The sequence below is a fragment of the Canis lupus genome, chromosome 1 (assembly GCF_003254725.2).
Source record: "Canis lupus dingo isolate Sandy chromosome 1, ASM325472v2, whole genome shotgun sequence".
Classification (NCBI taxonomy): domain Eukaryota; kingdom Metazoa; phylum Chordata; class Mammalia; order Carnivora; family Canidae; genus Canis; species Canis lupus.
This window is the reverse complement of record NC_064243.1, coordinates 119,570,546-119,714,724: the sequence shown is the minus strand read 5'-3', so window position 1 is coordinate 119,714,724 and position 144,179 is coordinate 119,570,546. Positions and strand designations below refer to the sequence as shown.

At 42.7% G+C, this 144,179-nt stretch overlaps 2 protein-coding genes across 16 annotated transcripts; both read left to right on the top strand.

Moving 5' to 3' along the window:
- Positions 1–10,103: 10,103 nt before the first annotated feature.
- Positions 10,104–49,546, top strand: ZNF507 (zinc finger protein 507). Of its 7 annotated transcripts, none has more exons than XM_025425255.3 (8): positions 10,142–10,278; positions 11,981–12,074; positions 13,456–13,579; positions 17,953–20,087; positions 21,554–21,671; positions 25,272–25,386; positions 45,333–45,467; positions 45,572–49,546. In XM_025425255.3, exons 4-8 carry the CDS (start codon positions 17,955–17,957, stop codon positions 45,936–45,938), a joined length of 2,868 nt encoding a protein of 955 aa, XP_025281040.1. In that variant the 5' UTR covers positions 10,142–10,278; positions 11,981–12,074; positions 13,456–13,579; positions 17,953–17,954; the 3' UTR covers positions 45,939–49,546. The 7 variants fall into 7 exon arrangements, 6 of the variants coding, with proteins under 6 accessions (XP_035560606.1, XP_048952017.1, XP_035560622.1 ...); XM_049096057.1 differs by having other exon boundaries at positions 10,218–10,312; XM_025425256.3 differs by lacking the exon at positions 10,142–10,278 and adding an exon at positions 10,950–11,215.
- A 17,495-nt stretch (positions 49,547–67,041) lies between these two features.
- Positions 67,042–136,699, top strand: DPY19L3 (dpy-19 like C-mannosyltransferase 3). Of its 9 annotated transcripts, XM_025425250.3 has the most exons (19): positions 67,053–67,218; positions 68,566–68,707; positions 71,716–71,849; positions 91,948–92,038; positions 94,970–95,091; positions 95,819–95,964; positions 97,962–98,085; positions 98,629–98,763; positions 109,350–109,481; positions 110,879–110,980; positions 112,933–113,006; positions 113,179–113,337; positions 116,425–116,547; positions 116,932–117,043; positions 117,846–117,902; positions 121,798–121,880; positions 129,944–130,076; positions 131,136–131,294; positions 132,897–136,699. In XM_025425250.3, the coding sequence occupies exons 2-19, from the start codon at positions 68,605–68,607 to the stop codon at positions 133,056–133,058; spliced, it is 2,151 nt and encodes a 716-aa protein (XP_025281035.1). In that variant the 5' UTR covers positions 67,053–67,218; positions 68,566–68,604; the 3' UTR covers positions 133,059–136,699. The 9 variants fall into 9 exon arrangements, with proteins under 9 accessions (XP_035568042.1, XP_035568055.1, XP_048952008.1 ...); XM_035712149.2 differs by lacking the exons at positions 131,136–131,294; positions 132,897–136,699 and adding an exon at positions 130,187–131,107 and having other exon boundaries at positions 67,042–67,218; XM_025425253.3 differs by lacking the exon at positions 121,798–121,880 and having other exon boundaries at positions 67,051–67,218.
- Positions 136,700–144,179: the final 7,480 nt, after the last annotated feature.

Below are 144,179 nucleotides of genomic sequence, written 5' to 3'. Positions count from 1 at the left end.
CCTGAGCCGGGTATAGCTCACCCCGGGCTCTTCCCACTTGCAGTCTCCCAATTCCTGGATTTCACCCTCCTGGTGTTCCTCCAGGTAGCCTCCCCTGAACATCCCATTTCTCTAAAACAGTGACTGACTCCCACCCCCCGTACCTTCTACCCTCCCACTGCTCTCGTTCCTTCCTAGTGCTGTGGCCATGCCTGATTACCCATCTGGTTCCATCTCCCTCATTCAACTCTAAGGTCCCCAAGAGTAGAGATTTGGTCCGCCCTCCCCACCGCCACGTTCCTAGCACCTAGCACAGACCCTGGCACACAGTAGATGCTCAAGAGGTATTTGTTGAATGAATAAATGGAGTCGGTACCTTCTGCTTCGAGGTTGTGCTTAGAGGGCCCTCCTCTCTTCAACTAGATAACGTCCTGGAAAGCAGCGATGCTCCCCATAGCATCTTATTCAGCACCATGCGCACCTTAGGTGCTTTAGAACCTACACAAGTGGATGAGGGAGGTCGCAAATCACAAATCCAATCCATGCATTGGAATTGGCGAAGGCACATCTCCTACTGCTTTTCAAGGAAGAATGATAGTTAACACCGAAAAAGTGCTTTCTGCAGGGGCACTGTTCAAAGCACCCTCCAAGGTATTCACTCATAAAACCCACGCCATAGGACTGTGAGTTTGGAATATTGCCCTTTGCATGTTAAAGGTCAGGAATTAGGGCACAGAGAGGTAAAGTGACACGCCCGAGGTCACACGGCTAAGTGACGGAGCCAGGAAAGAGATGCGGGCAGTCCAGCCCAGATTCTGTGCTCCGTGTAATGCTATTTCTCTTGACTTTAAAATCTAGGATAAATACCACAGTAATAATAATAATAATAATAATTAGAAAAAATACCCCAAGAGAAACCTCCGGGCACTAATACTCCGTCTCCTTGAGTTGAGTCCTATTTTTCATTCAAACTAGACTACAAATTACAAACCTCTGCTTCAAATCAAGATGTCACTTGATAATCTTTCCCTTATAGATTAAACATCAAGACTATACTTAACCTGAGGATAGTGAGGCAAATGATTCAGAAAATTCTTTCCGTGAGGGAGCGGAACGCAGTTCTTCCCTAGAGCTGAGAAGGGAAGCCCACGCTGGGGCCCCGCCTGGGTTTGGGTCACAAGAGTGCTCAGCTAACACAGATGAACTTCTCCATCAGTGCAAAATTGGCCATACCAGGGGCCCTTTTATTCTACATCATTTCAGCGTTAATGTGCAGCAGGACCTTTGATTAATGAGACCACTCAAAGAACTGGAACTTTCTATACTCAACACTGAGGCCCTGTAATGTAATGTGAAGTACTCACTTAAATCAGAATTTAAGTCCTAGAACCCACAGAAACGTAACCCGTGTTGTCTACCACCTACTTCTCCCTTTCACACAATCAAACAGAATGCTACAGGCTGAACACCGTGTTACCCCCAAATTCATATATTGAAACCTATCCTCAAGATGGTGGTATCGGGAGGTGGGACCTGGGGGAGGTGATTAGGTCAAGAGGACCGAGCCTTCGTGAGTGGAATTAGCACTTTCTATAAAAGGGACCCCGGAGAGCACCCTTGCCCCTTCTACTGTGTGAGGACAACTGTCCATGAGCCAGGAAGCAGGACCTCAGCAGACCCTGAATCTGCCAGCACCTTATCTAGAACTTCCCAGCCTCCGGATGCATGAGAAACAAGTACAGTCTAGGGTTTTCGGTTACAGCAGCCTGAACCACTAAGTCATCACGGAGCCATCTGATACCAGGGCTGAGGAATCTGAAACAGCACCAGAGTCTCGGTCACCCAAGACAAACCCCAGCATCCGCATCATTCATTCACTTATCTACTCATTCATTCATTGTCTGTTGTGTCATTGGCATCAACCAGCACCTGGCACAGACTTTGCCATTTATGGACGGGGGTGGACGTTAATGCAATAACCACGCAGATAACCCATAAATGAGCCGAGGTCAGAGCGGCAGGGTAGCCAAAAGGCACAAGGCTCCAAAGGGAGGGCAAATGCATTCACAAGGTCATGGAGGTCAGCGAAGGCTTGCCTGAGAAACCGGCTCTTTGCAGAGGCCAGGAGAGGGCTGGGAAGAGGCAGGAGGACACCAGGCTTGGTGTAGCTGGGAAACGAAAAAGCACAGCTGAGAATGAGCGGGTGTGAGGGACTGAGGATGGGGCAGCGACCAGGGACATCTGCTAAGGCTGGAGAAAGGTCTAGATCTCTGTTAGAAGCCGTTGGAGATCTGGGACACCACTGGAAAGGGAAAGGTCAGGGGCTGTTCAGAAGGTGACGCTGACAGCCCAGCGACGCATCACTTCTGTTGGCTCCACTTGCTAAGGCAGGACACGAGGCAGACGGGCTAAGAGAGCAAAGGAAAGGCCAACAGCAGGGTTGAAACAAAAAGGATTTTCCAGCCCATCAGAAAGTGAAATGGTGAGGCGTGCACCCCCAGAGGGGTACAGTTGGGTCTCACTACCTTCACGCCACTCTATACGGTTCTGAAGACCAGACACGACCCTCCCAGCTTGGCAACGCTGAGAGTCGACTCATACTCACCCATGGAGATGGGTTCTACTTGGCATTACTTTCACTAGAACATTAAAAAAAAAAAAAAAAAAAACATCGAACTGTAATTCTTGTGCTGACACCAACATTATTATGCATCAGTATAACAGGGTACTAATTTTAATCTGCACAAAAATCACAGAAATTTCATGCTGAAAGGAACTTTAAATATCATCTGAATATTTGTGAATTTTTCCAGTATGTTCATAGATGTTTTCATGTATAATTTATCTCCTATTAACATGTATGTTTGGTGTCCTCTAAATAGTTTTTCACGGGTTTCACCTACGTGTCTCGCCTTGTAGGTCCCTCTCATTCCCACCTGAACCCCAGCAGGACGCACACACACGGACAAGAGTGTGCCCAGAAGGTGTCCAGTCAACACTGTTAGTTGATTGAGAACAGACCAAAAGCTGCCTCTGAACCTGACAGTCAAAGCCAGAAAGTCGAGAGCAGGATCCAGCCGTCATTTAAAAGAATCTGGTGGATGGGGCACCTGGGTGTCACGGTCGGTGAAACATCCTGGTTTTAGCTCAGGTCATGACCTCAGTGTCATGAGATTGAGCCCCTCATCCAGCGCTGTGCTGAGCACAGGGTCTGCTTGAGATTCTCTCTCCCTCCCCCTCTGCCCTTCCCAGTTGCACTCACTCTCTCTCCAATAAATAAATCTTTTTTAAAAATATATTAAAAGAATCTGGTAAAAAACATAGGGTAGAGATGAGGAGAACTGTCAAAGACTCCTTTGGCTCATCAAAGAATGGAAACAGAAAAAACTGGAAGGAGCTAAAAGCTGGGGCCCCAGCCCCTCTCCATGCAGTGAAGGCAACTCTGTCATCCACAGGGAAAAGTGGAACATGGCATATTTCTGGCTAAAAGGTCAGGGGGGTGGGAAACGAATCTATAAATGAGTATATTAAGCAAAATGAGAGGTTTTGTGATTCTAGAAGGAAAGTAGGTTTCTCAGATGACAGCAGCAACCACTTCCAGATTTTTCTTTTCTCTGATCCATCAACATTGCCCTAGCCATCAACCAAGTTCACACAGTCCAGACATTTTGGATTGAATCAACATCATTTTGGATTGAATCAACATGTTAGCACCCTTATTTTTCAAAATGCAGAGGCTATATATCTAAGATTAAACCTGTAGAAACCAACCCCTAGATGTCATTGTTGCTGCTGAAATATCAAATCTTTGAGTCTTTGAAATTTTAAATCTGAAGAGATAGCAGTGTTAATCTGAATAAGCCACTTAAATAATGCAAATTCAATTCACTTTCAATTTTTCAAAGCCAAGTCCAAAGTCTTCTGGACTTCTTAACCAAAATGTAACTAAATCTTAGGGTGTTAGCGCGCATGCCGTTGCCAAGAAAATCCGCGTTTAGGAAAAATAGGCTTAAAACCCACGTAGTCATATGTGACATGACTAACTGGGCTCACATCAACTTCTACAACTGATGAGCTGATTTTAGAGTAGCTGGATGATTCTGGCCTCTTCTTTTCCGTGTGTCCCCCGACTTCTGTGCTTGCCTCTGTCATGGGCGCTGGAGCCAAGAGCTGTCTGTGCTTCCCAGTGAGGGCACAATGAGCGAACAGAGATGCTCACCGGCCCTCCACTGCACACCCTGTTCCCAATTATCCCCAAACGCTGTGTGCTCTTCGTTCAGTGTCCCTTGTCTCCATCTCTCCCTTCTATTTTGTATCATTCCAATCTGAACTTTTGCGATAATAATAGCTGTTGTTTATTAATCATTTACCATGGGTCAGGTGCATCAGGGCTCCCTGCGCATGATGCCTTTCAAGCTTTTCAACAGCCCTGTGAAATAGGTGTCACCGTCCCCATTTTTACAGATGGAGTAACAGAGGCACAGAGAGGCTAAGTAACTTGCCCTAGCACACACAGCTAGTGGACACTAATTGGTTTTGAAGCTCAGGGTGAAACCCAGGATATAGCCTGGGTTCTCAGGGCTTCTTTGAGGCCAGCTCTCGGGTCCCTAATGCCATCTTCTTTCTTTCTCCCAAGCCCTTGGTTCCCAATCTGATGCTGAATCCAAAAGGCTGCTTTCAAGGAGTTTCTCAAGTACGGTCCACGCCTCGGAGCGTGTCTGCTGAATGAAATCACTTGTTCATTCAATCAATGAATGTTTACTGAGTGTACCTATATTCCAAGCTCTATTCTAGGCCAGGGGGGAATATCCATGAACAAGACTAACAAGCTCCCTGGGCTCCTGGAACTCATTCTCCACCAGGGTAGACAGATGGCAAGGCAGGGACTACATATGTAATTAATGACCACGGAGCTAAGTCCACAAAGACGTGTGAAATAAGACAAACAGAGCCCCGAACAGAGGGCCCTGCCCCAGGAAGGCCGTCGACAGATGCTTGATGCCTGTCTCTGCCTGGACCAGCCCCAGCCCTGGTGCGCCCTTCTAGCCAAAGCTCTCCCTGCCCCCCCCACTGCAAAACCCCCACCCCACGCAGACCCACACAGACGCCCCGTGTCCACTCCCACTTCACACCTCCGTTCATGTTGCTCCATTTCCTTCCATGCACCAAACAGACTTAGCTCAAGGGTCATAAGGATCCCCCTCCATGAGGCCCAGATGTGTGAGCCACTGCAAGAGAGAGGTAGACGACATGGGAGTCTTGCCACCTGCTCGGGAACCTCACAGGGGCCCTGAAGCCCCACCCATGCCTGATTCTGGATGTGCCACTTCCAACTCACAACAGACGGCCGCTGGGCCCTCCCGACCTTGTGACTTGCCAGAGCTTCGCAGCCAGAAAGGGCATGGACACGGCAGCATGGACTATCTCTGGGTGCCCCGTGCCTCTTCCCTTTCCTCTCTCGCTCATGTCTCTTTGTCAATGAAAGAAGCCTCCCAGAAGGTCAAAAACTAAAGAATGTTCTTTATGCTTGGTTTTCCACGATATGTGAGGAGCTCGGAGCTGAAGACCCTAGAAGGTAGACCACTACTTGGCTGTCCACGGGTGTCCCTTTGCTGGTGTCTTCGAGAAGCAAGAAGCGGGACTCCCAGCCAGCTAATGATGGTGCCAGTGGCCTCTCCTAGTCTATCACCTCAAGAGGAGCTGTCAAAATAACAAACGACACGTTGTTAGGTCACAGGATTACCCCTTAGCCAGGCCCTCTTGGTTTGATTAGCAGTTACTTTCTCCTCTTAGTGGCCTTCTCCATCTTCTTCTCCTGCTTTTCATTTTCTTCCTCTGCCCGTCTCATCAATAAAGGTCACTGCGTTAAGGAAACCGCTTCTCCGAGAAGAATTTAACGGTATCCCATTATAATCACATTGTCCGGTTCAGGAGCAGGTGGTATTACCTGTCAACGGGGTTTGGGACATTGCAAATAGCTGCCACCCAACCCAGCTGACGCTCCTGGGCAGATAAAGTGACCAAAGGAGACAGCCCTCCGGAGGCCTCAGAATCTCATTTTCATTCCCCTTGTGGAAAAGAGACTGCCTTTATTGACAAAGACGACTCAAAATTACTTGAGCGTTCCAATACCCAGTCTGCGTCGAAGCAGAGACAGTCTGGCGGAGGCGAGCTCCCTGCTCCGTGGCAGCTCCACCGAGCCACGCTGTGCCACCGCACCAGCCTGTGCATATGCAGACCAGACTGGAAGGAGCCTCCCGACATCCTCAAAAGCAGCCCCTCTCCACCTCCACTCCCAGCCTGCTGGTGCCTTTCCTGGAGCCCAACCATAAATCAACATGAATGCAGGGAATCTCTGCCAGAAACCAACTTCATAGGCTGATTGAGGGGCCCAGGGGTCGGACCTGGGTTAGCATGACAAGGCCCCAATGTCCCACTTCCCACTGGAGTGCTCGGTGGCTTGACTGCATCTTCCAGGTGAGCCACTAGATGTCACCACCATTGAGTCCTGTCCTTGTTCCCAGGTCCTGCGGAGGAGCCAGTCCCAGGGGCTAAGGGAAGGCTGGCTATACAGAGTTCCATCACCACCTGGACCACAGGGCCGCTTTAGATGCTAGAACAGTCTGGGCTCCTCCGCAGGAGCTAGTGGCTCAGACCCCAAACAGCTGAGCTGAAAGTAAGTATGAGCCACGTTAGCGAGAGCGACACCCTAACTCTCACAACAGGTGCCCTCTGCTCTTCCTCCATCCGCCCCAGCCACCGCCCATCACGGTGTATCCTTCTGGCTTTATTCGGGCCCTCGGGAAGAAATAAATTAGTATGTGTGCCTCGTCGCACCAGAGATTTTAGATGTCAATGCGTTGTGGAAATAATGTAGGTCTGTGGCTTTTAGCAGAGAATGAATGACAGATAGATAATTTATGATGATTCTCAAGAACTGAACTGTAATTATGAAGTATTTCTAGGTGTATATTCAGGATGCAAAGTGTAGGGAACCTAGAGCTAATGTTAATTTATTACTGACAGCTGTATATATAATAATATATCATGTCTTTTAATCTTACATTCCTTCTGACTTACATCAAGCAATCCTTTCATTCATTAATAAAATCAAGCCTTGCCATTATTCTTAATGATGAAGTCCCATTTTGAATCCGGAGGACTCCTATAATTAAACTCTGTACTTCCATATACCAGACATCTGAAGCTCAAAAAAAAAAAAAAAAAAAGATAAATTGAACTTCTTCTTTTACAGGCAGGATGAAAACATCAGAAAAATGGAGCCCACCTGCTCACAATCCCACTGGACCTAAACAGAAAGTCGGGGTAATGTTTGTGTTTATCTTCTCAGTTCACACCACAACTCTGTTGTTTTCTCCTTTCAGGCCCCCGCCCCCCCCCCCCCGCCTCCCGTCACCCCTGCACAATCTTTCCCTTTTTTGAGGCAGTATATGCAAGGGATATTTTTTTAAAGGTCAAGATAAAAATTACAACTAAAAGAAATACAGGCTAACACGTCTCCTCCAATTTTCTGTGCTGTGCCAAAGACTTACACGATTAATCCTGTCAAAAGAAATCTAATCTAATCTTATTACACCAAAGACAAGGTGTCCTTTATAAGTATCGTGGCTGGGAACAAGTTGGTCTCCTCAAGTTTCGACTGGTTTGGTGTCTCATTCAGTTTACAGCCAGTCATCACCTTGGCAACTTATTCACCTGCAGGTGCCCTTAGCATTCGCAAAATTTAAACCGTGCTCTGGTTTAGGTTGTCAAGCACACGCTACATATTATCAGACTCCTTGGTCACTTTAGAAGATACAGGCCCATGATACTTGTAGAAGCAAAACCTTTCACCTCATCCACTAATTAATGATCACAAACTGGAATAATGAGATATGTGGAGATAGGGATCCAGTTATCCGGGTCATCTCTCATCTGGAGACAGAATCAGATTCCAGAGAGTAGGTGTGAGAGAACTGAGTAAGCAAGTTTCCTATCTGTAACACTAAATCTTACTATGATCAGTTAATTAAATCATGATAAATAACACTCTGTGGCAAGGGGAAGGCGCTCAGAAGAGTTGGGTGGGATGACCCCAAGTTCAATGGTTCAAAGACATTCACTACATCTGAATGTCTTTGCATTCCTCGGACTCAAAAATGTTGACTGTAATTTTCTGGAGAGCTCTCGCACAGGAAAGAAAACTACTGGGGTTACTCCACCAGCTTTTTGAAGTTGCCAGGGTTTTCCTACTGGGTTCTGTGTCTTACAGAATAAAGGTCCTGATTCGTTGACATCACTACCTGCCTGGTTTCTTTCTACTGGCTCTGCCTCCTCCAGTTACTGCAGGGTAGGGAGGAAGAATGTCAGTCCGCAGTGGCTATGCCACGCTGTAGTAACAAACAGCTCCAAGCATCACTGACTTCCTCACGCTACTTATCCACTGTGGGCAGCTCGGTCGCTGCTACGCCAAGATGTAGGCTGCCAGCGTGGCCACCGTTTTGAACATTGCGGGTCATCAAGTCAGTGGGAAAACGGTTCTCTAGAGGCAACCGCGCTGGCAATTAAATGCTCCGGGATACAGGTGACACCCCCACCACACACGATTCATGAGCCAACACCAGTCACAGGCCACACTTCTGAACCAGAAAGAGGGCCAGGAAGTTCTTGCCCTGCAAGAAGGGCAATGGAAAATAACTGGTGTCTTCCAGAAAAGACTATCACAGAAACTTCAGACAGATAAACTTCTCTTCTATCTCTTGTTGGGAAGCCCCTTATTTTACCCTCGATCACAACTTCTCTGCTTTATTTTTGCCCTCTTCCCTGACCAAATAATTCTCTGACTTCCGTCCACTTTTGGGTTCCCGGACGTTATGGTTATCACCAAAGAAAATTTTCTCTTCAGAGATTTATAAACTAAGACTGTTTGTATAGCTCAGGAAAGGAAGAAAATTTGCACATTAATTGTTTGCTTTTGTTTTCTCCTTTTCATGTTTTGCTGGTTTTCCTTATTTTTTTTTTCGTTCTACCTTTTGGTGGTAGTCTTCCACTCAATCCCTTTCATTGAAAAAAAAAAATTGCTCACTCAATGCTTTATTTTTCCTTCTTCTTAGCTGTTTGGCCCAAATGGCAAAGGAGTCTAATTCTGTAGATTAACAGAAATCTAACTTCCCTGATTTCCCAACCCCCCCAATTCAGGTGAATTTGTATCCCGAGGTACAGTAAGGAGAGTTCCTGACCTGCCCCAACAGTGCCTAAGTGATGCTAGGTACTTGAAAATTGAGAGTCCAGCCTACTGCAAAGACCTGTAAACCTGTCCAAGGGCCAGTCCAACCATGACCATGGCGGGAATCTCAGGTTTGCTCCCTTCCTACTGCTCCTGGCCCACCTACCGAGTCCAGACCCAAACACCCTGCTGTGCAGCTCCCAATGCACCCCAACAGTCCAGCATCCTCTGCAAGGTTGGAGGAAACGCCTCACTCCCTTTGCGTTTTGCTCTGCTCACAACCCTGGTGCATGCATCATGGATGAAAACAGAGCCAAGTGATGACCACCATGGTGCCCTGGGAAGGCCGGAGGTGGTGTCACTGTGTCCAGAGGCCGAGCCAGGCCCTAACCCCCAGGAGCAGTCCTTTCTCTGAAAATCTCTCTTGCAAGCCAACAGATGACCCAGGGCAAGCCCTGCCCTGCACCAGTCACCCCCCAAGTCCGGCCACAAGCCTAGCTGGGGCCTCTACATTTGCACCAAGACCACAAAAAAAAAAACAAAAAAACAAAAAAAACAAAAAACACACAACCAGAGCCCAACAAGCGCGGGAACAAATCCACAGGCATTGAGCTTGCGTTGAGCTTGAAGACAGCGCCGGTGCTCAGGGTGGAAAGCCGACCTGGGAGGGGATGGGGGGATGGGGGATGGGGCCGCGCGGGGAGACACAGACCTGCAGGCCCAGGTGACCCCCCGCCGCACAGGGCCGACGCCTTGCGAGCCCCCAGCCCGCCGGGCCCCCCCGCCCCTGGCCCCGCCCCGCCCCGCCCGCGCGCCCCAGGATGCCCGTGGGCGGAGCCTAGCGTCGCCCCGCCCCCTCGCCCGCCACTCGGGTCACCTGACCTGCCCGCGGCTCACGTGATCCGTCCCCAGCGCCGCCATCTTGGAGCTCCGGATGAGGAGGGGGAAAAGCGGGGGGGAAAAGAGGGAAAAGAGCCGGGAGCGAGGCGGGCGAGGACGAGGGCGAGGGCACGGCCGGGCTGCCGGCCGGCCAGAGGAGGCTCGCGGAAGCAGCAGGCGCCGCCCGACCTCAGGTACCGCGCCCCGGGGCCGCCCCTCCGCCCGCAGGTAGCGCCGCCGCCGGCCATGTGCGCCCTCCCCCCCCCCCCCCCCGCGGGCCTCTCCGGCGGCGCCCGCTTCCCCTGCGGCCGGCCGACCCCGCCCGGTGCCCTCGGCACCTGCCGCTAGTTCCGCGTGCTCTTCCAGGGCTCCGCGCCGCCCCCGGCGAGGCCTGCGGGGACCCGGGGGGAGGGGCGGGGAGGGGGCGCCCTCCGGGAGTGTCCCCGGGCGGGCCTGCCAGCTGTCGGCCGCTTCCCTCCCCCCGCTGCAGGTGCTCTGCAGGTGTGATCCGCCGTAGGCCCGCCGGGGTGGAGGAAAAACAAAAAAAAGAAAAAAAAAAAAGCTCACGACGGTGTGCCCACTCCTTTCTCTGATGACTTTCCTCGAGCCCCCGTCGCCCCAGCCCAGTTCTTGGTGTAAAAAAAAAGCTGGTACCGAAAATCCACCCCCACCCCTCCCCCGGCTTCCGCCCCGGTTACCTACGGTCCTGGTCGGTGAACTCGGCGTCCGCCGCGGGCGCCTCCGGAGGGGACGCGGGGGCCGGGGGCGGGGGGGGGGGGGCCTGGGCCACTGACTCGGCGGCGGCCGCAGCCCGGAGGCCAGCCCGGTGGGGGCCGCGGGGGCCTGGCACTTCCTATCAGTCTGCATCTCTCTATCAGGCAGTTAGGGGATTTATCGCCTCCTTCCCTGAGCTTGCACTTTTCTTCAGTTGCTCTGATCTGCTTTGATCGACTCCGGGTACGGGGCTGCGTTATCGATTAAAAAAAGAGAAAGCCTGGGCCCCCTTCCTCCTTCCTCCACCCCACTTAACTTCGTTTAAAAATTGACTTCAGGGGAGGACCAAAGACGTGCTTTCTGCCCCGGCGATGAACCGTTTACTTAACCATAATCGATAAGGCAGCTGCATTCCAGGTGAAACGAATATAGGCATTCTTCGAATTTTTTTTTTTTTTTTTTTTTTTTTGAGACTCAGCCTGGCCAGTGTAAGACACACACAGGAGCAATGAAATGTAAGACCAGGGCAGGAACCCGCGTCAGAGGATATATACAGGCCCATCTACTGTGTCCTATCTTTTTTTTTTTTTTTTTTTTTAATTTCATGAGAGACACAGAGACGCAGAGGGTTCCATGCAGGGAGCCCGATGCAGGACTCCATCCCGGGACTCCAGGATCACACCCTGACCCTAAGGCAAGCTGAACCGCTGAGCCACCCAGGGATCCCCTGTCCTATCTTTTCATTGCCCATTGTGCTTTGCAGAACTGTCTGAAGTTTGCAGAATCATCCTCTAGATCGTGTTTTTGGTGGAGATTAAAATAACACACAGTGTATTCCTCTCCATTACAAAGTAGTACCAGTCACACCAAGTAGCATTTAGAATCGATTAGATAAAAATCCTGAACTAAAACAAAATGCACAATTATCGGGAGAAGTTTCCAGAGCAGGTTTGGGGTTTTTTGTTTTGTTTTGTTTTTCTGACTCGTGCAAAATCATAAAGTCTACTTGTGAGAGAAATTATGTAAATTTGCATCACATGGTTGGATTGGGTGATACACATTCCTCCGAGTTTCACTTTGCATAGAATATTGGGGAAATTTTCGCTGCCAAAAGAAATCATTATTTTGTTTCACCAAGAAAGAGAAATATTTGATATTATATACTTTCATTCTTGGCCACAGCTGAATTCTGAAGATTGATCCAAAGGACTGTGTTAATTTCAGGAATTGATTTGAAAGACATTGGCTCTGCCACTTAACAGCCATGTAACCTTAGGTAAGTTCCTTAAACCACACTGAGTGTTTTCCTTATTTGTAAAATTGTGTAACACCCACCTGGCCTGTGCTAACAGTTATGAAGATCAAACACGCTAACATGCTTGATACGGCCTAGCTGTAAGGGACTGTTGTTCTTTTTAGTACAGATTCTTTATACGCATTTGTTCCCCCTCAGATGTTAGAGGGAAATTGATGTATTAAGAAGGGGGAATTAGAATCAGGCGTGGATTCCAATTCTTAAACCAGTTATTACTTTACATCTGTGAGCCTCAGATTCCCTACCTGCAAAAAAGAGGCTATTACCAGAAATAACATGAATAAGACACAAAGCCTACATAGACACTGCTCCCTGGGTGGTGAGCGCTTCAAGGGCAAGGATTTCTTCTTTCTTATTTCTATAGTCTCCAGCACTGTGCTTGGCACATTGTAGGTGCTCAATAAATGTTAAATCTTAATATTGGTTCATGTTAGTTAGGCCTTATGTCTTCACGGTAGCTGCCAAATTAGAATCTTCTCTCGGGCTTCATGCCAGCTAAGAAATTTTAGGTTATGAAATTCATGTACTCATGATATTTATACTGGTTTTTTTCTTCATGGCAATTAATCCCATTAAGCTAAGGAGATCTTAATTCAAATAAATTATAGTTGACACTAGTAAGATAAATCTATAAATAATATGTAAGCAGTCTCAAGGTAATTTTTTTTATAGACAGTTTATAATTCAGGTACATGAAAGTTCATTTAGTACCAGTCTCTTGTTTTACATCTGAGGAATCTGAATAAAACCTACAGAAACAGTGACCTGCCTAAGGGCACACCGCTAACTGAGGGTACTCTAAAAGAGGAACTTCTGCCTTTTAGCTGGAGCAAAACAAATGTTCTGTATTTTAGAATTACGATAATCTAGGAGAATGGGAAATTGGCCATTATTTCACACAATCTTTGGTCTAGTTGGGAGAGAACAGATTCTTAGTCCGAAAGAAAGTATTGTTTATAACATACCAAACTGCCTTTACACATACACAGAAAATTACAGCCTATTTCCAGACCACCACAGGAATTGTTCAACTTGATTTTACTTACGATAACCATACTCAGCATCTGAAAGGAATTAATTAGATGTACAAAGAAACCAAGTAGTAAATTATAAGGAAAGAAAGACAACTGAAATACTTTGGTTTTCTTGGAAAAGACATTAATTATAAGCTTTTGCCTGTGGAATACAGGTCTCCCCCACTTTTCCAGTTTGCTTTCTGCCACTTTGCTTTTATGAGACCTACAAAAGTACCTATTTTCTCTAACTGAAAGAAATCCGAAGATTTCACTTTTACAAAAAAAAAGATGAAAAGCGAAAATAGTTTTCAATGTTTGTTTTGCAGTGAGCCATTAATAGAGCCAGCACATACCCCAAGCAACAAGAGTGGCCCCGCCAAGCTCCTTTCCTTCCCCTGGAACTACGCTCAGCATCTCAGCATCAAGGCGCCAGAGTTTTGAACTGTGTCTGTGAGCATCTGTGCTTTATCTTGATTTATTTTGTGCATTTGTTAGCAAGATGTGTCCTAAGGTATCAGAAAAGCCTCTTAGGTTATTTTTTGGTTTGAGGAACACTCAAAACTTTTTCCATATAAATTAACGGCAATTCCTCCTTCACTTTAGATTGCTTTGGCTTCTGAAAGATTTCATAGGAAGGTTCTACTTTTGGATAGCGGGAGAAACCTGTCCTGTTGTCTGGGAAGGATTTGAGACTCAGTGAGAAAGATTTATGGAACTTCTATGGTTTGGGATACAACTTATATTTGTTTATTTATAGCGATGTGATTTATTTTTGTCTAATGCTTTGTCTAAAGGTTCCAAACAAGAAGCTTCCTACTTTGGTGATGCCTCTAGTCTTTCCTGTTGCTGTAAACTTTCCTGTTCAGCCATATTGCTCTATCACCACTAGATAGCAGGTTTATTCTTGTTTATGAAAATACAATAATGTGGCTGTTTTCCTTGTCAGTGTTACCTTTGCTGTTAACAGAATTCCAGAAGAGCAACTGAGGCACTCAAGGAGGTTGTATTTACCGTTACTCATAATAAAGGTGTAGGACTTGTATAGGCAAACCACAGGGATAATGCAGTCATCTGCAGCTAGCAGCATCAGGACAAGGAAGAGGTACCAGAACCAGGAGTCTTGTAAAGCCCTCTGCCTGAAGAGAATGGCCTTCCACTGAGGAACATTACCATTCCAGTGACCTAGAGGGAGGGAACCAGGGAAATGAGTATCCTGATCTCACTCTGTTACCTCCCTCTGGTCTCCTTTCGTGGCTCCCAGTTGAAATAACGCCACCAGAAACCAGAGGGCAAGGGAGTCTAATGACGTAATACCTCCTGGGGCAGAGTGCAGAGTAGAGAAAAGGAGACAATGAGCCCAGAGGGGCAAATGTTGACATCTGGCACAGCTGCTTTTGGAATACAGTGTACATCTTACCTCTTTGGAAAGCCTTGTCTTACCTTCCTAGACACAAACTGGGTCTTCATTTTCTATTAGGATTTGGTCATTGAGCGTTGCCTTCTGACTATTTTACCTTGTGTACCGTTGCATTACTTAAAAGCTGTTAATTCTTTTTAACTTATAAATATGTTTGACCTATCCAGCCAACTCCGTTTTAAACCATGAGTACTGTGATTTTAATTTTTTTCCATACTATGTTTTGCTTAGTGCCTTGCACATAACAATTTTTACAATATTTTTTATTATGAAACATTTTAAACATGTACACAGTAGAAACAAGGTACTCCTAGATACTCATCGTTCAACTTCATTAACAGAATTTGCCATTCCTACTCTATCCCCACCCCCTCCAACCACCCCCAACCCTAGTTTTTTGTTTTTTGTTTTTTTGAGATTTTATTTATTGATTCATGAGAGACACAGAGAGAGGCAGAGACCCAGGCAGAGGGAGAAGCAGGCTCCACACAGGGAGCCTGATACGGGACTCAATCCCAGGACTCCAGGATCACGCCCTGGGCAGAAGGCAGGCGCTCAACCTCTCAGCCACCCAGGCGTCCCTGACCCTAATTATTTTTTAAAGTTGCATTTACGTTGATCTTTTGAAGGCCATGGATAGTATGCAGATGTTCATAATCCATGTTGTCATCATTATTGAGCCATTGAAATTGTGGTCATACTCATTTTCATCTCTTCCCCCCCCCCCAAATAAATTTTACTTCACTTAACGTATGCACATACTTTTGTGTAAAATATTTTGAAATTTTTGTGAAAATTTTCAAGGGCTGGCCTTAAGCTTAACTCCCTCGTTGTGTATACTTTATTATGAACTGTTTATCTAACCTTTTCTTAACTGAGACTTTTGTTTTAATGGGACTTAACTTGTACCTCGATTGTGCCATGTGGGCCCAAACTGGTTTTTCAGGTGTTTCTTGAGGTATTTTATGTTGTCATATCTGTTTTATAGCTGCCATTTCTGTACTTATCCCCAAATGTATGCAGCCTCTAAAATGAGATACTTACATAAATGTTCAGGGAAAATTGGAGCATCTGCTGCAAATTTCCATTAGCTCTTAATGCCTGAGCAGACACAGCTTTTAAAATCTGAATGTTTTGTCAGTTTCTTTTGTATTAGTCTTTTTCCTGAGATAAGATGAACTCCTCCTCCTCTTCACTTTTTTTCAGGATGCACAGTGAAATATCCACAGGGAGCAATTTGCACCGCTCTCTTTCCTATTCTATCGTTAAGTAGAACAGGGATAATGTGAATCACCTTTGTTACCCTGTGGGTGTGCAAAGTCTGTTGAGCAGATACTCACATTAACCTGCAGACTATCAATCAGCCTACATTGATGTCACATTTCATGGAGAAGGAGACCGTAGATCTACATAGACCACCAGAGCTTGTGTGAGAAATTAAATGTTCAAGCAGTCCTCTTATTAACAATTACTTAACTAATTTGCATTTATCAATCGAACTGAAAGAAATAAAACCTTAAGTAAGTGACCCTAAAGGCAAATCAGTCATCAAGGCAAGACCCATAGTGCCCTTTGACCTAAAAATGTGAAACTCTCCGGCAATGACATGACTTAGGAAGTCACACAGGATTTTCCTGAGGAAACACATTGTTTCCACGCCAGTCTCTTCTTTAATGATTAAGATTGAGTGTAGAGATTGAAAAATACTGTTCTTCCTGTTTGAGAAAGAAAAGAACTACATAATCTTTTGAGAGAGACTTCCCTCAGGTTGTGTAAGGGAGAGGGTGGCTAAAGGGCCAGTGGTTGGTGGGAACTGGGGCGGGGGGGGGGGGGGTAGCAGTCACTGTTGTAATGGCTGTGGAAGTGTATTCCCTGCTAGGAGTGCAGTTTGGACATGGAAAAGAAAAGAAAGCTGATCACATTGGACAGAGTATTGGGAAGGAGGGAAGAAAGAGTACTAAAGAAGCCGAGAGTAAAATGTTTGCATTTTTGCCTGATGTGGACCTAGATATAGAAAGTTTATGTGCCAGAAAGAGCAGAAAAATCAGAGAGGAAAAGCCATACTGTTGCCAAGAGTAGATATGGAGGACTGGCCCTGCAGCTGGTCAGAGCGCTGGTAGGGTCTAGCAGGAGTTAGGTTTGGTCTTGGTGGGGATTGAAGGGCCCTTCCATGTTGATTCAGCCACCTGCGGGGAGAGAAGCCATTATTCACCTCCTAAAATAAGAATTCAGAGCCCATGACTAAAGTTTAAGAATTGTGTGGTCTTTGGTCTATAGCTGGTGCCACTAAAAATTTTGCTGGCATTTATTGAATGTTGTGAGTAAGACTCCAGAATGCACCTAAAATGTGGAAAAACAAAACTTGTTGCTGGAAAAAAGCCTAAACTGAAAAATGTGATCCAAGTCAACAAATTAATCTCACTTTGAGCCAAAGGAAATGTTTGAAATGAAAGTACTGCCAGGAAATAGAGGATTCAGGATTTAGGCGGAAAGATATTGTGAGTATTTTTTGTGTTGTAACTTCCTTGGCTGTAACTCATTGCTAGAACTTACAGAGGACCCCTTTTGAGGACTTCAGATATTTAGACCTGAAGCACAACTAGGATATCAGTTGTTTTCTTTCTCTGGTGCCGCTTTCCCTTTCAGGAAAAACGGAAAAGAGAAAAACATACGCATATGAGTAGTAGTTGACCACTAATAGGGCCTCTAGGAAAAAACCACAGCATAGTTTGTGGTTTTTCTTCAGGAAGATAAATTGAAGGAAGTATAAAAGAAGGAACTACATCATTGCTCTTATGTAGTTTCGTTTGCATAGTACTTCTCAAAATTCACTCTACCGTTTATAAGAGGTTCACGGCTATATTTTCAGAATTCCAAAGATTTGGGGCGAAAAATTTATAATTTTAATAATAAAACTACTATTATATTTGGGATGAGAAGTTGTCTGCCAAGAATTGTGTCGAACACATACTGGCTTTGCAGAGTGGTATTTTGTAGTAACTTGAGGTGGTTCCACATGCCCTGGGAATGCCTGTGTTTCTTCAGTCAAGGAATAGGAGTCCTGTTTTTTGGCATTGCTCAAAAGAGAGAGAGTACTGATTGAGCCCAGCTAGATGTCTAGGGGAAAAAAAGCGAAGAAAAAGGAGATGCAAATTGTTAAAGTCATTTCAAAGGAAAGAAATGGATGGAAAGATCATCATCAGTCTTGATAGGGAATGGCATTCCAAAGAGAAGCGCTGAACAATTTAAGTATTGGGGATAGCCAGATATACTGATATGGAGCTTCCAGGTTAGAAAATAAATAGATTAGCTTAAACTCTGAAGATTTGTTTCAATTTCCTGTAATTACATACTTGGAAAACCCATAACCAGGTGATTATTTTCCGTTGTATATTATCCTTTCTAGATATGGAAGAAAGCAGCAGTGTTGCCATGTTGGTGCCAGATATTGGAGAGCAGGAAGCTATATTGACTGCTGAAACTGTCATCAGTTCATCATTGGAAATTGATGAACAAAGAAAAGTTAAGACAGATCCATTGATCCACGTTATCCAGAAGTTAAGCAAGATAGTAGAACATGAAAAGTCACAAAAATGTCTCTTAATTGGGAAAAAACGTTCACGTTCAAGTGCCACAACACACTCTCTTGAAGCCCAAGAACTTTGCGAGATTCCAGCTAAAGTAACCCAGTCACCTGCTGCCGAGATTAGGAGGGCTGAGATGTCACAGATACATTTTACCCCTGGCTCTCTTACCCAGAACGATGGGAAGGCTATGTCTTACCAATGTAGCCTTTGCAAGTTTCTGTCATCATCATTCTCTGTGTTAAAAGATCATATCAAACAGCACGGTCAGCAGAATGAAGTGATACTAATGTGCTCAGAGTGCCATCTTACATCTAAAAGCCAAGAGGAACTTGAAGCTCATGTGGTAAATGACCACGAAAACGATGCCAACAGTCATGCTCAATCCAAAGCCCAGCAGTGTGTAAGCCCCTCCAACGCTTTATGTCAGAGACCGACAGAAAGAAAGAATGAAACCACTTCTGACATCGCAGTGACTGCAGACAGTCCGAAAACTCAGACTGCCCAAAATGCATCCGTGGCAGAAATGGGTAAGAGGAAGTGGTATGCATACGAACAGTATGGCATGTATCGATGCTTGTTTTGTAGTTATACCTGTGGCCAGCAGAGAATGTTGAAAACACATGCTTGGAAGCATGCCGGGGAGGTTGATTGCTCCTATCCAATCTTCGAAAATGAAAATGAGCCCCTAGGCTTGCTGGACTCTTCAGTGGTTGCTGAGCCCGGTGGGCTGGATGCAGTAGTCATTGCTATTGGAGACAATGAACTGAGCATCCACAACGGGCCTTCAGTACAGGTGCAGATTTGCAGCTCAGAAACCTTATCCTCTTCATCTCCTTTAGAACAGAGTGCGGAAGGCAGAGTTCATCTAGGTCAGTCAGTTACTCTTGACCCTAACGAGGAAGAAATGTTGGAGGTGATCTCTGATGTAGAGGAGAATCTGATTGCTGATAGTCTACTCTCATCTGCACAGAAGATCATTAGTAGTAGCCCAAATAAAAAAGGTCACGTTAATGTGATAGTGGAGCGTCTGCCAAGTGCTGAAGAAACTCTTTCACAGAAACATTTCCTCATGAATACTGAAATCGAAGAGGGAAAAGACCTGAGCCCAACAGAATCCCAGATTGGGTGTGAAGGACGAGATGAAGTTTATCATGCTGATAAGTGTACCGTTGATATCGGGGGGCTGATCATAGGCTGGAGCAGTCCGGAGAAGAAAGACAGTGAGTTAATAAACAAAGGACTGGCTGCAGACGAGAATGCCCCTCCAGGCCGAAGAAGAACAAATTCGGAGTCTCTCAGACTACACTCGTTAGCTGCAGAAGCCCTTGTCACGATGCCTATAAGAGCTGCAGAGCTGACGAGGGCCAACCTCGGGCACTATGGGAATATAAACCTTCTAGATCCGGATACGGGACAAAGGCAAGTGGATAGTACATTGGCAGCATATTCTAAAATGATGTCACCACTTAAAAACTCTGCAGATGGATTAACCACTTTTAACCAAAGCAACTCTCCATTGGTAGCGCTCCCCGAGGGTAGGCAGGAGTTGTCAGACGGGCAGGTGAAGACAGGCATCAGCATGTCTTTACTGACTGTAATCGAGAAGTTGAGGGAGAGGACAGACCAAAATGCTTCAGATGATGACATTTTGAAAGAGTTGCAGGACAATGCCCAGTGCCAACCTAACAGCGATGCCACTTTGTCGGGAAGCAATGTAGTAGAATACATCCCAAATGCTGATCGGCCCTACCGCTGCCGCCTCTGTCACTACGCCAGTGGTAACAAAGGTTACATCAAGCAGCACCTGCGAGTCCATCGACAGCGACAGCCGTATCAGTGTCCCATCTGTGAGCACATAGCTGACAACAGCAAAGATCTGGAGAACCACATGATCAACCACTGTAAAACAAGAATATACCAATGCAAGCGATGTGAAGAATCTTTTCATTATAAGGTAAGCGCTGGTTCATGAAATCATTCAGAGAGCTGTAGAACTTTTAGAGCAAGGAGGGCACTTGGTAGAGAGAACCCCACCACTGCATTTTATAGATAAGGAAACTGAGACCCAGGAAAGTTTGATAATTTGCCCAGGGACATCGCAACTAATTAGTATTAAAATTGGGACTGAAATCTAGGTCATCAGAATTTCTGCCATAGGATTGTTTTCCCTGCCAACTGCCCCCTCAACAGTTTCTGTGTTTATTGCTTTAGTGTGGATATATTTTTTTAAGTGTGTTGATTTTAAATTGCAGGGCAATTACAAGGGAACGTAGGTACAGTGGAGGGATATACACATATTTGATTTACACAAATGTTATCCTACATCATCGGTGCAAAAAAAAAAAAACACACACACAACTATTTTTTTATTAAAAAAAAAAAACACACAACTATTTATTGTCCCCAAAATGTAGATCATTTACTTTCAGGTAAACAACCAGCCAATAGTGATCTATATTGTTGCAGGAGGAAAAATAAGTACTTAATGTTTACTTAATGAAAGTAAAGTAGAAATAGAGCCACATGTGTTGTTTCATGGGCAGTTTAAGGGACTCTCAAGGATTATTTTGACTGGTTTTCGTCTTTTATGCTACCTTAAATCAAACAACCAACATGAGATACTGTTTTTGTAAAAGAAACTAGATTCGTTGAATCATTAGTTTAGAACTTTTCTTCTCCAGTATTTGGTGGAAGGGGGAAAAGTGTCCTAAAAGAGTAACTGGGATATAGACTTTCTCTCAGATTTCTCAGAGTTGGGGTCTAGCTGGTAGTAAAAAGGTAATTGGGAATAAAAAAGCTTTTGAGTCTTGAGATTCACTGCCTACTTGGATTGCCCTCATGAAATTCTGTAGTGGCCCCAGGCTACTAGACAAGCAACGCATCCAAATGGGCAGCAAAAGCAAGTTCCAGAACTTTCTTTGGCTCCTGCATTCTTGATTGGTGGGGATGGGGGTGGAGGAAGAAGATACTGTGGAGGAACAGTTTCAATTAGGTCCTCTACACATTTAGTTGGTATTGAAAGGCAAAAAATAACAGAAGTCCAGCAGTTGGTGTTTGGATCTCTTTTTGTGAAAGCAATTGGGTTATTCTGAACACTCTGCTCTTCCCTCCTCTGGGCCTGTCAGCGGTTCAGTAAGCATGCACATGCCCTGTGTAAACACCTCTGGAAGGTAGCAGGAGATTCCTTTTGGGGAATGCGAAAAGAACTGCCTTTTTGATGAGATTGTGATTTCTCTAGTGTATTTCTTCCCATAAACTGTCAAATAAGTCAGATAATCTTTTAGCACACCTGATTTTAAAATATTGGTAATGTGTTCTAGGTACTGGGCTGTGAAAGCAATTAACTGCATCTACCATCTCTCTTTAACAACGCAAGTATGTTTATTGAAAGTTACATGTGAATATTTGTCAATTTTTTAGAGTCAACTAAGGAACCATGAGAGAGAGCAACACAGTCTTCCAGATACCTTGTCAGTAACAACTTCTAATGAGTCGAGAATTGCCGTTGATACAGCTGATGGGAAATGTGTTCAAGAAGGTATCTGTGCTTTTTTTCTTGTACAGGTTGCATGACTATCATATGGAGCCTTCTTAAAAAGCCCTTAGTTGTCATGTGGGTTAATTTCAGGACTCAAGCTGCATATATTCTCTTTTCATACTGTGGAGTGAATCTTACCTGTGTTCCTGAGGATGTCCTGTGATACTAAATGAAATAATGTATTAGTAAGGACTGAGCTTCAAGGGCAGAGATAGATAATAGGCTGAAATTCATGCTATCCTGTAAGAGCCAAGTCCAACATAAACCCTTGGGTTACAAACCAGCAAGCCGGGGAAGCTGCAGCACAGAAAGCAAGCCCTCCCTCTCAGCACCAGTTGACCCACTGAGAACATAGCAGCTTTTGCAGATGGCAGGCCCCCACCTCAAACTTCAAGTGAGGCTTCCTGCTGTGATCTTATTCTTATCCAAGTATGACTGCCAGATTTCATCTGCATTATTTTAAAAAAACGCAAAATCTTTTTATGTGCTAGTTAGGTACCAGTCGGCTGAGTTTCTGCTAATAGGAATATTAGAATCAAAAGAGTTAATTAGAGTTCCATGAAAAGGCGGATGCCACATCCGGAGAATTAGGGATAAAGCGTAATAAACTGTGCTTCCTTGCATCAGCTCTCTTAAATTGATATACTTTAAATGTCTCAAGTGCGGTATGTAGTGTTTATGGGAAATAAAACATATTGGGGTGACTTTCCTTTTTAGATTTCCTAAGAATTAAAGTTAGAAACAACTGCAGAGTAAAATGTTTTACCGTAATGTTTCATTAAATTATACCCCAGAAAGCATAACTGATTCAAGAATGTTTCTGAAAGAACTGATTTTGACACCACTGTAGCACCAAAATTCCCTTGTCAAACAGATGTCATCCCTGTAAAACTATCCAAAACAAAAGGAGTTTATGACATAGCATCTGTTTCTGCAATAGATGGCTGAGCTAAAGCAGTTTTGTTTCCTTTTTACAAAATAGCCCTAAATGCCTCCTTTTATTTTAATTCATTATGTTTCCATATCCCCTTTAAAGGAGACATTAAAGCATTTGATGTCATCGGACCATAAATCCCTAATGAAGGAATAAAGTAAATACTACTCAGTGGCACCACCTGCGGTTAATACCAGTGGTGGAATATGTCTTTTCTAGCACCGTCTTCAAAAGTAGTAATTTATAAAACTGTCCAAATGGGTTAACAAATTAGAACTCACAATTTTAATAAAAAAAAGATTAAAATGTCAGCTCAAAATTAACCAGTTTGAGCTTTACAGCGACAGCATCTGTCCACCATATTCCATTTTACAGCATCTTTTCTTTGTGCATTCTCCTCTGTTTCTTGGGGTTAAATGTATGGATTTTAAATTGCTTGCCATGTCTGTTTTTCCCTCACTTTGTTCCATTTGCTTTTTGCATCATAGTAGTTTAACAGTTCAGGTGACTGTTAACCTCCTGCATACTTACACTTACGCTGATACTTTATTAATTAGTATTAGATCTTTTGAAATCTGGTTGTCGGGCCAAAAAACAAGTGCTTAGCTCACAAAAAAGTCAGGGTAATTCATGTTTCACTAAAACTTCTTTAGCCATTTAGTAAAGTTAATGAACAAGTTAGAGGATGTATGTCTTAGTGGTCCCCAGCCTCTGCCCATTATGATGGCACAGGTAACTTGGGACATGTTTTGACTCAGACCCAGTGTAATGGTATTTCAAACATTTGTTCTACCAAAAGGCATGGGGTGCCCATCCTGATCTAGCTGGCTAGGAGTATAGTGAAGGCATCACTGCCTGTAAGGAGCCCAGTCAGAGAGGAAGACAGAACCGAACTGAAGGGGTTGTCAGCCAACATCACAGGTGCTCAACTAGAGCCATTAGTGAAGCACTTTCATAGGGTGTTCCTTCCTGAAATTTAATTAAGTTGTTCTTTATTGCAAACATACAATTCGCAAAGCCCTAGAGATTCAGTGTAAACAAAACACACAGATCCCTGCCCTCCGGGAGTCTACAGCTCAGGATGGGTCAGACACCTGACACAACATGCAGATGACATGCAGACCGCGGTGAAGGAAGAACAGAGAGTTCTCCTGGGCTTCCTAAATAAACCATACTGGGAGGTTCTAGAATTTCCATTTTGTAGACGAGAAAACTGAGTCCTCATGAGGCAAAATAAAATGCTTTGCCTGTGATCACCCTGCTACTAAGGAGAAGAGCAAGGACGAAGCCCAGAGTTTTAAACTTTAAATCTAATATTCTTTCTGTTGGAAACAGTTGCTTGAAGTAGCACGGGCTCTCATTCTGTGCTATATTAAGTTTTTCCATCTGTCATTTTTATTAGTTGTCATTGATCTGTAATATTTCTCACACAAAACCATTATCCAATATTTCACACTTCATTTTTTTAGGTTTTTTTCTAAAAACTGTATTTGGAACACTGCCACTTATAATCAAGTCCAAGTTTTTAACCTACCAATTAAGAGTAATACTTACATTATAATTATGATTAGTGTATACATTAATGTTGCAGACTTACACCAGGAAATTAGGACATTTTGTTCTGCCTGGCAAAAGTAGTTCTGGGCAAAAGAAAATTTCAGTTTTAGAAAGCTTAAATTTAACTTAAGGATTTTCTTTGTTACAATTTCAGCGTGGGTTTCTTTTGTGCCACCAATTTTATGATTATGTGCTGTGTGCTAGCAGTCTACCTAAGCTTCCTTCCTGCTCTGCCTTATTCTCCAGCTTTCCATGCTTGCTTTGTTTCTGAGTATAAAGCAGTCAGGCTGTGAATGGCCTGCGGACTTTGTGCTTACAGAAGAGTAAAGAAAGTGTTGAATATCTTCAGGAACAGTTTTACATGATCAAGTCATCCAGTTTGTATTGTCTCGGGCTTACCCTGATTTAAATTGCCCAGCCCTGGCGCTGCAGAGTGAGTGTGGTAACGTGGCCTCTTTTCCATTGGATCCCTGTATTCTGGACTTCAGAGAGCTGCACATTCGCATTAGTGATAACACTTGTCCTTGTCCCTGGCAGTTGGCTAGGTATGATCATACGACATCATTCAGCACGGAATAATTTCTTGGTGTTTTTTCTTCTGTTGTTGCATTGACAGCTGACTTTTCAGTTGTAAACAAAGGCAACCCACAGGGTAAAACAGTTTTAGGCTTTTTATATTGAATTTATTCTGTATGCTTTGTAGCCAGACTGTATAATATTATATTACAGTATTAAATCACAGCTTGTTGACAAATCAGAGTTTCCTTAAGACAGTGAATCTAATATCAATTAGACTAACACCTTTGAGATTGACAGTATATCTCTGGTTTATTCAGCTGCTACACAGTAGGGCAGCTGGCATCAAGTTTATTATATTTTAGCATTTTGTACAAGGTTATGCAGAAACCAACTCAATGTATCTATGTTTACAGTTCAGATGATGTTCAGTTCATATGGAAAGCCATGTTCAAAATTGTTAACTTTATTAAATGAGAAAGCCTTGATTGAAATACTAATACTGTGTGCTATAAATATTCATTTACAGTGGAAATTATGTCATTTGTATTTAATCAAAGGATGTCACTAAAGGTCTCCAATCACTTGTCTAGGGAATAAGTCTTCAGTCCAGAAACAGTATAGATGTGATGTGTGCGATTATACAAGTACAACATACGTTGGTGTCAGAAACCACAGACGAATCCATAATTCTGACAAGCCATACAGGTAAGTGTGATGATCATAGAGTTTTAATGCTTGTAGTAGAATATTTTATAGTAAAGAAAAATGAGATAATTGAAGATTCATAGCATTTGTTTAAACACAAGTTCAGCGCAAAGAAACTCACTACTGGTTTCAAAAGTGTAGTTTGTTAAGGAATATGAACTTTAAGCTTGAGTCTTAGGACAATAGGCATTTTGTGTAGATGAAATACAAAGATATCTACATCTTTGTCAGTTTGATGTTTTCTGTTTCATGTGGGTATAAATTATAGCAATCTTCAGTGTTTCTGGTACATTTCAGTAATTTGGTTTAAGTACTCCATATTCCACCAAAAGATGCCTAAAACCTAAAAGCCATATAATTCCCAATGAAAGACACTCTTTGAAAATTAAGCTGTCATTTAATTTAAATTTGTTACTCGATTTTTCACAAAAACCCATTGTAATACATATTTTCAGGAAATAAAGGCATTCTCAGGTGATCAAGATAGAAAAATAGAAATCATTGTTTCTTAATTACACTTTGGCTCTTGAGAATAAGCTGCTTGTTGTTCATGTAGTAAAGATACAAACATTTTTGCAGAAGTTTGTCAGGCTGTCACAGAGCAGTCTGTTCTCGCAACCATGATTGATGGAGTATCAGGTTCCTACTCAAAGCGGAGACCGTCACCATGACTAATTGTGCCAGGCCACAGACATGAACTTTTTTAATGGCTTATCAAAACCTGTTTCACGTCTTAATTTCTCTCCCCAGCCTTTGTATACGTATGACACAAGTGAGTGTGGGAAAGTCACTATATTAGTAGTTAAATGAAAACCTGACAGACTGTGCCTGAAAATGCCATTACTTGATGCTGTAGTTGTGTCTGTATGTGTATGGCTTTAAATATATAACATTTGCTTAGTTTGCTAACCAACAGACTTATTTATAATCACCCTCCACTTTCAAAGTCCTGTAGCTCTGTGAAAGGTGATGGCCTTTCCTGAGTGTGTCTGTTTTTATTTCAAACATTTTTAACACTAGGATCCCTGAGAAAGATTTTTTTTCCCAGAGTACAATGAAGGCCATTAACAATAACTCCATGCCAGAAATTACAGATAAGGAGTGATTGGTGTTATTTAGCTTGTATCGTTTCTGATTTACTCTAGGAAGTATTTAGAAGAACATGATGGAAACAGGGGACACTGGTTCATCTGATAAGAGGAGAAAGCTATATCTTTATTTTTAAATCTAATGACCTGTGCCAAATCATGTGAGAGTAAAATAACATTCTCTGGGTTTAGAATTAGACTCCTCATTCCAATTCATTGAAAAATATTTACTGAGCAAATACTATGTTCCAGGTGCTATGTAGGCTCTTAGACTGGAGACTTCATGATAAAAAAGGATATTATGCCTCTATCGTGAAGTTTGTAGATAAACCGTAAATAAGTAAACTCTCAAATACACAATTACGATAAATTTATGAAAGATTCTGGGTCTGTAGAGAATCTACACATCACATCTACCTGAGTGGTCTTGTCCTAGGGTCTTGTACCAGTGGGCAACACACTATGATAACCCTCTTCCTCTTACAACACAGGTCAGTTACTTTCCAGGTTAATTCACACTATACTTTGTCACTGGGTTTGGCCTAAGTGCTCATGTCTTAGAAGAGATGTTGTATGTCCCCCTCCCTGTAATTATAAGCAACATTTTCTCCTAAGTCTTATTTTCAAATTGTCAGGTCTTGTTGACTCTATTTTTTAACCTCCTTTAAATACTTTAAATCCACATGGAATTGTGAATTAATGGGCTCTATTCCAGTATGTTTCAAGACTTTCTCTTCCTTGTCATATACTGCTTGCCTTAAGCTAAGCTAGTAAGCATTGCCTTCTCGAGATCTAATTTGATCTAAGTTATCACCGTAGTCTTTCTGGCTTATTGCATATGTGCTTCATTCGGTTTTGCCGCCTGATCCACTTAATAATCAGTTTGGCCTTATTTTCCCAGAATCTATGCCCTACACATTTCTGGTTACCTACTTTTTGTTAAGAACCACGCTCCCCAGGAGCAATGGTGAATTCCTTACAGAGTTAGAGTGCCTTGTTGCACAACTTCTAGTCTTGGCACAAGGGCAGAACAGACGCATTGGTGTTTCAATGTGCCTGTTATGTAATGGATTCTCTGCAGTATGTATAACTATTCTTTGTTCATGCCTTTACTTTTTATGTCACCATTCTCATCCTTCAGGGAACCCATTTGTGTGATCTGGGCAGTATAAAGCTTCACTTACTGGTTAAGAGCCCTGGTTCCAGGGGCAGATAGCCCTGGGATTGAATCTGAGCTCTCTTACTTAACGGCATTTATTACTGTGGGGCAACTATTTCACCTTGCTTTGCTTGGTCTCGTCTTTTCTAAAATGAGGATAATTAAGGCACCTGCTTTACAGGACAGACGTGAGGACTAAATTAAATACCATATGTAACTGGCACAAACTAAGCACCCAGTAAGTGGTGGCCAGCTAATCTCACTGGGCCCAGTTTCTAGCCTCATCCCCTCTGACTGATGCATTGTCTAACACCACCTCCCCCACCCCCAAAAATGCTGTTGACCTCTCATTTTGAGAAACAAAGAGTAATCCTGTTTCTGGATAGATGAGCATAGTTTATTTCTTTTATAAAAGAGATACTACACCCAGGTAGAAATACTGCCACAGCTGAGGTCCCCATGCTGTGTTGCCTGCCTTACAAGCAACCCAGTGTCTTATGTAACATTCACGCTTTAGAGTCTCAGGCCTGAGCCACAACCTATTCCCAGCTAGGTGACCTTCTGGCTTTTGTTCCAGGCTAATCCTCCTTTCCCATATGAAACTGGGAAGAATAATGCCTAGCTCATAAAGCTCTGTGAGGGTTGAATGAAGTCGTGTGTATTAAGCACCCAGCATATTTCCTGGTGCATTGAAGGAGCTGGTTTTCTTCTGCATTTGTAAGGTCATCTCAGAAACTGTCCTTTTCACAGAAGGAAGAGAGCCATTTGCCATTCCTTCGTGGGGACAAGGAAAGATGAAAAAGGCATCATCCCACCCCAGTCCTACCAAACGCAGCAAACTTTGTTTTTCAGTGCTTCATTAAGGAACATTCTGTATAAACCACATACCAATTGTGGTTATACCATACTTGGTGTTTATAACATTGACCCCACAGTTAAAGGGCTCCATTTAGAATTTTCAAATACTAAATCATCCTCCATTTCATTTAATATTGAAGTTGTAGAATTCCCTCTGGCTTCCAGTCCCCGGTATCACTTTTGTGACTGACTAGCTAGTAATGCAAAATGGGATGACAAACCATTTTCCTCAGGTTACGAAGTTTCCTTCTAACTATCTGAAGTTCAACTGCTCTCCCTTAGAAACACACTTGAGGGGTGCCTGAGTGGCTCAGTCAGTTAAGCATCTGACTCTTGATTTTGGCTCAGGATATGATCTCAGGGTCATGAGAATAAGCCCCACGTCAGGCTCTGCACTGGGTATGGAGTCTGCTTAAAATTCTCCCTCTCCCTCTGCCCTTCCCCCTTCTAAAAAAATTAAAAATTAAAATCAAAATAAACACACTTGTATTGGTCCTTATGTTCTGAAACTGCACCGTGGCATGGCGAGAGGCAGGAGGGGCAACACGACAAAGGAATGGACTTTGGCCTAAAGTGCTCGGTACACTACCTGGCATGTATTTGGTCTCAGTAAGTGTTGACTGATGCTTATCTCTATACCTGTTTTTCTTCTCTATGAAATGGCTCTGGTTCTGTAAGTTTTTATTGTATTTTGAAAATAAATGTACAGTGGTCTTACTGTGCTTTCTCTTCCTTAAGTAGAAGAGCTGCCCAGATGGGTATATTGAGTTTTTTTAGTCCAATTTTTAATATCTAGGCAAAATATACCCAATATTTCCCTAAATGTTTCAAAAATACACTTTTAGAATTAATTAGTTCACATCAGAATCTAAACAAAAACTCCAAACATTGCATTATTGGTAAGTCTCTTAAGTCTTTCTCTCTTTAAAATTGTTAATAATTTAAGGTCAGATATATCCTGAAAATTGCATAAACTGTAAATGTACAGCTTGATGGATGGATCACAAGTGAAACTCATCCTTTTTACCACTCAGACCAAGAAATTAGTCATTGCCAGCTCCTCTGCAGCTCCCTCTTTTTGGGGCCTTCTAGGCACTAACTACCTTTCTCCTCCCCTACTACTCTCTGCCTTCTACCCCTAACGGTCTTGACTAGGGTGGAGCCCAACACAGAGCTTGAACTCAGAACCCTGAGATCAAGACCTGAGCTGATATCAAGAGTCAGACACTTAACCAACAGAGCCACCCAGGTGACTTTTAACATCATAAATTAGTTTTGCCCTTTTTTGAACTTAATAGGAATGAAATCATACAGTACATGGTTTTGTTTTTTGGGTTTTTTTGGGTTTTTTTGGTTTTTTTTTTTTTTTTTTTTTTTTTTTAAGTTTATTTAAGTAAGCTATATACCCAGCATGGGACCAGAACTCATGACCCCAAGATAGAGTCACATGTTTTTCCAACTGAGCCAGTCCAGCACCCCACTGCACATTACTTTATGTCTGGCTTTTTTCTTTTTTTTACCCATCATCACTGTGTACAATTTAATGTAGTACTAACGCATTCCTTTTCGTTGCTATATGGTATTCCATTGTAAGACTAGCAATTCATTCTACTAGTGATAGATATTTGGATTATTGCCAGATTTTCTCCCTATTGCAAATAATGCCTTTTGAATTTTTTTTTTTTTTAAGATTTTAGTGCTATATTTGAGAGAGCATGAACGGGGAGGGAAGGGCAGAGGATAAGGAAGAAGCAGACTCCCCCTTGAGCAGGGATTCCATCCCAGGACCCTGGGATCATGACCTGAGCCAAAGGCAGACGCTTTACTGACTGAGCCACCCAGATACCCCATAGGAAACAAATGTGGTAAGACAAACCCTACTGCAAAATTTTTATCGAAATCTTTTTATGCATATTCAGATCCTAGTCAGGTCACTTCAGATTTTATAGAACATCCAGGTTCTGGTTTCTTCTAACTAATCCCTCAAGGCAGTTGTTCCTAATTGAATCAGATCTGGAATAAGGTAAGTAAGGTCTCAGGCTAGGGAATTAGGGTGTTTTAACCACATTTTTATTTTCCTAGGGTTATGGGACTGAAGTAACTGACCCATGAGCAATAGAAGAAAGCCTATGGGAAAATTCAGTCTTTGGTTTTTTAGCTAGATCCTGAGAAGCATTGGGTTTTCTGATGTGTGTTTTTTTTTTTTTTTTACACCATCAAGCAGTTAATTCAGTTTTCAGCAGACACTGGGCGGGGGGGGGGGGGGGGGGGGGGTGTCCTACAAATTTAATCCAGGTGTGACACTACCTGGATATAGCATCAGATCCCACTGGTTAAGGGCTCAGTTCCACAAGACTGTTCCTACTTCCATGTTGTCACCTGTGCTTCTGAATGACTGACTAGAAATCACATGTTTGCTAGACCAGCTCACAAAACTCAGGAAACCAGTTTACTTATATTTACCAGTTTATTATAAAGGATATTATAAAGGATACAGATGAGCAGCCAGATGAGGAGGTTTATAGGGCAAGGCCCAGGAGGGGCGGAACTTTCATGCTCTTCTCTGGGCATCACTCTCCCAGCATTTTCACGTGGTCACCAGCCCAGAAGCTCTCAGAACATCCTTTTGGGTTTTTATGGAGGCTTCATTAGAGTCATGATTGGTTAAATCTCCAGTCTAGTGTACAGGGTAATTGGAAATAAGGATGTTAATCATCTGCTGGTAAAATGATTAGAAATGATCTGTTAGGGATCCCTGGGTGGCACAGCGGTTTGGCGCCTGCCTTTGGCCCAGGGCGCGATCCTGGAGACCCGGGATCGAATCCCACATCGGGCTCCCAGTACATGGAGCCTGCTTCTCCCCTCTGCCTATGTCTGCCTCTCAATCTCTCTCTCTCTCTCTCTCTCTCTCTCTCTCTCTCTCTCTCTCTGTGACTATCATAAATAAATAAAGATTTTTTTAAAAGTTAAAAAATTAAAAAAATTTAAAAAAAGAAATGATCTGTTAAACATAGCCCTCTGTTTTGAAATATATTTTTTTGTGCTTTTTCTAGGTGTACTACCATGTATTTTAGTCAGGCTGGTATAGGGTCACCTGTTCATTTTCTATTTCATGACTTTTATACTATGAAGATTAATAAAGGGAGCCTCACTAGAAGGAGTCGCAGGTTCAGCAGAGGGAGCTCTCATGCCTGCCCTACCACTCATTGTCAGTTGCAGACCCCAGTAGGAAGAGAAGGACTTTACAGGTGGATACTACTTTACTATCCCAGCAAGAGATAGAAAAGCTTACCTCCCCACCACAGCCCCCCAGCAGCCCAGTCAGTGAGAGGTGATCACGGCTCAGCCAATGAAAAACCACTATGCTTCCAGCTCCCAGTTTATCCCAGTGAGTTTTGGGGGGGTTTTGTTTTGTTTTGTTTTATAAATAAAGGTCTTTTGTTTTTAACAGCCTTCCTAACTTCCTACTTTCCTCTGTTAAAGGACATCCCTGCCCTTTGTTCAGAAGACTTGGTTTTGCCAAACTCACTTGCCCTGGATTGCAATTCTCTGTTATTCCCAAATAAAGCACCATTTTGGGGTGCTAAAATAACTGGCAGCTTTATTTTTTTACGTTAATACCTTCATGAAAGAAGATTGACAAGTAAACAACATAATTTCAGAAAATAAATGTATAGTAAGTAAAGTGAATAAAACAAGATGATGGTGTAATAATAGATCACTCTCATTTTTGTAAACTAAGAGAATTTGGTTTGCTCCATGGACTTGTATAGGCAGAGTGCAGAGGGAATGGAAAGTGGGAGAATAGTGCTTTAGGTAAAGGAAACCTATTCATTAAAAAGCAGATAGAAATAGGTATAATAAGCTGCCTGTACATTACTTTGAGGTTGAGGTTCTCCTATAGTATCCGTCTTCTCTAATCAGTTGAAAATCATTTTAATAAGTGCTTAACCTTACCAATTTTTCCCACTTTTTCACACGTAGATCTTTCAATGAGTATTTACCATTGTGAGTGTGTCCCTTCGGTATAGCCTTTATACTGACCTAAGGTCAATGCTCCTAGAATTAGGACTTAGTCATTCCGTATGCAGCTTTGGCTTTCTCTCTCTCTCTTCCTCTCTTAGGGAAAATTTTAAGGACTTCTTCATATCAAAAGATATTGAGGGAGCATCTAGATGGCTCAATGAGTTAAACTTTGAACTCTGAATTTTGGCTTAGACTGTGAGATTGAGCCCTGCATCAGACTCTGCACTGGGTGTGGAGCCTGCTTGGGATTATCTCTCTTCCTCTCCCTCTGGCCCTCCCCCCACCCCACTCACATGTACATTCTCTGTCTCAAAAAAAATCAGATTTCCATAGTAAAAAGTTTTGTTTAAATAGATATTGAGGGATCCCTGGGTGGTGCAATGGTTTAGCGCCTGCCTTTGGCCCAGGGCGCGATCCTGGAGACCCGGGATCGAATCCCACGTCAGGCTTCCGGTGCATGGAGCCTGCTTCTCCCTCTGCCTATGTCTCTGCCTCTCTCTCTCTCTCTGTGTGACTATCATAAATAAATAAATAAAAATTTAAAAATAAATAAATAAGTGGATATTGAGTTTCTTTAGATTAAGTTTCAGTAACAACAGTGAAAATACGGCTTCTCCTTTGATTCTTTCAAATGAAGAATGATAATAAATTTCCTAATATTGAATTCTCTGTATTCCTAGAATAAGCCTCCCTTCGTCATGGTATATTATTCTTTTAATAAACTGTGGGAATCTCTTTGCCAGCGTTTTATTCAGGATAATCTGCATTGATATCCGTAACTGAGATTTGGTATGTAGTTTTTTTTTCAATTGCCCTTGCCAAGTTTCAGTATCAGTGTGATTCTAACTTAGTATAAAGACTTGAAACAACTTTTTAAAAATCTGTCTGCAACTTGAAGGCCTAAGCTAATTTGAATATAAAGAAACTGGCTATATTTTTAATTGACTTTTGACATTGGACCTGGTCATGCTTTTGTCTTTTTGTTTTTGTTTTTGTTGTTTTTTTTTTTTTCATGCTTTGAAAAGAGCATTGATATTTCATTTCTTCCTAATTTCTACTCTAAGTATCTTTTAAAAGAATGAACATATACTGGTACAAAAATTAGAGCTTATAGGCAGTGTGTTCTCATTGATTTTCTGTATCAAAAGCCTTAAATGCCTAAAATTCTTAATATATAACTGTCCACCTTTTTTTATTTTTTTTTATTTTTTTTTAAAGATTTTATTTTTTTTAATTTTTATTTATTTATGATAGTCACACAGAGAGAGAGAGAGAGAGGGGCAGAGACACAGGCAGAGGGAGAAGCAGGCTCCATGCACCGGGAGTCCGACGTGGGATTCGATCCCGGGTCTCCAGGATCGCGCCCTGGGCCAAAGGCAGGCGCTAAACCGCTGCGCCACCCAGGGATCCCTCCACCTTTTTTTAATAGTCTTTATTTTTTAGAGCAGTTTAGGTTCACTGCAGTATTGAACAGAAGTACAAAGACTTCCCATATACTCCATGTCCCACACATTTATAGCCTCTTTCATTATCAACATTCTCAACCAGAGTGGTATATTCATTACAACTGATGAACCTGCACTGGTAAATTAGCATCATCCAAAGTCCATAGTTCACTCTTGGTGTGTTTAGACAAATTTATAATGACATGTATCCACCATTATATAGTAATCTATTACGCTGAGTAGTTTCACAGCTCTAAAAATCCCCTGCGCTCCGCCTTTTCATTCCCCCGCCACACCTACTCCAAACTCCTAGTGACCACTGATCTCTTAACTGATTCCATAGTTATGTACCACTTCTTCAGCTTTGTTTACCTGCAATATTTTTTGGCTATTCTAGATCTTTTGCCTATCCATATAAACTTGAGAGGCAATAACCACAAAATACCTTGCTGGGATTTTTATTGGAATCACATTGAATGTGTAGATCAAGTTGGGAAGAAATGACATCTTGATGATACTGAGTCTTCCAATCCATGACTATAGAATATCTCTGCATTTATTTAGATCTTTGATTTCTTTTATCAGTCTAGTAGTTATCCTCATAGAGATTTTATACATATTTTGTTAAAATTAAGTATTTCATTTGGGGAGTGCTAATGTAAATGGTATTGTGTTTTTAATTTCAAATACCACCTGTTCATCACAGGAATATAGAAAAGTGATTACTTTTATATATATTAACCTATATCCTACAGTCTTGCTATAATTGCTTATTAGTTCCAGGAGTTTTTTGGTCCATTCTTCTGGATTTTCTGTGTAGACCATAATGTCATCTGCAAAGACTTTTATTTTTTCTTTCCCAAACTGTATGCTTTATTTCCTTTTCTTGCTCAATTATATTAGCTAGGACTTCAAATACAATGTTGAAAAAAGTGGTGAGAGGGGGATATTCATCTCTTTCTCCTAAACTTTAGCAGGATAGCTTCAAGTTTCTCATCAAGTATGATGTTAGTTATAGTTTACTGTAGATAGTCTTTATCCATTTGAAGAAGTTCCTAGTTTGCTGAAAGTTTTTATCAAGAATGGGCACTGGATTTTGTCAGGTGCTTTTTCAGCATCTATTAATATGATCACATGGGGCACCTGGGTGACTTACCGGTTGATATCTGCCTTCGGCTCAGGGCGTGATCCCGGGGTCCTGGGATTGAGTCCCAAGTCCAGCTCCACTCAGGGAGCTTGCTTCTCCCTCTGTGTGTCTCTCATGAATGGATGGATGGATAGATGGATTAATGAATAAATAAATAATTTTTTTAATGTGATCACATGATTTTTCTTTACCTATTAATGAGATCACATTGGTTCTCAAATACTGAACCAGGCTTGCATACCTGGGATAACTTGGTGGTGGTATGGGATTTTTTTATACATTGTTGTATTCAGTTTGCTGACATTTTATTGAGGATTTTTGCATTTGTATTCATGAAAGGTATTGGGCTCTATTTTGTTTTTTCTTGTAATGTCTTTGTCTGGTTTGAGTGTTAGAGTAATGCCAGACTCCAGACTCAGAATGAGTTCAGAAGTGTTGCCTCCCTTAGCTTCTGAAAGAAATTGTAGAGAACTGGCATAATTTCTTTCCAAATACTTAATTAAAAAAAAAAAAAAAAAGTGAACCCATCTGGACGCAGTGCTTTCTGTTTTAGAAGGGTTATTAATTATTGATTTAATTTCTTCTTTTTTTTGTTGTTTTTTTGTCTTTTGCTTTTTATTTCATTTATTTTTTTTAAGTAGGCTCCATGCCCAGTGTGGGGCTTGAACTCATGACCCTAAGATTAAGAATCACATGTTCTGCCAACTGAACCAGCCAGGCACTCCAAATTATTTAATTCTTCAATAGATACAGGGCCTCTTCAGATTGTTCTTTTTGTGTGTGAGTTTTAGCAGATGGTGTCTTTAAAGGAAAGGTCTGTTTTACCTAGATGATCAGATTTAGGAAGATAGAGTTGTTCATATTATTCCTTGATTACCTTTTAATGTCTATGAGATCTGTGGTGGTATCCCCCCTTTCATTTCTGATATTAATCACTTGTGTCCTTTTGATCTTACTGATCTTTTCAAAGAACCAGCTTTTGGTTTTGTTGCATTCTCTATTGATTTCCTGATTTCAGTTTCATTGATTTCTGCTCTAATTTTATTTTTTCCCCTACTTATTTGGATTTAATATGCTCTTTTTTTTCCTAGTTTCCTAAGGTGAAAACTTAGATGACTGATTTAGATTTTTATTTTTTTCTCTATATGCATTCAGTGCTATCAGTTTCCCTCCAAGCAAGCAGTGCTTTTGCTGCATTCCACACATTTTGATAAGTTGCTTTTTCATTAGTTCAAAATACTGTAAAATTTTTCTTCACATTTCTCCTTTGACCCGTGTGTTATTTATAAGTGTACTGTTCAATCTCCCAAGTATTTTGAGATTTTCCACTACCTTTGTTATTCTACCTTAATTCCATTATGGTTTGAGAGCAGACATTGTATGATTTCTGTTAAATTTGTTCAGGTGTGTTATGGCCCAAAATGTGGTCTGTCTTGGTGAATATTCCATGTGAGTTTGAGAAGAATTTGTAGTCTACAGTTCTGAGTGAAGTCATCTATAGATGTCGGTTATATCCAGCTAATTGATGGTGGTATTCAGTTCCATTATGTCTGCTGTATCTCTATGATAGACAGATGCGTCAGTCTTCAACTACAATAGTGGATTCATCTGTTCGTCCTTGCAGTTCTGTCAGTTTTTGCTTCATACGGTTTTATCCTTTGTTGTTTGGCACATCCATGCTAACCACCATCTGTCTTGGAGAACTGACCCCTTTGTCATTACGTAATGCCCCGTTTTTCCTTGATTACTTTTCTTTAACTGAAGTCTGCCTTGTCTAAAATGAATATAGCTGCTCTTTCTTTTAATTAGTATTAGTATGATATATGTGTCTCCTTCCATCTACTTTTCCTCTCTGTGTATTTATATTTAAAATGGGTTTATTATAGACAGCACATGGTTGATTCTTGTTTTTAATCTACTCCCACCAACCTCTGTATTTTAATTGGTGTTGTTAGACCACTGACATTCAGAATTATTGTTGATATAATTGAATTTGTATCTACCATATTTATTACTATTTTCTGTTTGTTGCCCTTGTTCTTTGTTCCTATTTTTTTCCTCTCTTTTTCTGCTGTTTGTGTTTTTGATTGAGGATATGGTATGATTTCATTTTCTTTCCTTTCTTAGCATGTGAGTTACGTTTCTTTTTTCTACTTTTTTTTAGTGGTTTCCCTAGACTTCGAAATACACATTTTCAACTAATCCAGATCCATGTTCAAATAACATACCAGCTTCATGAATAGTACAAATACCTTATAATAAAATAATCCTAATTCTTCTCTCCCATCCCTTGTATTATTTCTGTCATTAAAATTTCAGTTATACCTAAGAATGTGTGTGTGTGTGTACACACACATACATAAGCGTATATAAACAGGTACATTGTTGCTATTACTGTGGACAAACTTCCTTTTTTTTTTTAGATTTTATTTGTTCGAAAAAAAGAAAAAGATTTTATTTATTCGTGAGAGACACACAGAGAGAGGCAGAGACATAGGCAGACGGAGAAGCAGGCTCCTTGCGGGGAGCCCAATGCAGGACTCGATCCTGGGATCCTGAGATCACAACCTGAGCCAAAGGCAGATGCTCAATCACTGAACCACCCAGGTGTCCCAACAAACTTATTTCTTAGCTCAATTAAGAATAAGGAAAATGTGGATCCCTGGGTGGCGCAGCAGTTTGGCGCCTGCCTTTGGCCCAGGGCGCGATCCTGGAGACCTGGGATCGAATCCCACGTCGGGCTCCCGGTGCATGGAGCCTGCTTCTCCCCCTGCCTATGTCTCTGCCTCTCTCTCTCTCTCTCTCTCTCTCTCTCTGTGACTATCATAAATAAATAAAAATTAAAAAAAAAAAAAAAGAATAAGGAAAATGAGGGATACCTGGGTGGCTCAGCAGTTTGGCGCCTGCCTTTGGCCTAGGGCGCGATCCTGGAGTCCCGATCGAGTTCCACGTCGGGCTCCCGGCATGGAGCCTGCTTCTCCCTCTGCCTGTGTCTCTACCTCTCTCTCTCTCTCTATGTCTATCATAAATTAATTAATTAATTAATTAAATAGAATAAGAAAAATGAGAGTTCTTTTTACTCTTCCGCCTTCTCTGACACTCTTTCTCCTCATGTATTTTCAGGTTTCTGGCCTGTATCATTTTCCTTCTTCCTGAAGAATTTTTTTTTTTAGGGTTTTATTTATTTATTCATGAGAGACAGACACAGAGGGAGAAGCAGGCTCCCTATGAGGAGCCTGATGAGGAACTCAATTCCAGGATCACAACCAAGCCACAGGTGGACCCTCAACCACTGAGCCACCCAGGTGCCCCCTGAAGAACTTTTTAAAACATTGCTTGCAAGATAATTTCTTACTGGTCTACAGGCAACAAGATGCTTTAGTTTTTTTGTTTGTCTAAGAAAGTCTTTATTTCTGCTTTACTTTTGAAGAATAATTTTGCTAACTGTAGAATTCTAGGTTGGTTGTTGTTACCCTCAATACTTGAAATATTTCACTCCATCCTTTTGCTTGCCTGGTTTCTGAGAAATCAGATGTAATTTTTGCCTTTGTTCTTCTATAGGTGTTTTTTTCCTCTGGCTTCTTTTCAGGATTTTTTTTCTCTTATTTTTTGTAGTTCAAAAATGATATACCTAGATGTACTTTTTCTGCCATTTATTCTGCTTGGTGTTCTCTGAGATTCCTGGACTTGTGGTTTGGTGTCTGGCATTAATTTGGGGAAATTCTCAGTTATTATTATTTCATATATTTCTTCTTTCTCTTTTTCTTTTCTATCCCTGTTACATACATGTTCCACCTTTCTTTGGTTGTATATTTTGTTTTTCTCAGTTTCCTTTCTGTTTGTTTTCCAATTTTGGAGATTTCTACTGAGATATCATTAAGCTCAGAAGTTCTTTCCTCAATCATGTCCAGTCTACTAATAAGTCCATGTCCAGTCTACTAATAAGCCCATTAAAGGCACTCTTCGTTTTTGTTACATATTTTTTATCTCTAGCATTTTTTTGGTTCTTAGACTTTCCATCTCACTGTTTTCATTACCCATCTGTTATTGTATATTGTATTTATTAGCACTCTCAGCATATTAATCATTGTTTTTTTTTAAGATTGTATTTATTTGACAGAGAATGAGAGAGAGAAAGAGAGAGCACAATCAGGCAGTGGCAGGCAGAGGAAGAGGGAGAAACGAGAATCCCTGCTGAGCAGGGAGCCCAACATGGGGCTTGATCCCTGGACCCTGGGGTCATGACCTGAGCCGAAGGCAAACACTTAACCGACTGATCCACCCAGGTGCCTCAGTCATAGTTGTTTTAAATCACCAGTCTAATAATTCCAATATTCTACCATATATGAGTCTTGTTCTGATGCTTGCTCTGTCTCTTTAAACTTTGGGGTTTTTTTTTTTTTTTTACCTCTTAGTATGTCATAATTTTTTCTTGATAGCCAGGCATGATGTGCTAGGTAAAAGGCAGTGCTATAAATAGGCTTTTAGTAATGTGTAATACGGGCGGAGAAGGGAAGCATTCAGTAGTCTGTGATTAGGTGTCAGTTTTTTAATGAGTCTGTGCCTCTGGATTGAACTTTACATGCACTTCTCAGTCCCCCACCTTTGGTGGGACAAGATAGCTGGAGTGGGCTGGAGTTGGGTATTTCCCTTCTCTCTGGCCACTGATGCTTCAGGAAACTCCAGCAGGCGAGGCTCTGATTAAATAGTTCATCCTACAGGTAGACCTGTTAAGGACAGAATGCTATGGCATGTTTTGAAGTTCTTTTACCCCTCCATCTGCCAAAACAGAAGGATTTTTCTCCAGCATTCACCAAGAACTTGATAGAACTCCAGGAGATAAACTCAGAAAAGTGTGGAGGGTCCCCAGTGATTGCATCCCTTCACAGTTTTAACTCTTACCATTGTATACCTTTAGCCACCAGCAAGTCATCAATTACTTCAATCTTATGTGCTGGACCAGAAACCAGAAGTTTGTGATTATATTTTTTTTCATAAAGTGATAGGGAATTGTGGATGGAATTTCACCAGTCCCATCAAGAATAGAATTGTGCAGCCATAAATATTTTATTGTAGAAAATTTAAGTTATATTAAGGAATATTGATAAAATAGTTACCTGTATGATCCCAATTTTATAAATATATGTATTTTAAGACTATGAAACACCCATCAAAATGATAATATTGGTTACATCTAGTGGTTAAGCTATAAATGATTTCTTTCTTTGTATATTTTTTTATATTTCTAATTTCCTACTAGGATTTTTGAAATCAGGAAAGTGAGTTATTTTTAGAAATAAAGCAGTTCAGTGATACCTGAGTGGCTCAGTCATTTAAGTGTCTGACTCTTGATTTTGGCTCTGGTCATCATCTCAGGGCTGTGAGATCAAATCCTACATCAGGCTCCACACTCAGTGGGGAGTCTGCCTGGATTCTCCCTCTCCCTCTGTCCCCCCCCCGCCCCATCCTACAAGCTCCCCCCACAAAAAGAAACAATAAATAAGTCTTTAAAAGGGGGCACTTCATTGAGCACGCACATCTTTGCCTCAAATACCAATAAAACTGAACAAGAGAAATGGCTTAGAGAAATGATTGATCTATATAGGTAGATAAGTAAGCCTAGACCATCTTGAGTGCCAGAATGTAAGGGAAGTGCTCAGTAGACAAAACCATGGAGTGTGTCAGCAGTACTTGGGAGCCAACTGGAGGAGCCCTTAGTGATTTCAGCAATAAAATAAATAATATAGTATTATATCCCGAAGTAAAAAATATCCGGGAGTCCAGACTGACATTGATTGAATAATAAATGGATGAGAATAGAGAAAGCTCCTATGCAGAATTCCTAATAATTTATATAGATAGTCTACTATTGGGAGATGGACTATAATTCCCATTCCTTAAGTGAAATATGGGTTGCACTTTGTGACTTTCTTCCAAAGTATGCAGTGTGGAAAGGGGATAAGAAACAGTAACTTTCCTGTGGAGAAACTTGACGTCAAGGTGAGCATCAACAATGTTAAGTCATGTTATGACAGTATTATGTGATGAAAATGGCACTGTACCCCTTGGTCTTCCTCCCAAGAGCCCATTACCATAGTCTAAGCATAAGAAAGATATTAGACATGCCAAATTGAGGGATAGTCCACAGAATACCTGACCAGTATTCTTTAAGTCTGTCAAGGTCATTAGAAACAAGGAAAGTCTGAGGAACTGTTAAAATGTAGAAGATCCAAAGGATATGATCACCAAATGTGGTATCCTGGAGAAGATTCTGGAATAGAAAAAGGACAAAACTAAGGAAATAAGTATGAACTTCAGTTAATAATAACATATCAACTTTGGCTCCATATTTATGACAGATATGTCTTAGCAATAAAAGATGTTAACAGTAGGAGAAACATTTTTTTTAAAACTCAAACTATTCTAAAGTTAATTTGCTTTAAAAAAAATAATTGAATAATTCACCACTCTTATTTTTTAAAAGTTTTGAGTAACATTGGATATGTTCCGTGGGATAAGTTTGCAATTTCTGACATTTATTTTTTGACCCATTTTTCTCAAAGTATGAAACTCCTTGTATAATAAAGACTGACTTTTCATTCAGAGGACCCTTTGATGTGCAGCATTCTGTGGTTCATTCTGCGTACAGAATTTTCCGGCGAGATTTCAGGGTAGGAGTCTTAATATATATAAGGAGACAAGTAATCTGAAGAGTCATGAATTTATGTATATTTCCTTTTCTCATATAAACATAAATATGTGTATACTATAAATTGCCGTGTAAGTATTTGACATGCATAAAGGCATTGTGTTGGTGAAAGTAGTAGGTGGGAACAAGTGGTCATCTCTTGGCCTTGGCTGTTTGACTCCCACTTGCTCATTGTAGACCTGGACACCAGGCCGAAGTGGTGCAGGGCAGTCTCTCCTTCCAAGGAATCAGTCCAGAAACACTTGAGCCAAGGACCGTACCCACAGCACACTCCCCTCACAGTGTAACGAGTATAGTCAGATATGGACACTGAGTTTAATGGCCTGGAGATGGGAGTGATCACCAACTGCCAGCCCTTTTTAGATGTTAGTGAAACGGATTTATTGAGATATGTCAAAAGAAATGCTGCATCTCGTGGTGGCTCAGTCATGCGTCCAACTCGGGTCTTGATCTTAGGGTCATGAGTCCACTGGGTGTGGAGTTTGCTTAGAAAAAAAAAACACTACATCTCAGATGTAAATGGGCAAAACAAGATGATTTAAGGTTAGTTTTCTTGTGTGGCCAGTAATAAAATTATTATGCAAGCTATAAAGTCTTAAAGAGAATGGGATAATAGTTTTAAAATATTTTAAGTGATAAAACCTTTCAAATGTCTTACCACACTTGGAAGAAATAAAACAGGAACAGCTAAAACTTCTCCTTTTCTTTCCCATTGTCCTGATACTAATATGTATCATTTCCTAGCATTTTTTCAAGCCTTTACTATGTGTGTGTGTATGTGTGTGTGTGTGTGTGTGTGTGTATACATATATATATATAAAAACAACACATACCTGTTTTGGTATTTTCACAATTTATTTAAATGATATACCAAACAAATCTTTCTGTTGCTTTTTCTTTTCACTGATCATTATCGACATTGGTTCATGGTGATAAGTATACATCTCGTTCTTTCATTTTAGGCACAGTATAATGTTCCCTTATATGAAAATAAACCATTTAATTTCCATATTCCTTTGGGAAAGGAATGGTTGTGAGTTGCGTCTTTTTTTTAACTGTTCATGGCTGCAGTGATGATTCTTTTATGTGTGCCCTTGTGAACACGAATGAGAGTATCTTTAGGGTAGCCCCCTAGAACTAGAATACAAGGTCACAGATGTGTGGTTCTTCAGTCTTAACAGAATTACTCTTCAGAGTGTTTGTACTTAAATATATTCAATTTGTTCATTTCCATTTCTGCACATCTATACAAAAATGGCATTAGCGGACTTATCTTTGTCAGGCTTGTGAGTGTGATGCATTTTTCTGCTTATTAATGAAAATTGTACATCTTCTGGATAATTTATGTTTGAATTTATGGGAATTCTTTCAAGAATTGCACATTTATCGCCTTTAAATGGCCTGGTGTTTTTGTTTGTTTGTTTTAATTTTATTTATTTATTTATTCATAGAGACACAGAGAGAGAGAGAGGCAGAGACACAGGCAGAGGGAGAAGCAGGCTCCATGCAGAGAGCCTGACGTGGGACTCGATCCAGGGTCTCCAGGATCACGCCCTGAGCTGTAGGCGGTGTTAAACCGCTGCGCCACCGGGGCTGCCCTGGCCTGGTGTTTCTTGAGGTAAAAGGCCCTTCACTGGCCTTGGATCTGATGCCTCAGGACATGTAATAAAAGCTAATACTGTTGCACCCATCATAAAGTTGAAGATGAGTTAGTGAGTTAGACCTTGCCTATTTGTCATATTTACTTATGCCTTTTTACTTTCTTTTGTGCTTCATTATTCCATGTCTCCTATTGTTGTGAAGAGTTCAGATAAGTTCCCTGATTCGTTAGGCTTCTACTTAAATATTTAACAAAAATTTCTTTCACAAAGTACATTTACAGGGCACCTGGCTGGCTCATTTGGTAGAGCATGCGACTCTTGGTCTCTGGGTTGTGAGTTCAAGCCCATGTGGAGTATAGAGATTAATCAAAAATCTTAAAAATAAAAATTAAGTTAAAAGATAAACATAATTTTACCATACATCCAGCAGTTGTGCTCCTAGGTATTTACCCAAAAGATGAAAACTCCTATGTATACAAAAAGCTGTACACATGTGTTTATAGCAACTTTATTTATAATAGTCAAAAAATATGGAAACAGCCAAGATATCCTTCAGTTGGTAAATGGATAAACAAATTGTGGTACATCTAGACAATGGAATATTATTTGGTGATAAGAAAAGAGTTACCAAACCATGAAAAGACGTGAAGGAACTTTTAAATGCATATGGCTAAATGAAAGAAACCAGCCATAAAAGGCTATGTACTATGATTTCAACTATGTGACATTCTGGAAAAGGCAAAACTGTGGAGACAGTAAAAGAATCACTGGTTGCCGGGGATTAATGCGGGGGGTGAATACATAGAGCACGGAGGGTATTTCAGGCGAGGAAATTATCCTTTATGATTTGTCATGGTGGATGCATGACATTATGCATTGTCAGAACACACAGAATGTGTAACAAGAACAGTGATCCCTAGTGTAAACTGTCAACTTCTTCATAATGCTGTATCCATTTTGGTTCACATTTGTGTAACAGATCTTCCACACTGACACAAGATGTGGGAACTGGGAGGGGGAGATGATGACTAAGATGTGACACTAAGGGGGAACTGGGTGCAGGGGCAAGGGGATAAACCTAAAAGTGCGCTCTAAGTGTCTCTTCAAAAAAAGTCTATTCGTTTTTTAAAAATATTTCATTCAGTTCAGATTTTACCGAGTGTAACCAATTATGTGAAACAAATGTTTGAAACTTTTTAAAGATTATTAATTAACCATTTTATTTATGAAATCTAAATTGTGGGTGCTTTTCCAGACTACTTCCCTTTTCTGTGGATGTGTAAATAACAGGAATAAGTTCATGTTAAAATTATTTAGTTTCTTTTTTGCTTTCTTTTAAGATTTTATTTGCGAGAGAGAGAGAGAGTGCGCGCACAAGTGGAGGGAGGGGTTGAGGGATTAGAAGAAGCAGACTCCCTGCTGAGCAAGGAGCACTATGTGGGGCTCCATCCCAGTACCCTGGGATCATGACCTGAGCCAAAGGCAGATGCTTAACCAGCTGAACCACCCAGGCACTCTCCTTTTTGCCTTAAGAAATAGAATAGTATAGCGTATTGATTTTGTGCATTTTTTTTTCTGTGTATGGTTAAATTTAGAGCAAAGATTTTGTATATTACTATATTAAAAGTCTTTCCAAATACTGTAATAGCCAAAGTAATCTGGGATGTTTGTCATGATTCTAATAAATTTTCTATAATAGAAAATACTTAATTTTATTGATCCTAGGATATCTCTTCTAGGACACTTTAGCCTCTGAAATCAATACGTCTCTCACAATCACTAACATCTTAGATACAGTGAAACAGGATGTCTCATATGGCTTCCAGGGAAGGAATTTCATAATTGTTGCAGAAACCCTATAATTCTTTAAATGATGTTACAGGACCATTCTGACTCTCACACGTGTCTTTCAGGTGCTCTCTGTGTGGGTATGTATGCAGCCATCCTCCTTCTTTGAAGTCTCACATGTGGAAGCATGCGAGTGACCAAAATTACAACTATGAACAAGTGAACAAGGCAATCAATGATGCCATTTCACAGAGTGGCAGGTACCTGACGCTACCCCTTCCCTTATATGTAAACGAAAGGTAGGGTTAAACCTGCTAGTCTTATAACCAATTCAGGATTTGGTGTGTTTTGTTTTATTTTTAAGAGTTCTGGGGAGGTCCCCTGCAAAGACGCTCTTAAACAGCAGTGAGGAAAGAGCCGATCCTGTCACTGGAAGTTCGGAAAATTTGATATCCTCCTCAGAGCTGATTTCCCAGGCTCCTGGTGAAGTTGTAGGTTCCAACGACAATGAGAAATTGAACCCTACAAGTAATACCTCGTACAGTTTAGAAAAAAACTCCAGTCTGGCCCCTCCCAGTATGGAGTATTGTGTTTTACTCTTCTGTTGTTGTATTTGTGGCTTCGAATCTACCAGCAAAGAAAATCTCCTGGATCATATGAAAGAGCATGAGGGTGAGATCGTAAACATCATCCTAAACAAAGACCACAACACTGCTTTAAACACAAATTAGATTGAATACTTGAAGAGGAACATGGTAGAAGAGAAATCCTTTAAAGCACGGTTTCACCTTTGCGCTATCAAATAACTTGCTAGGCACAGAAAAAATAGTTGGTGTGGTGTTTGGGTTTTGGGTTTGGGGTTTTTTTGTTTTGTTTTTTGTTTTTTGTTTTTTTTTATTTGTTTTTTTGTTTATGAGGAAGAGACGCATGTGACTTTGGAACCAAATTTGCAGTGTAATAAAAATTCCTAATGTTTACTCGGTAATGATATTTAAATATTCTGAGTGAAGGAAGTGGGTTGAGGAGGAAGCAAAGATGTAACCCTGTGTTAGCCCTGTTACCTCTTCTTAGTGTTGAGTGTATTTATTATTCAAAGCTTATCATAGTGTAGAAGTGCAAGCAAAAGAATTAAGAAAGAGCTTTTCCAGAACTATTCTAAACCTTCTTGTTACAAAAGTGTCACAGTCTTAAGCAAAGCTTAGTTTTCTCCATCACTCTGAGCTTGGACATGCCAACTCTAGAGAGACGGGCCCCTTGTGTGGGCTGAGAGGCCACTCCCTGAGGGGTTTTCATGATCACCAACAGAGTCAGTCTACGGCCATACCACCCTGAACGCGCCCGATCTCGTCTGATCTCGGAAGCTAAGCAGGGTCGGGCCTGGTTAGTACTTGGATGGGAGACCAACAGAGTCAACAAGGAAAAGATCACCGGAGGGCTTTGAAATGATCTACCTAATAAACCTTTCTCCAGATCAGTAGGAATTAATCATATATTCAATCTAAGATACATTACTTCTTAAAAAAAGAGACCTCTGAATCCAAATCCAGATTGTAAATAGGCATTTAGGAAGTAAATTAGTGTGTTAAGTTTACAGTGAATTTCTTGTGGGCAAAGGAGAAAATAGTTGAATTCCCACCAGCCTCAAACCAAATCGGAAGGTTCGTGAGGATGGGGACTCCTTTGGCACAGCACATTTCCCAGAGGCTCTTTGCAAGTGTTTGACAGAACACTGCAATTTTCTCCGCAGCTACACAGGCTTCATAATCCTGTCTCCTACACTAGACCAAGCGTGTTACCGCCAAGGTCTATTCAACCAACACAGTATGAAAATTTGCACTTGATCATCAGACCTTGGAAATACTTGGCTCTCTTAAATAAAAATCATTTGAGGGAAGAGGGGAGAAATTCAAAAGCCCCTTAAAATGAGTACCGCTGTTGAGATTTTACTTCCTGGAGTTTATCAATCTAGTTGTACTTAGCATAAGAGGTATAATCAGATGTGGCTAAATTATAGTAAAAATTCAGGTTGTTTATAAAGCTTTTGATAACCAACAACATTTGGCAAGGCTGCAGGGTTTCTCCCATGTAGAGTATTCCATCCTGTTAGTGCGCGGTGGGACGTACAGAGAGTTAACTACCAGTGCTTCCACATTAAAACTCGCCATCAAATAGATGTCATCTTCTCATTAATTCCACATTCTGCATTATAAATGTATTTCAAAGTGAAGAGAGCAGGGATGTTTTTATTTTTGTTTTGGCTTTTGTAGTACTGATCATTTATTTTTGCATCATTCTGTCAAAGTAAATCCTGCGTACAAGTCTAAAGGCCCGTGCGCCACACAGTGCACCATCTTCACGGTGCTCTTTCCGAACCTGATGTCTAACACCTTCCAGTGCTGAGGCTGTAGACTCTGATAAACTCAGAAGACATTGAAAACAGAATTTTTTGAATGGAATACTCTACAGACACATTTTAGGAAGGAATTCCCTTCCCGAAGTCCAGGTGTGGATTGAATAAATTAATAATACTTTTAAGATAGCATCAGGAACTCCTTAGGTGGGGCCAGGCCATCTTGAAACTTGAAATTGTTTAATTTTTTTTTTAAATCTCATTTTGATGATGATATTTAAGCAGACAGAATTGACCGTAACTTCGCAGCTGTTTGATTTAGGTAGCTTTAATTTATTTATGAGAGTTACTCTGTTTCTGATAAGTGGTCTTTAAAAAGATAAAACGAATTTATATATACTAAATTATATAATCCAGATTCACTGCATGTGGATTTATATGTTTTCTTGTTTTCAGAATTAAAACACAATTATATTTCATTTCAAATTTAAATAAATATTCTAAATAGTTCCATTTTTATCACTCACTCTGAAAATTAACAACCTTTAGTAGCAGGATTTTGTTTTATAAAGTTTCCTTGGTTTTAATTGCATGTAATCATTTAGAAAATACTAATAACCAAAAAAATCCCAAAAACATCAATAGTAAATTTTTAAATTACCTTCAGTTCCCTAAACGACTTCTTTTGATTCTAAAATTTTCCATTTAGAATCATGGACTTAAAATTTACCTAACTCATGAGGAAAATATTAACCCAGAAGTTCAAAACCTTTCAGTGTTCGTCTGATTCTACCCTAAAATATCCCTAAACTCCTCTACGGCTATAGGAGGAACCATATACCATGGACCTTCTGTACCTTCTGGTTGCCATTTTGCGGCAAGCCTTAAGTGAACAGTGTCTCTACCAAGAACAATTGAACATTTCTAAAAGTAATAATGAAGGCTAAGTATGCAAGTTTAGTTGTAGAAGAGATAGGTATTACAATAATCAGCAGGAATTCTCTTGATAGGCATAACGTTTTACTTACTGGTAGTAGATCTTTTGCCCTGTAAAGCTCATAGTATTTGCTTTCTACTCAAACACTTTATGGTTCTAAGATAGTAAAAATAGTTTTTAAAAGAAACATACTGGATGTGAGGCCAAGGTGGGGAGGGGGCAAGACGACGCATTCTGATCGTCACAAGTAATACTTTCCAGGGGGCCAACATTTTCTCTCCTCCTCTGATAGCCTAGAACATGGTTGGTGGCCCCAGCGTTCTCAATGGTGGCTGCGTGCGGACTTCAGTTCTGTGTCCAGCCAGTGCAGTGTGGGGACACTGACAGAAGCCTTGTTCTAGATCTCTCATACTATTCAAGGTAGCTGTTGGTGGCTTTGTTATTTTCTCCATCTTTTCTCACAAAGCAGATGGTGGGCACCCATGTTTACATTGTATCTTCCCACAATGTACTTGGCTTGACAAAGACAACAGGCTTCTCTATTGAGACTTATTATATTTTTAGTTTTCATAGACACTTATTTAATCTTTTTTTATTGTACAGCAAGGTGCTCTAAGTAATATTCTATAAAATATATTTAATAGAAATTTGAGTTTGATATTCATGGACATGAATACATGTATTTTTTTAAGAAATGAGTATTGTGTAACACTATGGCATTGCTTCTATAGCCAAAGTCTAAAAATTTCTGGAACACTGACATGTAAAGACTACAGTTAATTCTGACACTGTATCTTATTAAAATAGGATGATTTGCATTTTGTAAAATTATCCTGCACATCAAGCTGCATGCCTTAAAGCCTAAAACTCTAGGATTGTGTTCATGGTAGAACAGTTTATCTGTTCAACAAACAGTGAAGCAAGGTCTATAGTGCTTCTTTAACTACCTTTGGAAATACTGTACAATGTTAGAATAATTTATTTTGCTTTACAGGAGTTTGTCATGTATTGACTTTAATATTGTATTTTGGTAATAAATTTTTTGTTAAAAACATTGGCCTCTATGTTTTATTACCAAAGGTTCTGTCTGTGTTTTTTTCTTAGGAATGCTGATTTTGATCACCTGGAAAGTTAGGTTTAAATGCCGATGAACTTCCCAAGGCCTGAATTTACAATTATGCCTTAAGATTACCCTTCGGTAACTTGTTTAAATTATTGCCAACTAGCATTAAACCCTATTACACAAAAATAATTGGAAAAGCGCTTAGATCATTTTAATCATTTTAAAAATCCAATCTAATTTTGAAGTGTTTTTTCCTTTCCCCTTGCTACACGGTTCTTCATTTTATGTTCCAGATCACCTTTTTTATACACTTCCAGTTCTGATACAGTGACCGTTCCTGAAGCCCAGAGCTGTGTTCATGACAATTACTAGCATTCTGTATTGAAGGCCAGAAATTACAATGATGTGTTCACACCTGGGTCATTTTGTGGTCTATAGCAGATATTTTTTGAATTAGACTTGTTTGTTGGATTGACAAGTGAACCTGAATATCATTCACCTGTACCCACTTGTGCCCCAGCAGTCCTGGGCCACCTCAACCTAACATGTCTGAGGCGAGATACTTCTTCCCAATAGCTGTAATCCCTTGTCCTAGCTCCCTAGTGGCAACATAATTTCATCCCCTTTTAAGAAGCAAATGCCAATACTTTGTCACTAAACCAGATTCATTGTGGACATCCCAGCATGGAGGTTCTAGAAGAGATGCTGCACCTTGGTAGCCACTAGCCCCATGTGACTGTTGAGCAACCTGAAATCTGACTAGTATGCTAGGAATGTACAACACACAACAGTTATGAAAACATAATACAAAAAAAGTAAAGTGTGTTATTAATAGTTCTTATATGTTGAAATGATATTTGGGGTTAAATAAGATACACTATTAAAATAATTTTACCTGTTTTTATTTTTCTAGTGTAGCTACTAGTAAATTTTAGATTACACGTGTGGCTAATGTAATTTTTGGATTGGACAGTGCTGGTCTAGACCAAACTACAGCCCTTGCTTCAATACTGTCCTGCCACTTGGTTTTGTAAATAAAGCCGTATCCATTGGTTTCCATATGGCACGTGGCTGTTTTCAAGGTACAGCAGCGTCGAGTCGTTGTGACAGAGACCGTATGGCCCACAAAACCCAAAGTGCTTACTCTTTGTTTGTAGTAAATAGTTCCAGAGAAAAAGTTGGCTGACTTCTGAGCTGGAACAATGGTCTGATCCATGCTTTAGAAAGCTACCAGAAAAAAAAGAAAAAAAAAAAAAAAAAAAAGCTTTTTATAGAGAAAGCTTTTTATAGCACTGTTTTCTAGCTAAATCGTATTATTTCTCCCTCTAATTTTTATAAAGTCTTCCTTTTCTTCCACAGCCCTTATCCATAATTAATGACTTTAACCTATTTCATCATCTCTGCTATTTAAAGCCACGCACAATTTGTTTAAAATAACAGTGCACGATTAAATAATGCTGCTATAAAAAGTATTATCTTGTTTTCATCCTGACAGCCTTACAGTGTTGCCAGTACCCTTCCTACTCCACCCCTTCGATGCTGTGGGCACTTCGGCTGCTGGTGGGGCAGGACCTCCTGCATGCCTGACTGGTGCACCGGGTAACCTGGTAACCGTGGGATCTAATCCACTCATCCTGGGGACAAGTGATTGAACAATCCAGGATATAGAGAAAATAGACTTTGACGCACCTCTTTGTGGTAGACAATCGTTGGTCTGAGTCTAAAGCCAAATTCAAGGAGGTTGTAGTTGGCCTTAGTGTAGATCTGTTCACTAAACTGGCAGAGAGAAGAAAAAGTCTCACAGTACTTTCCTTACTAGATTTCTTCTAAATCAGTCAGCAAAGATGTAAAATGAACATTTTCAGCCTTGTAAGTTCTTAGAAAAGTTTTTAATTGGCGGCGCATGACAGGCTTACTGAGGTAGTGTGGGTTGGCTTAGATCTTCAAATCCAAATGACTATAAGTAACGTGGTTGACCCATTTCCAGAGTCCAACTGTGCAGCAAAACCCAGTTTGTATATTGTGTTGGAGACTAGACCTCATTTTCTGGTGGGACATTTTCCAGTTTGAACCATAAGTGTTTGTAAGATTATAACATACTTGGTTTTCTTGTCTACTTTTTTTGCCAATAATGGGTAATCCCTCCCTGTGTCTGGTTTGCTTACAATAGTAGATGATCATAGATCTTCCTTCAAATTAAAGAGTTTAATTTTAGGCGTCTAATATGAATTCTTACCATTACCTACCGAAATTTTCAAATGTTGCTCTCTTTTTGCTTCCTAACTCAACCACATTTACACCGATTACCACTTAATCCAGACAGTAAAGGCACCATTGCATAACAGTTTGCAAAACTGTAAGTTGGGGACTTCCACCATATTACTGAGGTACCTGGGTCCTTTGCTTGGAAAGGACAGTGCGTGTTAGGTAGATGGAGTTGGACTTAACACAGATCAGAGGAAAATGAATCCTTGCCCATGAGCTCAGACTCCCCTACTTAGTTCATCTTTCTGATTTCTCAGCTTTATCCCTTGTCAAAAAGAAAAACGAATACTTATCCGTGTCATTCCCACAGATATCAGTGATAATGAAATAGGCTTTTTAATTATTAATCTTAAAAATTGTGACCTGAAGAGACCCTCAACACATAAGCTATTCATTTTTCAGGTCTTTTATTAGTATCTAATAGCGTTATTTAAAGACCTATTATCACTGCAGCACACATCACCAGATTTTCCTATTTTCTACTTGTCATTTTATCAATTTTTGTATCTGTATTTCAGAAATAGTATGGCTGCATTTTACCAGAATAGGCACATCAATCCACATCTTGCTCTTTTTGTTTATATCTGCAGTCCTATTTAAATTCAGTATTTCCAACCACAAAAGGTGTTAGAAAATTCTATTTCAGGCTTGAGAAAAAGTACAGCAGGACGTGGTTCAAATCTTAAGCTGTATTTATTTCTGATCTTCTTCTACAGCTACCATTGTACAAAAAAAAAAAAAAAACAGTCATGCCGGAATAATTAAATAAACCAGTGGTTTCAAGGTTATCTTCGTTGTTTTCAGCCCTTCTCTGGTGTGAAGCATGAGAACACAGTTGGTGAGGTAGTGTCTTTCTAGAATGCTGATCTTGGAGTCCATGCAGAGCATCACCGTATAGGTCAAAAAATCTAAATTAAGGCTCTTCAGAAATCTGTGCCCAGCTGGAGCCACCTTGTGCTCAGTACGCAAATGCTGATAAAGCAGCTCCAGCGCACTGCCTGACAGTCTTCGAAACGAAACTTTGTAATAGCAGGGGAAAAAAATAAGTGTGACTCTGCGTCGCGGGCAGGCAAGCAGTCACCACGTCCCATCCGAAAGCCGGGGAGGAATGTCTGGGCGCCAGCCCGCCAGAGCCGCACGTGCACTGGGTACTGCTGCCTCCGCCGCTTTGGAACACAGCCTGGCTTTACCCTCTTTAATGTCTTACAAGTTCAGTTATTTCTGTTTTCTGAGACGTAAAGCTGCCGGTCTAATAGCTGCCTCGGGGAGTTAAGTGGCTCAGATGAGATCGTCTGTAACATAGTCAAGTCGTGACGCAGTTGTGGACAGAACTTGGCTCCAAGCCACGTGACCTTGAGTAAGACCTTGTGCCTTTCTTGAGCCCGTGTCTCTTCATCAGTAGGACAGATGGTGATACTGCAACCTCGGGTGGTTGTGAAGGTGAGTAGCCACGTGCGTGCATAGAGGGCCTGGCCGTCTAGGAGCTGGACAGCGGTGCCTTCAGTTGGCGTTGACTGCGAGGGGGTTGGAGATTAGAGGGCCCCTATAAATTGTGGTAGCGAAGGTCCTTAGGGCAGCCCTGGAAGGGGACCTAGGAACCAGGCTGGCTTGTGATTTGAGGAAGGCTACTCAAGACCTCCTGTCCCTTAGAATATACCCCACAAAAGGCAAACCTGTTTCTCGGTACCTAGAATATTGCGGACAATTCACATCTCGTCTAAAACGGTAATAGTCATCCCAGGATTCAAGATGGCAAAGTGAGGACGTGGTTGGGTCCCCTGGCGCAGAATTCCAGTTTCCCGGCTCTGCTGGAAGGAGCCGTGATCGGCTGTGCGGACAGCACGGGAGCCCCACATCTCCCTGTGGGCCTTGCCACAGGGGCCGAGGGACCACTGAACAGACTCCCGCTGCGGGTCGGGGTGACCTGATGGCCACAGTGAAGAGGGCACGCCAGCTCGGAAGGAGGGCACATCCGGCGCGGGTAACTAGGGATAGTGAAGGTCACTCCGGAGAAAGGATGGCGTGTCGCCCTCTTTAGAGGATAACGTGAGGGTCTCGGTGATGAGGGTGAAACGAAGGATGCTGCAGTCGGGACCAGCCACAAAGGAGCGCAGACGGCGGCCCAGGATGGCATCCGGCGCTGGCCGCACCGTGGGAGTCTTTGGGGTGTACTTGTCTTAAAAAATAAAAAGTATTTGCTCCCCGCCAAAATAATAAAAAGGCAACAATCCGAGAGAGAGCGTTAGAACATGACTGTCACCAGGACGTTGGGTTCATAGACCCTGCTGACCTAAGCTGCCACCAAGGCCCCGAGAGCGACCCTTGCCCTGCACCAGCGGATGCCACCCCCCGGGCCCCAGGAGAGCGGGCTGCGCTTGGGGGGGGGGGGGCGCCACCCTGGAGCAGGTGCCCTGCGCCGGCCGTTTGCGGGGACAGAAGTCCTCGGAGATGATGGGAAATGGCAGCTCGGCTACGGGAGCCGGACAGCGCGGGCCTGTCCTCGTCGCACCGGGCGGAGCGGGATCCCGTGGGACAATAGCTCGAGGGCAGAGGCGGCCAGGCCGCGCGGGGCTAACCTGTAGCCGCTGCTCTAACTGGCGCTTAGGAGTAAACAGAGCAAGAGCCTAAGTAGCCGCGTCTCCAGGTACGAGTTCTGCGTCTCATTTGCCTGGGAGTGAGCTACAAAGGGCATGATTTCCAGTTAAAACCAAACCTTAAAACAATAACACTGAGCCTTTGGCTCAGGGCGTGACCCGGGGTCCCGGGATCGAGTCCCGCATGGGACTCCCCGCAGGGAGCCTGCTTCACCCTCTGCCTGTGTCTGTGTCTCTCATGAATAAATAAATGTTTAAAAAAAAAAAAACACTTTGTATAAGTAGAAATGCAGAATCAAATCCTAGCTGTACCCACACCTTCAGCATTTGTTTTTGAAATTCCAAGACACCAGATCTTACCCTTAGAGTAGCCGGTGGCACTTCTCAACTGATTTATTCAGATACTTAACAAACATCTAATTTTTTAAAGTGATTTTTTTAAGTTTTTTTTTTAAGATTTTATTTATTCATGAGAGAGAGAGAGACAGAGACACAGACAGGGAGAAGCAGGCTCCATGCAGGGAGCCCGAAGCGGGACTTGATCCTGGGACCCCCGGGGTCACGGCCTGGGCTGAAAGTGGCGCTAAACCGCTGAGCCACCCGGGCTGCCCTAAGTAATTTAAGAACTACTGACTATTTCTAAATGCCCCCAAGTGAGCTCTTCTGGTAAAACCTATTCCAATAAAGTTAAATCTCCAATTTAAAAAAAAAAGAAGAAAGAAGTCTATGGGTTTCCATAAAGCCAGGGAGCGGGGATGACAGCTAGGGAATCTGCACTTAGTAGCCAGTTGGATAATCGGGTACCTTTTGGATTGAGTTGGGACCCTTCACACCTGTGAATTGGTCTGGCCCCGCCTCCTGGTGGCCTGTCAGGAGCTGTTCCCCGACCGCCCCCCGCCCCCCCCACGTGCATTTTAGAGAGGGGTTCTGGGGCAGCCCTGGTGGCTCAGCAGTTTCTGGAGACCTGGGATCGAGTCCCACGTCGGGCTCCCTGCATGGAGCCTGCTTCTCCCTCTGCCTGTCTCTCTCTCTCTCTTTCATGACTAAATAAGTAAAATCTTAAAAAAAAAAAAAAAATTATTTTTAAGGAGAGGGGTTCTCTGCTGCCCGTGCTCCCAGGGCTTGTGGTCCTCAGAGAGGAGACGAATGGTGTGCAGGACGCGGCACACGTCCCACCTCGCCCCTGGGGAGAAAGTGCCTCCCGCGTGTTCTCCCCGCAGCGGGAGGGTGTCTAGATGGGTGCGCGCGGCTAGCCGCCTTCCCGATGTCCCTTCCGGCGAGGTGAGGCCTGTGACCGGAGCAGAAGTGACAGGAAACTGCTGGGCTGAGCTCCATCCCCTTCCCTTCGGGTCCCTGCTGTCTGTTTGGTGACCCTGGTGAAGAGCCCCGGCTGACTACAGATGTGACCCCTGGGGACAGCAGAGCCGGACCGCCCCAGGGTCCCTGCCACTGCGGAGCTGGGCCGCTCACATGATGGAGACAGATGTCTTGTTGAAGCCATGGTTTTTTGAGGTGTGGTGTCAGCAATCCAACCCGTATCCTAATTAATCCAGGGTCCTCAGCCCTCATTCCTGGCCCCCCATTCCCCGCCCCCCATCTAGGTGTAGAGAAAATCCATTAAAGGGAAAAGCCTACCTCCAGGGTGTGGACAGAGCTCCCACTACCAAAACTTAACCCATTCCAGTGTCTCAAACTTTTTTTTCTCATTATCACCCCCCCATAAAGAACCCTTCTTAGGCATTTTTTTCTGTAATCAGTGCCCCAATCCTTGAAATTTGAATACCTCACATATGCTGTGTATCTTGTGCTTGATACATAAAAAGAGTTAAGATTTTTTTCAACCCCCACGGCCAGTCTCCTCCCCGTCGGGGGGATATTACCATGGACAAGGCATGCTTTTATATAAATGACCTGGTTGATGATGGTCGACAGAGACTATGATACCACTACAAACCGTTTTCTGGTACCCAGAATGAAAATTCCAAAGGTCACCTAGAGATTTTGATTAAAAACCTCTCCGAGGTGGCTGCATCTGCTGGTCCAGCATGTAGGGATCATGGAAGTACTGAATTCACCCAGTACAGTGTACACAGCTGGCAGGGGGGGTGGGGGTGCAAGTCCCGGCTGGCGAGGCCTGGACAGCCGCCACCACACCTGTGAGTTCTTACACGTAGGGAGCCCTTCAGGCTGGCTTACTGACATTCATGGGTGGGCTCAGGAGGGTTGCAGAGGGAACACTTAGTGACAATCCAGCCCAGTGCTACATTAGCCATAATTTAAGACAGGATAAAATAACTTCGTTTGAGAGTGTTAGAAACATATACATTTCTGGCTCAAAGTCCTACTTCTTCCTACAGAAAAACCCAAAACTCCCAAGCCAGACAATACGCTTTGGCACCCGTTGGTAGGAAATGTGTACTTCTAGGAGTTTAGACACCTGTTGTGTTATGCTGTTGCAGGGAATGACATTAGAGCGGTCCAAAGAAACAAACCGAGAAGACCAGCCAAGGCCACCGGTTTGCGGACTAGAACAGCCAACATCTAGGAATCATCACATTTGGCAAAAAGCTTATGTGATAAAGCATCGCCATCTGTTTTAATTGAATAACTTGACTATTCATGTCCTCATTCGAAATACATAAGTGCAACAGTTATTCTAACCATGGAAATGAAAAGAAAGAAAGTGGAGGTGGGAACAACAGACAAGTAGAGGTAGGAGTAGCAGGTATTAAGAAGGAGAACGAAACAAAATTGGTTAATGCTCAAGTACTGTTCACTTTAAGAGGCAGATAATTGTGCACCTGTGCTAATCTGTCTATGAATTTCACTATTTTATTTTTTATTTTAAGTAGGCACTACACCCAAGGTGGGGTTTGAACTCACAACCCAGAGACCAAGAGTCCCATGCTCTACCAACTGAGCCAGCCGGGCACCCCTGAATTTCACTGTTTGAACCACTACAAATCTAGTTAAAGTTGATCAAAGGAAGAGAAAAAATCAATACTAACAATATTTCATAATGCCTTTCTAAAGAATCTCATAGGGAAGGAGCCATATAGTAACGAATATCTTTTTTTTCCTTTTTTTTTTTTTTTTTTTTTTTTTTTTTAGAGAAAGAGAGTGCACTATGCACGCACAAACAGGGTTAGGAGGAGGAGGCAAAGGAAGAGGAAAGAGAATCTTATGCAGGCTCCACACCCAGAGCGGAGCCTGTCCTGGGGCTTGATCCCATTAAGAGTTGGAGGCTTAACTTTAACTGAGCCACCCAGGTGCCCCTATATGGACAAATATCTTAAAGGAGGTAAGGACTCCAGTGTAATATCAACCACTCCTGTGCAACTCCATAACGACCCATGAGCACTGAGGATGCAGACCCTGGGACTCGGCACAGGCTCCCTAAGACGCAGCCAGGCTAGACGAGTACTGCGGGCACTGCCTGCCTCTGTGGTGTCTGGTGTGGGTCTTACACAAGGACTGTTGTTGTATAAAATAATCCAGGGGAATGCAGGCACAGCACACTAGGATTCCCTTGTGTATTTACTTCAGCTAAATACATATTAAGTATACACATTCATGGAGAGGTCAACAATTTTTATTCAATAAAGGTAGGAGAGCAAAAAGTCTGCTTTTTTACCAAGACACTTGAAAATTCAACCCTGGTGGACAAGATGGAAAAATACGAATCGGATGAAAGCACTGTTTAAAAAAACATACGTGGTTGGCCAAACTGTCTTTAACTAAATACATGTTCCTATAAAAGAATACGCAGTGTTAGAAAGATCTCGCTTCAGCCAAACGTTTCTATACATTTTGTACAATTCTAGTAAAAACTTCCGTGGATTCTTTGTTGAAAACTGGTAAATAATCAATAATGAAGCAGCAGAAAAAAGAAATTAAGGGATCGATCCCGTTTGTAATTGCACCAAAAATAATAAGATACCTGGGAATAAACCCAACCAAAGAGGTGAAAGATCTTTACTCAGAAAATTATAGCACCCTTGTGAAGGAAATTGAAGAGGACACAAAGAAATGGAAAAACACTCCACGTTCGTGGATCGGAAAAACAAACATTGTGAAAATGTCTATACTACCCAAAGCAGTCTACGCGTTTAATGCAATCCTTATCAAAAGACCACATTTTTCACAGAGCTAGAACAAATGAGCCTAAAATTTGTATGGAACCACAAAATACCCCAAATAGCCAAAGTAATCCTGAATTAGAAAAGTAAAGCCAGTGGCAGCACAATTCTGGACTTCAAGCTGTACTTCAAAGCTGTGATCATCAAGACAGCATCGTACCGGCACAAAAACAGACACATAGATCGATGGAACAGAATAATGGACCCACAACAATACAGTCACCCAATCTTTGACAAAGAAAGAGAGACTATCCATTGGGGGGAAAATAAAAACAGTCTCTTCAACAAATGGTGTTGGGAAAACTGGACGGTAACATGCAGAAGAGTGAAAACTGGACCACTTTCTTACACAGCAGACACAAATAAATTCAAAATGGATGAAAGATGTAAATGTGACACAGTAAACCATCAAAATCCTAGAGGAGAACACAGGCAGCAACCTCTTTGACCTCAGCCATAATTAACTTCTCACTTAGATATGTTGCAGGAGGCAAGTGAAGCAAAAGCAAAAATGAACTATTGGGACTTCATCAAGATAAAAAGCTTCTGGGGATGCCTGGGTGAGCACCTGCTTCGGCCCAGGGCGTGATCCTGGAGTCCCGGGATCGAGTCCCGCATCGGGCTCCCTGCATGGAGCCTGCTTCTCCCTCTGCCTGTGTCTCTGCCTCTCTCTCTCTCTCTGTCTCTGTGTCTCTCATGAATAAATAAATAAAATCCTAAAAAAAAAAAAGATAAACTCCTATACAACAAGGGAAACAACTAAAAGGCAGCCTATAGAATGGGAGAAACATTTGCTAATGACATGTCTGATAAAGGTACTTCTGGTATCTGATTTGGATACTTCCAAAATCTATGAAGAACTTCTCAAACTCAACACTCAAAAACCAAATAATCCATTTAAGAAACGGTCAGAAGACATCATGAACAGACATTTTTCTAAAGAAGACATCCAGATGGCTCACAGACACGTGAAAAGATGCCCAACATCACTCATCAACAGGGAAATACAAATCAAAACCAAGATGAGAGACCACCTGTCACCTGTCAGAATGGTTAAAATTGACAACACAGGAAACAACAGATATGGGTGAGGATGCAGAGAATAGGGGACCCTCTTACATGTTGATGGGAATGCAAGCTGGTGCAACCACTCTGGAAAACAGTGTGGAGGTTCCTCAAAAAGTTAAGAATAGAGCCACCCTGTGATCCAGCAATTGCACCTCTAAGTATTTACCCAAAGAATACAAAAATACAGATTCACAGAGGTACATGTACCTTGATGTTTACAGCAGCATTATCAATGACAGCCAAACTATGGAAAGCGCCCGAGTGTCCCTCGACAGATGAATGGATAAAAAAGATGTGGAATATACACAATGGAATATTATTCAGCCATCAAAAAAAAAAAGAAATCTTGCCACTTGTAACAACGTGAATGAAGCTAGACGGTATTACACTAAATGAAATAGGTCAGAGAAAGACAAATACCATTATTTCACTCACGCGTGGAATTTAAAAAGTAAAACAGATGAACATAGAGGATAGAAGGAAAGAGAGACAAACCAGAAAACTTTTAACTGTGGAGAACAAACTGAGGGTTGTTGGAGGGGAGGAGGGTGGGGGACGGACTAAGGAGGTGAGGGGCATTAAGGAGGGCACTTGTGATGAGCACTGGGTATTGTATATAAGTGACGAATCACTCAATTCTCCTGAAACCAATATCACACTATAGGTTTACTAGAATTTAAATAAAAATTTGGAAGAAAAAAAAAAAGAAAAAGAAAAAAGAAAGAAAAAAACTAGTAAATGATAATAAGGTTAATCTGAGCATGTAAACATGCAAAACTTAACAGGGTGTGGGACACCTGGGTGGCTCAGCGGTTGGGCACCTCCCTTCAGGCCAGAGCGTGATCCTGGGGTCCCGGGATCGAGTCCCGCATTGGACTCCTTCCATGGATCCTGCTTCTCCCTCTGCCTGTGTCTCTGCCTCTCTGTGTGTCTGTCTCTCATGAATAAGTAAATAAAAAAATCTTTAAAAAACAAGCAAACAAACAAGATGTGCTTAAAAGACGTATAACAAGGGGGCACTTGCTCTTGCCAGTATCAAAGCTTTCTATAAAGAAACGGTATTTATAAATATGTAAAATTGTTATATAGAGTTCCTTTTTTAAGTCATTTATACATAGTAGTGAGTTAACAAATAGGATATACATAGAGGGTTTAGGATGTGATACAAGTATATCAAAGCAGTAGGTTAAGAACAATGGTGAAGCCGCCGAGCAACCAGCTGGAAAGAAATTATGTCCCATCCCCATCTCGCCCCATATTAAAAACTAGAAGAAAGCATTTTTGAAGTTTTACAATTTGCAATGGGAAAGGCTTTCCTAAGCATGATGGGAAAACCCAGAAGCTATAAAGGAGAGGTGATAGATTTGACAATATAAAAATGGAAAACTGCTGACGAATCACCTGACGAGGCATACGAGAGTGAGGAAAAGCCTGCAGGGTGGGTGTACGACTACAGGCCAAAATCCATAATCTGAAAAATCCCTTCATATCAAGATTAAATCGATGACTGGTCACAGAACACAAAAGGACAAATCCTAGCAAAAGGAACACAGACATCCCACAAACGGTCTTCACCTCACAAATAGCATTTAATCGGATCTCTCACTTGTCACCTAAGATTGGCAAAGATCAACAACAGCCACGGCTGGCAAGGGCGGGAAGAGAGAAGCACCGTAATATACGTCGGAGGAAGTGCAGAGTAAGAGAAACGTTAACCTTTCTGGAATGTACTTGCCGGTGTCTATCACCGTCTAAAATATGAGTCCTAGCAACTGTTTCCTGAAATATGTCCTAAAGAACTACGTAAAGGGACACCCGGGTGGCTCAGCGGTTGAGCACCTGCCTTCGGCCCAGGGCGTGATCCCGGGGTCATGGGATCGAGTCCCACATCGGGCTCCCTTCTCCCTCTGCCTGGGTCTCTGCCTCTCTCTCTCTGTGTCTCTCATGAATAAACGTTTTTTAAAAAAAAGATTTGACATGTAAAGGCGGAATAGCAGATAAGTCCGATGAAGAGTGCGAGGACCCGCTTGCAAAAACCTTGAGAGAAATCTACGAACCGGAAGTAGAGGTGAGGCTGGAGAGGTAAATGGAGGCAGACTGCTGGCAAGAATCCCAAGCTGTGTTAAGGAGCTTGACTTTCATATAAAGCCGCCAAGCCACCAGCAGTGCTGCGTTAGTAGGATCACTCTGGTTATCACTTGGAGGAGGGACAGGGACAGGCGGCAGGGATGGAGGTTAGGCCATCGGTTAGGAGGCCACTAAATGGTCCTAATAAGGGGCACTTGGGGGGCTCAGGGTGATGGATGCGAGGAGCGGGCGCCGCCCTCCGAGCTCCGGTCGCCGAGGGACTGCAGCGGTGTACAGGAACACTTCTTTGCATTATGTTCTGAAACCCAAACGGATCTTTCTGTTGCGGCCAGCGGCAGCTGGGCTGTGGGCCTCTAGAATGGTGCAGTTCACACTATGGTCTTGGGGACCTGTGGCATCTCCGTCACCACCACCGCCAGGGAGGTTGTTAGAAATGCTAATTATCGGATCCTGCCCCAGACCTACCGAATCCTGGTCTGTAGGGGTGGGGCCCAATCATCTGTTTGAGGACATCGTCCGTGTGAGTCTGTGCTCAGTAAACGTTGAGAGCCACAGCAGACCTTGCCGTTCCACGTGTCCCTGGGCTCCGAGGATCAGCGTCACCTGGGACTTCCTTCGGAGACACGGGATCCCAGGCCCTCCCCAAATCCTACGGAGCCACAATCTGCCTTTGCACATAGTCCCCGGGTTGTTGGTAGGTAATGGCACTTTGAGAAGCACCTCACCCGGTCACGGGTGCTGACCACATCCTTCCCACCGAGAGCGTCTGTCGTGGGACTGAGGCAGGGAGCTGTCCGTCTGGGCGGTCTGCTTCCTAGCTGACGTATGACGTTCGTTCAGGCCTCAACCGCGGGGCTCTTGATCGTCCCCACCCTCTGCGACAGTGGGCTCTCCGGGGCTCCATCCTCTCCCACCTACATTTCCAGCCCTCTCGGGTCTCTTGTAAACTCTTCCTTTCCAAAGCAACGATTACCTGGCTCCTCGGCTCCCGCTTTCCACGGACCATACCCTGGTGGCTCCGACGTTTTAATGCCCAGGCCTGTCTCCTGCCCCGCAGGTCCCATGTGGCCACTGCCTAGTTGACACTTCCACGTGTGCAAGCATCTCCAACTCATCAAAAAATAAGCTTTTCCTTTTTTTTAATAAACTTTTTATTCCCAAACTTGCTTTTCACCCCCCACCCCCACCCCGTACCCAATCAGCTAATTGCTCAAGGTGAAAACCCTAGGAGCCAGACGTGGCTCCCCGCCCCCCACCCCCCCATCATGTGTAATCCGTGTATCCAAACACTGAGTCCTGGTGGGCCTGGCCCTAAATATCTCAGAACTTGACCGACTCTTCTCCCCTTCTATTGCCTAATCCAAGTTACCAACCCTTGTCAGGATCCTTTGATTTGATTTTTTAAAGATTTTATTTATTTATTCAAGAGAGACCCGGAGAGGGAGGCAGAGGGAGAAGCAGCTCCCTGCGGGGAGCCCGACTTGGGACTCGATCCCAGGACCCGGGGGTCACGCCCCGAGTGCAAGGTAGATGTTCCACCACGAGCCACCCAGGCGCCCTGAGGACTGATGCACTCATTCTGGAGCCTTACTCTCCGCAGTTGCCTACTTTGTCTAAGCCTCAAAGCTTTATCTCGCTGGTAAAGCCATTTCCTATTAAAACAAGCAGCTGCTAATGAGGAGTACTTCCTTTCCTCGGGGGATGCGCATTGCACCACAGACACACGTTCTTCCCCGGAGTGACACAATCTTAGACAAAACCCTATATGCACAAAGGGAAAAGTTCTATTTAAGGAGGCATCAATTCGCATATGTATTTATTAAGCGCCCAAATGTGTTTTACGTAGAGCATCTCGACATGAAAGAGGCGGATTACACGTAATCCCCGCTCTCAAACCCGGAGCATCAAAGGCACCAACACTGAAGTTAAAACATGACAAATGCCATCTGAAAAGACAGCTGACACTTATTTTTATTAAAGCCACCCAGCAGCTTCCACAACCCGTTGGCACAGAATGTGCGCTCCTTATTAATAGCAACAGACACAGGAAGGAGGGGAAAATCCCCCACCGGGGTGACCGGGAAGGGCTCCCAGGACCAAGTCATTCCGGGTTGGGACGAGCCAGGTGGGCGGTGTGCGCAGGGAGGACCCACCCCGGCGGCCAGATCGTTCCTTGACCAAAGTCCCCTAGACAGGGCTGGCCCACCCGCCGGCCGGGGGCTTCCTGGGGTGCCCGCGCCCAGGTGAAGCTCAGGCCCTGCCCTCCGAGGCTTCCGCTCTAGGTCCCAGGGCAAGGCCACGGCCCCGAGGCCGCGAGGGAGCGAGCCCCGCCCTGCCCCGCCACCAGGGGGCGCCCCGGGACGCAATCTCGGCGGAGCTCACACCGTGGTCAGCAAACACCGTCCAGCACGTGGTCAGCAAACACCGTCCAGCACGTGCCTGCGGGCACCGGCCCCGGGGGGAGGAGGGGGGGCGGCCGTCGGGGAGGGGGGTGTGAAGCTGGGGGCGGCTGAGCCTGGGGGGGTAAGGTGGGGGGCCGAGACCAGGTGCGGGGATGGAGGTGGAGGGGGCCGGGACGGGGGCGGGAGAGAAGTGGGGGGGCCGGGACCAGGTGGGGGGACGGAGGTGGAGGGGGCCGGGATGGGGGGCGGGAGAGAAGTGGGGGGCCGGGACCAGGTGGGGGGCCGGAGGTGGAGGGGGGCGGAGATGGGGGGGCGGGAGAGAAGTGGGGGGGCCGGGACCAGGTGGGGGGACGGAGGTGGAGGGGGCCGGGATGGGGGGCGGGAGAGAAGTGGGGGGCCGGGACCAGGTGGGGGGCCGGAGGTGGAGGGGGCCGGGATGGGGGGCGAGAGAGAAGTGGGGGGGGCCGGGACCAGGTGGGGGGACGGAGGTGGAGGGGGCCGGGATGGGGGCGGGAGAGAAGTGGAGGGGCCGGGACCAGGTGGGGGGCCGGAGGTGGAGGGGGGCGGAGATGGGGGGCGGGAGAGAAGTGGGGGGGCCGGGACCAGGTGGGGGGACGGAGGTGGAGGGGGCCGGGATGGGGGCGGGAGAGAAGTGGAGGGGCCGGGACCAGGTGGGGGGCCGGAGGTGGAGGGGGGGCGGAGATGGGGGGCGGGAGAGAAGTGGGGGGGCCGGGACCAGGTGGGGGGACGGAGGTGGAGGGGGCCGGGATGGGGGCGGGAGAGAAGTGGGGGGCCGGGACCAGGTGGGGGGCCGGAGGTGGAGGGGGGCGGAGATGGGGGGCGGGAGAGAAGTGGGGGGGCCGGGACCAGGTGGGGGGCCGGAGGTGGAGGGGGCCGGGATGGGGGGCGGGAGAGAAGTGGGGGGGCCGGGACCAGGTGGGGGGACGGAGGTGGAGGGGGCCGGGATGGGGGGCGGGAGAGAAGTGGGGGGCCGGGACCAGGTGGGGGGCCGGAGGTGGAGGGGGCCGGGATGGGGGGCGAGAGAGAAGTGGGGGGGCCGGGACCAGGTGGGGGGACGGAGGTGGAGGGGGCCGGGATGGGGGCGGGAGAGAAGTGGAGGGGCCGGGACCAGGTGGGGGGCCGGAGGTGGAGGGGGGCGGAGATGGGGGGCGGGAGAGAAGTGGGGGGGCCGGGACCAGGTGGGGGGACGGAGGTGGAGGGGGCCGGGATGGGGGCGGGAGAGAAGTGGGGGGCCGGGACCAGGTGGGGGGCCGGAGGTGGAGGGGGGCGGAGATGGGGGGCGGGAGAGAAGTGGGGGGGCCGGGACCAGGTGGGGGGCCGGAGGTGGAGGGGGCCGGGATGGGGGGCGGGAGAGAAGTGGGGGGGCCGGGACCAGGTGGGGGGACGGAGGTGGAGGGGGCCGGGATGGGGGGCGGGAGAGAAGTGGGGGGCCGGGACCAGGTGGGGGGCCGGAGGTGGAGGGGGCCGGGATGGGGGGCGAGAGAGAAGTGGGGGGGCCGGGACCAGGTGGGGGGACGGAGGTGGAGGGGGCCGGGATGGGGGCGGGAGAGAAGTGGAGGGGCCGGGACCAGGTGGGGGGCCGGAGGTGGAGGGGGGCGGAGATGGGGGGCGGGAGAGAAGTGGGGGGGCCGGGACCAGGTGGGGGGACGGAGGTGGAGGGGGCCGGGATGGGGGCGGGAGAGAAGTGGAGGGGCCGGGACCAGGTGGGGGGCCGGAGGTGGAGGGGGGCGGAGATGGGGGGCGGGAGAGAAGTGGGGGGGCCGGGACCAGGTGGGGGGACGGAGGTGGAGGGGGCCGGGATGGGGGCGGGAGAGAAGTGGGGGGCCGGGACCAGGTGGGGGGCCGGAGGTGGAGGGGGGCGGAGATGGGGGGCGGGAGAGAAGTGGGGGGGCCGGGACCAGGTGGGGGGACGGAGGTGGAGGGGGCCGGGATGGGGGGCGGGAGAGAAGTGGGGGGCCGGGACCAGGTGGGGGGACGGAGGTGGAGGGGGCCGGGATGGGGGCGGGAGAGAAGTGGGGGGCCGGGACCAGGTGGGGGGCCGGAGGTGGAGGGGGGCGGAGATGGGGGGCGGGAGAGAAGTGGGGGGGCCGGGACCAGGTGGGGGGACGGAGGTGGAGGGGGCCGGGATGGGGGGCGGGAGAGAAGTGGGGGGCCGGGACCAGGTGGGGGGCCGGAGGTGGAGGGGGGCGGAGATGGGGGCGGGAGAGAAGTGGGGGGGCCGGGACCAGGTGGGGGGCCGGAGGTGGAGGGGGCCGGGATGGGGGCGGGAGAGAAGTGGGGGGGCCGGGACCCGGGGGTGAAGGTTGGGGGACAGAGATGGGGAGGGGGCGGAGGAAGGTGGAGAGGGGCCGAGACCGGAGGTGGGAGGGGGGCCGAGACAAGGGGGGGAGGGGGCATGACCCGGGGTGGGGGAGGGGCCCCGGCGGCGCGGGGGGTCGTGACCCCGGGGGGGAGGGGGACGCGGGGGGGCGTGACCCCGGGGGAGGGGGAGGGGGAGGCGGAGGGGGCGGGGGCGGGGCGAAGCCCGAGCGTCCCCGCGGCGTCCGTCCGCCCGCCGGGCCCTCAGCGCGCCCGCCTCCAGCAGCTCGGGCGGGGGTGGGTCCCGAGCCGCCCCCGTCGGAGCCGCCCCCTGGGCCTGGGCCTGGGGCGGGCGCGTGCGCGGCGGGCGGCGGCCTGGAGGCTCCGAGTCGGCACCGCGCGGGCCGGGGGCCGAGCGCCCAGGGGCCGCCGGGGCGGGCCGCGGGGGCGGGGGCGGGGGCGGGGCCGGCGCGGCGAGCGGAAGTGCGCCGCTTCCTTCCGGCCGGCGCCGCACGAGACGGGGCGGGGCTCCGCGGGAGGGGGCGGGGTCTCGCGCTGACGGACGGCTCCCCGGGCCTATGGGCGCGGCCCTGGCGGCCCGGCCTCCCCGGCGCGCCCCTTCCTCGGGGCCGCGGACGCCCCCCGGCCGCCCAGTTGTCGGGTGCGGCGCCAAGCTCCGCCGCTGCCCGGTGGCCGCCGCCTGCTCCCCCGCGGCCCTCGGCGCCCCGCGTCGGGCCGGCCTCCCTCCCCGCCCGGAGCCGCGCGCCAGGACGGCCGAGGCCGCAGGTCTGTGCTGCGGGGGCATCGGCCGCGAGGACCGGGCCGGGGCGGGAGGGGGGGGTGGACCCGGGCACCGCGCGGGCGGGGGGGCGGGGGCAAGTCCGCGAGGTCGCGCGGCGGCTCCGGGGCGGCGGGGGCGGCGGGAAGCCGAGCAGGTGCGCGCCCGGGGCGGGGGGGGGGGGCAGCGGCGCCCTCCGGCCCCCGGACGTTGGGGCGACGCCCCCCATCTGAGGGCGAAACTTGGGTTTGCAGTCGCGGCGGTGGCCGCCGAGCGGGTTTGTGCCGCCCTCGGGCCCTAACTTGCCGAGAGTTTGCAGCCCCTCCGCGAGCTCCCGCCCGGGGTCGAGGTCGTGCGGGGCCGAGCGCGCCCTGCCTTGCACCCCTCGCTGCTCCAGGGTCTCGCATTTTCATGGCTCGCACTCAGCTGTGTTTTTGCATCTCACTTTTTTTTTCTTTTCCTTTTTTCCACCCTTTGCATGAATGAATGAACGAATACATCGTATCGTGTCGGTTGGTTGGTTGGTTCTTTTCCTAAAGCAAGTTGTTTCCGTTTGGGAATTCATAAGCTGCCCCCCCCCCCTCCCCAAACCACGGTGCCCGGAGACTGGTCGTATTTAATAGTAATTAGGGAAACGCTGTTCGTTATGCAGAGGAGCGAAGCAAGATGTTCCGGGGGACTGCAGCCAGCTTACTCACCGCCACCGCTCCCTCGCCTCCCACTCGCCGCTTCCAAACCAGGCGCCTGCACCCTGCCTTCACTCCCACTTTTGCTCCCTGGGATAGCAGCTGCCCTGATTGGCACACCCCCGCTGCCATCACACACTGGGGCGTGTGCATTGTTTTTAAAGAACATCGGTATTAAAATGCAAGCACCTGAGGCAAAACAAGTCTTTTCCACTCCTTCAAAGTCAGGCCGTCCACGGATTTACTACTGAGCTCCTCTCTCCCCGTGCTAGGAAACTGTGCACCGTGACCTAAAGCTGCATGATCCATCGATTATGGGGTCAGATGCATGGTAACTAACTGCAGGGGCTCAGGAAGGAGAAACATCAGTAGCTGGCACGGCCAAAGACAGGAGGGCTTCTCGGAAGAAGGTCACCACCACCACCACCGGCTTGTCTGGGATGCCCATCCCTATTCTTAACTCTTGATAGTGTGTATTAAGTAAATACGTGTGTTGCATCTTGACGGTAACTTTGGAGGCCGGTTAAGATTCGATGGGGAAGCGGGAGCACATGCTAAGCCCAGGGAGGGACAAGGCATCGTGTCACCTAAGCACAAATGAGCACAGGGTATGTTGGGGAGACGGGACTGGCATATGGACACACAGCTTCATTTTTCTGTCGTTTGCAGGAGTGGTTGGAAGAACAATGCGTGTAAGTCTCTGACACCATGATATCCATCAGGCAAAGAAAAGGGGTGAAAACCACAGAAGTTTCTGAGGATTATGCGGCCCGAGAAGCCAATGTGAAGTTGGAAAATAAATTGCCATCTGGTAGGTGATTCAAATTAAAAGCAGCACTTTGGATTGCTTTTATTTCTGCATATTAAAATATCACTCTCCAATAGAGTAAGAATTTGATGAGACCTAACGCTCGTCGAAACTTGTTCTAATGCCCTGATGTTTGGTTCAACAATTGATCTGATGGCAATTTGAGAATACTGTCTTTATAGTTATGATCAGAATAAAAGAGGAAAGTGCTCCGATTAGAAGAACCCCTTGTTTCTCAGCTGTCTGTTCTGTAGGTTCCGGTTTTGCCAATCTTTGACTTTCTAGAATAATGCTTCCCCCCCCCCCCCCCCCCCCCCCCGCAGTTCAGGTTTTAGTCTGTTTCTAGTTTTTCTGGTTTGTATATGCCGTTCACTCTAGACAGCCTTACCTTGGGAGACTTTCTCATTTCATTAAGGTATCGAAAAATGAATCAAACTTTTTTTATCCCTTTTTTGAATTCCTGACATTTTCTCCTTTGGGGAGGGAGAATGATCAGAATTTGGTAAGTTGCTTATATAAGGCTGAAGATTCTTGGAAAGCTGTACATCAAATGATTTTAATTACCAACTTCCTGGCTCCAGAGTCGCTTTCTGAACTAAGCATGGTCAAGGTTTTTTAAGATAAGCATGAAAAATTCCGTGTCTATCAACCATTTTTGATTGATAGAATTTACATTAATGGCCGCTATGTTAATTCTTATCAGCTCGAACTAGTAATATGGGAGAACAGTTTATTTTACTTTTATTTTATTTTTTTAAAGATTTTGTTTATTCATGAGAGACACAGAGAGAGAGGCAGAGACACAGGCAGAGGGAGAAGCAGGCTCCTCAGGGAGCCAGATGCAGGACTCGATCCCGGGACCCCAGGATCACACCCTGAGCCAAATGCAGACGTTCAACCACGGAGCCACCCAGGTGTCTCTGGGAGAACAGATTTATAAAATAAAATTAATCTGTATTGAGAGGTCATGCCATCCAGCTCCACTTTTAGCAGTTTGGGACGGGAGAGAGTACTTTCTGAAGACTTAAACAATGTAACTTCAAATTTGTTTTTTTTTTCGATTAAAACATAATTTTGAGGATTCTTCATTTTACTGAAGTAGTATTATGTCTGGAAAAAAAAAAAAAAACACCCTGAAAAGTAAAGAAAAGAAAAGAAAAAAAAAATGTTCCCACAAACCACCCTGAGACTGCCACTCCTGAAACTTGATCTTGCATCTAAATGTCTCTGCCCGGGTATAACTGGAAGCATTCATGTGTGGTTTTACAAAATTGAGATCCTAACTGTTTTGTAACTTGCTACATTCCTCTTGTTACGTAATGAACATACAGTAAGTCAGTCAATGTGTTTTAAAATTGTTACCAATGTAGTCATTGTGTGATGATAGCCTAATTTATTTACCCAATTCCTTGCTGAATATTTAGACGGTTTTTAACCCTTTACCTATATTAACAGAACTATGATAAAAATCCTTGTGGCCCGATGTTTAAAACTTTATTTCTTTTATTATGCCTAGATTTAGAATTATTGGTCAAGTGGTATGCTCATTTTGGTAGCTTTTTACTACTTCCATGTTGCATTCCAGAGAGTTTCCAAATTATTCTTCCACCATCAGTGTTTGAAAAATAATCCTATTTTGTACCCTTATTTAAAACAGTATTAGCATTTTTAAGCCATTAAATTGGCCAACATCTAAAAAGTTATAGTTCATTGTTTTGATTCACATTTCTATTTATTTATTTATTTATTTATTTATTTATTTATTTATTTATTTATTAATTATAGTCACAGAGAGAGACAGAGAGACAGAGACACAGGCAGAAGGAGAAGCAGGCTCCATGCACCGGGAGCCCGACATGGGATTCGATCCCGGGTCTCCAGGATCGCGCCCTGGGCCAAAGGCAGGCGCCAAACCGCTGCGCCACCCAGGGATCCCTCTTTTTCTTTTTTTTAAAGATTTTATTTATTTATTCATGATAGAGAGAGAGAGAGGCAGAAACACAGGCAGAGGGAGAAGCAGGCCCCATGCCGGGAGCCTGATGCGGGACTCGATCCCGGGACTCCAGGATCACGCCCTGGGCCAAAGGCAGGCGCTGAACCGCTGAGCCACTCAGGGATCCCCCACGCATTTCTTTTTTTGAGAGAGAGAGAAAGAGAGAGAGCAAGCGGGGAAGGAGGGGGAGAGGAAGAGAGAAAATCCCAAGCAAGCTCACTGGCCAGCACAGGGCCCAATGCAGGGCTCAGTCTCATATCCCTGAGATTATAACCTGAGCCAGAGAAATCAAAAGTCAGATGTTCAACCAACTGAGCCACTCAGGCACCCCGATTTGCATTTCTTTAATACCAATGAACGTGAATATTTTTGTCTATTAAGTTTATTGGCCATTTTTTTCTTTTGTGTATTGCCTACTCGTGTGTTAAATCTGTTTCCAACTGAAATATTCATTTTTTTAATCCTGAAAGTGTTCACTCTATATTAAGGATATTAAACTTTCTTATATGCGCTATAAATAATTTTTCCTAGCTTATGTGTCCTTTAACTTGAGTTGTGATGGATTTTTCTCCCGTGTGTTTTTGAATTTTAAGTAGTCAAGCTTTTTGGTAGCTTTTAGTGAATACACCACAAATTATATGTCAACCATCGAAAAGACTTTCTATATCCTAGACATGCAACCCATTTACTCTTCCATTTAATGAACTCAATAGGTACAGTTATTAAACTATGCCAAACACAGACCCTAGATATTAAGATGAATAAGATAATGTACTTTTTCTCGGAAAGCTCATGCTCTCTGGCAAACTGGACAAGTGAACAATTAGGTAAAAACTGTAATAAAGTATGAAAGCAAGTCTCCAGAATCACAGAAAAGAGTCCCTACTTGTCTACTTGGACTAGGGGAAGCTTCAGCAGTGACAGGCAGCAGGAACTTAGCATACCTGATAATCTGAAGTAGAACTAGTAAATTCCACATTCTCTACTGACTTAGCTATTTGTTTTATTTTTCTAAAAGGTTGTGCGAGTAGAAGGTTATGGAAACTTCTGTCATTTACAGTTGGTGGAACCGTTGCCCTTTGCATTGGACTTCTAACATCGGTCTACTTGGCTACTTTACATGAAAACGATTTATGGTTTTCTAATATTAAGGTATGGGGTTCCTATGACCGTTGTGTGATTTGCTCATCAGTATCTCCAGTAGTTAACCATATAGATGAATGACCAAGATAATGCAGTTTTGCCATATAAAGAATCTAATGTCTTAAAAGGTTTGGACATAGCATAAAAAGACTTTTTTAGTTTAAAATAACATTAGTAATCAGTGAATTTATTTTCATTTTCGTTAACTTGCTCCAGTTATGCGGCAATTACCCTAAACTAGTATTTTTCAACTTATACATTGTGAAATTGATGCAGTAAATCATGAGTAACAATTTTGTTACTTAAAATAAGATGCCAGAGATTATCATCACATACACTAGGGTTGAGAATTATTTGTGTAACAATATATGTATGTATGTGCAAACTGGGTCACAGTATGATATTTTTTTTCTGTTGGGTACAGTAAAAAAAAAAAAAGAAACCAAAATCCAGTGCTCTAAACCATGGAGTCTTAATCTGTCTCCATAGATGACCTCAGTGTGTCATACCTTTCTAATCGTATATGCAGTGGTGAGAGGGTGGGGAAGCCACTATTTTTCTGAGGAAAGGAGCCATAATTTTCATCACGTCAGGAGGGTCCGTGACTTTTTTTTTGGGGGGGGGGGGGTTCGTGACTTCTTTTTTTTTTTTTATTCATAGAGAGAGAGAGAGGCAGAGACACAGGCAGAGGGAAAAGCAGGCTCCATGCAGAGAGCCTGACATGGGACTTGATCCTGGGTCTCCAGGATCAAGCCCTGAGCTGCAGGCAGCGCTAAACCGCTGCGCCACCAGGGCTGCCCTTTTTGGGGTTTGTGACTTCTTAACCACCAATTTCCTTATTCCCTTTTCTCTCTTAAACATTTCTAGGTATCTTTTAACTTGCTGTTGTTTTCAGGACAAGCATATCACTTATGCAGGGAAACTTAACACATCACTGCTGTTTTTCATCTAAATATATTTAGTTTTGATCCAAAATGTCATAATCTTTTATTTTATTTACTATGGTTTCTAACGATTAGATGCTGATAAATGTAAAAGTCACTTTCAGAGGTCAGATATTTATCATCTATGTGAACATTCAAAAAAAAGTCTGTACAGAATCTAAAACAGTCCTCAAAGAGCTTTCCAAAATTTTTTGAGCTTTGGTTCCATTATTGGATTGAATCTCCAAGGGAGATTACTTTGAATGACAAATTTAATTTAGAGGAATAACTTCTAATATGCTTATTTTAAAAACCTGTCATATTACTCTATAGGTATAGTATGTATGTGTGCATATACCTTCATACAAATTATCATGGTAAAAGGATAATTCTTATTCTTCAGGGACAATGGGTAGTTTTCCTTGTCAAGAAAAATTTTATCTTTTTTCTTGAAAGTGGAGTGCTTATAAACAGATTTCCTTGCACTAAAAAGTATTACTTTTTCTACCCACATAAGTATTTTGACTAGAGACTGAAATACCCCCCTGTGGATATTTAGCTGAAATTAAATACTAGTAACTGTGTAGTAAGGAGAAGATGGTGAAAGAGATCACAGAACTTAATTTCAAATAGTAATTTTAGCTCCTTAAAGTTTTTAAGTGGCCTTGCTAGTAACCTTAAATAAATACACCCCATCATCAAGAAACCTGAGTGCCCTTGATTTTTCTCTTAAATCTTGCCAGGTTACAGTAGGCATTATACTTTTACCGAGTATTTATCGAGCTCCTTTTCTGTGGCAGTGTTACCATGGGGAACGTGGAAAGAGTAACAAAGACTAATGCATCTGCCAGCAGATTTTCCGGAATCATACATTAATTCCGTAAATACATACTGAGCACTGGTAGCATGCCAGCGGGTACTGTGCTCAGTCATAGCAATAGAGCCGACTAAAACCAGGCCCCTGCCTTCAGGGAGTTTACACTCTTGAGGGTACAGGCAAGTAGGCAGACAATGACAGCCCATCCAACGTCAGTACCGTCGGGGTAGGATAGGATATGGTGGGAGCACAGAACAGGGGTAGCCCAACCCAACTTTGGAAGATCAGGGAAGGTTTTCTAGAGGAAGTACTGGTTAAGGAGACCTGAAGGATGAGAAGGGTTAACCAGACAAATTGGGGAAGAAAGGTGAATGTCCCAGGGAAGGGATGTGCACAGAAACTTTGAGAGGCAAGAGCATTGAGAGCGTTCAAGGTGTTGGAAGTAGTTCAGTCTGGCTAGAGAGGAGATGAGGAAAGAATCTACTGGGATGGTAAACAGAGAGGCCAGGTCATGAAGGAACAAGTGTCCTCATCTTATTGTTTTATAAAGGTGGCTCTGGCTACAGTGTGGAGAGTGGATTTGAGGAGGAATAGCACTAAAGTGAGAGGAAACCACCAAGAAAATCTAATCTCAGTGGATTCAGTAATATCTGAATGTCAGCAAATGCATGTCTCCTGTGTGCCAGACACAAATCTAGGCCTGGAGAATACAGCCTTTGAATACCATATGGAACTTCATTCTGATGAGGAGGGAGAAAACAGACTAACAAAAAATAAGTACTACTTTGGAAACCGGTCAGGGTATAGTTATCAGGAGGATACTTACAATCGGGTGGGAAAGCAGACCATTTTAAAGATAAGACCTATGTCAACACTTAAATCCTGGGAAGCAACCAGTTAAGCTAAGGTCTGTGGAAGACCTCTTAAGCAGAGGGAACCAGTCCAAAGGCCCTTACGTAGGACAAAACCTGTCAACCTGAGTATCAGAGAGAAGGCACATGGGGCCAGACTTTTATGAGCAAAGAGGAGAATGGAACCAGAGAAGAAAAGACCAGGTGTTGGAAAGAAATGAACAGAGGCAAAGCTTATTAGAAGATAGACCTGGAAAGATACAGGGATTCCTCATTTGTGTGGATGGTGATTGAGAAGGAAGAGTCCTCAGCTTTCTTTCCATTAGCAGCTGAATGGATGGGCCCATATGCCATTCACTGTGATAATGAGCTCTGTGGGAGGAACAGATCTGGAGAGCAACAGATCTGACACCTCCTACCCAGAGGTAAGCGGGACTTGACAGGTTAAGGGCACCGTGTGCCACAAAACGGCTTCACTTTAGACACAAGTTACAAGTGTAAGGGGGTCCTCAGGCTACCCTCGCTTCTGACCACCACAAATTTTGGGACACCCGCTATCTCCTCAGGGTCAGTAATTCGCTAGCATGCTTCACAGAACTCAGGAAGGCCTTACCCTTAGGATTGCCAGTTTTCTTCTGACAAAAGGATATAAACCAGAACCAGCCAAAGGCAGAGACTCATTGGGAGTCCGGGAGGGTCCCAGACTCAGGCTTTCCACGATCCTTTCCCTGTGGAGTTAGGACACATCGTCCTCTTGGCACATTGATATGTGACAATGTGTTGAGTATGCCAACCAACAAAGCTCACCCGAGCTCTGGTGTCCAGGGTTTTTACTGGAGTTTACGTAGGTATGATTGATCGAATCACTGGCCACAACTTTGAGTTCACTCTCCAGTCCCCCTTTCCTCCCCGGAGGTTGGGCCAATATCAGCTGGCTCCAAGCCCCAGCTCTCTAATCACATGGCTAGTCTTTCTGGCTTCGTCAGCCCCCACCCTGAGTCATCTCCTTAAAACAGACTGTCAGATGTGGTCCTGATGAACCCACCGTGAACAACAAAGACACTATTCTCACTTGGGAAATTCGAGGATATACTGGCTACCTCCCAGGAACTGGTGACAGAGGCCAGCCAAATTCTTTACTGGGGACAGCGAGACAGCAAATGATACATCCTTGTTTGGATACGTTATGAGTCACTTTTGAAACAGTCCAAGAAGAGAGATGGAGTAAAGGGAGCTGGATTCATGGATCTGGAGGCAGGAGTTCCATCTGTGTTGGAAATGGACATTTTCATATTACCAGCTTGTAGATGTGTGGGCAAGAATGTTTGAGGAGTGTGCAGAGTGAGAAAGAGACCCTAGGCTAGTTTCTGTCTGTGCCTCAGATACCATCTGGGAGAAGCTATAAAACAGGAACATCCTCGAATCTAACAGGTTTCTTTCCACCAACACCCCCGTCCCCTGAAACGTACAATCGAGCTCAATCTTACTGCGGTTTTTTTTCTCTTTATTCAAGCAGTAGCTTGTAGCACAGATCTTTTTTTTTCCCCCCTCTGTATCACAAGAGGAATCCTCAGATGTTTCAGCCATTTCTCAAACTTGATGATACCTCTGCATAGGCATTTGGTTTATTTTTCATCTTGGATTATGTAAACCCAGTGCTATCCAATGGAACTCTCTGCCATGAAGGAAATGATCTACTTCTGCACTGTTCAGTACCATAGCCACTAGCTAGATGTAGCTGTTATAAATACTTGAGATGTGGCTATATTGCAACTGAGGAACTAAATTTTATATTTTATTTAATTTTAAAATGTGTATACATTTTCTTTGAATAAACCAATGAAAATTCCAGCCCTTAGTGATCAAAGACATTGGGGAAAGCTCATTTTCAGAATTTATACACCTTTAGAAATTTACTCCTATAATTTGTACCATTTTCATTTTGGGCGATTATGGGAATGTTTGGGAAGTGTAACCCTGTTTTCCTTTTGTACTTGTGGGTTATACTTAACCAGAATTACTAGGCTGTTTTTTATGAAGATAACTTTAATCTTCTCCAGATACTTTGAATTAGTTGTAACTATTCAGAAAGTAAAAACATTGCTTCTGAAATAGATAAATCACACATTGAGTTCATGCCTTTAGAATGATATTTTTTTTTTTTTTTTTTTTTAGAATGATATTTTTAATGTTAGTTGCTAATCATAACAGTGTTAGTATTTGAATGTGGGAAACTCTGGACCAAAGAGCAACTTGACGTTGAAGTAGATGTTGGTTTTAAGTGGTCATAGAAAATGTGTATATACTGTCCTGTCTTAGCATATTGTTTAGTTTTAGTTTTTTATTTAAATTCCAGTTAACATACGGGGCACTATTAGTTTCAGGTGTACAATTTAGTGATTCCTCACTTCCATACATCACCAAGTGCTCATCACAATAAGTGCCCTCCTTGGTCCCCACTCACCTACTTCACCCATCCCCACCACCACCTCCCCTCTGATAATCATCAGTTTGTTCTCTATAGTTAAGAGTCGGTTTCTTGGTTTCCCTCTCTTTTTCCTCCTACGATCATTTGTTTTGTTTCTTAAATTCCACTTATGACTAAAATCATATGATATTTGACTTCTTCTGACTTATTTCACTTATTATTATATTCTCTAGCTCTATCCATGTCACTGCAAATGGCAAGATTTTGGTTTTTTTATGGCTGAGTAATATTCCATTGGATATACACACCACATCTTCTGTATCCATTCATCAGTCTCTGGATGTTTGGGCTGTTTCCATAATTTGGCTATGTAGCTAGTGCTGCTATAAACATCAGGGTGCATGTATCCCTTTGAATGAGTGTTTTTGTGTTCTGTGGGTAAATACCTAGTAGTGTAATTGCTGGATAGCAGGGTAGTGCTATTAACTCTTTTGAGGAACCTCCATACTGTTTTCCAGAGTGGCTGCACCAGTTTGCTTTCTCATCAACAGTGTAAGAGGGTTCCCCTTTCTCCTGATGGAATGTCTTCTGTGTGCTTAGCAATGTTGTAGGTGCATTCTAAACATATTTTATCTGGCTGTCTCCAAAACCCCAAAATTTTTTTAAATTTTTTTTTAATTTTTATTTATTTATGATAGTCACACACAGAGAGAGAGAGAAAGGCAGAGACATAGGCAGAGGGAGAAGCAGGCTCCATGCACCAGGAGCCTGACATGGGATTCAATCCCGGGTCTCCAGGATCATGCCCTGGGTCAAAGGCAGGCACCAAACCGCTGCGCCACCCAGGGATCCCCAAAACCCCAACATTTAAACTCTGAATTGTCCTTTAAATGCAACCTGCTTTTTTGCTGCCCTTTGTTATAAACAAAACACAGTAAAAGGATTCAAAGCCAATGCTCTTACTTGCCGTGCTACCCTTATGGTGCCCGGTGCATCATCAGTGCTGAGTAACAGTGGTCTGTTTGGAGTCACGTTAACTTCTACAGGTGCGCGAGGCGGTATAGGCAGGGGAGAAGGGAGACAGAGACAACGGCTGCTGTGAAAGATCTGGGCTAGAACTAGAGCAGAGGGATGCAGCTTTGGGAGCTTGCCTTCAGGGAGAGGATATAGTTAGTACTGGCAAGTAGGGAGCCAGTCAGTGCATTTTTAGTGATTTGTGTTTAGTAGATGCAAGAGTAAAAAATATATATAGCATGATTCTTTTTATTTTCTGAACACGTGTTTTGTTACTGCACAAACTATACCGTGACAACAACAAAAAACTTTAAATAAAAAACATTACTCAGTATTCATTTACCCTTAACAAAAACCAGTTTTCATTTTTCTTCTCCATTCTTCATCCTGTATGTGTATATATTTTACTTTATTTATGACTCATGACCCTGAATCAGGACCTGAGCTGAAATGAGAATCGGATGCTTAATGGATTGATTGAGCCACTCACTCACACTTAATATACTTTTTTATAATCACATGTATTTGATGTTGCATCATATGCTTTTCCCATATATAGTTACATATTTATATAAACTTTCACAATTTTATGTAAATGATTATGTTTATATAATTTATATACTTAGTTATTTCACTATTGCTATGCTCCCCAGTTTTGAGTAGATGTTCCTAATTGTGTGGTTAAACTGTTCAAATTACTCATTACTTCCTGTTTCGAAGTGGCAGTGTAGAGATGTCAGTTCCTTCATTTTTTTTAGAATTACCTCAAAGCAATTAAGGAAAACGAAAAACAGGTAGTCATTTTCCATCCTTGATGAAACTAAGAAAGGTCTATGGTCTGGAACCACAGTATATGAGGGAGGGCCGCCAAACCCACTAAAAGTCAAAGGAGTATGGAAAGGTACCACAAGAGGAGTCTTAGGGCTGCAGAGTTTTAGAGGAAGTCACCAGAGTCTACTTCTCTAAGGTTGCTGGCATACCCTGAGGGGTGAGACTGAGGTCCCCAAGGGACCAAATGTGTGCAGTAATAACGGAAGCTTTCCTGGAGACATGCTAGTATGAAAGAGAAGTCAGCTAGGGAGGCTGAAGGGAGTAATCACAGAGACAAGCCATTTTTGTAAAAGTGGCATTTAAGAAGACCGGGATAAAGGGAGAAAACTTGTGTATTGAACAACTCTGAGGCTGCGGATCTTGGTTGCCTAAGATGAGGAAAAGACTAAAGAGCTCAGTCTTGCAAACCACGCTGTATCACAAGAATTCTTGCTGGCCTGACTGGTTGCCCTGGCCTCTCGCCCACATAAACTTCCTTCAATTAGCTGGTTTGGTAAGAACTCACATTCAGAAATGGCTCACAATCAGGAAGGAACCAGCACAGGATCTGTACAACGGAACTGCGAGAAAAAAAAGGGAGAGGAAAACAAGAACAAATAACAGATGAAGAATAGTCACCAGAAACCACTTATTGCAGAGACATGAAGATTATGACCAAACATGTCATGTTAAAAAACAAACATAATAAGCATTTGCCACCATAGGAGATGAATTCAAAGCAGGAGTGTAAGAAGGTGTACGTATACCATCTTCAAGGACACACAGGAAGGTAACGAAGGAAATGAAACAGGCATTGGCAGAACTTAGACAATAAATAGAATGAAAAGATACGACATAACAGAAATCATGACAGTGTCGGAAGCAACACGCAGAAGATTAGAATCTGCAGAAGGCACAGAATGAGAAATATTGGACTGATAAAAGTAAACAAAATGAAATTAGTACAGTTAAAATAGTCGAGAGAAACTGACAGCTGATGAAGACAACAGCAAACATGCATAATTTGCCCCAAAAGAAGAGAACCAAAACAAAGAAACCAGGGAAAATCATGTTCAAAGATATAATTCAAGAAAACTCCCTGCAATGGAGCCTGCTTCCCCCTCTGCCTGTGTCTCTGCCTCTCTCTCTGTGTGTGTCTCTCATGAATGAATAAATAAAATCTTTAAAAAAAAGAAAAAAGAAAGATGACTTGAATCTGAACAGGGCACAGTGGGCTCCAGGAAAACTTGGCCTATACTTCATTAGCTGGGTATAGTTCTGAAATTGCTGGGCATCAACAGTAAGAAACCCCTGGACATCCAAACAGAAGATCTTACTATGAGAGAATCAGTCTGGCATCCAACTTTTCCATGGTAACATTTAATGCTTAAAGACCTGGAATGATGCCTGCGGAAGACTCACATAAGAGAATGTGGTTTATGTATTTTACTCCAGTCATTCCATCATGTATAAAAAGCACCATACAAATTGTTTTGATTCTGAGAAATACATATTTTTTAAGAACACCTGAAGAGATTCGTAGAGGGAAAACTTCATCCAGCTGAAAAAGAAAAGGCAAAACAGTGGCAGAAAGACTATCCATGAGGTGCAAACATATTTAACTGTAGAACTAGCACCAAATAGTTACAGAACAAAGTATATATGATGTAAACATTGTAGTAACACCTAGCAATGTTATTACTATGAAGTAGTAACAGAATAACAGTGTAATAAGTTAGAGAGGAAAGAAAAGAAGGCAGAAGATGGTGGAGGAACCTATTTATTTTTATAGATAGAAGCCAAGTTTCATTTCAGACTGAAGTCAAGGGGCACCTGGGTGGCTTGGACAGTTAAACATCTAATCTCAGCTCAGGTCTTGATCTCAGAGTTATGAGTTCCAGCCCCACCTGGGACTCCATGCTGGGTGTGGAGCCTACTTAAAAGTCAATCAATCAAATACTCAAGAAACAAATATATAGTGTATATAAAAGAAAATTCCAAAAAAAATTATCAAGTTCAAATTGGGTAAGGGAGAACTATAAATTTCATGAGATCGTCATTATTTTAGAAACTCAGTAGATACTCTCCAAAGAAGTAGAGAATTAAATTATCCTTCAAAGTTATAAAAGTAACTCGTAGAACAAAAAACATAAACCTTCCAAATTAAAGGACACACACACAGACCATATACTAAAGGATTTGTTCTAAAAAGTGACAAAAAATATGATACAAAATGTATTAACACAAATATGTCAAAATATTTTTGTGTAATTAAGTGTCTGTTTTACTCGATAAAAACTCTATCACAAAGAAAAATGCAAATCACATACTATATTCATAAGGTACTTCTAGAACAAAGTTCCTTAGAAGGACTTTAGACCAGAGGTGGATAAGGACTTGCTGAAGTATTTCCCTAAAAGGGGGGGGGGGGGGGGGTTGGGGAGTCTCAGAAAGTGTTAAATGAAGCAAAGAAGGACAATTTTTCAGCGATAAACATGCTGACCACAGGACTACCCATGTGTCAGATAACTTGCCAATATTTATAAAGCAAAAGCCACAGGAAATAAAAGAAGAAGCAGAAACATATTAATACTGGGTTTTAATTCTTTCTAAAAAAAAGCAAATGATCAAAAATATAAATATAGAACCTAAGAAAAATAATGAATAAGAGATCTAATCTATAAATATCTAAAGACAGAATGTTCTTTTCAAATATCCATAGAAAATTAACTAAAACATTGATATATTAAAACATTGGGAAAATCTCAGATCCAGAAATACAGACTGTATCCAAAAATACAGTATTTCTTTATCACAACTTGGCTTGATCCTGACTTTGGAGATAATGGTCATAGACTTACATTATACTTTTAATTTATTCATTCATTTAAATAAAAACTAAAGATAACTTTAAAAAAAGGTCACTTTCTATAAATCTAAAAATATTTCATAACTTTTTGGTCACGGGAAATTAAAACTGAATTTATCGAAATTATAAATGAAATCTAGAAAATTATGAAAACCATATTTCAGGACTAGGAAATACAACTTAGGGATCCCTGGGTGGCGCAGCGGTTTAGCGTCTGCCTTTGGCCCAGGGCGCGATCCTGGACACTCAGGATCGAATCCCACATCAGGCTCCTGGTGCATGGAGCCTGCTTCTCCCTCTGCCTCTCTCTCTCTCTCTCTCTCTCTCTCTCTCTGCGTGTGTGTGACTATCATAAATAAAAAAAAAAAAAATTAAAAAAAAAAAGGAAATACAACTTAGAGCAATATTCAGAAGAATTTGTAGTCTTAACTGTTACATTAGGAAATATGAATGAATAAACGAATTCCACTTACAAAGTTGGAAAGTAAAAATCTAGGGGCAGAAAGAAGGATAAAAGGTAAAAGGAGACATTGATCAACCAGAAAGCAGGAAAATAATTAATAAATGAATGGTTATTTGGGGAGTGAAAAATAGGGGTAACGATGAGGTAGGAAATACAAATAACCAAAATAAAAAGTAACAGAGAGATACAGAGATCATGAAATGTCCTAGGAGAGAAATAACTACAGAGACCATATAATAGGAAAGAGCCACACAAGTCTATTTTGTTTGATTCAGTGCAAGTTGGATAAAGGGATGAAACATGATTTTCTAGAATATAAATTATCAGAAGTGGCCCCAGAAAATATAATTATTTTTGCAGATGTTTTAGAGAAAACTTGCTGAAGAGCTATCCATCCTACACCCCCTTAAGAGCAGACCCCATTGATTTTATGGAGGAATTTTACCAAACTCTTAGCCAAAATATTCCAGTTCTAATTCAGCCATTCTAGAACACCAAAAAGAAAACTTCCAAATTATTTTTATAATCAGGTATAACATACCAAAACTAAGGATCAGAATGTAACTACAGTCAATTTTCCTTAATTCTCAGCAGTTCTATTCTACAAGCCACTGAGAACACTGAATTAGAGAATACTGAACCATTACTCCTGGGGTAGTACGGTTGTGTGTGTGTGTGTGTGTATCACATAGATCTTAAATTCTAAAAACTCTTCCTGGTAGTTTCTATTTTCTTTGTTTTACAAAATGAGGTTCAGGATTGTTAAGTGCCTTGCCTAAGACTACGCCACTAAGAGGCATCAGAGTTGAATTCAGACCCCATCCATCTGGTCCCAGAGCTGGGGCTTCTCTCGGTGTGTTGCACTGCCCCTTACTGTAGTCCCCTTCTGATCATTTCTGTGTGAGTGCTGGAACAAGAGGCAGAGCACAGCTGGGAACTGTGCACATTAGGGACGGAAATTTTCGCTGCTCCGCACATGGCCGCAAAAGCACAGCAAGTATTAATTTTGTCAATTTTGTTGTTACAAATTTTAGCTAGTAAGCAGATTTGCAAACCAGAAATCTGAATAATGAGAATCAATTGCATATAATCTAGATAATATATAAAAAAAAAACAAAGCTCAGAGACTAATCCCACATACATATATATTGAACCAAAAATTCTAGTTAATACTAATAAAGAGAATCTAGTTGCATATCAAAAGTATAATGTACCATGAAAAAGTCATTTTTATGCCAGGAAACTAAAGGAAGTTGTTGGGAAATCTAGTGATATACTTGTTTGCTATGTCAGTACTTCAGAAGATGCAAAAAAAGGTATTTGAAAAAAACTCTCACATCATTTCCTTGTAACATATGTAACTTAAAATTAAGAATAGACCAGATAAGCCCATTACATCACTGGAATAAAAGACAAAAACCATGTAATTATCTCAGAAGACACAGAAAAAGCAGTTGGCAGGGGGATCCCTGGGTGGCTCGGTGGTTTGGCGCCTGCCTTCGGCCCAGGGTGTGATCCTGGAGTCACAGGATCGAGTCCCACGTCAGGCTCCCTGCGTGGAGCCTGCTTCTCCCTCTGCCTTTCTCTCTGTATCTCTCATGAGTAAATAAAATCTTTAAAAAAAAAAAACAACAAAAAACAGTTGGCCGAATTCAGCAACTCTTCACAATAAAAAGCACTCAACAGACTAGTAGAAGTAGAGAACTTGAGCCTCCTAAAGGGCATCTGTCCCGAATCCCACAGCTAACATCATATTTAATGGTGATAAATTGAAAGCTTTCCCCCTCAGATTAGGAACAAGACAAGGATGTCTGTTCTAGCCACTTCTATTCAACATTCTACTAGAGGTCCTAGTCAGGGTAATTAGGCAAGAAAATGAAACAGAAGGCTCCAAATTGGCGAGGAAGAAGTAAAACTGTCTCTGGATAACATGATCTTCTATATAGAATCCACTAAAAAAAACTATTAGAACTAATAAATGGGTTTGTCAAGACTTCAGGATACAAGATCAATATACAAAAACTAATTACTATATTTGTATATAGTAGCAACGAGCAAACCAAAAATGAAATTAAAATAGAGTCATTTATGGTAGCAACAAAAGCATAGGATACTTTGAGCAAAAGAAGTCAAAACTTAAACCATGTTCATGAATTAGAAGACAGTATTAAGATGGCAAGTTGGTGTTCAGATTCAGCGTGATCCCTCTCAAAATCCCAGGGATGTTTTTGCAGAAATTGACAAGCTGACCTTAAAATTAATATGGAAACTGAAAGGACCCAGAATAGCCAACGCAGTTTTGAAAAAGAACAAAGTTGGAAGACTCACACTTCCTGATTTCAAAACTCACTATAAGGATACAGTAATCAAGACAGTGAGTACTGGCATGAGGATAGATGAAGTAGAATTGAGAGTCCAGAAATAAACCCTTACATTTATGTTCAGTTGATTTTTCAACAAAGATACCAAGACAAATGAAGAAAGAATAGTCTGCAACAAAGGATCTGGGGATAACTGGATATTCATGAGCAAAAGAAGGAAATTGGATCCTTTTCTCATGTATACACACACAGATTAACTCAAAGTGGATCAGAGACCTAAATGTAACTGAAGCTTCTAGAAGAAAACATGAATAAATCATTATGGCTTTGGGTTAGGCTAAGCTATCCTAGATACAACACCAAAAGCACAAATGATTAAAGAAAAATAGTTAAATTGGACTTCCTCAAAAAGAAAGTTTTGCGCTCTGAAGCATACAATCAAGAAAATGAAAAGACATCACTTAGAATGGGAGAAAATATTTATAAATCATATGCCATGTAAGGGATTTGAATCTAGAATCTACAAAGAACCATAACTCAATAATAATAAACAGCTTAATTTTTTTTTTAATGAACAAAGGACTTGGATAGATATTTTTCCAGAGATGAACTACAGATGGGCAAAAAGCCTATGAAAAGATGCTCAGCATCTTTAGCCTGTCAGGGAAATTCTAATCAAAACCACGATGAAATAACACTTCACATCCACTGGCAAGGCTGTAATAAAAAGAAATGTAATAACAAGTGTTGACAAGGGTGTGGAGAAATTGGAACCCTTCTACACTGCTGATGGGAATGTAGAATGGTGCAAACACTTTGGGGAATGGTCTAGCAGGCCCTCAGACAGCGAAACATGGTTATCGTATGATCTTAGCAATTCTACTCCTAAGGAAATACGCAAGGAAAATGAGAAAACACCCACACAAAAACTTGCACATGAATATTCATAACAGCTTTTTTCATAATAGCCAAAAAGGGGAAACAACCCTAATGTCAAATAATGGCTGAATGGATGAGTAAAATGTGGCATATTCATAGAATGGACTATTATTTGGCAGTTTTGCAGAGAATTAATGATACGTGCTACGTTAGAGGAGCCTTGAAAACATGCTAAGGGAAAGAAACAGGTACAAAGGACCACGTATTGTATCATTTCATTAATACGAAACGCCTGCGATAGTCAATCTAAAGAGATAGAAAGTAGATTAGTGATTGCCCAGGGCTAGAAAGCATGAGGGATTTCCAGGGTGACAACTCAGAGGTGTGGTGTTCCTTTTTAGGGGGAGTAGTCTAAAATTGATTCTAGTGATGCACGCATAACTTTCTGAATATAGTAAAAGCCAATGACGTATACTTTAAATGGGTGAATTGTATAGTATGTGAATTCTGTCTCAGTAAAACTTAAAAAAAAAATAGATACATCCTTTTCTTAAATATAGCATGCATACATTTCAGACCAAATGCTAAGACCTTACCCATTAGGGAAACACTAGAACAGTGCTATCTAGTAGAACTTTCTATGAGGATGAAAAGTTCGTCGTGCTATATTCATGCTCTAGCCATTAGCTAAATGTGTTCAGGAACTGAGAAACTACGTTTTTCATTTTAAGTAAGTCGTTGGCATCATGGCATTAGAAGCATATCCCAAACCAAAGCTGCCTGTTAGCGCTGTTTAACATGGCTTTGGAGGTACCGGCAACGTAAACATGAGAAGTAAAAAGAACAATTGGAAAGGAGGAGGTCACATTATTTGCAGATCACGTCGTTACATACCTGGAAACCGTAAGAATAATCTGATAAAAATTATTACAAGTAGTAGGAAAACTCAGAAAGTAGCAGAGACTGAATCCAAAATTAAATACACAGACCCCTAAATATTTTATTTTTAAAATGTGTCAAAGTGAAACTAATAGGGAAGGAAGACCTCAAATGTGCTTTTTAAAAAGTGCTCCCTGGCAGTCCCAGTCCACTTCCTTTGTCTGTTTACCCCCCAGCTCTCCCGGGGTGATTAACCCTTTCTTCCCTCTTTCCTCCCCGCCAGACCGTCCCCAGTGTTGAATGCCAGCTGTGCGTTGCTTCCCTGTTTCACTGTAGAGGGGAACCTTTCCCTGCTTCCCTGTTTCACTGTAGAGGGGAACCCGCTGCCCTCCTAGGTCCTCTGGTGGGGTCCTGTTCGTTGAGCTGACAAAAGACAGATTAAGAGAGAAGTAGACAAATGTAATACTAGTTCTACGTGACACTAGAACCTTCAGAAGGAAATGGAGACCTGCAGAAATGGTTAAACCCGCGCATTTTTATACTAGATTTGACCAAGCTTAGGAAGACATGGATAATATAATAGGACCAAAAGGTATGAGCTGGGGGTGGTCCAGCGGGGCGAGCTTAGCAAGGCCTGTTTGTTCAGACTCCTGTCCTGCCTCTCCATCCCCGGAGATAAGGATGGTTTTTTCCTCCTGGTGTGGGGAGTACAGCTTTCACAAGAGTCTTAGGACCTGCTTCAGGGGAGAGGTCAGAGGGTCCTTCCTGCACCTGCCACTTCTCGAATCCCTTCAGCTTCAAACATCCCCAATGCCAACGTGCCATATTAGGAGGTAGCGGCTCCTGAGTCCTGTCGAAGGAGGAGGGGAAGCAAGCTGAAGAGACCTTCCTCGTGCACCCACCCCCCGTCTGCGTGGACGTGTGCCGACTTGGCCCCCGTGGGTGTGGACCCTCTCCCCTGCCTTCTCCCAAATTACATCACTCCAGCAGTTGGGTCTGTATTGCCTTCTCCCGTGGCAGGTGTGGGGGGGGGGGCTGTTGGAGCCCCACTCTCCCTTTCAGCCACTGTCCCGTTGTTCTCCCCTTCCCATGCAGATGCCTAGAGTTTGTGGGCCGGGAGCCTCTGTCCGCCCTTCCCGCGCCCTGTCTTGAGCCCACCCCGGTCAGGCTTCGGCACAAAGTTCTGGCTAATGTCACGATGCCCTCCAGGTTGCTGGATTTAGTGGTCCTTGCCCGGTCCTCGTCTTCCTCGGGCTCCGCGGCTTTCCCAGCCCCCGGGACACGTGTTCTGGATTCACTCCTACCTCCGCAGCTGATTCTTTGGCTCCTTTGCAGGCTCCTCCTCAGCCTTCTGACTTCTCGTTGGCAGAGGACCCAGGACTTGGCTCTGTTCTTCTGTCTGCGTTGAGAGCAATCTTTAAATACCGTCTCTGTGCTGATGGCACCCAGATGTCTCTCCCCTGCCCGGCCGCTCCCCTGAACTCCAGACTTGCATACCCGCCGCCTCCTCGGCCGCCTGAGTTCGGGTGGCCGGTGGGCACTTCGGACTTAACACCCCCCACCCCAGGCACCTGACCGGCCGGCCCTGCCCTCTGGTGCTCCTCCGTGTGGCTCCATCTCTGTGACTTGCACTTCATCCTCCAGTGGCTCGGGGTTTCTGCCCTCGCACTGTCCTGGTCCCCAAGGCCCACCTTATAACCTCAGGTCACGGTATCTAGAACGTGATGGCCTCTCACATCCTTAGTCCCCACCTGGCTTATTGCGGCAGCTCCCTCCTGCTTCGGATACTTCACAGCTCGCCTCTGCGTGTCTGAAGCCACACTCTGACCTCCCCTCTCCACTCCTGCACACACACCTAGCTCAGAGTACAAGCCTGCAGTCCTTGTCACCTGCCAGCGCCCGGTGTCTGAGCCCACGTCACCTCTCAGACTACCCAGCGCTCGGGCGCCCTGACCCTCCTTGCTCCCTCCAGCTCGGACCACACTGCCTTCCTCGTGGTTCTCCAGGGTGTATGTTGGCTGCCCTGTCTGGTGAGCAGGCTCTTCTGCAGGTGGCTCACTGCCTCGCCTCCTCAGATCTCTGTTCAGTTGTCCCTGCGTTGATCTGGCCTTACCCCCTCACCTGCAAGATCACAGCACCACCCGTCCCTCGCCACCCCCTTCTCTGCCTTCTCATATTCGGCTGTCTGCTAAACAAGCAAATTCATCCCTCGCTTCTACATTATAAATTCTGTGAAGACAGAGATTTGTGTTTCTTTTGTTCCCTGCTGGGTCTCCTAGCAGGAGAATGCTTGTCACTTTTTGGTCATTATCTATCTGTTGCATGAATGAATGAATGAATGAATGAATGGGAAGATAGAGGAAACAGACCAATGAGAAGCACAGAATCCACTGGGGCTGGGTTAATAGTTCAGGCAAAAGGCTCTTCCTTCCTTCTAATTGATAGAAGGAAGGTTATGGTTTGTTATGGTTTGTTGTTCTTTCCTTGAATTGTCATTTTCCTTTTTAAAAAATGCATTATTCCTTCTCATTGAAACATAAACCTCTTGGGATCAAAGACCGAAGTTTCACACCTTTGATTCCCCAGCAAATAGATGTTGAGTGATAAGGAAAGATCATTCTCATTTGGCTAAAAAAGCACTCCTGTCACTCAGTTTTTACCAATCTTGTACAATTTACGGTAGTATTTTCACTGTTATTGTCACATTTGCTTGGTATCACAGACTGCATATCTTCTCACTGAATGCTCTTGCTAAGTAAGCAGAGACTCTTTAGAATAAAGAGGGTGAACCCGTGAAGCGGGGACTGTGGTGGTACCAGGACTGGTGGTGGCTTCTGCGCGAGCCCAGTGGGTGCACGGTCTCTTCAGCAGCCGTCTAACCTCCCACACGCTGCTTGGCAGCTCTCACCCATCAAGGCATTAATCAACTCTAGGGCAAGAATCATTCCATTCCAACAGATGGACAGGAATCTAACCAGACCATAAAACACGTACGCGCCATAAATGTGTTTGCTAAGGGCATGATTCCCAGTACAAAGCTTCAAGAACAGCTGTCTTATCGTGAGCCACTGTTCCTTGGTGAGATGATTTGTTACCTAATTCTGAGACGGATTACATGTATAAAGTTAATCTTTCCATGGCTTCCCCGCCACCAGCAGCCTAGTTATTTTGGGTGAAGCTTTTGTAAACAGAAGTTACTTACATGAGGTTTAAAAAAAAAGTAATGAGAGGTTTCCTTTGGCGGTTTTGATGTCATTTGTCTACAAGGGGTTGTTATGTTTTGTGTGTTTCTAGGGGATGCAAATTATTAATTGTGAGCAGTCATTTTTTTTATAACGCTTTTTCCTTTTAGTACTTCTGTTAATGCACTATATAAACTACTACTTAAATATAACTACTTACTTTTTAGCTGTACAGTTCCGTAAAGACACAATGCTTTCATCTATTTCTTTCTGTCATTATCTTCAGAAGAGATGTTTTCATTCTCCCAACATTGCTTTCCCTGTGGAACCGATGCAAATTAAAATATGAAGTATTTGTTCATTTTGCATTCTTTAGAGGGTAACTTCTATTGGTGTACATTTTCACTGGCACAATCCACCAGGCAAAGTATAAATTGCTGTAAAACTGGAAAAGTGTTTGAATGAGTAAAGCAGATGTTCTCTTAGCATGAAGCAGATGTAAAACTTGCAAGTGTCTGTCTAATAAAGTATAGCATTTGGTTCCATACAGCTGGTGCCAAGATTACCAATTAATCATGTTTGAATGCTTTTTTACTAATTAGGACCCCCTCTGTTCTTTACACATTCTGGGTATATTAAAGAGAGGGGTGGAGCACCAAAGCTTTCTACCTTTGTACCTTTTATTCCCCATCTTTATGAGGTCAGTCTTCTTTTATCCTTAGAACTGTGTTGGATATGAAGCCCCCCTTCATGTGAATGATTGATCTGGCTCTCTAGTTTGATTTGGGGATACGGGTTTGACATTAGAATATTCCATTGAAGACGGCCATACTTTGAACACTTTAAGGCAGCTGGAGAGAAGAAAAGGAATGTAATTAGACTTAATGGGTTTTTTTTTTTTCCTTATTTGCATGAACAAAAGCTAACATTTGCTCAGTTAACGTCTATTCACAGCCTCTGTGGCTACTTGACCAAGTAGGAGTGGGAACATTGTAGAAGCAAGTGATACCAGTTTAGTTTTATGTTATGAAAAGCATTAGAGCAGTTTTTCTCAAAAATTAAAGATGAATGGATTAACATGACTGTTAAGAATTGCCTTTACCACTGTGAAAGATACAGCACAAAACAGTAGCAAATGCAAAAGCTAAAAGAGCCCTGTTGCTGTATGTTGTTCTTTTTATTAGCAAGCGTGCTAATGAAAGTAAACCTCAGAACCTGGCTGGGCCTTTCTTCCATGTTTGATTTCCCCAAGATAAGCCTGCTCCCCATGGAAGGCAGCTCATTATGTAAGGTTTGCTACTCTGCTCCTCCCTCCGGGTTTAAAAAAAAAAAAAAAAAAAAGAGTTAACAATGATAAAACAGAAGTTTGTTTCTCAAGGTCAATAATTGGGTATTTATACTCAAATAACCGAGTACTTCTTCAGTGCTTCATTCATGAGTCAACTCACAGTACTTTTTTTTTTAAAGGAAAGGAGAAATATTTAAACAGTAGAAGCAATACATGAAATAATTTCAGGCCTGAAGGTAAATAGCATGAGTGGTTCTTTTCATGAAATGTTTATTACAGTTTGAAAAATAGTTGGAGGTAGGAAAAATAACAAAGGTATGTTAAAAGAAGCGTATCCCCTAGAACATACTGTGTTTCGTGTTTTATCATCTTCCCCCAGTAAGGTTGGGTTTATGGAAGCGGGATCTGCTATGGTAGGAAAAACAGAGATGGAAATACACATTAGACAGTGCGTGCCAGATTCTAGAGCCTGGCTTTTTGAACACTGGTGTAAAAGAATCTGTAATGACAGAAATGATCATTTTCATTCATTTATACTGTTTTGTAAGTATATGAAATACAGTATCTAAGAATATTAATATGATTATTCCAGAATGTCTTCCCCATCCTCACCACCAATTGCCTCCAGATTTAGTTAATGATTTAACTTTTAAATTTCATAAAAGCGTCTTAACAACCAAATTGACTAGTGGCTGTCACTTTAAATTTTCAGTTCTTCTAAAATTGAATACTTACTTAAAAGTAGTTTAATATTTCTTGTATCCATTTGCCTACAGGAGCACCTTTCTGCGAGATGACCCTTGTCAATATAAAATTCACATGTAAAAGGTCTGCCCCATTTCACTAAGAATACCTTACAGTCTTAGAATAAACCAAATTATTAATCTTATATAATACCATTAGCTTTCAGGTAGGTGTCTAATGCAATTATAGTTCTTTTCATTTGGAAGTTTTTTTTATACTGTCCCTATTTTGATTCTCACTAGTATTACATAAGACTGGTGGCATTTTTTAAGTTTTAATTTGTGCGAAATAAAAGAAGATCGCTAACTGTGAAACATCAGCGTAAATGGAACTAGTTGTCTCCATTTTGTAAAACGGTTTGTTATGGAAAAATCTTAAACATCCACATAAGTAGAGAGAATCACATAATATAAACTCCTATAAATCCCATCCAGCGATGACCAGCCTCCTATTGTTTTGGATGGCCAAGATTTCGTAAGACTATGTTTTGAGAGGTTTTTGGGTTTTTTTTTTTTTTCCTTTGAAGTTGTAGTTCTGGATCCTGTTTCTGCTGTGACAATAGATGTTTTAAAAAAACAAAAAACAAAACAAAACACAAAACGAGGTCATGTAAACCCAGTAGACCTAACTTTATTTCAGGAAGTGGAGCGAGAAATCTCATTCAGAACAGAATGTGGACTGTATTACTCCTACTACAAGCAAATGCTGCAGGCTCCAACGCTCATGCAAGGTAATTACAGCAAAGAGCTTTGCAGGGACCTGCTTCGTCCTTCTCAGTTATTTCCGCCAAGCCTACTTGTGCACTAAAGCATCTCAAATGCTTTATAGAACTTGTGTACTTTGTCTTTAAATTCGTGTAGTGTTTCCTGCTAACATAACCAACGTTTTGCTCTGGAAGAAGTTCTCCAAGACCTCCCGTAACTCCCCTCCAGGCAACTCCATCCCCAAACTCATCTGTTGGCAATTTCTTGGTTTTGCTGCTGATTTTTTTCACGGTCGTTTGGAAGAGGTCTTCGCAAGGGAAAAGAGTATTGTCTAAAAACAGGAGGCACTTTGGTCAAACAAAAATTACAGTTGTCCTCGGTGTCCCCATCCGGTCCTTTATTTGGCAGTTGCCACTTTCCCATTTTCACTGCTTGTGAGTGGTTTAGAGCCCATACGTCACCTTTACCTTGAGTCTGCTGATAGAAGCCCCAGAAAGGATCTCTCCTACTTCCTGTGTGCTTGCTGTGCTCCACACGAGCACACATGACAGAGACATTTGCTAGGTTTTGCTTGGATTCGGATACGTTTTTGGCAAGAATCCGTCATGGGTGATGTTTTGCACTTCTAATTCTATCACAGTGGGAGACATGAAATGTTGGTTATCTTTCTTTTTGCACCAGAAGTATTAATCAGTTGGTTCCTGTGTAGATAGCCAGGCTCCCCCGTAATAAGGTTAATTACCCCTCAGCCTGTCACTTAATGGTCTTAGCAGCCGTTGATGCTTATTGCCTCTGTCCCTTATATCAGTAGTTACAAAAGTGACCTTCTGCCTCCCTCTTGTATTTGTCAGCTGGAACTCTGTTATTTAAGAAACCTTTTTCTCCTCAATTGTGTGATGACCCTGAGGAACGATTTATACAACAAAGACAGGATAGATGTTGATTTTCTTTCCCCAGACAGCTGATCCTCATTATTCACGAAGTCCATATTTGCAAATTCACTTACTCGCTAAAATCTGCTTATAACCCCAGAACCCGTGTTTGCGGTGCTCTTGTGGTCATTCCCAGGCTTGTGCAGAGCAGCGAAACTGGTAGGCACTTGACTTGCATGTTCCCAGCTGAGGTGGGACAAGGTGATGCACTGCCGTCTCGTTTGAACTCTCATTCTACAGTGTCCTTTTCCCAGTCTACCTAGGGCCATGGTTTGTACATTTTTGTGCTTTTGGTTGGTGATCCTGGCAGCTTCAGATGGCTCCCAGCATAGCGCTAAAGTGCTGTCTGGAGTTCCCAAGTGCACGCAGGCTGTGAAGAGGGCATTCAGAGAAAACACATGTGTTAGATAAGCTTTGTTCAGGCACGAGTTAGAGTGCTGTTGGCCATGTGTTCGGCGCTAATGAATCACTAATACGTATTAAAGAAGGTGCCTTTAAACAGAAACATGTAACTCAAGGTCTTGTGTCGATCAGTTGATGAAAATGCATGACCAGAGGTGCATAAGAACAAAACCCTGTATTTCCTACAGGGCTCAGTATTGCTAATTCAGTGTTCACTTCAACTTTATGGAACATAACTACTGAGAGCAACGAGTCAAACTTGTTTTAATATAGTTTTTATATATAAAAATGTTTTTGAGATCCAGATAAAGTCCACACAATGCAATTGTTTGCTTGCTTTCCCCCTTTATTCTTTTCTTTCTTTCTCTCTCTCTCTCTTTCTTTGTTTCAAGGTTTTATTTTTAAATCTCTACACACACCCCCATGAGGCTCGAACTCACACCTTCAAAATCAAGAGTTGCATGTTCTGTCAACCGAGCCAGCCAGGCCCCCCTTGCTGTTTCTTTTAATCTATAGATTTCTTTCCATATTTTTTCTTGTAATTTTTTGTTGAAAACACAGATTTATTTGTCTGACAGTTTTTTACTTTCTGGATATTGCTGGAGCACCATGGTGTCATTTCATGATTCTCTGTTGCCTGCATCTCCTATTAATTGGTAATTAGATCTAGAGGCTTGCTCAGGTCTAGGTTCTGTTTTAGCAAGAGTCCTTCCTGCATGGTGATGTACACTTCCACACTGGGGGCACATGATGTGTACTATCTCTTTTAGGGTTGAGACTGATCCATTAATAAGTTCTCAATTAGCCTTTCACCTGATGGGTTAGCACCATTGGTGATCATTACCTAAATCTGTTAATTTCATAAGGACTATAAAAAAGAGGATGTTGTCAGATTTCTTAATTTCCTTTCCAAGCTGAGAGGTGAGAAATGGTATCAATGTAGTTTTAATTTGCACTTCCAGTAGGAGCGAAGTTGAGTATCTTTTCATATGTATAAGGACTGTACGTATATTTTCTTCTATGAACTGTCTCTTCAAACCTTCTACTAATTAGTTTAGCTTGGTTACAGAGGCACATGACCTCAGTGTAGCAACGGAATTCTATAAAAACAGGTTTATTTCTTGCTTTTATTATCCAGCCCCTATTTGGAACCTGCTGTTGTCCTGACAGAGGGAAAAGGCCACACTGAAGGGTGGAAACAGGCATTATGTTTTGGTAAAAGATGTCACATCCTCTCACGTGCCATTGGTCAGACAAGTCAAATGGCCAAACCCATAGGCTACTTATAGCCCCAAAAGGGATAGTTATAGGTCTCATGGCAAGAGGGCAGAGTGGGGATATAAAATCCTCTTGACCTAAATTTCTGTAGAAGAGCACATGGGTGTTTTTTATATCGTACATACTCAAGCTACAATTCACTTATGTTTGTATAAACATGTAAATGTCCATCTAGTATACAGTAAGCTCCTTGAGGGTGGAACCATGTTTTTTGCTCACCATTCTATCCCCAGTGCATAGCACATTCTCTGGCACACACTAAAGAATCTGTTAATAGTTTTAAATGAACGAGTAATTTATAATTGTTTTTTCCTGATTTTTCAAATATCAACCTTTCAACCTTAGGTTTTCATGGCTTAATATATGATAACAAAACTGAGTCTATGAGGACAATTAACCTTCTTCAGCGAATGAATATTTACCAAGAAGTTTTTCTCAGTATTTTATATAGAGTTCTGCCCATACAGGTATGTTGTATTCTGTGACACTGAATTGTTAATATCACATGAAAGTCAAAATCTGCTATTATAAAGTTGAAACCTTCACGTATGTTATTCTGGTCTTGAACTGGCTTGGTAGAAAAGCAACAAAATCCTAATTTTCTCCAGATGTGTTGTGAACTTTGTTTTTTATTTATGTTTTTATAAGATTTTTTTTGTGTGTAGATGCCTCCGGGCCAATGATACGTGTGTGCAGTCTAGAGGCTGATAGGTATTTTCATTTAGAAACGTGTAATCATGCCTCCCTTATCTTTGAAATTAAAAAATTGGAAATTAGCAAATCACAATGACCACTTCATGTAAATAAGCCAGTACTGGACAAAGTTAAATGTAAACCTTGTCTAAAGAATGAAGCCAGAGTCTTCAAGAGCTTCCTTCCCTCTTCTACTCTCATAGTAGGAAGAAAGCCTGCTAGCACACTTTTGCATAGAAAGGACTGATGTAGGCTTATTGCTGGTAATTAACACCCAGTTCCTAAATATTAAATTTCCACTGTCCTATTTTTAAAAAGTTTTTTAAAGTAGACTCCACACACAAGATGGGGCTTGAACTCTCGACCCTGAGATTAAGAGTCACGTGATCTTAGCAACTGAGCCAGCCAGGCGCCCCTCCACTGTCATACTTTTTAAGTGACAATGAAAAGGTAATTAAGGGTTCCATAACAAATGTTTTTTTTTATTGTTCCTTTTTACAGAAATATTTAGAGCCAGTTTATTTTTATATTTACACCTTGTTTGGACTGCAGGCCATCTATGTCACAGCCCTTTACGTCACCAGCTGGCTCCTCAGTGGTACGTGGCTGTCAGGGCTCCTAGCGGCTTTCTGGTATGTCACAAATAGGTGAGTTGGAATCCGTATTCCCCCTTCCCTTTCTAAGATGTAAGTTACAGTGAAGATGCTTTATTTCCAGTTCTGAGGAATTGGTTCCGCCACATTTGTCTGTATGAGAGTGTTCTCTCTCTGGTTTCCCCAGCCGTGTTTATTTGTCTTATTTAGCAATGTAGATAGTCCTACTTGTATATTTATTTCCAGCCGAGGAACAGAACATTGAATTACAAGTCAAGACAATCATCGTAATAATTCCATTCCTGTTACCAATTTGACATGTGATCATTATGTCTCCGGCCACCTAGCTCCACATGGTATCTTTACTATCAATCTTGATAGGGTTGTGTGGGGCTCGTAGTTAACAAAGCATAAAGCACTATACAAATGCAAGGAAGTTCTTCTATTACTTAGGTGATATCTATGATTCTAAATACTAGAGCATAAAATAGCATTTTTTAAAAGATTCTATTGATTTATTTGAGAGAGTGAGAGCCTGGGAGGGGAGAGGAGCAGAGGGAGAAAGAGAAGCAGGCTCCCTGCTGAGCTGGGAGCTCAACATGGGGCCAGAACCTGGGATCATGACCTGAGCCAAAGGCAAACATTTAACAGACTGAGCCACCCAGGTGGCCCAAAATAGTGGTTTGTGTTTTTTTAAACATAGGATACGTTGAATTATTGACCCACATACAGGAGCAACACAACATTGAGTAGCACTAAGTTCTAAACATTCAACACTAAGTTCTAAATTGATTTTATTTTATAATCCTAAGCAAACTACTTTTTATTATGACCTAATTGAGTGCTTACTGCTAACCACTTTCCAAAATGATTTTTGGGTTTTTTTTTGTTTGTTTTTGGTTTTGGTTTTTCAAAGATTTTATTTATTTATTCATGAGACAGAGAGAGAGAGAGGCACAAACACAGGCAGAGGGAGAAGCAGGCTCCATGCAGGGAGCCCAAAACGGCACTCGATCCTGGGTCCCCAGAACCACGCCCTGGGTTGAAGGTGGCGCTAAACTGCTGAGCCACCGGGGCTGCCCCAATCCAAAATGTTTTTTTTATATATTCTTTTAACAATCCTATAGGATAGATATTATAACCACTGTAGAGATGACTAATTTTTAATAGAATATTTTATTTATTTATTTGAGAGAGAGAGTGTGAACAGCAGGAGGGCAGGGGGAAAAGCAGACTCTCTGCTGAGCCAGGAGCCCAGTGCAGGGCTCCATCCCAGGACCCTGAGCCAAAGACAGATGTGCAACTGACTGAGCCACCCAGGCACTCCAGAATGATGATGAAATTAAAGCTTAAAAAGTTAAGTTTTATATACATACGTTCACACACACACACTCACCCAGCTAAGTCTCAGTCAGAAATCAGAGTATGAAAACACCATTATGCTGCCTCTTAACATTTTTGTATATTATTATTGCTAAGAGTACATGAAAGCCAAATTTGTTGTTCTATTAGGAGGAAGTAGAAGACATCTATTGAATACCTCATCTGTGTGGGGATGCTTCTTGGTACTGAGTGGACAAAGGTGAAAACTTAGCTCTACTTGACCATCTTGTTGGTTCACATTCCAAACGGACAAGAAGCTTTTACAAATTATTCCCAGTGACAAATTTAATATTCAGATTTAAGCACCAAAGAACTAGAGAGAGGGAGAACGTGACAGGCTGCCAGTTTGCACTAATGAACTTGAAAAAAAAAAAGCTCGAGGCAGCTAGGAATAAGTGCATATTCCTGGGTCTTGGAGTCACCCTACCATGGCTTGGAGCCCAGTCCTACTCCTTAGCTAGCTGTGTACCTGTGAACAGTTTCCTTAAATTTTCTCAGTGCAATTTGATGTTACAGGAATGATAACAGTAAGGAGAAATCCTTATTGTTGAGAACTGATAACCGGAATCTAAGCATATTTAATGTCCTGTATCTTTCATCTTAGGAAATCTTTTCAGGTAATGGTAGCAAAAATTACTCCTTTGGCCATTTGTGTTTTCTCTGTGCAGAATAGATACTACAAGAGTTGAGTTTACCATCCCACTGAGGGAGAATTGGGCTCTACCATTCTTTGCAATTCAGATAGCAGCAATTACATATTTCCTGCGACCAAACTTACAGCCTCTTTCTGAAGTAAGTTTTTACGATACTTCGTATATTTTTTAATTCTCCAGTTTTGTTGAGGAAGCTTCAGAAAATGTGATGTGCATGGTGTCTCAGCGCATGTGAATAGTTCTTATTCCGTGACCGACTTTTTAACTTGAGTTAAATTAAGTTTTCCCTTTCTGAGCCCTTTCCTACTTTGCAAAGAAAATGTTTTCATTTTTGATGTTAAAAATGTACTCTACATAATGTGCCCTCAAATAGTTGCAGCAAACCCACACACAATTTCTGCAGAACTGTCAGAATCCTTAAGCCATTGCCCTTGAGATGTGATTTGGTGCATTATCGCTTCCATAATACTGTGGAGTACACATACCTTATGTGAATATTTATATGCCCAGTGTCACTTTAGGATATTTAGAGCTTAAATAACAAATGCAAGGGTTTTCAGAGCAACAGTTTATGGTTTTTCTATTTGGTTTATAGAGATATTGGCTGCTCTTGAGAGAACTTGTCTGCAGGGCTCTTTATTACTAGAGACGTGGAAATTATACAAAGGTTTTCTTTTTACAGAGGCTGACACTTCTTGCCATTTTCATATCAACTTTTCTCTTTAGTCTGACATGGCAATTTAATCAATTTATGATGCTGATGCAAGCATTAGTGCTCTTCACACTGGACTCCTTGGACATGCTGCCAGCAGTGAAGGTAAGCTTTGCTTTCTGCTCGTTCAAGATAGTCGTTGTTTAGTGTTTTATATCACAGAATGAGTTCAAAATGTGCACACGTGAACAATAAAGTTGAAGCAGCTTCTTAGCCGTAATGTAAATATGCTGTGGTCAATTGAAGTTGAATAATCTGTGCAGCCTCTCTGACCACCTTAACTTTTATTCTGTTTATTTTACATTAAAAGATGGATTTATCTGGAGCACAAATGTCTAGATCAGTTGTCCTTTACAGAGATGATTTAGATTTTAAAGTGTAAGATGGCTCTTATAAAATGTCTTACAATGTATTGCCTTGGTCCCGCAAGGAAATCAGTGGGTACATAGCACCTTTCTGTGGTACTGTATAAAATCTTCATAGTGACATTTATCAAGTGTGAGATGGGAATTCCTCTTGCCTGACCAAAGGCCACACAGGGAGCCGTTGTTTGTCTTACAGTGTGTGACAGCCATGTGTGCTGCTGTCATTTAATGGCAAAGTATTTTTCACGTGCAGCAACGTGTTTTAATGTATTGTGTATGTTTTAAAAATTGTTCATTGTAACTATTCTTAAGTAACCGTAATGTATTTCCCAGTATAATAAAATATTCTCTCTAATTCTGAGGCAGCAAGACAGTTGAATGCAAAAGAATCGCATTCATTTATTCCATGTCAAAAGAGATACAACAGTCTTTAGAGAGAGTGACTGAATCTGAATTAGGAAACATTGAAGTCCACCAGCGAGTGGACATTGTCCATCTGCTGGGTAGTGGGGAGGCACGACAGAGCAGTGGCACCTGTGTGAGACATCGTGTGTGTGCTCCAGCATGGGAAATAAGGATGTGGACCACTAGACCAATTAGATGTCTAATTCCTAGTAATAATAAGCGCTAGAAGTCCAAGAAGGTTCTTTTTAGGCTAGAAAGTGGGAGGCTCCAGCTGGGCCACAAATAAGAAGAGTGGAATTTGGATGGAGTGTTGTGGGGAAGATCTGAAGGTAAAATGAAGGAAAGCAAGTAGTTAGTAGTTAGAGCAAACTAATGTGTGTGTCGTGTGTGGGTGTGTGTGAAGTGCATATATAGGATACTAAATGATGGTAGGAGAGCTCCAGGTGCCTCAGAAAGCCTTGTGTACAAATGAAGCGATGTCTGTTTAGATTTGCTTTTCCTGTTTTGGAATCTCTTCGTAGCTTGGTCATGGGGACGGGGAGCCTAGATGCCTTTGTATTTCTCCATGGCATGCACTCCTGAGCCAGTTGGTCTCCCTTTCTCTCTTTGTATGTAATAGAACGTTTCCTCCCTTTCTACCAAGTACTTTCAAAAGAGTTCTGTACATTTTCACATAAAAAATAAATGTTGAGACATTTTGAAAACAAATATGTAACATTTTTCTGCAGCATGATTTCACAGAAAAGCTGGAAATGTGTTTTCCTTCTCACTGACACTTTCACCTCTAGAGATTTAGCCTAAGGAAATAATCAAACATGTTTGTTTTAGTTGTACTGTAATAAGAAAAAGCTAGCTGGAAACCACCTAAGTCAATAGCAATAGGGTATTGTTAAATAAATATGGTTTATTAGTGTAACAGTATTCTTTTACCTCTCTCTTTTTAAAAAGTAAAACACATATGGGGCAGGTGGGTGGCCCAGTCAGTTAAGTGTGGGACTCTTAATTTCAGCTCCGGTCATGATCTCAGGGTCGTGGGGTCGAGCCCCACCTTGGGCTCTGCCCTCAGCATGGAGTCTACTTGTCCTTCTCCCTCTGCTCCTCCCCCTGCTTGCTCACTCTTTCTTGCTCTCTCTCTCTCTCTCTCAAATAAATAAAATATTTTTAAAAACCATAAAACTAGAAAAAATAAAAATAAAACATATATAGGGAAAGTGAGAAAAGTTTCTGGAAAGATATACAACCAAGTATTAGCAGTAGGCGGACTGTGATTGATATGATTCATGTTCTTAAATTCCTTTTGTCCTTTAAATCTTATGAATTTTTCTTTAATGAACACATATTACTTTTGTTTTCTTTTAAAATAGAAAACAATAAAAGATACTGTTTGGGCACATACAAAACACACAAAACTAACGAATGATACAGGTAATTTCTGTCCTATTCACTTCTACACTTTGTTGAACTTTCCTAGTTGAAACTATGTTAATATTAGTGGTAGTAGTTATAAGTAGCAAAAATTTGAGAGGATCAGTATAATGAAAGAATCCTAAATTGTAAAACCAAGTTGCTACTATTGGATATGGAAATAACCAGCTCTTTGAAGTGTACCTTCTTGGAGCCTTCTTGGAGTTTCTTCATAAATTGGAATCACTGACCTCTAATCATGTCAAATGGGAGAGTCAGAATTGTTGGTATAGAAAAAGGTAATGCAAATTCAGAGTCTGATGTGACAAGAAGTAGTATCCTCTTTAGTACATTTTATCTCTTCACGGGTGATGGAAAATCTCTTACCATCAAAAGCTCAAGTTTCACTTAGAAATGTGTATAGGCTTTTTACATACAGAGCAGAACAGTAGATGGTATTATAAAGCATATACTTTTGCTCCATTAAAGACTAAGAATATGGAAGCTAATGAAGTTTTATTAACCCATTGTGAAAACTGCAAGACACATTAATGATCACTACGTAAGAGGAAATTTTAAAGTACTCCATATGGTTACAGACAAGATGGAGTGAATGTACTGCTCCCTGTTCCTCCCACTTAGTGCAGCTAAAAGCCCTGGACAGTATATATAAAACACACATAAGAAGATTTTGAGTGGGGAAGAAACGAAAGCAGGCTGCTTAGAGCCCTCATGCCCAGGGGAAGAACATGGCAGTGAGGCACTTGGGTTTTCTTTTAGCCTCACATATCCCAGAGAAGGTGCTGGAAAAGTCAGCAACCAGGAAACACCAATGGACTCCATCAGAAGGCCCAAGAAAAACAAAAGGACTGGGAAAAGGGAGGCAGGGCATCTCTAGCAAGATAGAAAACATTTGGACATTAACTGCAGTACTTCAGGCAAACAGCACAGAAAAAACTGCAGCTTCACTCCCACCTCCATCAGCAGGAGGTCAGTGGGGAGCTAGACTTCTACCCTCACCCACCTGTAACAAGGTTCTCCCCTTCTGCTAGGGCTCTGTCAGACGGAGTTGGCTAGGGAGGCAGCACTTTCACCATCTCCCAGAAGCATCAGTGAAGGCCATGTGGAGAACCTTCAGCCCTCATCCAGTGGTAATGAGATATCCCTTTCCCTGCCCGACAGGATGGTGTCAGAAAAGACCAACAGGGACAGCTGGGGGGGGGGGGCGGGGGGCTCAGTGGTTGAGCATCTGCCTTTGGCTTAGGGTGTGGGCCCAGAGTCCGAGATCGAGTCCCACACCGGGCTCCCTTTAAGGAGCCTGCTTCTCCCTCTGCCTATGTCTGTGTGTCTCTCTTTAATAAATAAATAAAATATTTGAGAGAGAGAGAAAGAAGGAAGGAAGGGAAAGAAAAGAAAGAAAGAAAAAAGAACCAACAGGGAAGCTGGGGTTCTAACCACCATTCAGAAGTAACAAGACTCCCTCTCTCCCTTCACCCTCCCTACCCCACACTGTGTCAACGAAGTCCATGCGAAGAGCAGTAATGTGGCATCCCTTCCCTTCTCAGCCAGGATGGTATCAGCAGAAACCTTGTAGAGCACCTAAACTTTCACCATCTCCTGGCAATGAGGCATTCCTCTCCCTGGTCTCCCAAAAGTCAGTGGGGGCCAAGTGGAAAACCCAGACATCTAACCCCATCTGGAAATAATGGAGCAGCATCCTTCTTCCCCCACTGTCGTAGCGCTGGTATGGTATCAGAGGAGGCCTACTGACACAGAAATTTAAAAAAGATCCAGAGTCCCATAACATAATACAGTGCAATTGAAGATTACTTCTTATACTAAGAACCAGGAAAATCTCTGTTGAGTGAAAAGAGACAATCAACAGATGCCAATACCAACACACAGAAGTTGGATTATCTGATGAGGAATTGAAAGCAGCCATTATAAAAATTTTTCACCAATTACAAACACACTTGAAACAAATGAAAAACAAATTCTCAACAAACACACAGAAGCTAAAAATAAGGAGCAAATGGAAATTTTAGAGCTAAAAAACTCTGATAATGACAATTAAAAACTCAATAGATGGGCTCAACAGAGGAATGGAGTGGTCAGAAAAAAGAACCAGTGAGCTTGAAGATGGAACAATTCAGAAATTACCTAACTTGAACAAGAGAAAACAGACTGGAAAAAAAAAAAAAAAAACCTCAGGGACCTGTGGGGCTCTAACAAAAACTCTAATGTTCTTATAATCAGAATCCCCAAAGGAGAAAGAGAACATGAGGCTGAAAAAAAATATTTTAAAAAGTACTTTTTGAAAGAATGAAACTTTCCCAGATTTTGCAAAGGATAGAAACTTGGAGAATTGCGAAGTGAGCTGATGTCAAACATCAGGTCTACTGCTGATAATCTAGAACTTTCTAATATACAGTACTGCTCAATTTTACATTGTCTGCTCACCAACAATGTTCTTATGAACCTAGGCTATCATTACATTTATAAAACTGTGCAATCTTGTTGCAACGTAAACTGTTCCTTTTTCTAGAATTATGCCTATTTGATATAAAAAAAGAACTGGCAGCACCACAAAACACCATAACTCAAAAAAGGCAGGCAAAATATTTATTTTCTTAAATGTATTCATGAGTGATTTGTTATCCTTAAAGAAGTCCTACAAATCAATAAAAATATTTATACCCCAATAGGAAATGGAGCAAAAAATACCAATATTTCCTAGAAGGAAAGGCATCAAGAAGAATAAAATACTTAGGCATAAATTGAACAAAAGAAGTGCTTACGCTTATGCTCCGGAAAGTGTAAAACATTGAGAATTTTAAAGACCTATATAAATTGGAAAGATACCCCATGTTCATGGATTGGAACACTCACTGTTGTTAAGATGGCAGTACTTCCTAGATTGTTGTACAGACTCAACTTGATTCTTCTCAGAATCTCAGGTTAATTTTTTGCAGAAATTGACAAGCTGATCTTAAAATTCATGTGGAAACTCAGGGGACTCAGAATAGCTGGAACAATCATGAAAAAGAGGAATAAAGTTGGAAGACTCACACTTTCCAATTTCAGAACTTACTTTGAAGCTATAGTAATCAACACAGTGTGATCCTAGTAGAAGGATGGACATCAATCATTGGAATGAAATTGAGAGACCAGAAATAAATCTTCACCAGAAATAAACAGTCAATTTGATTTTCAACAAGAGTGCCAAGATAATTATGGAGAAAGAAGAATCTTTTCAACAAATGGTGCTGGGATAACTAGATATCTACATGCGGAAGAATGAAGTTGGACTCCTCTCTCTCACCATACACAATAATTAACTCAAAATAGATCATAGGCCTGGTTGTAAGAGCTAAAACTTTATATAAAACATTTATTTTTTTTAACTATAAAACATTTAGAAGACAGAAATAATTTTTCCTGACCTCGGAGCAAGCCAAGCCTTTTTATTAGGATCCAGCATCAAAAGGACAAGTGACTAAAGATAAAATAGATGAATTGGACTTCATCAAAATTGAAAACTTTTGTGCTTCAAAATATACCATTAAAATGAAAAGACAACTCACAAAATGGGAGAGGATATTTGCAAATCCTGTATCTGATAAGGCACTTCCAGAATATATAAAGAACTCTTTCAACAATAAAATATGGGCAAAAGATTGGATAGGCATATCTCCAGAGAAGATATGTAAATGTCCAACAAGCACATGAAAAGATGCTCAGCCTCATTACTCATTAGGGAAACACAAATCAAAACCAAAGTAAGATACCATTTCCCCCCTACTCAGATGGCTAAAATCTAAAAACAACAACAACGACGACAGATGATAACAAATGTTGGCAAGGTTGTGAAGATGTTGGAACTCTCATACATTGCTGGCGGGATTACAGAATGGTGCAGCCATTTTGGAAAACAATTTAGCATCTCCTCACGTGTTAGACATAGAGTTACCATGTGATCCAGCAATTCTGCTGCCACGTACATACCCATGAGAAATGGAAACACATCCACTTAAAAATTTGTACATGGATGTTTATAGAAGCATGACTGTAATGGCCAGAAAGTGGAACCCACCCAAATGCCCAACACTTGATAAATGGGGAAGCAAAATGTGGTACAATGAAATATCGTTCAATAGCAAAAAAGAATGAAGTAGTGATACATGCTACTGCATGATGAATGAACCTTGAAAACATAGTGCTAAGAAGCCTGGCACAGAAAAAACAAATATTGTGGGGTTCTATTTATATGAAATGTCTAGAATATGCGAATCCTTAGAGGCAGAAAGTAGGTAAGTGTTGGCCAGGAATGAGGGGAAGAGAGTAAGGAGGGAGGACTATGGAATTTGGTGGTGGGGGGTGGGGTGTTGGGGAGACGACGAGGATCTCTTAAAATTAGATTCTGGTCATATTTGCACCACTCTATTAATACTAAAAGTCATGAATTGTACACTTTAAATAGGTGAATTTTGTGGTATATGAATTATATCAATAAAGTTATTAAAAAGGAAAAGCTATTTCTTCACTAACCAGTAATTACACTTTTAGGAATCTCTCCTAAGGAAATACATTCATTCATTCACTCATTCATTCCTTATGTATTGAGCCACACTGATCTAGTGGGTGTTGTTTTAGGCACTAAGTATACAACAGTGAGCAAGTTAAGTAGCTACAGAAGTCACACCCCCCACCTTATCCACGGTTTCATATGTGCAGTCAGCCACGGTGAGAAGCAGATAATCCACCTTCTGATAAATGGCCAGTAGTAGCCTAATGCTGTGTCACCACACCTGCATCACTCACTTCCCTTCATCTTATCACCTAGATATCTTACCACGTAACCTCACAAGAAGAGGGAGTACAGCATAAGTAGAGATTTTGAGAGAGACAACATTCACATAAATTTTGTACCATATTTGGTTATGATTGTTCTCTTTTATTATTGATTATTGTTGTTAATCTCTTAACTGTGCCGAATAAGTTGAGCTTTATCACAGGTATGTACGTACAGGGGAAAACGTACTATGTATAGGATTCAGTACCGTCCATGATATCAGGCATCCCCTGGGGGTCTTGGAACATATCCATGGCAGATAAGGGTGGATGAGTGTAATCAGATACTATGATCTGAGGATTTGTTTTTTAAGGGATGTTCATAACATTAATTTAGACAGTAATAAAAAGCTGGAAACAAATGGTCCACTGGCAGACAAATTATGGCATATGGTAGAATGTTATGTAGCCATTTAAAATTAAGTTTTCACAGAATAGTCATTGATGTGAGAAAAGGATACAATATAATGTGAAATAAGTAAAATGCTACATGAAATATCATACACCACTCTGAAATCAATATTATTTCTGTAGGTAATGGTGTTGGATTTCGATTTTAGAGCCCACCTTTCTATCCATTATTGTTTCTTTCTTATGTTTCCCTAGATCTTCTAAATCTCTAACAATAAAATATTGTGTCTTTATAATCTTAACATCCGAGTTTCTGTTAACACCAAGCAAAAGCACTGAACCATTGCAGACTGTGCCCTTAGATGCTTGATAATAGGTTTGTTTCCTTCGAGGTTAAGAAAACAAAACTATGAGGGAGATCTAATTTGCTGCTAAATAAAAGCAGAATTTTTCATATTCCAGTAAAATATGGAGTTGTCCAATTTCAGAGAGGAAAGAAAGTATCAATTCTTGGGGCACCTGGGTGGCTCAGTCCGTTAAGCGTCCAACCCTTGATTTTGGCTCAGGTCATGACTTCAGGGTCCTGGGATCAAGCCCTGCCTCGAGCTCCATGCTCACCGGGGAGTCTGCTTAAAGATTCTCTCTCCCCCTCTGCCCTTCCCCTCACTCACATGCTCTCACGTGCATTCTCTGTCAAGTAAATAACTAAATCTTTTTTGTGAAAGTGTCAGCTCTTTATTAGGGGCTGTCACTTTTTTTGTGTGGCATGTGTTCTGTGTACACATTGGTTGAGTTTTGCTTCTTTTTTAAAAAATTTAAATTCACTTAATTAACATATATTGTATTATTTTCAGAGGTGAAGTTCAGTGATTCTTGTCTTATATAATACTCAGTGCTCCTTTCATTACTCAGTTACCCCATCCCTCCCTTCCCCTCCCCTCCCCTCCAGCAACCCTTAGTTTGTTTCCTATAATTAAGAGTCTCTTACGGTTTGTCTCCCTCTCTGATTTTTTCTTGTTTTATTTTTTTCCTCCCTTCCCCTGTGATCCTGTTTTGTTTCTTAAATTCCTTATATCAGTGAGATCATATGATAATTATCTTTCTCTGATTGACTTATTTCACTTAGCATAATACTCTTTAGTTCCATCCACGTCTTTGCAAATGGCAAGATTTCATTTTTTTTGATGGCTGAGTAGTAGTCCATTGTGTATATTTATACCACATCTTTACTTATTCATCTGTTGAAGGACATCTGGGCTCTTTCCATAGTTTGGCCATTGTGGACATTGCTGCCATAACCGTTAGGGTGCAGGTGCCCCTTCAGATCACTACATTTATATCTTTGGGTAAATATCTAGTAGTGCAATTGCTGGATAGCAGGGTAGTGCTATTCTTAACTCTTTTGAGGAATCTCCATACTGTTTTCCAGAGTAGTTGCACCAGCTTACATTCCCACCAGCAGTGTAAGAGGGCCACCCTTTCTCTGCATCTCACCAACATCTGTTGTTTCCTGACTTGTGAATTTTCACCATTCTGAATGAGGTGATAGCTCATTGTGGTTTTGATGTGTGTTTCCCTGATGCCAAGTGATGTTGAGCATTTTTTCATGTGTCTGTTGGCCATTTGTATATCTTCTTTGGAGAAATGTCTGTTCTTCTACCCGTTTCTTGACTGGATTATTTCTTCTTTGGGTGTTGTGATAAGTTCTTTATAGATATTGGATACTAGCCCTTTATCTGATATGCCATTTGCAAATATCTTCTCCTATTCTGTAGGTTGTCTTTTGGTTTTGTTGACTGTTTGCTTTGCTGTGCAAAAGCTTTTTATTTTGATGAAGTTCCAATAGTTCATTTTTGCTTTTGTTTCCCTTGCCTTCATAGATGTATCTAGCAAGAAGTTGCTGCAGCCAACATCAAAGAGGCTTCTGGCTGTGTTCTCTAGGATTTTGATGGATTTTTGTCTCACATTTTAGTCTTTCATCCATTTTAAGTTTATTTTTGTGTATGGTGTAAGAAAGGAGTCCAGTTTCATTCTTCTGCATGTTGCTATCCATTGTCCACCACTTGTTGAAGAGACTTTTTTTCCATTGGATGTTCTTTCCTGCCTTGTTGAAGATTAGTTGACCATAGAGTTGAGGGTCCATTTCTGAGTTCTCTATTCTGTTCCATTCATCTTTGGCTGTTTTTGTGCCAGTACCATGCTGTCTTGGTGATTATAGCTTTACAGAAGAGCTGAAGTCTGGAATTGTGATGCCTCCAGCTGTGGTTTTCTTTTTCAACATTCCTTTGGCTATTTAGGGTCTTTTCTGGTTCCATACAAATTTTAGGAGCTTTGCTTCTCTCTGTATCAGCCTGTCAACAGTTCTACACCAAGAGCAGTCTTTAGTGAGTGCTCATTATGTGCTAGGCATTTTAAAACATTACCACATCTGGTCCTTTTTTTTTTTTTTTTTTTTTTTTTAATTTATGATAGGCACACAGTGAGAGAGAGAGAGGCAGAGACACAGGCAGAGGGAGAAGCAGGCTCCATGCACCGGGAGCCCGACGTGGGATTCGATCCCGGGTCTCCAGGATCGCGCCCTAGACCGAAGGCAGGCGCCAAACCGCTGCGCCACCCAGGGATCCCCCACATCTGGTCCTTATGCCAGGCCCTTATGGCAGCTCCAAAGAAGGTGTAGTCATCCCTCTCTTACAGATGAACGTGTTCTAGCACATGAAGGACCCACAGCTGGTTTATGTCAGAGTCAGCACTCTAGCACAGGTGCCGTTCACATCAGGGCTTGTGTTCTTGACTGCTGCTCTTTGCCACCTGCTCTAGATCCATGAGGTGGAAAGTCAAAGGCCTTGCTCTGGGAGGAGTTGTCAGTCTAATGGAATTAAGCACACACAGAAAATAAAGCAGTATTTGGCACAGTCCTGAAATATTGGAAAAATCAGAAATAACAAAATATGAGAAAAAATACCGTACACAGTAACTGTAAAAGAATTCAGAAGAAAATTGAATGCTACAGACTCCTTTGCCCATTTCCAGAATATATTTATGCCATTGTTTGTTGCTTCTTATACCTCATATTATCTGTTTGTTTCCTCCATAATTAAAGTTACAAAGTTTAAAGTGCTGTGTAATTAAAAGAAAATAAACAGTATGTAAATGATTTAGTTTTGGGGATTTTTTTTTTACTGACTTATGTGAAGCTAGGTGTGTTTCCTGCTTTATTTGTAATTTGAAATGTATCCAGCTAGTGGCCAAAACATATCAGCATGTGGTAGTCTCTTAGTAAAATCCATTTCACCATCTAATCTTTGCTTGTTGCAGGCAACCTGGCTGTATGGCATCCAAATGACAGGTTTGCTCCTGGTCTGCATTCTTCAGTTTTTTAATTCTATGATTCTTGGATCATTGCTTATCAGTTTTAATCTTTCAGTATTAATTGCAAGAAAACTTCAGGTAGGACTTTTTTTTGGTCCTTAAAGCAAACTTTTTTTTTTAATTGTGTGGTTGGTTGGGCCTTATTTTTATACAGCGCAGAAAGGAAGATTTATGACCAAATTCCTACTAAAAAGCACTGAGGACATTATTTAGGTGTTATGTGGGTCGTTTGTTTGTTTGTTTGTTTTTTACATGCATGGTCTAGCATTTCTGTTTTCAAGCTTTCTGATGGGCCATCCCTTTGTTTTGACATCTTTTCTTAGAGATTTAGGAATCTCAGTTCAGGGATTAACCAAAAAAGCTTATTTGAATGCCATCGATATAAAGGTAAAAGAGCAAAAATCTTTAACCTTTGCGTGTGAATCCAAGAGTAAAAAGAACCCATTGCTTGGGGAAATATGTTCATCACAGTGTCCTTCAAGTTGGTGGACACCTTATTACTGATATCACAGCACTGAGCACTGCTCTTTACCCCATCGTTCCATACCATGGTCATTTTTAAGTGACTTAAAATTAACTCTGAGAATTTTGAGAATCCAAATACATACATTTAGAAATAAGGGGACACTTCATAGAGTGTCACATTTGAAAACATTGAAAACATTTGAAAACATTGACCCGATCTTTTGGCTTTATTAAATAATTCAAATTTCTTAAAGTTACATGAGATTTAATTAAGAGTCCATTGTTTTTCTTCATATAATGTCACAGAGCCTGTTTTCTTTCTCATAAGCATATGAGAAACATTTCTCATAAACACTTTTATATCAAGAAGCTGTTTTACTTTCTGCTTTGGGAAGAATAAATCCTTTTTCTTTGGAGGGAGGCTGTCATGGACAAGCTGTCACAAAGATTTTTAAAAACAGGCTTTAGTTGATTATCTAAAACAGTAGTTCTCATTCATCCTTCTAACTTTAATTATAAATAAAAATCATGCATATTTAACTCCTTAGATGATATTTGATAATCTGTAAAGTTATCTAAGGGTTATGAGAAAACTATTATGTATCAAAGAGCACAATTTACCTTCTTTAATACTGACAGCTCTTTTATTTAATTGGGTTATGGCTATGTCTGTGCTATTTGAATTACTGGATCAATGATCACAAGATTTGTTCAGTCCGTGTATCCTGAGTACCTTCTGGCAGACGCCATGCTCTGGTTGCAAAGGTCTTTTAAAAAAAGGAAGACTAGGACAGTTCTCTGGTCTTATGAAGCATATTAAGGAATTCATTTACTATTATATTAGAAATTTACAAATACTAAGACATTGTAACCTCATAGAAATTAAGTTATATTTTCCACATATTTTCTCTGTATGTTGCATGATCTGATATTTTAAATCCTTAAGTAATCTCATTTTAAGTGCTTATAAAATAATCTAAGAATTAAAACTCAACTGTTTTAATTTCTAGAAAAATCTGAAGACTGGAAGCTTCCTTAATAGGCTTGGGAAACTATTGTTACATTTATTTGCAGTTTTGTGTTTGACACTTTTTCTCAACAGCATTATTAAGGTAAGTTAATAAAACAACCCTTAATTTACATTACTACAGAGTGACCAGTTTTACTTGTAACAAGCTCTGCTTTAACTTTGTCTCAATAACAGTTTTCTTGATTTTAATCATGGATTTCTGTTCACTCTTTTTTAAAGGATTTTTACCCATTTATTTGAGAGAGAGAGCATGAGCGGGGTGGGGGTTGGAGCAGAGGGAGAGGGAGAAGCAGACTACCTGCTGAGTATAGAGCCTGACATAGGGCTCAATCCCATGACCGTGAGATCATGACCTGAGCTAAAGGCAGATGCTTAACTGACTGAGCCACCCAGGCGCCCCTGTTCACTCTTTAATATGTTCTAACTTGAACTCACTTTGTGAGTTATTAAACTTTTTAAAAGCTCAACTTTAAAAGCATTAAACAAGTGTTTCTCTAAATTTAAAAATTCTGCTTTTTAGAGAGCATTTTCTTGCACTCTGGTACAAAAAAAAATGACTCTTTTGTTATTGGGTTAAGGTAAATAACGTGGCAGGGCATCTGGCTGGCTCAGTTGGTGGAGCATGCGACTTTTGGTCTCAGTATGGCCCTTTGGAGCTTCATGTTGGACGTGGAGATTACTTATTAAAAAAAAGAGAGATAATAAACTGATTTTACTGTCAGAACCACAGTGATTTATTAAGATGATTTTGCCCCTTCTAGAAGGCTGGTTTCAGAACAGGAGACATCTGCATGTACAAGACAGACTCCTTCTCTTCCATAAGAGAATGGCAGTCCCTCTTCCTGTCTGTTGACTATCAAAGGCTCTCACTCATCCAGCCACATTAAACACTACCACTCCGGGTCCTTGCCACTATGTTCTTAAGCCCCATACAGTTCAGTACTTATCAAAAGCTTATTTGAGCTGAGCGATCAGCATTTCTGAAGGATTGGCTGAAAGATATGCAGTTCATCCATTCCCCCGCTCTAGATATTCAGTGATCTGTGCCTGGATTAAGCCAGTAGAGAGCTGCCTGCCTGGACCATTGATTCTTGACTTCCCAAAGAATAACATCTATTGAATTGTACTTGATGTCTTGCCAACTACATACAATGAGAGGAATTTAAAAAAAAAACCTTCTCTGAGACTCCTGCTGTTTTTACTGTACCCATGGGGAAAATTTCTCTTGAGTCTCAGTTCTAGGAGGGCTAGCATCTCTTTTGAACAACTGGTTTGTTTTAATCTTAGAACTTATGCTTTTATCTCTGTCTGCATTTACTAGTTGAATGTTTTAAGCCCAAATTTGTGGATCATCTCTAGTGAATGTATTTTATGTACTAACCTTACTTCCGGGTTCATCTTCTTTTCTTTTCTATCTTCATTTTCCTTCTGACAGGATTTCTTCACCCATTTATGTTATATGGATTTTTATAAGCTATATATTAAAAATAAAATTATATGAATTAAAATTACAATCACTAATGATAGGCACTGGCATTTGTCAGTTCACCCTGAGGGCCACCATGGGGCCTTTAGTTGTCTTTGTGTGGATAAATCTTCTGTCAGTCGTGCCTGCAGACAGAAACCCCAAAGCCAGACAGGCCCTGTGGGCTCTGTATCTGTTTGAGGTTTCAGATCATCATATTATTGGTTTTCTGATCAAAAAATTTGTACTCTACTGGGGTTCAGCTCTCTCCCTCTCTCTGAGACCAAAGAAGCTCACCTTTTATCTATTTTACATGTTAAGTTCAACATGTAAGATATTTTAAAAAATGATTCTGCTTAAAAAAAAGAAAAAAGGAACGGAGAGAGCTTGAAAGTCCCTGTGTTAGAATTCCTCAGTTCTAACAACTATTGAGAATATTTGCTGATTTCATAAACATATGCACACAGTTCAGTGAAACTAGACACTAAATACATGTATTCAATGGGAAATTATCAGGAAACCATGCATAAGGCACTAATAACAATTTTCATTTTCTTCCTCCCTGATAGAAAATTCTTAATCTGAAGTCAGACGAACACATATTTAAATTTCTGAAGGCAAAATTTGGGTTTGGAGCAACAAGGTATGACCGAATTTAAAATTTGCTTTTTTATATTAATTCTACAGGGACTTTAAAACTTAAGTTGTCATTATGCCTTCAACTATTAATTCCAAGCTGATTTTGAGGGAAAATTTGTGGTGTACTTGTCTTGTACTGAATTTAATACTTGGCTTTGTTTTCATTTGTTCCCTAGAGATTTTGATGCAAATCTGTATCTGTGTGAAGAAGCATTTGGCCTCTTACCTTTTAATACATTCGGAAGGCTTTCAGATACTCTCCTTTTTTATGCTTACATATTTGTTCTATGCATCACAGTGATAGCAGCCTTAGCGGTTGCCTTCCATAACCTCAGGTACGGCATGTTCCAGAAACCTATCCCATGCTTAATGAACTTGGTCTGTGTTGCAGAAAAACTACAAGGTTGAAATTCAAAATATCACACACAAATAGGGTAGTATTGTCCAGCTCAAGGGAGGGGATTGTAATCAGATTAGAGTGGACTACACACTCAGTAATTAAGGATCGACCAGCTAAGGGACAGCAGACAGCAGGCAATGCAGTAAAAACAGGTCTGGGAACTCTGTCCTCTTCGAGCCAGTTCCGCCTTATGCTTATTATGGAATGAGGATACTCAGAGGACTTCCTCTATGGGGTTTTGTGAGAAACACGAAAGTTCAAACAATAGTACTTAGAATGGTACCTCACTTCTAGAATATTTTGTAGATTTTAGTTGTCATTAACTGGTATTATTACTGACTCATAGTCTCCATTTTGTTCTCAGTATTAGTTTCCCATTCTTTTTCTCCTTTTCATCTAGCTGCCTTTTTTTATTGCTCGTGAAATATTGAGAGTTAACTATTGTTTGTTTTGTTGTGTCTCGTTAAGGGGCTTATAAAGTTGGAGTGGACCATAACTATTAGCATGCACCAAAGTCTTCAGTAATAATTGACTATGTCTAAAAAACCTCACATGTCTACTAATCTGCTAAAAGAAAGAGCACAGGAGTATAAAGACTTTTTTTAAAGCTTGTAGAATACCTACCTACAAAGCCGATGGAGGTTTCTGCATTTACTATCCATGTTAAATTGAAAGAAAATTAAGTGTAAGAAATTGAAGCTACTGTCATTTGTGAAAACTTAATGAAGCTCAGAAGGAAGCCCTTTTCTCTGTAGTTATCTTGCCAATTAAGGTGCTGGTGAGCTGTGATTCGCAGCCACCAGAGAGCTGTGCTGGGAAAGGGCATTAAAATGAGTCCAGATCAGTTGAGATGTTTTATGATTATTAAGAGTGAAGCCACATTGAACCATGAAAATATTTCATTGACTATAAACTATTTTAGTATCTTTCAGAAGTGTTCTTAGCCCGATATCTAGCCCAAGATAAAATTTAGCCCTGTGAAAATAGATGGAAATTATTCTAGACAGTGTAATTTAATATTATTCCAGACACGCCAAGTGTCGACAGGACTCTAGACTGCATGCAAAGCAGGAAGTTCAGTTGGCCTGCAGTATTTTGTGAAAATGTCTGCCATGCTCAATGTGAATCTATGAGCTGTCTCTGCAAGCTGACTTGGTGTATGATTGTAGGTAAAGATTTTAGGGATCCCTGGGTGGCGCAGTGGTTTAGCGCCTGCCTTTGGCCTGGGGCGCGATCCTGGAGACCCAGGATCGAATCCCACGTCAGGCTCCCGGTGCATGGAGCCTGCTTCTCCCTCTGCCTGTGTCTCTGCCTCTCTCTCTCTCTCTCTCTCTCTCTCTCTCTCTGTGACTAAATAATAAATAAATAAAAATTAAAAAAAAAAAATTTTAGAGCATCCTCATCTACCAGGTAGGGGTATTGGAACCTTATTAGAAGAAAAGCATTACATTAATTAAAGTAATTTAAGATTTATAGTATCTTATTTTTAATTAGCTTTTAAATAATTTGAAGGATATTTTATCAGTGCCAAGTACTTGAAGTATTTCTATCATTTTAGTACTAGGAAGGATGATACTATTATGTTTATGCAACACATCTGCATTAGTGTGAAGAATAGGATTGCAAGGGGATTAACTCATGGGCTTTGTATTTATGGGATTAATCAGAGCTTTCCAGCTTGGTCGGGGAGATGGGGAGAGGTGTTGCGAAATTCTCTTAGGTATCAAGGGAAGATGAGAACATATGTTCTCTTTGTCTAGAGCAATCTTTTAGTAGCAGCATAGAAGCCAGAGTTTGGGTTGTAATATATAACATCTAAGTAAAGATTATTACCAGTGGTGAAAATTACCCTAGAATATCAGTTTAATTTTCATGTGAATCTAGGGTGATGAAAGAATTTCTAGGAAAGAAGAGTTCTCTAGTTACATGGAACCATCATACATATTCCAAGTCTATGGGATTTTATGAAGGGTAAGTGAGGCCTCTGTAAAAGGTATTGTTTTTATCTTAAATTGATAGCCCTTCTTGCTCTCTCCTCACTCCCTTGACAACAAATGGTACAACATCCAAACCCACTTGCCCATTTTAGCATCTCTAAAGTTCAGACAACCAGATAGGACAGTATGCACTTCCCCAGTGTGATGCAATTTAGAGTACAGCATATCCCCCATACAGTGTTCTTGCCAGAATAAATGAACTTGACTCTAATAATTAACCTCTAGATCTAATTACAAGTTTATAAGGAGCATGGGAATAGAGAAATGTATTAAACACCGCCACAGGGAGACAATCAGCCAAATCCAGAAGGTGGGAGTAGTTAAAGGACAAATGATATGTTTCCTTCAGCCAGTAAACGGCCTCCAAGTGGAGGATACTTTTATTGATTGAAAATAATTTAAAGAGATGTTGATGTAATGCAGTGTGAAAGCTGTGGGTCCTAATTCAAAGAAACCCTGGAAAAAAAAAAAACAATGGCAACGGAAAATGGAGCAAGAATTGGGTGTTAAGTGATAAGGAATTGTTTATTTTATGGGTCTACTTTTAATATAGCCACGTTTGATTTAAAACATCATGTTAGACATCTTTAATGAGGTATTGTTTGGTTAAAATGTGATCATTTGTTCATAAAGGAAGTGAATTCCACATTTATGGATTCATTTTTATTTTTTTCTTATTTGTAAAAACTTGTAAAATGCTAGTAACTCATGAAGTATCTTTAAAGATACCTTGCAGTTTAAGTGATTCCAAAAGAATTTTTTCTATTTTCCTGTAACTTAAAGGGTTGAACATTCTAAATTTTTACTTAAAATGAAATTGGTTGAAGTTTAGTTATTAATGCATTAAGTTATAACAGTTTTATCCTCACGAATTCAGAATTGAGTGATGCTGATTCATTTTATCTTAGAGCAATAACACATTTCTAAATCACGAAGGCGTAAGTTTCTGTTATCTCTAAAAAAGATTTAACTAACTTGAAGTTATGTATCCAGCTCTAATTTTGTATGTGTGCTATTTTATTCAGTGACTCCAAAAGCCAGCAATCCACGGGTCAGACGGGAAAGTGCACGATCATCCTGAAACCAGAAACTGCCTACAACCTAATACATACCATTCTGTTTGGATTCCTGGCATTGAGTACAATGAGGTATTTTGCTTTATCTGTTTGCTTAAGTCTTTTATTCGACCACCCTTTCTTTATCTGACATATTTTTGCAATGTGGTTTGGAAACTAACACTCTTCTTCATTGATAATTATGCTTCCCATAAAAATGTCCTTATTTAGCATCTTCTCCAGTACAAAATATTATTAATAACCAGTTTTTTCCCCCTAATTACCAACATTCCTCTCTTTTTACTTATATGATTTTCTCGAAAGGCAATAATATTCATAACTAACCCTTTGGCAGATGGTTCCTGCACAGCTTTAGTCAGATTTTCCTATCACAGACGGTACAGCTGTGTCGCATGTCACACTGCAGTCTGTCCGCAGCTGGCACTTGTCGAACTTCGCCTGTCTCTGTTCTTACAGAATGAAGTACCTCTGGACGTCGCACATGTGTGTCTTCGCGTCGTTTGGTTTATGCAGCCCTGAAATATGGGAATTACTTCTGAAGTCAATCCATCTTTATAAACCAAAGAGGGTCAGTGCTGTCCCTTTGCCATTTCACTTTTATTGCTAAGAGTTTTAGGATTTCTTTCATACCAATTCTTGTTGTTTTCAGTAGTTGCCTGATGAAACAGAAACTAAAGTTTGAAGCTGAAAATAGATAACGGACACATTATGATTTTTTTTTTTTTTTTTAATTTTGAACAGTGATCGTGAGCAGGGGAAGGGGGAGGTGCAGAGGGAGAGGGAGAGAGAGAAACTCCAACAGGCTCCATGGCCAGCAACAGAGCTAGAGGTGGGGCTCGGTCTCAGAACCCTGAATCATGACCTGAACCAAAATCAAGTGCCCTGACACATGATTTTATAAGGAGTTATTTTTAAAATAATTTTACTATTAATTTTATTTCTAAATCCTTTATTTTTAACCAGACCATAAGTTAGATATGCTCATTATACTGAATTTAGAAATACTGTAAAGCACACCAGGAAAAATTAAAAATCACCAATAACCCCACAGTTATCCAGACTTATCACTATTATAAGTTATACCTAGAACAAATATTAATAAGTGCATGGTTATGATTAATAGGCTGTAAATGCAGTTTTGAGTTGTTCTCCCGTGTAATTTCACAAGGTGGCAACATGATAGAAGCTGTGAGTATCTCATGAGTGATTGGGACCCAACCCTTACATTGACTTAGATGGTGGGCAAGTTGGAGAATTGGGCTCTATTAAAGTACATTTCTGTTGTTTTAAAAAGAAAAAAGTCATATGTTTACAAAGCAACACTGTAAGGCAATAATACCTGTGATCTAAATAATGTCTTTCTTATATAGATATGTATAATGCGATATTCAGTACCGATATTAATACTGCTGTATCTGTGCTATAAGGTAAGACTGATTTTCCTCATTCTTGCCATCATTAATTTAGCAGAATAATTGCTTTGATTCATTGTATTCTGTGTGTTATTGGCAAATAGAATGGTTTGCTGAGGTCACAGACATCTCCTTCGCTTCTCATGAAGGCATTTGGCACTGACAGGAAAACAATCTGTTTCCCAAATAGAATTTAACAAGTAAAAACATTATAGCAAAAAGAACCAGTTTAATTTTTCTAATTAATTTTGGTTTTGACTTAACTATTCAGCTAATGCAAATTTTGAAAATAAAGGTATTTTCTGACCTATATTGAAATGAATAAAGCAAAAAAATAATTTACCCCCGTTACCTGTTTTATAGAGTAAGAGATACCGAAATGCATCTTACTTTAACCTGCATGTTTTATTAGATGCTTACGATCATCTTTGTAAGAGCCTGGGCGTATGTAAATATGTACAGTCCCAGATTAGCCTCTTAGCCTTCCTTGTTAGCTGTCCTTCAGTTTCAATAGGAAATTGTGAAATTCTTCATATTCTCAGTTGACTGCTTTCTGAAATAGCTTTAACTGTGTGCTTCAGTTCTGAGAATCTTCTGTAAGAGACAGGGAGTCGCCAGTCAGGCTGACTGTTTGGTGACCCTTTTGTCATGTCTTTGAGATTTAGAGGCTCGAATCTGTACCTGGGCAGGGAGCCCAGACTTTGCTATACAACTGAGCTTTCACCCTCTCTTTTTAAAGAATCTGACATATTTTTCTAAGTTTAGGGTTTTCTTACTTTCATACTCTACTGTGTCCAGCCCCTCATTTGGGCGGAGGCTACAAGGAGGAGGGGGTCCCCCATAGAGAGGCCCAGCTAGAGCAGTGCTCAGCTTCTGGTTTTATTTGCTTAGCCCTTCACGTAAGATTTTATCTGAAGCCAAGGTTTTAGGCTAAAAGTCATGTTTGGTAATATGGGATGATTCTATTGTAAATATTTCCAAAAAGTATGATTTATCATGTTCCTATTTATCAAAACATTTACTGTTGCAGGTAGAGCACTGTGCCTACTCAGATACTAGAAAACATAGAAACAGGTTATTTCTTCCACCCTGCCCCTGGGAATTTTATTACCCTAAATGTAAATAAATGAAACTTCCTTAAAACCTCTGGAAGGCAACAACTAAAGATTAAATAGAATATATGTTTAGTAACGAATGAGGTAACTTGACCTCTTCACATTGGTTCTGAGTGATAAAACGCCCTCCTCGCAGGAAAGATTGAGTTCATCATGTTTCTTGTCTCGCACTAAAGATATACGCACACAATCACAATCTTTTTTCCTGAGTCTCTGTGTGCGTAGACTGACTTCTTAGGTCTCAGCCATGTATTTGGAATTTTATTGATTTTTTTTTACAGCTATTTGGGGACTTAAATCTCTTGTTCTTGGTGAAATTGAGGAAGGACTGTATAGAATAAATTACACTATACAGTACTGGTTCTCAGAGTATGGTCCCCAGTCAAGCAGCATTAGCATCACTTAGGAACTTGTTAGAAATACAGAGGTTTGTGGCTCACTCCAGACCAGTCCTACTGAATCAAAAATTTTGGGAGTCTAGAAATGTGTTTTCCATGGCCCTCTGGGTGGGGGCTAATGCATAGAACGGGGCTTCTTGGCAGTGGCGCTACTGACATTCTGGCTAGATAAATCTTTGTTCTAGGGGGCTGTCCTGGGTGTCAACATCCCTACTTTCTACCCACCTAAGTGCCAGTAGCACCTCCCTCCAATCGTGACAGTCAAAAGTCTCCAGACATTGGGAAACATCCCCTTAGGGGTGGGGCAAAATCTTTTCCTCCACCCACCCCTCTTGAAAACCATTACTATAAAAAAAAAAAAAAAAAAAAAAAATGATAGCACCAAAAAAGCCGTCATTTCCAGGAAATCTATGTAGACATTCTTTGAGTAAGAGAGTCAGTAACTTGGAAGACTCCTTCCAAAGATTGGCCTGATCCACATAGCCCTTCTTAGTACTGGACTTCAGGAGAGACACCGATGCATCCAGCTTTGACTGTTGAAATGGTTTAGATATTCCAGCCTCTCAAAATTTAAAATCACAAAGACAATAAAGATGTTATGTATATTAAGAAGTACCCTGAAACTGAAGCTGTTTTCCAACTATTGAACAGAACTACCTTTAAGTAAAATGAACTCCTATATTTCAAAGCCTGATTTTGAGTTTTACAGAGCGATTGTAATAAGGATTTCAGATTTTCTTGTTAATGGTAGCAATTTTGCTTTATGTCTCTTTAGGACAATACTGTTTAAAAGGGAAAAGCATGCACTTCACTCAAAAGTCGGGAGTTTAGTGAAATTACTACCCTCGTGTTGATTAACTTACTAGTGTTGCTGAAATCTCCTATCATTTAGAAACAGCAGTTAGTTAATCTAACACTTATATTCACATTGTTTAAGAAGTTTACAGGTGATATTACTAGATTTGAACATTTTCAGAATTAACAACAGCAACTCCCACGCTAGAAAAATATCTTACATCCATTGAATTCACAGATTTTGAAATATATTTTATACCAAAAGAATGAGGACGTGTCATTAAAAAATCGGCATTCTGTTGATTATCCCAATTTATAGGAATAATTGGAACATTACACAGGTATCATTGAATCACTCTGATTACATCTCTTCTAAAACTTGGAGCCAGCAGTGATTTTCTATCACCAGCATCTTTCCTGGTTCATGCACCCAGGAAACAAGATGAGAATGAGCATTAAAAATGGCCAAAGATGAGATGAGAAGAAGGGAAAGTGACAGGGTTAAAATACAGCCACCAACCGGACGGTGCCACTCTGGTTCCAGTTCCTGGTTCTTAAATAAAATTATTACATTTTCCACTTTAGTGAAGCACAGACCCATCGTCAGTGGCCTTCTTCCAACATAGGAATTCTGCTGTTCACTCTAGGATGTATATAGATGATCAAGGCTTCTTAGCCAATTGTCATTTGATACAGCAGTGAACATATAATTAATTGTTGAATTAAACAGGCAATTATGTTAGAAAAGCCGTGGGCTCAGAGTGGGATATTTACACTCTCTCTGCATCACCCTAACTCTCTCAAGTTGAGTAGGAGGCACCAGTGGCATAAATAGAATATTCAAATGCACCAGATTTTCCTGGAGAGTCCTACTTTCAAATACTCCTCTCTCCATTGTACCTGTAATTATATTAAAATACAACAAGGCATTTGCCCAGATTTCTAGTGGGAACCGTGTAATCACAGTGAAGGGGGATGGATTTGGAGTCAGGCTGCAGGCGGTAGCTCTGCCACTTTGTGACCTGGCTAAGTCATCTGTCTGAGCCACTGTCTGCAGACTAGTGAAATAGCAGTAGGGAGGAGGACGCCTTCTGTGTCCACCTTCTCCCAGGGTAGCTGCGGGGATGAAACGAGATTCTGTGTTCCAGCGCATGTCTGCAGCTCTAAAGCAGTGCTGTCCTGTAAGGGCACTTTCTGTCTTGAAGGGTGGATGGCACAGTGGAAGTCACAGTTTCCAGTACCCGGTGAGCTTCCTCGCGGTTGCCATTGCTGTGACATCCAAATTAACGTTTTCCTAGATACTAACCCCACCTATGGCAGCATTTTTACTAGAGAAAATGAAAGCTCTTGTTTTAAAAGTTGACCACCCCTCTAGGCCTTACTAGCTTTGGCTCAAGATAGTTTGGCGAGCTGGTCTTGGACTTTGGCTCGTTGACGCTAGGAGGGCGGACTGCGGAGGTGAGGTCCATCCAGCGCCGCAGCTGCCCTGTTTGTCTAGTTCACAAGTCATATGCAGTTTCTCCTCTTTCATTTTAACCTTAGTGATAGTTGTGGGTGTGGGGGTGGATTTTGTTTTTGTTTTTGTTTTGTTTTTAATTTCAGTTCTGGCCAGGAATGATGGATGAACTCTCCGAGTTGAGAGAATTCTATGATCCAGATACAGTGGAGCTGATGAACTGGATTAAGTAAGAGGATTTTTTTTAACCTTTAAACTGTAAAGTGCCTTTTAAGAGTCACTATAGACCTCATTTGGTGTTTTCTTCTTTCTGAATCTAATTGTGAAGATATATTCATTTTCAAGTTTTTCTTTAAAACTCTCTATTTGGCAACAGTTTCTTTCCATTTAAGAAATAGTCTCTCTAGCCACGATCTCATGAAGGGAAAAAACCCACAAGGAGAGGGAAACTGAGCTGGAGGACATACTCCAGGCCGCTGACAGCCATGGAAAGAAAGCTTTACACTCTCCGCCAATTCCACCTTTCTCATTTCTTTCATTTTAACACCATTCAGATTTTCTGTGACGCCTGACACTTGAGAGCATTCTTTTTCCTTGTTGATCATTTAAAAATTACACTGTAAACCATAGAGTCCTACTAGCTCCAAGCACATTTCAACTAAGCACATTTCCCAAGCCTAGGCCTAAGGAAACCGAAAACGCAAAGTCTTTTCTCTCTTGAACACGGTCATGTGCAGCATTACATTGGTCTTTACCGTTGCCCACGTTTTGTTGCTTTGCCTCAGCACTTGCATCAGGATGAACTTCGTGTGCTTCACAGCTTTGGTAGTGAAACCTGCCTCCCACCAGCACAAATAAACTTTTCTACCCAGAGCACTGTTCCTGGGCCCTGTGCTGCTGTATTTCCCTGCTTTATAACCAAAAAGCAGCGGTGTAATTATTCACATGTAAATAGATGTCACCAATCTTGTGTGACATACTCCAAAGGCATCGGCTGTGTCGTCTCCATCACTTAGAATTTTAGTAGCCATATTGGCACTTGCTCATGACGAATGTTTACTAACCAGTACAGTTTAGCACCGCTTGTGTATTAAGAGATGGTAAATGTTTGATAGCTTAGGTCTCCTGAGTGTAATACATGGGTTTTATAGAGATTTATGCCTAAAATATATATATGTGGCTTTGGTCCCAATGTCGGACTGGCTCTGACTAGATGTGGTAAGTATAATTTTTCATATATTTCCAGTGCTGAGATTACAAAGCAGGGCTTTGTCTTTATTTATTTATTTAACTTTAAATCATGGCAGACAATTATAGAGTAAATAATTCCTTCAGTATTTATTGTGTGTGGGGGGGGGAAGAGGGTTATTCATGTAAAGAAAAGCTAATTACCTTTGCATTAACTGTAGTCAACTAGAAATTTATGACACGTACATCTGAAGGTGAGGCTGATATTTGCTGTTTTTAAAATTGCACTCTTGCTACGAATGGTGCAGGGCACCCACTGTCGGGTATACTCCTGAGGCCGGGGGGCCTGGTGGATCTACCTACATCGTTGTTGTAAACATCCCACCTCCACTGGCCAGTCCTACAGGAACGAACGGTAGCGTCGGTGATAAAGATGTACTCCAGCAGAGCCGGGGTTGTGTTTGGCACTGTCGGGCTGGGCATACTTACTGTAGAGCCTCTATTCTCGTGCTTGTCCTCGCAGAAAATTATTTAAAGTAACATTTCTGGTTCTGAAAAATTGTGGATGAGAGATTATATTCCGGGTGTAAAGAAGGCAGTCTGTTAGTCTGTTATTTCTCTCATTTGGGAAAGCAGTCTTTGCTCTTTACTTTCTCCTCTCATTAACCTGGTTCTCTCCCCGTATGTAGACCATCCTCTTTTTACTTTCTAAAAAATCCTCAGCAACTGGAAAGCTTTGTATTCTTCCAAAATATTGGTTCCATTGTGATCTAATCCTGCTTGTTTTCCCTTGAAATTCTTCAAATCCAAATTATTGTTTTTGCAAAAATAGCTGCTGGGCATGTTTGTGAAATAAGCTTAAGTGATGATGAATATATGCCAAAATAGGGTCTATTTAGACACAAAATGTATTTGTTTAAATCAACATTTAAGTCGGCTCTGGTCTGTCGCCTTCAATTCCAAACACAAAGGAATGTACTTAATATTCTTTTAACTTGCCTTGATTTCTTCTGTTTTTGAAACATAAAATATGACCTTCAGCTTTCATTTTAGTACTTTGATTAGTCACATATGCCCACGACATTAGTAGGTCTGAGTTGTGCTGGGGAATAGGCCGTGGCCTAAGGATACATGGCGTGTATCTGAAAGTCTGTCTGTAATTGTCTGAAGGCAGCCACCAGCTTCCGGTGGGGATCCAACCCTGTCAGCGAGGAATGCCTCCTCCTCTCTACTTTGTCTGCTGCTGTTGTCAGACAGCCACCATGGTGACAACACATCTGTCCTCCATCAAGTGGTCACAACAGCTTCTACCGGGGTGGGGATGTACCTTCTGATACAGGGTGGCTCCCCTTCATGGGTCAGGATGAGAAACAGTGACCTGGAGAAACCTGGGGGGACACTTCAAGTGACCCTCCATGATGGCACAGGGCACTTCCCCTGTGAAGTGTTGAGAAGAAGCTTACCTGCCATGTCCTGGTCTCTGGTTCCTATACTTGACGCCGGAGCAGACCACACACCTGCCTTAGGCATCACGCTCATGCTCCAGGGACGCTGAGCTTCCATTTGCAGATTAGGTCTTGCCGAGGATCCACTTGGGGTTCTTGGGCTTGGCGGGTAAATGGGAAAAAGATCCCATCACCTCAGCAGGAGTAGGTTCTGCTCTTTTGTTTGGAGGGGCTCAGTTATGACCTTTTATTGGCTAACCAGACAGCCTCCAGGGAAGGTAAAGGGCATTATATTGGGATACCACTTATTAATATGACAGGAGCTGTAGTGGAGGGATTAGATTTCTATGAAAATGTTTAAAGCATTAATACATGAAGTCATATCTTTTTTTTTTTTTTAGATTTTATTTTGTTTATCTGTTGGACAGAGAGAGCGTGCACAAGCAGGGAGAGCGGGAGGCAGGAGAGAGAGGCAGACTCCCCACGGAGCAGGGAGCCTGATGCGGGGCTTGATCCCAGCACCCTGAGATCATGACCTGAGCTGAAGGCAGATGTGTAATCGACTGGGCCACCCAGGCACCCAACATGAAGTTATATCAGAACCTGTATACTTAGGAATACAATTCAACAGCTGTTTATGGAGCACAGGACATGATGAGTGTTTGTAAATGGGGTGGCTGTCCCTTCTTTCTTTTTTTGAGAGCTAGAGAGAGCGAGAGAGGTGGGGGAATGGCAGGAGAGGGAGAGAGAGAATCTTAAGTCAGGTTCCACCTCGCAACCCTGAGATCATGACCTGAGCCAAATTCAAGAGTCAGCCGCTCAACCAGCTGAGCCATCCGGGTGCCCCTCCATCCACTTTAACTCTCTCTTCACTGAAGCAAAACTTGAGCCTCATGTCAGCCCTATATTGTCTCCATTCTTTTTTTTCTTCTGTATTCTTATTGTTGACTCCATTTAAAGATTTTTAGAGGCTTACCGGGTTTCAAGAGAAATTTTTTTTATAGTTCTAATTTTTAGTGATAGAAATTTCCAAGCTTCAGTTCCTTGGAGTTTTAAGTATAAAATTAAGAACACTTTGAGATTCAATTTCTCATTAATCAGCGAGGACATTTAGTTGACATCAGCCCCAGAATCTTCCCTGGGAGGACGGAGAGGCCACTCGGTCCTTCCCTTGCAAGGCGCCAGGCGGCATGCTCACCTGGTGGCCTGCGTCCCACGTGACACAGACGTGCCACAGGCCTTGCTCCCCAGCAGATTTTGCCCGTGTTCATATTAACTCTTTTGCTGATAATGTTTCCCAAATACAAATATGTTGGCCTTTTGGTTTTGGGGTGTCAATTTTTTTAATGGTCTGGTATCACTTTGAGCCGGACTCAGGGGGTGCTCGTTGGGCTTTATGTGTGTCTGGGAAGCACATCTCCTTCCATGAGGCCAAATGCCACAACAGCAGTGCTTCGTACCTCATTCCTTTGTGACCCCAAGTGGTTTCATTCTTGGTTCCTGAAATTCTTCTTGGACGTGGTGCAATTAAGACACTCCTATAGATTTGAAGATTTTGAGATGTAACATTTTAACTATGGGGCTTTAGAAGATTTCCCACTGGCAGTAGGCTCTCTTCAGTGATGAAGCCTGCATGTGCCATATTTTCTCAATGGAACTAAGAAAATGGCCCAAACTTCCTTAGCATTTTATCAAAGCAGAAAGAATTACTGGATATTTTAAATATGATGAAGGTTAAGTTCAGACCTTAAATGCCTATAAGCCTCTTTTATATTTAATGAATCATTTTGTGGTATTTGCATAATTCTATAAATTTTTGAAGTGTAGATAAAGCAAATGTTCACACATTATATTATAATGCTCAGTTTACCCATTAGTTCAACAGTAATTAACTTGTTGAAGCTTAGAGCTTCAAAAATAAATGAGATTATTTGTTCAAAATGCCATCAGGTCTTCCTGGAATGACATTTAAATTATGTAATGTAAATCCGTTTGACCTGTGAGTCCTTGTCATTATTTAGTGACATTTCTTACGGAATAAATTGTTTGCAGGTTGGGCAGCCTGCTACAGAGCTTGGCAGAGAGCTATAAAAACAAATTATCCTTTCATTTTATACATCATTTGTTCAAACATTGGTAAAAATTGCTTTGTTTTCCTATAATAGAGAAGTGTCATTCAGTGGTTAAAAGCACATTAGCTATTTTAGACACAGACCACAGACTGTGTCAGCAGAAGTATCTCTGAAGGAGGAGTAGCCAGCCTCACACCTGCCGTGCTGCATATCTGAAGGACAAAGAACGCCTTTCCACTTTGCCTGCTGAGTTCACCACAGAAAATAGAAAACACAGTGGATCTAGGCTTTTAAAGTTCAGAAAGTGTGTCCTTGTTTTTTGTTTCCCTTTGCCTTTGCTTTATGAGTAAACTTAAATATTTAAAGTAGTAGAAGTGTACCCCAGATTTACCATGGGGCTGGCATATCAAACCGAATCCGTAGGAGAAAGCGAATAAACCTCATCTCTGCCATGCTTGGAAGTCAGTAGTTTTCAAAGAAGTATTATTTCTAGTCCATTTTATAGGCATTAGAATACTTGTATTTTGCTACTTTAAAGTAAAACTAAAGGGGGATCCCTGCGTGGCTCAGCGGTTTAGTGCCTGCCTTCGGCCCAGGGCCTGATCCTGGAGTCCCGGGATCAAGTCCCGAGTCGGGCTCCCTACATGGGGCCTGCTTCTCCCTCTGCCTGTGTAGTCTGCCTCTCTCACTCTCTCTGTCTCTTATGAATAAATAAAATCTTTAAAAAAAAAAAAGTAAAACCAATGATCTTGGTGAAAGACTGTTAACAGTCCAGAAGATTGTTACACCAACAGTTGAAACAGATGACATTAAACTTTGACTCTTTACTAATGGGGGGGCCACACACTAAAACATGTGACAGATGAGTGCAGTTTATTTCATTTTTCCCTCAGCGCCTCTAAGCAGTCATGTGACCTACCCCCCTGCCCTCCCGGGGGCTGCACCCACTGTGGGCAAGGGGATACTCCAGTGTGCTCGGGCCCCCCGGAGGAGAGAGGCAAGATTGGCCACGATGGGACCTTGTCTGTGTGTTTTGTTTCCCAGGATAGCTGAAGGCCCACAGAGCACTGGCAAACACGCGCCGCACCGACTCATTTGTTCAGAAGTGTCTGCCTGTAGAGGGAGCCGAGGCTGGCTCTGGTGGCTGACTAGCTAGCACGCTGCGGCCCGGCACCTAGTAGGCCCTCAGCACTGTCATTTGGACAGAGAATGAGCCTGTAGCTCTCCGGCAAGCAGTTCAGGCCTTTTGACATCTCAGACCTCTATGAACTGTGAAGTTCCTCCAAGTGGTGGGATCATAGCCCAGGAAGGGAGACGAAACCTTGGTCGTGAGCCACGAATAGAGAACAGGCCAGTCATCGGTATGTGCCACAGTTACAAAATAGATACTAGAAACAGCTCTGCGTCTCCCCGCTGCCGCCCCCCGTTAGAATTCAGAATAGTGATGCTGAGTCTGAAGATTTGCATGGATCTTCTCAGCTCAGCCACGGGCTTTGTCATTTGGGTAGAAAGGCCAGTTCGGCACCCTCTGGGCAGTAGGACTGGAGAGGCCGGGGTTGCCCCCCACCGCTCACTCTCGCTCTACCCCGTGCTCTGCCAGATGGGGAGACCAGACTGCATTTCTTCCTGCATCCTCAGTCTGTTCGGTTCCGTGGTCCCAAAGAGCCACTTTTTGGCATCCATCTACTACGTGGCATTAACTGCATTATTTATTGCAGTGGAATGGCTTAAGCCAGTCCGGAGTGTACAAAAGGAACGAAGGACGGCTTGGGAAAACATTGACATTCTCTGTAATGAGTATTTGTCGGTGCTCACCGTCTTTGGCAATTCCAGCACGCAGGGATGGGGCGGCCCCGACGAGCTGCTTAATAAGGGTCAGTTGCATTAAGCTAAGTCTCCTGCTGAGGAGCGCTCACTCCACCTTCACGTGTTGTCCCTGAGGCCCTCCTGTCCCCCTGACCACATGGGGCCGATGTCAAGAGTTCCCTGTAAGTTGCCACTTCAAGGCGACGGAGCAAACATCTGCTTGTCCTCGGGCCCCTGGGCCTGCCTGTCAGAACACTGACCATCCCTCGAGCGCAGCCACGCTCTCGGAACACGCTCTTCCGTGGCAGTCCACGCGCCGGGCTCTGGGGTTTAGGGTCGGGAGGGATGCAGGCTGTGTGTCCTCCCCGGGTGCCCGCTGCGCTTGGACCCACGCTCCGTCGTGTGAGACAGCTCCTTGAAATCCAAGTGAACGAGGGGGTCATGGTTAGAAAACCCCGAGTTCTTCAAGGAAATTATTTGTAAGCATTGCAGCTTGGACCGCGGGACGTCTTCCAGGCATCCCGAGGCCTCCGTTGGATGGCACTCGCACCGCGGTCTGAGCCTTACGCTGACGCACGTAGACCTGCTCGTGCCACATGGGGATCGATGGCAGCCTCTCCCAGAAACCTAGCGCTGGGGTTTCTGCCCTGATCTCCAGATTCGCTGAGAACAGCCTGCTCTGGTTCTTTCTACAGAGTATGCTGAGTTTTAATGATTGCACTTAGACTCCTTCTCAAAACCGTCTCCGTCTTTTAACACCCCCTGGCAGGCCGGGGCTCCTCTTCCTTAGCCCAGGAAGGGCCCGTGTGGGCTGCGGTGCTCCCCGTGGGCCTCAGCGGAGAGTCGTAGAAGGGCGCTCGTGTTCTTCACAGTAAACCGGCACCTCGTTGATTTGCAAGAGACTCCCATGTCCCAAAAAAATGGAAGGGAATTAAAATCCACTACTAAGATTCTTTCTTTCCGGGGGGCGGGAAGGAAAAATGCTTTCACTGTCATCAGGGAGTCCTTCCTTGACCCACCATCCTTGTCCCTCACGCCCCGCGCGGAGGCAGAGAATCGCAGCTTGGTGGCCCTCGGAGAGCCAGGGGGTCGTGATTTAACCACAGGAGTGCCCCGTGTTCCCCCACAGTCCTTGGACTTTCATCATCAGGACTAAGGAAAGGAACGTAGGAAACACTTGCGTTGCCACATCACAAATGGTGGACATCCCCAAACGGAGTAGTACATTCCCTGCTTTCCAGAATCTTCTGTGTCCTTTTGTTGTTAGTAATTCTCTTTCTCTGGAAAGTAATTTATCACGTGTCTATGGTCCATTTTCTTGTTTGGAACAAAACCAAGTTGGGAGGAACCCGTGATCGCGGCAGTCTCTGGCTTTGTCATCCGTTTGACTGTTAGTTAAGTCTCTTAGTTAAGTCAGCCTCTTAGTTAAGTCTCGTACAGAAGGCGATGACCGTCTGTGGAGGTCTGTGTGGTCGGGATCTGCCCCTCCGGGGCGAGACCAGGAGGGGACCGGGGGACTTGGCCTGGAAGGCCCGAGGGCCGTCCACTGTAAGGAAGCCCAGCAAAGCGTCAAGGAGAAGCGTCCCGCCCGCTGTCACAACCAGGGGAAGTTTCATAAAACAGTTTGAGTGCAAGTGTCAGGCAGCCAGGTGCTGCGTCTCCCCCCAAGTCTCAGGCCTTCCTGACGCAGCCGGGTGAGTCCGGCAGCGTGCGGTTGTCTTGTTTGTGGTCTGTGAGGAAATCGCAGCCGTGGGGTTAACCAGGCTCTCGCGACCTTTCAGCTCCAACACGCCGAGGAAGGCCGTGTTCGCCGGGAGCATGCAGCTGCTGGCCGGGGTCAAGCTGTGCACGGGCAGGACCTTAACCAACCACCCCCACTACGAAGACAACAGCCTGAGGGAGCGGACCAAAGCGGTGAGGGGGGCGTGGGGGGGCGCGGGGGTCCCTGCCCCGGGTAGCTCGGCGGCCCAGGCGGGCCTGAAGCCCCTGGCATCTCCTGAGTCGAGGCCTTGCCCTGCCCACAGCCCCTACAGGCGCCCGGAGACCTCCTCCTGCTCAGAAGGGTAACGAGAGCCCCAGCCTGCGGTGTAGACAAGGGGGCTTTTGAGAACAAACCCGTCGGGGAGGGAAGGCAGAGGACGAGGGGTGCATCCTGGCCCCTTGTCTATGCCCAGGTCAGCCGAGGAGGCAGCGAGGGTGCCTGGCTCAACCCCAGAGTTCAGGCGGGAGGGGACCCTGGGGCTGGGCCCGTGGGGCTGGGCCTCGGGAGCCCGCGTCTGGGGACTCACAAAACCCACGCCCTCAAGGTCCTGGTGCCCTCGAGTCCTAGGGCCGCCTCGGGCGTGAGGATGGCCCACGGCCTCCAGCCGCAGGGCCGAGGCCCCCCTCTGCCCCCCCCACACACCTGCAGGCTGACACATCCGTGGACATCTGCGTGCAGGAAAGCGGCTGGTGTCCCTCCCTGTCACTCCCCCAGCCCCCTGCACACGTGCACACGCGGAACGTCCTCCCGGTGCCGAGTCCCAGAAGGCGGGTTGCTCACCTCGTGGGTGCTTGCCCGGCATGCCACGCTGGTGGCGAGCGGGAGGTCGAGAGAGCGGGGTGGGCTCCCCAGACCACGCAGCGGGCACCTAGCACCGAGGCCCACGGCGCTCTTCCTGCGCGACCGCCAGGCCACAGGCTGGGCTCCTCGCGGTGAGGGCACCGCACGCTCCCCCGGGATGCCTAAGGCGCCCCGTCCCCCCACCGTCTCTGTGAAGGTGCAGCGCTGTCCTACCTGCGCCACCTGCGCTTGGCCTCTCGTGCCGCAGGACCCCGGGGACGCCTGAGTCTGTGTCTGCGGGGTGGCTGCCCCCTCCCCCCAGCCCAGGCTCCGTGACGACAGCCACCTCTTGGGACCCCCATCCCCCCACGTGGCTCACTCCCGGCAGCGAGGGCCACTGCCGCCCCTTCCACGTCACTCTCCCGTCGCAGGTGTATCAGATATACGCCAAGAGGTCCCCGGAGGACGTGCACGCCCTGCTGAGGTCCTTCGGCACCGACTACGTCATCCTGGAGGACAGCATCTGCTACGAGCGCAGGCACCAGCGGGGCTGCCGGCTGCGGGACCTGCTGGACGTCGCCAACGGGCACGTAAGCATGTCGTCCCCTCGCTTCATGCGGGGGCCACCCGGGTGTCTGTACCTCCTAGAAGGATGTCCCCAGCCACATCCCCCGCCTCACTGCATCCTGTGGGACTTGCGGCCCTGCGCTTGGGTCATGGCTGGGGCCTGGCAGATGCGGCGGGTAAGGAGGTGTCGGGCCCTAACTTCACGTCCAGCAGAGCAGCTCTGCCTTCAGCTGATCTGCGTCCTGGGGCTTTGCATAAAATTCATCTTTAAAGGCTTTGCCGTTAAAAACAAGAGCTCAGCCTCCAAAGACCTGAGCTCTGGAGCATCGTCTGGGCCGGCGCGTGAGTGTGGCTGGGACGGTAGGGCTGCACCCACGCTGCTCCCGGCACTGCCCTCAGACACGGCTTCCTGTGGCCGAGCCTGTGTCCCCGAGCCTGTGTCCCCGAGCAGCAGGCTGCCCCTCCCTCCTCCCTCCGGAGGAACTTGGCCTCAGAACCCCGCCAGGCCTCAGATGAGAGCACAGAAGAAGAGTTGCACCAAGAGGCCGTGTGTGCTGAAAATGAGGGGGGAGAAATGATAAGCCATTTGGAAATAATAAATTCTCAGAAAAGAAAACTTGACCATACAGAATTAGAGACTCAGAGCGCTTAGGATCTACTCTCTTAGCATATTTTTTTTAAAGATTTTATTTATTCATGAGAGACACAGAGAGGGGCAGAGACCCAGGCAGAGGGAGATGCAAGCTCCCTGCAAGGAGCCCAAAACGGGGCTCAATCCCCGGCCCCCGGGATCACGCCCTGAGCTGAAGGCAGTCGCTCAACCGCTGAGCCACCTGGGTGTCCCTCTCTTAGCATACGTCAGGCATGTGGGTAGGACCATGAACTGTGGTCACCATGCTGTGCGGTCAGAGCCTCAGACCTAATTCACCTTATTACTGCAGGTTTGTCCCTTTGACCGACGTGGAAGTATTAATTAGCTTGATTGTGGTAATCACTCCACCATGTATGTGTGTATCAGATTATCGGGTTGTAGCCCTTAACTGTATGCAGTTTAGTCAATTACGCCTCAGTAAATCCGGGGGAAAGAGAACATGAGATTCAAATTTCTGCCCAAGGAAAGAAACTGTCTATAACTATCTTGAATTCAGAGGAGATAACAGACCCAAGACTTGCATTTAAATTTTGATTTGTGTGTAACTTTCTCTAACTAGACCATCTGATGAGTTGGAGGATTTCCTCTGGTCATAGTAATTCTTCTCTGCATTTCACTTTTTTTTTTTTTAAGTATACGTGCTGCCAAAGCGAGCACTCTGCATCTCATTTTTGTGAGAGTGACAGTGTAGTACGTCCCGAAGAACAAGGAGATCCAAGTTTTACTTCTCGCCTTGCAGTTAAAGGTGGTCACTGTGCGACCGTCAGCTCCCCTTCTCAGCCTTGATTTAAACTTCCGACGGGGAAGAGGTAGACCAGATAATCTTGAAGTAGCCGCCGACATTGAAATAATACAACTTACGTAGCCGTAACACATGACTCTCAAAGAAACCCAACACCTGTTCCTACTTCTCTCGTCTCCTATCAATACGATTTTGTTTCCCAAACCGTGTTTGGTTTTGTTTTGGCTTTAGATGATGGATGGCCCAGGAGAGAACGATCCCGACTTGAAACTTGCAGGCCACCCTCGCTTCTGCGAAGAGATAAAGAGAAACCTGCCACCCTACACAGCATACTTCACTAGAGTGTTCCAGAACAAGACGTTCCATGTTTACAAGCTATCTAGAAACAAGTAACCAAGCTCTCTGTCCAACCTCTATTTTTGATATTGAAATTCCATCCTAATGCAACTCAACAGTAACATTTCATATGTCTTTAGGTAGCCTGTACCACAAAGCTGTGATAGGAGGAAGTTGTAGAGATGTTTACACAAGCGTTACCGTCCTCAAAAGTATCTTAACACAAGCTTCTCTTTTTTATCTCGTTTCATTAATGTTCTTTAGCCTAAAGGTTCTCACCTTTCTAGGAGTGGTCTCAAATTTTGTTGTTGGGGAGAAACGTAAGTGTGCCACAGGTAGCCTGAACAGCCACACGTCATTCAGGAAATCCAGAGGCTGTTCGGGATTTGAAATACTTTCAATTGACTTCAGACAGCTACGGTTGAGTCGAATTAAGGGGATGCATAGTTAAATTCTTCAGTATCGTTTCACTAGTGAAGACCAACGGGGAGCTTTTTAAAAAGCTCTTTATCGTCCTGTTTGACCTAAACATTTTATAATGTTTTCCAATCGCCATGCTTTTAATATTTTTTTTAAAAAATCATGTTAGGTCTTTGTATATATATCTAAAACTTTTCGTTGTGCCCTGTCTGAAATGTAAAGTTTAGCACTTCAGTATGTGTGTGTGTGTGTGTGTGTGTGTGTGTGTGCGGGCGGGCGCGCATGCATGCAGGTGCATGTTTTAATGTGGGATACAGAAAAGTGTGACAAATTCCTTATTGTAAGTCATGAAAGGAGCAGAAATGTTATGTAGCCGAGCAGAATTTGTTACTGTTTAGTGTTATTTTAAAACCTATTGATACTATTTAGCCTATCCTGCAAGTAAGAAAATTTTTCTTCATTTCTTACTCATTTAAATTTACTGGGTTTGCAAAATTTTCTAAACTTTTTGTTTTTAGCCTTTGTATTTTTTACAGCCTAGAACCTTGCAAAGTCTGAATATTTTTAAAATGTTCTATCTTAACTAATTCACGAATACAATATTTTTGGCAGAGAGCATTTTCATACCAAATTTGATTTGTGGTCTCCAATCTTAACTGTGAGGGCCCGGGTAATGTTATTCTTTTTCTTACTAAAAGGTAACTAAGTGCCTCTAAGTCATGCTTATTTGTAAACAACAAAGAGGATTATGTATACCTGTTCAAACATTTTTTGATAATTGCTTTTCTAATTAATTTCTAATGAGGGGGACATGTAAAAGTTGCTGATAAAAGCATATTGCACATTTAACTAAATCAAGGTGGCTAATGAAATTAACTTTCTCCCCTGTTCTTGCCAATTGGAAATGATGGAAAGGTCTCTCCTTGCACTTGTACTGAAGTACCCTAGGCATCAAGCTAGACAGATCACACGTTCAAGTTATTTCACATTCAGTTACTACTTATTAAACAGTGTTCAAAAAAAGAAGTTTTAGACTGTCATGTTGGACTCCAGGATACTCGGCTTTTTTATCCAAACTTATTTAAATTAAAAAAAAAAATTGGCTGGGTTACTAAATGATGCAGCTGAAACTCCTGAATTATGTCTTTCCTGTATTCTGTAAGAAGGTTGGAGACCACTGCAGTTTAGGGTAACACAGTAACAAAACACTTTAATCAGTAGGAGAACTTTAAGCCAGGAATGATGCATGCCTGGTGTGGCTGACAGCATGGGTCAGCACATCCTTCGGCGAGTGCCTTACTTTTCATTGAAACGAAGCACACGTAAGGTACATGTTAGACTACGTAGTTTTGTTTTTAAAGTCCTCGATCACCTTCCAGATATATTCCAGTTTTATTTTAAATATTTCTATATGCACTAATCTAAGCGTTTGCGTACGTGGAGTCTCAGCATAAGAAACACGTCCTTAAATGTGTATGCTTATCACCATCTTGATGGCACGCAGGAATCTTTTTCTCCTAGTGTAGGTGCCATTGTTGCCAAGATATTTAGTGTTTAGTCTTCAGCGAAAAATACAAAGTGCCAAAAAAAAAAAATCTTGCAAGACAGAGTCCATACATACACTCTTTCCAAGACACTGTGACCATGTGTAGTAGACATTTTTCTTTGCTGATGAACAAGTCTGTCAACAAATCCCGTTAAACGTTCTTAGCGTTCATCAGTATTCTCTTGTATGATCTTGTTGGAGTCCACAGGAGGAAAGGGGAAGAGTGGCTGATGCCTGGCTCTGTACCAGGCCAGAGCATGGCACCGGGGGCCGTCACTCCCACCACACAGATCTCAGCAGCTGTGTTAATGTTTGGTAGTGGCCTCAAACGTGGCTGTTTTTTTATGGGGAGGATAACCCCTTGATGTTGCTTCAGAGCTAGCTAGCTAGAAGAACCTCTCAGTACAATAAGTGCTCTTAATGATCCTCTACTTACGTGACTCCCCAGATTCCCTGACTGTCTCCACCCGTCTTGTGAGCTGACGAACCAGGCTGCTCCCCAGTGTCCTCTCATTCCCGAGCTCCCTCCCGTGAGTTCTGTACTCGTACCAAACTGCCCTGTGCGAGTTCCCCTTCTTATAGTAAGTACACACTTCAACACAAGCATAGGAAATGGGGTAAAAAGGGTTATTTCTGTGAAAATTAATTTGACTGCTTTGGTAAGGCTTGATAAGGTTGAGTCACTAATAAAAACTGCTTTTGAGTAAATTACCTGTGGTTGGGAAAATTATAAAATATTGGGAACATGAAATTCAAGAAAATTTCAGAGCTCAGATTGCTTTATAGATTTAAGTACCTGTTGCACCTTTAAAAACATCTCTACTGACCAGAGGTATTAGAACATACCCAAACCACATTCCTGGTACAATTTATGCAAGAATAGAACTGGAATCATTGAACCCTTATTGCAAAGGAAAGACCCTGGCTTCACAGCAGAAGATTAGCAAATGAATGGACTATTACACATTTAAAGTTACGATTCCCTACTTAGATCTACTTACTTCATTAAATGGCTTCATTAAATGACTGATACTGATCACAGTGGCTATTAGAGATTCTAGTATAGTTGAAAGGTTCCAGTCACTTTTATTACAGTCCGAAGAAATAGGGATTCATTTCAGATATATTGGCCAGGAGCATAATTAGGTGTTAAGTAGGCCATCTGTTGTCCACTTGCAGACGATTTTCTTTCTTTGTGAGGTCAGCTAGGGGTGCGCGTGTGTGTGCACATGTGCGCGTGTGCGTGTGTTGGGTTGATGCTGCCGGAGGGCTAGGACTTATGTAGATATTTCATCTGGTCTGCATCTTTACTTCACAGTTAACTAAAAATGTTTACTCTCATTCCATGTGAACTTTGTCTAAGATGTACCAATTTTAGCTTATCTTTGGCCAAAACTTACCTGAGTTAACATAGAAATACTCCCATTTTTAAAATTCAATTGAAACCTTGGAATTAAATAGGAAGATACAAAATGTTCCCAGATCATGTATCTTGGTTAATATGCTCCCAAATGCTTTATATATGACAACCTTTTTGGCCTAGAAGAGAGTGCTTATCTGTTGATGGAAAAAAGCTTTTAAGATGAGAGTGGCTTGCTTTCTTGTGGCAATTGGCAATTGATTTTCTGTATTTAACATCCTATGGGTAAAATCTTACGAAGAGCTTTTATAATTTGTTGTACTGAATTGTACGGAGATTATATACTAAATAAAGCTCTTTTAAAGTACACAAGATGAGTGTTTTTCCTTTCTTTGAAGGTCAGAAACCAAGGAACCAGCTACTGAAGTTATTAAATACGTGCTACATAAATTCTGGTCCCTAGAGATGGATGTTCCAAGGTCTCAGCTGGACTTGCTTAATGTCGAAGGAGTTTGTTTTTTCATGGAATTTGATAGCTGCTTACTTGCTTCACTTGAAACTCAGGGTTATAGTTTGTATTTCTAAAGAGAAGGCTGATGTCAGCACAATTTATCCTCAAAGAGGTAAAAGCTGTTTGCACCTTCGGAATTGTTTCTACTTGTCAATTAAATTATTAGTCTTCAGTGATTCAGGAAGATGGGTGGTAGTCCATATTTGGGTAAGAATTCATGGATAAATGTGCTTGACCGTTACATTATTCAAAGCAGATACTGAAATTCTGAGCAGAAATAGACTAGTTCACTTCCAGATAGAAGAAACTGGCAGTGGGGGCTCAGATATTTTGTGCTGACTCTTAGAAAGCTCTTAAGCTATTGATTACCCTCTGCCAGAATGGTCTTCAGCACAGGAAGCGTTACAGATGAGTGAGAGATTCCAGACAGCAATGCACTGAACGTGGAACGGGTTGGCATCTGACACCAGGCACACAGTAGATGAAAAGCTGTTTCTGCCCCTTCTTTCAAAAGTGGTATCTGTAACTCATCCCAAACCTTTTCAGCTAATTTAATAGTTAGAAGCTTGCTTGAGGGGGCACCTCCGTGGCTCAGTTGCTTAAGCATCTGTCTTTGGCCCTTGTCCCTGGGATCAAACCCCTCATCGGTCTCCTGGCTCAGCCGGGAGCCTGCTTCTCCCTGTCCCTCAGCTGCTCCCCCTTCTTGTGCTTACTCCTCTCTCTCTCATAAATAAATAAAATATGTATTTTTTTAAAGTTTGCTTTGTGGGATTGTCTTTCAAAATGCAGATAATAGAACCATAGTGAAATGTGAAATCAATCTAGTGGGTTACAATCAGCATTAGAAGATTGAGAGAAAAAGAGAAAGAAGAGAAGGGGACAGCCCAGATGGAAATGTAAGTATTTTGGGAAGTAGTCGTTTGTTCCACAGGTAGGCGTTATTGAACTGAGGTGCCTTATACAATGTATTTCTTGGTGTTTGAAAGCCACGCCCTTACAGCAGGGAGTATCCTGCGTGGATGGCATCTTGACCTTGGCTCTGTCCTTGTCCCTCCATTGTACTCTAGTAAAACCCTTTAAATGATGATATTGAAGAATTAGTACAGCTTTTTTTTTTTTTAATTTTAAAAATAAATAAATTTTATTTATTTATTCATGAGAGGCACAGAGAGAGAGGCAGAGACATAGGCAGAGGGAGAAGCAGGCTCCATGCAGGGAGCCTGACATGGGACTCGATCCTGGGTCTCCAGGATCATGCCCCGGGCTGAAGGCGGCACTAAACTGCTGAGCCACCCGGGCTGCCCATTAGTACAGATTTTTAGGTGTTGATATACCCATTGTTATTTTTTAAAGTCCTTCTCTTTTAGGATTTATACAGCCATACCTTGGAGATACTGTGGGTTGGACTCCAGACCACTGCAATAAAGTGAACATTGCAATAAGGCAAGTTAAATACATTTGGTTTCCTAACACATATAAATGTCAAGTTTACGTCAAACTAGTCTATAACTGTGTAACAGCATTATGTCTTTAAAAAGCAATGTACATCTGAGCTTTCAGCAAGTCTTTGTCACTGATCACAGATAATCATAAATATAAAAGAGGGGCACCTCGGTGGCTCAGTCAGTTAGGCGTCTGCCTTCAGCTCAGGTCATGATCCCAGGGTCCTAGGATCCAGCCTGGCAGCGGGCTCCCTGCTCAGAAACTCCCTACTTCTCTCTTTCCCTCCCCCACCTTCTCTCTTTGTCTCTCTCTCAAATAAATGAAATTTTATTTTATTCTTATTTATTTATTCATGAGAGACACAGAGAGGCAGAGACACAGGCAGAGGGAGAAGCAGGGAGCCCAATGTGGGACTAGATCCCGTGTCTACAGAATCACGCCCTGGGCTGAAAACAGCACTAAACCACTGAGCCACTGGGACTGCCCAAATAAATAAAATTTTAAAGAAATGCAATAATGAAAGGTTTTATTATTTATTTACTTTTATTAAAGATTTTACTCATTTATTCATGAGAGACAGAGAGAGAGAGGCAGAGGCCATAAGCAGAGGGAGAAGCAGGCTCCGTGCAGGGAGCCTGATGTGGGACTCGATCCCAGGACTCCAGGATCACACCCTGAGCCAAAGGCAGATGCTCAACCGCTGAGCCACCCAGGCATCCCATGAAATATTATAAATATTGCAAGATTATCAAAATGTGACAAAGTGAGCAAATACTGTTAGAAAAATGGTGCCAATAGAATTGCTCATTGCAGGGTTGCTACAAACCTTCAGTTTTGTTTTTTTTTAAGGCGATATCTGCAAAGCACAATATAGCAAGCGCAATAAAACGAGGTATGCCTCTACTCAAAGACTTGCAGATGGAATTATAATGATGGTTTACATCCAAATGGTTTTGTGAGGGCATATGGGTAAAACAAGACTGAGTTGCTATAGTTTAAGCTGGTTTGGAATTTTTCATCATGAGAAAGGAGAAATTACAATCAACAAATCAGGAAACTAGTAAGATTAAAATTTAAGACTGGAGTCCATCAACTAGGGAAATAGAAAGGACAAATCCCTAAAAGAGCTGATGTTTAACACTAATTCTTTTTGAGAGACTAATGAAATAAACACCTGGTAAATCTAAGAGCAAAAATACATGAGGCCACGCCTCCTCACTTACTCTTTACAACATGGCTCTTGGCCTCTGCAAAGGTAGCAGGAGAGCATCTCTCCAGGAAGCTCCAGTTCCTTTTTTAAGGCCTTTCACTTGAGCAAGTAATCTCCATTTCTCCATTTTTATTAGCTCAACTAGGACCTGAATTACATCATCAGCGAAGTCCCTTTGCCTTTGCCATACGGTGTAACATAATAATGGGAGTGATGTCCGTCACATGCACAGGGCCTGCTCCTACTCAGTGGAGCGGATTGATTATACAGAGCATGTTCACCAGGGGGTGGCAATGTTAGGGGCCATTGCAGGAATGTGCCTACCACAGGTAGGTTACAAAGAAAACCAGGATCTGGCCAAAACTAACTATCTGGCAGCACCTAACCTGGGACTATAAACTAAGAGAAGGGAAGCACACAAGGGGAGTCCCAATCTCACCCAGGCTTTCTTCCTTGGAGTCTTCTAAACCACGGCACAGGGAGATGGAGCTCAAGCAGTGGCAGTCTTACTGAAAGAAACAGAGTTCATTGCTAACATAGCTGGGATTTTGTAGGAGTTGGAGGGTCAGGGCACCAGAGAGGAAGGTATTGCAGAAAAAGAAACCTGAGAGGTTTCCTGTGGGTCCCTGGCTAATTCCTAACCTGCACATGTGTGTAGCTTGCCAAACAACATCTGGTAAATGGCAGCCAAACAGATTTTAGAGGTTATGCGGTGCTGAGGAGACATTGGAATTGTGGTCCAACAAGCATGGAGAGATTATGATGAACCTCCCTGGCCGCTGAACTGAGACACCAGAAAGGCTATACTTTATCCTAGGAGTGGAAGCTGTTACCTAAACTGCCTGTCAATAACAAATGTAAATCTGTTATGAAGGACGATAACTTAATCCATGGCCTCAAATTATCTCCACATTTCCAAATATGCAATGGATAGCATTCAGTAAAAAATAATCAGAATAATAAAAAGCAAGACTGAAACAATTGAAATAGAAACATCCGCAGCCTAATCAGATACTGGAGTTTAAAGCATAGACTTAAATAACTATGTTTATTATATTTAAGAAATTAAATGACAAAGTGGAGAATTTGGGTGAACTGAAAACTATGAAAAAGAACAAAATGGAAATACTAGAACTGAAAAGTCTAGTAAATCGAGTACTCAGTAATGGGTTAAATAGCAAATTCGACACAGCCGAAGAGAGAATTGGTCAACTGGACAATAAGTTAGAAGAAAATACCCAGACTAAAACCTGTGGGGGGTTGGAGGGGTGGGACACGAAAAAGGAAAAAGCATGAGATGTTTGTTAGAACATGTCACTTTATCCTGGAAGCATAACTGAAGTCCCACAAGGGAAGGAAAGACGATGGACTATATGACTTTGGGCAAGCTCTTAGCTTCAGTTTTTTGTTTTTTATTTTTATTCATTTTTTTTAATGGAAGTGCAATAATAATCTACCTATAGGGTCATTGAATGGATTAAATGAGGTAACATTTAAAACACTAGGCCCAACACTTTGCGAATGATAAAGACAGTAGGTGGAAGCCACAGGATAATATCATCCTCCTCATCATTACCATCAAAATTAGAATGTCGAGGAGAAAAGTCTGAAGACCAGTTATGAGTCAGATACTAAAGAGCCCTTAGTAATTTTATGTAAACTGTTCTTGTAGAAAAGATCTTTAAAAAATAAATATAACACTTTACAGGCTTAGGAGGACCTTAACAAGAGCAGTTTGTAAGGAAACCAACTTCTTAGTAATCTTTCAGGTACATATTTCCATCACAAGAGAGTGTGTCTGTGTCTGCGCACATCTCTGTGGGAGAGGGAAAACAGAGCCGTGGACAAAGACTAGGGCTGCTGGTGCATGTTTTTGGAAGACAATTATCGTTGACATTATCTTGATGATAAATGTCAAAGCCCTGCCAAGATGCACATACAAAGAAAGAACTGTCAAATTGTGTATGGCTCTGCTTAAGAGAGGAAAAAGGAAAAAAAAAAAAAAAGTGATTTTGGGACTAGCACAGTACTTAGAGCAGCAGTGTGCAAATTAGGGCTCATACATTTAATGAAACTTAGCATTTCCTCCTGTGAGAAAAGGTGGATTTTCTTCCCCTGGAAGTGACATCTGTAAATAATTATCTCACTTACTGCTATTAAGATTATGTACATAAGTTGTGTTCATTTACCACTCACTGCCATTAATTAATTTTTTTTTTACAAGACCTGATCTCACACTAGATTCTCTCTGGCTAGAGAAGTAGTTTGGGATTATTAATAATTAATGGTGTACTACAAGTACATAAAGCCATTTTTAGGGGCCCTCCTGCCCAATTATTTTACTCCGCCTTTGCAGGCAGAATTTTTGTTACCTTAATACAATATGCTTCAGAATCTGAGTACCTGGGGGCACCTGGGTGACTCATTCCGTTAAGCATCCAATTCTTGGTTTTGGCTCAGGCCATGATCTCGGTGGTGAGATCAAGCCCTGCATTGGAATCAGCTTGAGATTCTCTCTCTGCTTTGCCCTCTGCCCCTCCCCCATCCAATAAGTAAATATTAAAAAAAGGAAAAAAAAAAAAGAATGTATCTGTAAGAGCCTGGTGGATTAAAAGCATCATGAACACAGCCTTCCCTGTGTCATCATTCGGCTCAGAGATTCCTGAGAACTTCCTGAGCACGTCCTCTGCAGCCGGGGGGAGACCCAGGGATAGGACAGGTCCTGGATGTCAACACGGATTTTAAAAATTTGTCATGACGTTGAGTAAAAACGTTACGACAGAGTCCTAAAAATTGCTGTAAGAGAAAACAAAGATGTGCCAGTTGGGAATGTTCACGTTGGGAGCTACGGAACACCGAATTCAAAGTGGTTGAACTCTTAAAAGGATCCGTTAGCGCACTTCACCACCTTTTTTAGGCCTCTGGGGAAGGCTTACTCTACTGTCCCACTGATTGAAGGCATGCACTTGACATCTCTTGAGGCACAGAGACACCAGAACTCATCAGTGTATGAGGCCGACCAGGTCCCTAGTCTCCTGGAACTTTCACTGAGCAGAGGATACAGGCAACAGAAAGGAAACACGTGGGAAAATGCCAGATGTTTTAAGAGAATTAAAATGATGTGTTGAGGGACGCCCAGGTGACTCAGCGGTTGAGCGCCTGCCTTCGGCCCAGGTCATGACCCCGGGGTCCTGGGATCGAGTCCTGCATCGGGCTCCCTGCGTGGAGCCTGCTTCTCCCTCTGCCTGCGTCTCTACCTCTCCCTGTGTGTGTCTCTCATGAATAAATAAGTTTTAAAAACGTAACTAACTGTTGTTTTAAGTCACTGAGATGCAGGGCTGTTTGCTGTTGCGCCACAACCTCGCTTATCCTGAGCTAACGCCCTGGGGAGGAGCAGGCCTTTGCCAGGAGCAGGAGTGAAGTGTTAGGGGGCGGCCGTGGTGAACCTGAGCCGCGTGACCCGTGGTGTGTCCAGGAAGGGCGGGTGCAGCTCTGCCCACGTCACTGCTCTACTTCAATCCTATTCACTCGCCACCTCCGTTCTCACAGACCCGTTCCTGTTTCTAGAACAGCGGCCGACCGCTCTCCAGGTGTGTAGATGCTCGTTCGTGGGCCCGTCTTACAACCAGTCACTAAGACCACGGGGGGGGTTGGGCTCACCATTTAGGCCGGTTTCTCCCTCTGGCGTGGAACGTGAGAAGCAGCCCCACGCCAGGCACGCAGCTAGGAAAACCGGAGTATTGTTGGGAAGAGAGAAGGTGGGATCGATGCTGGGGTTGCAGGTCCCCCATTTTCAAGTTCCTGTGACAGATCGGACACTGTCCTTGGTACTTTGCATGTATCATCTTATTGGCAATCCCGTCCTTCGTGGAATCCGCACGAGCGCTGGTCATCGCATCTATGAGGAACAGAGATGTCATATATGTGACCTTTGAACCTTTACTGGCCCACAGGTTTATCTCCACCAACTCTTCCCGTAGAAGCTGTGAGAATAAGTAACATCTTTTGCCCCATTGTCACGACTGTAACACCCAGGGTCTCTACCCACTGGTAGCAGGTGTGTTACCTGCAGGGCCCACATCCGCTTCTCAGAGACTTTGCCCCCCCCCCAGCCGCTGCCCACCAGGCGGGAGGCACACTTGTGACTCTTGCCCACAGCCGTTTCCCCCAGAGTGGCCAATCCGATTTTTCTCTTGGTATTTGGAGTAAGGCTTGGGGGGCCCTGATCAGTCTCCAGGGGCAACGTGAATTGCAGAGTTGCAGGACCAGAGCCGCTATGTGCATGCCGAAGTTTGGGTCCGCTTCTGTGAATGGGAGAAATAGCCAGAAGAGGCCGGGTGTTCCTCCCCGGGGAGGCAGGAGTGGTAACTCCAAGGTTGCGGATTCCCAGCCTCTCTGGAGACCGGCCTCACTCACTGAGCCTTGGGTTCCACGAGGCACCCCTGTTCCCTTTCCAATAAATTACTTCTCTGACTTGAGCTAGTGTGAGGGTCCAGTCTCTAAAACCAAATGATCCCTGATGAACACACTCTACTGAAGGCAGAGGGTTCTCATGAGTCTAGTTTTCTTGAGGCAGACATTTTTTAAAAAATATTCTTTATTCTCACAACCCCCTTTCCACACAGTGCACATGGCACTTGTCACTCCGAATTCTAGGTAATCACAGACATCTCCACTCTTCTCACTGT

Bases quoted from the DNA above. Each gene is read 5' to 3' on its own strand.
- ZNF507 (XM_035704713.2), top strand. From the start codon at position 10,140: ATGAGGAGGGGGAAAAGCGGGGGGGAAAAGAGGGAAAAGAGCCGGGAG. The intron at 20,088-21,553 runs GTAAGCGCTGGT...TCAATTTTTTAG, and splicing joins AAGAATCTTTTCATTATAAG to AGTCAACTAAGGAACCATGA. The intron at 21,672-25,271 runs GTATCTGTGCTT...TCACTTGTCTAG, and splicing joins TGGGAAATGTGTTCAAGAAG to GGAATAAGTCTTCAGTCCAG.
- DPY19L3 (XM_035712149.2), top strand. From the start codon at position 68,605: ATGATATCCATCAGGCAAAGAAAAGGGGTGAAAACCACAGAAGTTTCT. The intron at 110,981-112,932 runs GTAAGTTAATAA...CCTCCCTGATAG, and splicing joins TTCTCAACAGCATTATTAAG to AAAATTCTTAATCTGAAGTC. The intron at 117,903-121,797 runs GTAAGACTGATT...TTTTAATTTCAG, and splicing joins TGCTGTATCTGTGCTATAAG to TTCTGGCCAGGAATGATGGA.